At 42.9% G+C, this 144,179-nt stretch overlaps 1 protein-coding gene and 1 long non-coding RNA gene across 16 annotated transcripts; one reads left to right on the forward strand and one right to left on the reverse strand.

Annotated features, from left to right (window-relative positions):
- Positions 1-16,409: 16,409 nt before the first annotated feature.
- Positions 16,410-74,277, reverse strand: LOC309542481 (uncharacterized protein). 15 transcript variants are annotated; one of them, XR_014224247.1, is made up of 6 exons: positions 73,552-74,277; positions 71,179-71,295; positions 19,565-19,661; positions 18,494-18,641; positions 17,597-17,681; positions 16,410-16,716 (listed from the first exon to the last, which is right to left on the reverse strand). XR_014224247.1 is itself a non-coding variant. In XM_082241304.1 (4 exons), the coding sequence occupies exons 1-4, from the start codon at positions 73,717-73,719 to the stop codon at positions 18,568-18,570; spliced, it is 513 nt and encodes a 170-aa protein (XP_082097430.1). In that variant the 5' UTR covers positions 73,720-74,277; the 3' UTR covers positions 17,724-18,567. The 15 variants fall into 15 exon arrangements, 4 of the variants coding, with proteins under 4 accessions (XP_082097430.1, XP_082097433.1, XP_082097432.1 ...); XR_014224248.1 differs by having other exon boundaries at positions 18,494-18,698; XR_014224246.1 differs by lacking the exon at positions 18,494-18,641.
- LOC309542828 lies at positions 45,260-113,431 on the forward strand. The gene is made up of 4 exons (XR_014224460.1): positions 45,260-45,602; positions 50,940-51,013; positions 112,034-112,157; positions 113,308-113,431. It is a non-coding gene; the product is annotated as an uncharacterized lncRNA (long non-coding RNA).
- The last annotated feature ends 30,748 nt before the right edge of the window (positions 113,432-144,179 follow it).

The raw sequence follows: 144,179 nt of genomic DNA on the forward strand, positions 1-144,179 counted from the left end.
TGTGTGCGCTGAGAATACCGACGAGTACATAGAGATTTCAACAAATCACAGCCACACTATTAAGAATTTTCATTTGCTCCTCGAGTGTTAGAAACAGCAGGTTTAATTCAGTTAAGGCAAAATGCAATTAGAGGAAAGGATTGCCAGACCCTTCGGAGAAATGAATGGATGAACCCTTAAGTTGCTTTAGCTTCCAACTCTGGCAAACATTTCCCCTTTGGACATGTGTGGAATGAAAAGGGTCCAAGAAAACAAAACACACACACAAGTAAAAATGATAAATGGTGCCAGGACAAAAAAAAATATTTCTGCAAAGTGGTTTAGTGCAAGGCCCAGCTATTACTGTGCAGCCCTGGCAGTTTCAGCAAGGTCAGCTCACATCACCTCGGGGACATGTAGGTGATAGGCTTGCCTCCAGTCCCTGTTTTGAAACGGTCGTCTTTCAACTCAAGGGGCCGAGGTTGAATTAGTCAGAATGCATTAGGATCATAAGAAAATAGCCTTTCTAACAATCCAATTATTATGGAAGATCCTTTGAAGTCACTGTGATCTGGAATATTAGGGCCAAACTTGACATGAAGATAAATGAGTCACTTGCAACCACACCAGTGAAAAAATAATAAAAACAGCAGGTGAGGGAAGTTTTTTATTGAGAAAACAGTAAGAAGGGAAAGGGTTAAACTTCCCCTCCACACACACATTGTGAACTTCATCAGTTGCTCCCCATGACTGCTGCATGTGTGTGTGTTTAGGATTGTTTTTGCTAGTATAGTTAGGCCTTAAATTAACAAGTTACATGTCGGTGTTGCACCTTTGCCTCACCTGTAATGCTTATATAGAGGAAAGAGGAGCCATGTTGCTGAGGTGAAGGTGTTTTTTCCTGTACCAGCATGGCCTGTGGCAATATTGGCTTGGACCATATGGAAGTAACCTCCATGGTTTCCCATATCTGCCTAACTTTGAATGGTAAATGATTCCAACAACAACACACAGGTTGAAAGAACTTAGGCAAAGGAAAATCAGGAAAAAACGTATTTAGAGATCCACCTCAGCCCATCTCCTTCTCCCAGAGGCAGAGGAAGAAGGGGGATAATTGCAATAGGACTGAGACAAGGAAGTAGGTTAGACTGGAATAGAGGATGGTGGCTTATTCTTCCACTTAGGCCCTTACTGAATGCAAGTAAGGCCAAAGATACAAGGTAGGAGCCCACAAATTTTGGGAAGGGAAAGTGGAAACTCAGGGAAAGAAGGACTGGAGGGGAGAAGGGTGCAGCTCAGGAGTGCCAAGAGACCAAAAGGGAGAATTGCTGGTGTGTCCAAGCAGTTGTAGACTTGAGGGGCTTACAAAAGAAGGAGGAGAGTCTGTGGATGGGACTTCCTAGGCTAAACTAAAAGAAATACCTTTGTCTTGGAGAGATGCGTAGGTGAGTCTACAGAGGAGTTCTCTTCTATTTAGGGTGTTGGGTTCAGAATTGTATGCAGTGCAAAGGGGTTGTGTGTACACCTTTTTGAGTGTGGGTCTTTGACCTTAATACATTCATGGTCCTGTTCTAGCTTCACTATGATTCCTATATGGTTTCTTCAACCTCTGGGACAATACAACAGAGGTGCTGTGTGGCAATTAGATTGGAACTGAGTAAAGAGTGGGGGGGAATTCAACACATTCCGGAGTTCCCAGGCCTGCTGAATGAAAGGTGGAAAGGTCTAAAAGAGAGAAGCCCGTGTATACTTGCAATGCCTTCTGCCCCTGTTGATCAATGCTAGATTCAATCACATTCCCAAGTAGACTTCTTGCCGCAAGTTGCCGCAATAACACACAAAGTAGCAAGGAAATGGGCTACCTTGGCAACACCTGGCAGACTACACCGTAACTGATGCAGCAAAGAAATAGTTATGCTTAAAGAGAAACCCCGACCCAGACCTTGCGATTCTGTTTCAGCTCTCTCCTTCTCTCCCCCATTCCTGTTGGTCTCTTGATAGAAATTTAGGACATTCGTATATATTTAAAGAAGATAGATTAAATGAGCAGATTAAGTTAATTAGGATATGCAGAAGATATTGAAAATAAATGTAAGGAACCGCAGAAAGAAATGTTAAAATGATTGTGAAATCAGTGAAATGTATAAACCTGAAAAGTATGAATTTTTTTTAAAAAAAGAAAAGAAAAAGAAACTTAGGACATTCTTTGCCTGCTCAGGAGCACCTCTTCATCCTATAACTACTGCTTTCATATATATAGCAAGCAGGAAGGGGACATAGCTTGTGTGTAGGGTTGCAATACAATTTCCATTTGTGGACTCAGCTGGCTGCAGTATCCTTTTGATTCTTCTTCTGTTGCCTGGACTATTGCAGATCAGCACACACACACACACACACACACACACACACACACACACGAGGGAATCCCTGAACCATCCCTATCAGCAAAAATCCTGCACAAGCATTTTCACTGAAGCAATGGGGATTTCCTCCCTACTCCACCTGCATCTCCCTGGAATCGTCTCAGGGTGTGGGGTTCAGGAGAAACCCCAGAACAGCGCATGGGGAGAGGAGAGTGGGGACCATTCCATCTGGCAAGCTGCAATGCTTGAACATATCTGAAGAGCTCAGCATAGAATTCTACTCCCTGTGTCATGCATTGAATGTGTGGAATGGTCACGTTCAAGCCCTGGCAAAACCTCCATATACGGTACATATTTTCTGTTAAAGGCTGATCCACATATGCCTCTGCCAGCTCAACTGAAGTGAAACAGAACTGGAGGATCAAAGCTGTGGTTTTCTAATGGACTGAGTTTAGCAAGATGAGCAAGCACGTAAAGCAAGAAACTCATATAGGACTTATCCATCCTGTCCTATGTCTACATTAGATTTCGATAATCTGAGAGCCAGCTTTAGCCTGAGGAAAACTAGCTCCCCTTCTAGTTTTCATTTTTGCACTGTTTGGCACATTTATAGTTGTAAACAAGATAAACATATGGTTACATTTCTCATATGTGGTTTGTGGTTCATCAGATCAAGCCGGGAGAAAATCATTTTCAAAAAACAACTGAACAAAGCTTGTGCTTTCCATTATAACCCTCTATTTGCAGGGGTTTATTACTCATCTGCAGGAGATGGGGGAAGATGGGGGGAAGGCTTGAGGCTGAAACTCTGTAGACAAAGTCTCAGGCTAGGGGCAAACATTCTGTATGATATTTCAAACACATGGATAGCGTTGTCATAATCAAATGGTATCGTAAATCGTAATAGAACCCACTTAGATTGAAATTCCTTGTCACACTGACAGATTACTGCAAGAGTGTAATATAGTGGGAAAGTAATAGCTTGATCCTCTGTCATGAATGGGGAATTGGTAGGTTTAAACTTCCTCCCTATGTTTTAAAGCTGGGCACAGACATGTCTAGGAAGCAAGGATTAATCTGAGACTCGACTTATCAGAGCTTAGCCTTGGAACCTTTTCCTGGTGAAAGAGTTCAGTCTGCAGCTTCTGAAACCAACGGAGCTCTGGGACACAGCTTGTCCACACTTCTGCTTGTCCCATGCCTAGAAAGCTTGGGTCTGAGAGGTTTTCCACTCATTACATGCTTTCTAGGCATGGTCTGAGAGGTTTTGCCTTTGCCTCCCGCTGCTTTCCCCCAAGAATCCCATTCTTTAGGGCTAAATCGGAGCAAACGTCAATCTGGAGAAAACCCAATTGACGTTTGCTCTGATTCAGTGGTAAACAGTAGGTTTCCTTGAGGGAAAGCTGTGGGGAAATTGAAGTATGGATGGCCCTAGAGTGTGTGCAGATGGCTCTCAGCTATTCTGAAACATTAGACAATAGAAAAATTGATTGCGATACATCAAACGCACTAGTACTGCCACAGTCTACTCTGGAAATAGGTAAGGAAAATGGTTTATTTTACTTAAGTTCTGGATGTTTGGAACATGATCCAATCTCCAAATTGTTTCCAGAGCAATTCAGGCCCTGAAATCTGCAGCAGCTGTTTCAGGGAGACATTCCTGCCACTTTGCCCCCACCCCAAATTTTCTCAAAATAAGCAAAGTAGAGGAGAGAATGGCTTTGGGGAACTGCTGCTGTAGGGCTGAAGTCCCCCAAAAACTGCGTGCAGCTGATGGACTTACGTCATTTTTGTGTGTTTCTGTGTTCTGCATAGAAGTACATTGGGAATATGGGTAGAGAATTGATCCCTTTTGCACACATTCAAGTGTGTTTATGAGTGGAATGGGGGAGCTGCTGCAAATACATGCATTTAAGTGAGCATGGATGCATGAAAAAAGAGGCACAATGTGTCAGTGTGTCTTGCTGTTAACCAGAAAGTTGGTGGTTTCAGCCAACCCAGGGATGGCAGTGGACAGGATTCCTGTATTGCAGGGAGTTGGACTAAATGACCGTTGGGGTCCCTTCCAACTCTACAATTCTATGTGTTGCCTCAAAGTGGGTAGGTGTGTGTGTGTGTGTGTGTGTGTGTGTACAGAACCCCTGCCCTCAGTGTCCCTACACATGCTGGCTCCACAACTGGGGACCCTGGAAGCATAGGAGGGTCACTGATAAAGCCAGCATTCAGTGGGATGTTTGTGTGCTTGCCCCTACCTCACTTTAAGCTTACATCCATTTTCCAGAATGCCTCCATAAGGCTTTGGGCTTTTTACTAACTTGGGGGTGGGGGAGAAGAAATCACCAGAGTTTGGGATTGTTGAGTGAACCAGCAGAGCTGCTGTTGTCCCATGCTGATCATGCGCTTTGTTGGTGCATATGGAAAAGAGACTGAATTGCCTTCTCATGCTCATTTCATGTCTGTTAGCTATTGGTTTTTGGTATATTGTCCACAATCGATTTGAAGTCCATATCATGATATCAGTTGTATAATTTTTGACCTGGCAATATATCGTGAATCATGATGTGTGTGCAAAAAACGATGATGTGAAGATGTGAAAATGTGAAGCCAGCCAATGCCTTTGCCTAACTTCATCCTTATTTCAGACATTGTGATATATTGGTATATTGCGATGTTTAGCTGGTGTTGAGAACCAGATATTTCCCAGCCCTAGTTCGTTACCATTTCTTAACTTTCTTCTCCTTTTGAAATTTCTTGCTGGAGCAGGAATATCTCAGTAAAGATGGGCAAACCTGTCCACTTTTGTTTCTTTCTGTTTTTCCAATCCTTAATCCAGTTCTCCACATTCCCACATATATTTTCTTTAAAAAAGAAAAGTCCTCATGGAAATTTATCAACATCTTAGTACAAATGTGCTGAAATACATTTTTTTTGCAGATCTGTTTCCCCTAATAGAATGGATTTTATTTTCACGAATATATGCATTTTTATGCACATTTTATTCCAATAGATGCCTATTTGTACACATTGTGTGCCCGCAAAATTCAAAGAAAAGCAAAGATAAGAAACCTGGATGTGCTTTAGTTTGTGTACTATTTTGGAAAGTGCACATTAGGTAGGTTTGTCTTTAGGTGCAAACTGAACCCAATGTCTCCCTCATCCCTGTAGCTCGGTGAACCTTATTGCTGCTCCATAGCAGTGAACACAGGTGTCCCCTCAGAAAAGACTGTCATGATGGGGCTCATCCATACTTCTGCTTCTCCTACACTTTCTAGGCACGGGTCTGAGAGGTTTATAATTTGCCCTGCCATTTCCCCTGGGCAAACTCACTGTTTACCACTGAATTGCTAACTAACGCTAATTAGGTTTTCTGTGAATTGCAGTTCATTCCAATTCAGCAGTAAACAGTGGGTTTTCCCAGGAAAGCAGACGCATGCCTAGAAAGCATGGGGCAAGGAGAAGGAAACATGGGGCAAGCAGAAATGTGAATGAGCCCTTAGCTAGGTTCCGTTATGCACCCACACATCTCTTACTGAGCATGTCTACACACACAGACACAGACACTCTATTCTACTGGGGGGGGGGAGAAATCCCTCTCACCCCTTCATAACTAGCTTAAAAATAATCATTCACCACCATTTAATAATCTTTTCATATCTATCCCCCACCCCCTCCAAATTTTATGCTGCAGGCTGCTGTTTTGTTATAAATGCGTGTTTCCACAGCTTTCTATGATACTGTATCATTGTGAGGTAAAATGTCAATATGGGTAATGACACAGCACAGTGAAAACACAATTTAATATTCAAAGGATTTGTGTAATTGTAAATTAGGCAGTGCCACCCGATATCATAACGTATTTCATGAGAAAAAGATGCTAAATTTACTTGACCTACTTTCATCTACATGTTTAGGAAACAGGGTATGATAAGTAAACAAAGTAGTTGAGCCTCCTATACGAAATGATTATTGTTTGAATTTATGATTCATGCCTTGAGCAAAATTTTGTTTGTGGCCTCATTTGCAACCCTAATTTACAACTTTTCTAGGGATAGGCTGTGTACTTGGGAGGCTATATATTAGACATGCTTTGTACTGGAACTGTTTTCTAGCTTTGGGTGTAGTATATTCTGTGTTTCTGTTAGCTATAAAAATTCTTGGCATAACATTTATTGTAGTAAATATGGAAATTCTTTTTAAAAATTGCATTCCCCTTAGGAATGTCCTATTGTATTTACATCAGCGTGCTTATTATGGCTAAATCTAACTGGTATTTAAAGGGATTGTTAATCCTATAAAAATCTGTGCACAAATGCAAGAAAAATAACCATTTCAGTATCTCCAGAAGTACCTGACGCATGGATACTTAGTAAAAATCACTTTTTACATCATGAACTATCTGTATTTTAGGCTGTAGATGGCAATAGTAAACTATTATATATACATTAAATCAAAGGATATACTAGATACCTTTGGCTGATCCCTGCTTTAGAAAACTAGACAAAATAATAAATCTGGAAAGACAAACACTTGCAGAACATAGCACCTACACTTTTTAATACACTATATAGACTTATCCCTTGCATTTAAAACACTTCTCTTAAAACCACAAATTCATGTTGTCTCCCAATCACTCCTACTTCATTACGTGCTGATCGTGTGCAATCCCTGCCGTGCACTAAATTGTATTAGTGTCTTCTGTTACACAACTGGAAATGGTTCTATGCATGGTTCAATGATTGAGGACTAAAAGATAGATATAGCACATGTTTGGTGCATGCTGAAGGGGAGTCACCATGGGCTGGAACTTTCCCACGATCAATAGGCACTGAAAATCAGACTTAAGAACAGAAGTGATGTGCCAAATGTATTACAGGGTGTTGCACAGTAATAAAATAATATGAATTTCGGTCAAAAGTTTGTAGCATCTAATTAAAGCATCTAATTAAAGTTTGAGTCCCACGTTGGGTGAAAGGTTCCTGTATTGCAGGGTGGTTGGACTAGATGTCCCCTGTGGTTCCTGAAGACTCTACAAGTCTGCCTATCCATCTGAAATATTTCACAGCTGAGAATAGGGATCATATCCTGGACCCTTGCTATCACACGTAGAAAGCTGCCTCATACTGGGTGAGACTATTTATCCCTCTGGCTCAGTGTTGTCTCCACATTCTCAAGCAGAGGACTTTCTACCTGATATTGTTTTGAGTGGCTTACCAGGCAATGGCATTGCGTGGGGGGAGGGCACAAGGGTGGTTGCCCCGGCTGCAAAATTATTAGGGGTGCAAAATATCAACACCCGTGCTGCCTCAAGCTGTGTGCTTCTGTCACTGGGCTCCACTGAAAATGGCTTCTTCATGAGAACCAGGAAGTGACCTCCCCAGACATTGGAACAACTCTTCTTATTTCTGTGGCTGTGATCTCCTGGGTGACACCAATGCCGTTGGGCAGTTGAATGCGCATGTATACTCCACCCATTCTCCTCTCTCCCCATGTCCCCTCCACGCAGTCCTGGGCACTGGCAACCCACTGTTGCCTGGTATTGAATTGGGGACATTTTGCATGCAAAGCAAGCACTCTCCCTCTGAGCTGTGGCCCTAGGAGAGAGACCATAGATGAAGCAGTGGAGCAAATTATTTGCATGCAAAAGATCCCAGGTTAATTCAGTGGCATTTCCAGACAGGACTGGGGAAAGCTTTTGTCTGAAATACTGGACAGCCACTGCTGTCCAGTATTTCAGTAGGGGAGAGGGGCCAGAAAACAGGGACCAGTCCCTGGTAAGTAAGAATGTTGTGAAAGTTCCATCATCTAACTGCAGACCCATACTCAGGATCATCCCACAGTTGTTAAACTTATAACCATCTGTAACCCCCCCTTTATATTGGGATGCGGGTGGTGCTGTGGTCTAAACCACTGAGCCTAGGGCTTGCCAATCAGAAGGTCGGCAGTTCGAATCCCCGCAACGGGGTGAGCTCCCATTGCTCGGTCGCAGCTCCTGCCAACCTAGCAGTTCGAAAGCACGTCAAAGTGCAAGTAGATAAATAGGTACCGCTCTGGCAGGAAGGTGCGCTGTGCGCTGCTGTGATTTCGCCATATGACCCAGAAAAACTGTCTGCGGACAAACGTTGGCTCCTTCGACCAGTAAAGCGAGATGAGTGCTGCAACACCAGAGTCATTCACGACTGGACTTAACTGTCAGGGGTCCTTTACCTTCACCTTTTTAACCCCCCTTTAATTAATTTAATTAATTAGCATGGAATATAAGGTCATGGTTTGGTGCATAGTGTGCATACAGCCGACAGAAAGAACTGAAAGAACTTGAGATATTAAAAGGGCTAGCAAGTTGATAAACAATGCATGTTGTCTACGATCCAAATGAGATGCCCTTCTTTGTATTCCATTGGCCTCAAAATGGCCAAGAGATGACTGTTCACATACCCATTGCCACTAGCCACAACCAGCAAGTGCATCTGGTCTATGAAATAACCACTGCGGATATGCAAATATGATATGGTGATACTGTTATAAGGATGTTTGCTCTTTCCTCTCCAACTCTCCACTAGGTAACAGATATTTAGAATGGCCTCTATGGGAAGAAGTGGGTCATTTTACAGCAAGACCAAGGATGTTATATTTGGAACTCAACCTGTCCCAAGAGCCCAGAGTAAACTACAATGCAAGTCAGAGTAAATTACAATACAATGCTGCCTATCTTGGTATTCTTCTTTTTAAATAAATAAATAAAATGGCTATAAATTCAGTTAGCATTGTGTTTGCACTGAAAGCAGAATGCCAGAATTATTTACAAAGAAAAGCATTTGCATTTTTTAACAAATACATTTCTCGAAAGGGCGAATATGAGGAAACAGCAACATAACAATCAAAAGCATTAGATATAATCGCTGCCATTTCCTTTTAACAAAAGGAAATTGTGGCATTACCTTCAAAATGACAAGTATAACAGCTCAAGGTCAAAATATAAAATCCTGACTTTAGCAGAGAGCATAGTTGGCATCGCGGCATCCTGACTTTAGCAGAGAGCATAGTTTGGGACGCGGGTGGCGCTGTGGGTAAAACCGCAGTGCCTAGGGCTTGCCGATCGCATGGTTGGCAGTTCGAATCCCCGCGGCGGGGTGAGCTCCCGTCGTTCGGTCCCAGCTCCTGCCCACCTAGCAGTTCGAAAGCACCCTTAAGTGCAAGTAGATAAATAGGTACCGCTTTATAGCAGGAAGGTAAATGGCGTTTCCGTGTGCGGCTCTGGCTTGCCAGAGCAGCTTTGTCACGCTGGCCACATGACCCGGAAGTGTCCTCGGATGGCGCCGGCTCCCGGCCTCTAGAGTGAGATGAGTGCACAACCCTAGAGTCGGACACGACTGGCCTTCGGGCAGGGGTACCTTTACCTTTACCTATAGTTGGCATCATACATGAAAGGCAGTTGCTGGTTCTGTGCCTTGGTCATGCAAGGAACTGGAAACTAGCAAAGGGACTAGGCTCTGATAGTTAATTTGCATCTCCAGTATGGAAGTTGCTGCAAACAGCATCTGTAGGTGTCAGGGTGAGTCTTAATTTTGCGTCAGCCACATGGGAACTGGCTAAAATAGATTCAGTGTGATGGCGACCAGCCACGCTCAGTACATGTCAGCCTAGCCATGTGCACCTTCTGTAGTGAGGTGAATAAACTTTGCATGGTGTAGAGAAAATGATCAGACAGAAGTTTTTCTTATAAGACAGTGGTACCTCGGGTTACAGATGCTTCAGGTTACATACGCTTCAGATTACAGACTCCGCTAACCCAGAAATAGTACCTCGGGTTAAGAACTTTGCTTCAGGATGAGAACAGAAATCGTGCTCTGGAGGCACAGCGGCAGCAGGAGGCCCAATTAGCTAAAGTGGTGCTTCAGGTTAAGAACAGTTTCCGGTTAAGTACGGACCTCCAGAACGAATTAAGTACTTAACCCGAGGTACCACTGTACTAGAATCGGAGTCTTCCAATGAAGCTGAAGATTCAGGCCAGGCAAAAGGAAGCTATAATCTTGATGGCTACAGACCCTCCAAGTGCCCCTATTTTCCAAGGCCATCCCTGATTAAGGGAAGCAGTCCTGGTTTCTGATTTGATCTTGGAATGTCCCACTTTTCCTTAGGATGTCCCTATTTTAATTGGAGAAATGTTGGAGGGTATGGAGTTATCTGGCTCCTGAGCCATCTGAAGGCAATCCTGTATAGGGAAGTTTTGTTTTTTTTAAATGTTTAATGTTTTATTCTGTTTTTATATATGTTGGAAGCTGCCCAGGGTGGCTGGGGAAACCTAGTCAGATGTGTGGATTATAAATAGTAAAATTATCATTATGGAATGGGACGTCCCTATTTTCATTGGACAAATGTTGGAGGGTATGTGGCCATATTGCCTCCAGTATCACAAGGCATTGTGCCTCCAAGAATCAGTTGCTGGGCATTGTGCTGTTGCACTCAAGCTCCGGTTGTGGACTTTGCAGAGGCATCTGGTTGGCTGCTGAGATAGGATGCTGGATGAACATAAGAGGCTCGTTATCTGGCCTGCACCTATTACATATGTATTGATTTATAATACCTGGAGAGGGCTATTGCTGAGAGAGATGCTGAGCAGGAGGAAGAGCATCTCATTCCTAGTTCATTAGATGCTGCTAAATCTCAAAGACATGACATGCCCAATCCTGATGTATGAACAATTTTGAAACTTGGTTCGGTGAAGAGGAAAGAGCTCCTCAGTACGGCTCTGTCAGTGACTGGGCAGAGGAGGAATGGTGGAGACCGCCTCCCCAGCCTGACCCTTCCAGAGAAGAAGAAGACAGTTCAGAATTACAACAGGGGGTTGAGGGAGATCACAGCTCAGAGGAAGATGAGGGGGGAAGTTGGGAAAAGGAGCAGGAGGCAGAGCCGGAGCAGCTGGCTGACACATTATCACTAGAAAGCATTCCAGACCCACCATCTCCCAGAACCTGGCAAGCCTTAAAAATAGGAGAGCAAAGGGCTCAGAAGCAAAGGGCCCTCAGTGCCAACCGTAGAAGGGATGACACATACCATGAGCAACGCCATTCCTCCAAGTGGCTGCATTCTAAGCCTCTGTGACTAATGAATAAAAAGCACTGGTAAGAACTTTCCTTGTCTTATCCTTCCTGGCAACCTACTGTGGGGGGTTGGGTCCTCTGATGCCTGACAGGTTCAGTCCCAAGAAGATGAAGAGGAGGAGGAGTAGTTTGGATTTGATATCTCGCTTTATCACTACCCTAAGGAGTCTCAATCTCCTTTCCCTTCCACCCCCACAACAAACACTCTGTGAGGTGAGAGAGGCTGAGATACTTCAGAGAAGTGTGACTAGCTCAAGGTCACCCTGCAGCTGCATGTGGAGGAGCGGGGAAGCGAACCCAGTTCACCAGATTACAAGTCCACCGCTCTTAACCAGTACCCCACACTGGCTCTCTAGACTCTGGCCAGGTAGATGATATACCCTACCCACGTATTCTACCTTCCTTGGGGCTTTGTGCTGGTTTCAGAACATGTTTCGTGCACCCTTATGTGGAAATGCAAGCAAATGGACTCACTGATCGTTCTAATGGATAACGTTGCAAATGGTCGCCCAGATATTATCTTGTGTCATTTCATCCATGCAGGATGGACAACAGAGTGACTAATAACCTTGCCTGGTGCTCTGCTTTTCAGATACACGGAACACTCACACGTGAAGTTAATAGTCTAGTCTGGGGGAAGCCTAGAGATAGGAGTGCATTAAAATAATACAGTTATGGAAGAGGTTGCTTAAGTGAGAGAATTCCTGTGCTTGGATCCTCTTCTCTTGTGACTAGGCTGTTCCTTCTCCCCCCACCCAGCTACAATTGTGACATTTTTCTTCCGAGAGGTTTTCCCTGCTGGACAAATGGTTCTGTGCCTTGGGTATCCAATTTATGTTTTTTTAAAAAAACAACAACACATCAGCTGTTTTTATTATACCTCTCCTTGAGATGCATGTGTGGAAGGCGAGAAATAAACACATACAAACCTACGCAGCTTTGTCTACTCTTTCCTTAAGGCAGAAATGGCTTCAAAGCTGGGACTGGGCAGGGCTATTCTCCTTGTCGTCTCTTTTTTAAAATACCTACTACAAACCCATAGTGGGAGGCTGTGTGTGAAGCTGCCTTGGGGGAGTGGCACATTGAATGCCCCATGATCCATGGCTTCCATTGAGAATGCACTCAACGGTGAGCCCCAGTTGAAGACAGGGCAGGTGAATTGTGGAAATTCCAGATTTATTGCGCTTTAGTTGTAGGTAGAGGCTCAGGCTGCCAGTCTTGCACTCCCTTCCTTAGGCAGTACAGTCCCAATGTCCCATGAGCTATTAGAGCAACAGCAATGTTCCTTCTCAGAAAATTTACCTTGCCCATCAGTGCCTGGTTTCTCTCTGGTGACATTCAGTATAGGATCCAAGAGAGGAGGGGTTCCCTGCAGCCTCTGTTCCCCTCTTTTCTTCTCCAGAAGCCCAGTTTCCTTCCTTCCCCTACTTACTGCCTCTTGGCTATTTAAGCTCTTGATGCCTTAGTGGTAGAATCTGCTCCCTGCCTTGCCCTCCTCTTTGCTGGCCTGACAGGGTTGCAGCAGCACTGGCTCCTGCCCAGGCAGATTGGGGCTTTCCGAAAGGAGGATCTCCGCATGGGAAGAAAGCTTTGCTCCCTCTTCTACATGCAGTAACACCCACTTTCCCAGCCACAACCATCTGAAGCACAAAAGTTTGTGTATCTTAAATCATCTGCATGAGACTAGGCATCTTATGCTCCAATGCCAATTATGTTCTCTGGGGAGAGAAGAGGAAGGGAAAGAAAGGGGGAGATTGCATCAGTGATGGGGGCAATTTTCTATAGAAAGAATCTGCTTAATTGGACAAAGAGATCGATGTGTGATCTGGAATCATACAGCTCATAATTTCTATGGACTGCTATTTCATGATCCTAATTAAATTATAGATGAGAGTCAAAGACACAAGACCAAAACAGGCGCTTCTCTTAGTTCACCTGATGAATTAACTGTTTACCAGCAAGCACCTGCATCTGTGAAGTCAATGCCGTTCTGTGCTTTTGTGTGTCAGTGAAGGATGCATGACCGAAATATACATCGCTGTCCTTGCAGCATTTTCCCTACAGGTGGCAGCATTGTAAGGTTTTGCAGTTTGAAAACTAATGATTTTCCTCTGCGTTCCAAGCCTCTCCTTCCTGCTCCCCCCCAATTGCTACATCATCAGGTCTTAGTTAACATCATTACATGTCTGTCAGGTAACATAAAATGTATTAAAATATCATAACACTCGTGCTCACTTCAAATTAGTTTCTGTTCTCTTTAGCTTGCTTCTGATTATATTTTTGATAATCTGATATGTTTGCTATTCTGACCTGTGTGAGTCTGGCATTAAGGAGTTCTTTCTGGCCTCGGTGTTAATCCGGTGGAAACCAGGGCTCTTCACAAAGACGACAAGGCGTGGTATCAAATTTACACTTTGGGGGTCATGCAGTTCCTTTCAGAACAGTGCAGCCAGAAGCTTGCTTTCAGAAAGCAAGCATGAGTACACGCCGCAGAATTAATCTCATTTACTAAGCATGTACTGTATGCACAATCTGAATTAATTATAATTTTTGCTTAAAGCAGGCCAGGGCACATTGCTTCCACGTGCTGCTTAGTCCATATTTCGCTGTGGACAGTCATTTCTGCGTCTAGCTGTGGTTTGGCTCCTTGTGCCTTTTCCTATAGCAGAAATGGTGTCAACAGAGAGTGCGTTTGTTCGTGTCAGTATATCTAAGGTGATGTCCCAAGAATAGCCACTGGGACAAGACTGCTGGCAACATTAAATTTTAAGGTCATGGGTTTGATCCCCACATTGGGCAAAAGATTCCTGTATTGCAAGGAGTTAGGCTAGATGATCGTTGTTGTCCTTTCCAACTCTACAGTTCTACAATTCTATGAATTTAATTACCAGAACATCAGATGAGGCCTTATTCCGGATACCATCTTTGTCAATAGCAGGGGTGTGGAAGCAATGCATCTCCAGACATTGCTGGACTGTAGCTCCCATCATTCCTGAACATTTTGGTTGGGGCTGATGGGAGCTGCAGTCCAATAACATATTGATGACCAAGGATTCTGGAGCCAGGGCTGGCCCAACTGTTAGCTAGAGTGAGGCAGCTGCTTCAGGCGACTGGTGTTGAGTGTCACAAAAGGGCAGCAAACTGTTGGTTATTATTGTTGTTGTATTCTACTGTTTGGACGTGGGTGGCGCTGTGGTGTAAACCACTGAGCCTTGGGCTTGCCGACCAGAAAGTCGGCAGTTCGATTCCCCGTGACGGGGTGAGCTCCCATTGTTCAGTCCCAGCTCCTGCCAACCTAGCAGTTCAAAAACACGTCAAAGTGCAAGTAGATAAATAGGTACCGCTCCAGGGAAGGTAAATGGCGTTTCCGTGCACTGCTCTGGTTTCACCAGAAGCAGCATAGTCATACTGGCCACATGACCCAGAAAAACTGTCTGCGGACAAACGTCGGCTCCCTTGGCCAGTAAAGCAAGATGAGCGCCGCAACCCCAGAGTCATTCGTGACTGGACTTAACTGTCAGGGGTCCTTTACCTTTACCTTTATTTTACTGTTATGGTGGAGATTTTGTTCCTTAGGTTTCAGAAAAACTTGACTGGCAATTTTATGCTTGCCTTGCTCCACCCCTGATCTGAAGTTGTATTTCATACCCTCCAACATTTGTCTGATGAAAATAGGGACGTTCAAAGGAAAAGTGAGACATTCTGGAATCAAATCAGAAAGCAGGATTTCTTCTGTAAATCTGGGACTGTCCCTGGAAAATGGGGAACCTTGGAGGGCCTGATATTGGTGACCATAAGAAGGTGGAGGGGTATAGGACATTTTCAGGCATGGGTCCCCCAATGTAAAACTCCCTTCTTAGTATAGCTTGCCTGTTCTGTTCCTTTTTAATTTTCAGGAAAACAAGAATTTTGAGGACTTTGCTTTTTAAATGGAATTTTAACTGAGAAGCCATTCTTTCTTGCAGTTTCTTTTATTATTAGTTTTAAATTTGTGCTTTCATATTTCTGTTTTATGCTGTATTTCTGTTATGCTGACATACCAGAGTTATGCACCAAAGTTATGCACACGAACATGAAAGTCCCATTGAACCAATGGAGCTTAATTCCGAGTAGACATGAATAGGGCCTTTAGAGTGAATCGTGGGTTTTCTCCAGTCCTGTCCATCAACCACTTCAATCAGGTTTTATACCACATATAATAATCAGGCACTGCTGCTGCTATGCAATGGATCCAAACTACAAGAAAGAAGATTCCACCTAAACATTAGGAAGAACTTCCTGACAGTAAGAGGTGTTCGACAGTGGAATTTGCTGCCAAGGAGTGTGGTGGAGTCTCCTTCTTTGGAGGTCTTTAAGCAGAGGCTTGACAACCATATGTCAGGAGTGCTCTGATGGTGTTTCCTGCTTGGCAGGGGGTTGGACTCGATGGCCCTTGTGGTCTCTTCCAACTCTATGATTCTATGATCTGACAACAGGTGCTGTTGCAGGATTGGCGGGCTTAGGGCGCTACTAGATGGGTGTTTAATGTGTGACAGTTGCCCCTCATGTGTGCAAGGTCTGGGCTCTCTCTCTCTCTCTCTCTGCAGTGTCCGTGCAACATCATTGTCATCAAAATACATATTCCCCTATCCTCAATTTTATTTGGATTTATCCTCATCAGGAAAGATCTGATGAATGAATGAATGAATAAGTGTTGCCAACTATATCTGAATGACCCTTTGTAATATTCATAAGCACAAATTATGTGCACAATATCTGGAAACATACTCAAACCCTCCAAGTATCCCTATTTTCCAGGGATGTCCCTGATTTAGCGAAGCCATCCTGGATTCAGATTTGATCCTTGAAATGTGCCTCATTTCCTAAGAATGGCCCTATTTTCACTGGAGAAATGTTGGAGGGTATGGAGTTATCCAACCCCTGAGCTGTCTGAAGGCAATCCTGTATAGGGGAGGTTTCTTTTTAATGTTTAATGTTTTATTATGTTTTTATACATGTTGGCAGCTGCCCAGAGTGGCTGGGGCAACCTAGTCAGATGTGTGGGGTATAAATAGTAAAATTATCATCATGGAATGGGATGCCCCTATTTTCATTGGATAAATGTTGGAGGATATGCACACTTAATTTGCGCTTTTGCACAGGTTCAATGCTCTGGGTCGGTTTCTGATGCCCCAAGTTGTAACGCATGCTGGTGCAGCAATATTTGTGTTTAATCCAGGTGTTCCCAAGTTGTGGTCCATGGACTACCAGAGCTCCACGAACTTCATACAGCATTTCTGTCAAAATATAATTTAAAAATCATATAGCACCTAGCACAGTGCATTATAATTGCTATGACAGGCGGGGGGGGGGGGAGGAAATGAAGTGGTCTACCAGGACCCCCAGCATTTTCAAGTGGTCTGAGGAAGGGGAAGGAGTTAGGGAACTACTGGTTTAAACCTACATGCTGATTTGCTTGTGCAGCAACTTGTAAAATTTAGCCAATTTACTGAACTAGAGTAAAGTAAACTAGAGTTCAGTAAATTTATAGAGTTTGCATTCTCAAACCGAAATCTGATTGAAGAAATAGATTACAAATGTCTCCAATTCTTGAATGAGAAACCTTTTGTCTCTTTTACTTCTTGGTTTTAGGACAAGAAACCCTGTGTGCTTAATGCAAGTGGCAGTAACATTTGATAAACATAAATAAAGTGATTCTGTGAGTGAGGCTGTAACCTTATCCAGTCTTCCCTGCAAGTAAGCCCCATTGAACTCAGAGTTACACACACAGAATATAAGATTGCTCTGTAAGTAAATGTTGCTGCCTAAAGTGATGCATCGTTGCTGGTTCTGCTACGTTTATGATATCATAGACTTCATTGCCTCTTTTGTGATGTCATAAATAAAGACATCATGAGGTCACGTGCCTTCTGATACCCAGGGAGAAGCCAATCCTGAGGTAAGGAATTGACAAAATTGTTTAAGGATTATTGAAAATATAAACCAAAATTGTTTCCTCAATAAATATAATTAGCTGCATATATTGCATTTTCGAGTGGAAGCAGCGATGTTGGGACCAGCTCTTTAAATAAAATAGGACCTCAGTGGTCTCCAGAGAGAACATGCATAAAGCAAAGTAAATGATTTTCTGTCAACACTAAGTAGACAGGTGCTTACATTGAACAGCATTCTAATATGTCTCTGAATATTTATGTCTTCTTTTTCAAATGCATTGCCCATGAATGTCATAGCTGTCAAACGTCTGTATACAAGAAGATAAAAAATGAAATTAATAAAAGGCAGATCAACATTTTGTTTGTTTAGAACACTTTTTCTCCCTGCTGCCTCTTCCTTTTTCTTTTTTTTTTTTTTTAGGTTAGCAATATTTGGGTTTCTTAGTTTTTTACTCTGAAGGGGGAACATTTCCGACTATTCAATAACAGCAAGGAAAGTACAATTAGTACGGTAAGCAAAGGATGCCTGTAGTGCTAAATTGGTACGATCCAAATTCTCTGGTTTAACAGGTTTGTCACTTATTTAGCAGATGGCAAAAATCAGTGGCATCTCACATCAATCTAGGACAGGGAGGGAGCATTCCTCGTGTTATTTCTGTGATTTTACTTTGGGTTTGTTGTAATTCAGCCTTGTATTTAAGCACACCCACAGTAGCCACTGGTGGAAAGCAATTGCATGCGAGTGAGTGTCTCTCCCCTCACCTAAATGTAGAAACCAGGTGAGCTGCTAGAGGAAGGAAGTTCTTGCCTTTGCACCAGCTCTCTCCATCCCTTGCCTGCCAACCCCAGCAGGCTAGTAGATTTTTTTCTTCAGGTTATTAACTTATATGAGTTTGTTTTAAGGTCATTAGAATTGGATTACATATTTTATGTAAACTGATTTGAGTGTTTTGGAAAGGTAGCCCAGAAATGTTTAAAACCAGCAAACAATATAATGCATTCAACGCCCTAGATCTCTTGGACATCTATCTTCCTTGACAATAGTTAAGGATATATCACTACCTGCTCCTTGCTTCTGATAGGGAAGGTGATAATAACCCCTTTGCTGGGGTTTGCTCACCAAAGAGCACTTGCCCCAGACTTGGGTCTTGGCTGCGAGGATTCCAACACAAAATCTCAAATGTTGCAACTTCCTCATGCAAGAGATGCTCCATGCCCTTGATCATTTTCCTTGCCCTGTTCTGTACCTTTTCTAGCTCTGCAGTGTCCTTTGGGAGGTGAGGCAGCCAGAATTGTACACAGTATTCCAGGTGTGGTTGCAAGCACTGAAATGACATCGCAGCCAATGGCTGCCTTATTTGAGAGCCAATTTGCTTGGCTCGGATGTAACTGAGAAACAGAGTTGGGATGTCATCAATGTACTAATGACACTATTCTCCAAGTCCTGTAGGGCCTTCTCCCAACAACTTCACACAGCTTATCATGATTATTTATTAAATTTGCAGATCCCAGGACAGTTCACAACACAAAGATACAAGATATTAACCCCCCACCCAAAATACATAATAAAAAAGTACCCAAACCCTCCCTCTCCCCACAATATATTTAAAAGGGTACCAGATGTCATCAGCCAAAGACCTGGCTGAAGAGGGATGTTTTTTGGCTGATGTTAGCAGGTATAGAGTTTGGAATATTTAAGTGAGAGTGATTTTTTTTGGGGGGGGCAGGGCATGGTTAGTTACTTTCAGTTGACTGCAGTGAGTTTTGTTTGTGTGTGGGGGGGAGGGGTTGTTGGGTCAAGTTAGCCATATTGATTCGTATGCTGTCGGTGGGTTCTTGTCTTGTTGCGCTGTAATAAAAACAAATGAAATGAAATGAAAGTACACAGCATGCTCATGCATAGTGGTTTTGGTAAAGTAACTAAAGCCACAAACTGCCGCCACTCAAAATTGTGCCCCCAGCCCCACCGACATGACTGCAAAGTTTAGAAAAATGTTCCCATTGGTGCCAATGGGAACTTTTTTGAATAAGCTTCGTAGCCATTCAGGGGGCGATAATCAGGGGGAGGGGTATGTGGCTGGGCTAGGATGGAAAAAAACCTCTCCCTGTGCCCTGAAATCCTAATAATAATTGGACACACATGCACATACACACAGAGCGGCAATTTAACAAAAATGAGACATATTTGTACCTGGTGCATTAAGCAGAATGCGTAGTTTGTACTTGAATTCCCTGTCTGGACACAGTAGAGCACCTGGGGATTCTAGCACATGGGTCCGAAGCGCATCCTAGAAACAAAACAAAACTCGACTTCCAGTGTTGTTGTTTTTAACTTCGGTCTTTGGCTAAATTTGCTGTCACATTGGGACTGCTGAGTTTGCATTACCTACAGCCAAATACCAAACAAAGAGTAGTTTGTGTTCCGAAAGTGCTCCAAAGTAATACATGTTTATTTTTCATCCTTTTTCGTCACAACTACATGCCAAAACTGGCTTCTGCATTAATAGGCATAGTGTAGTTTTTGAGGAAATTAGTCATAAGAACCCAATGAACCTTCTGCTATTCAACACTGAGGAAACTAAGGAAATGGAAATTCCATCAAAGAGCAGAAAGAAGGGAGAAGAGTCAGCTCAATGTTATTTGTCCACTTTTAAAAACATGCTTCTTTTGTATGTCCATCTTGGGCAAACAACAACAACAAAAACCCTTTGAATCCTGTATCACAGACTCCATGCAAAATGTCCCCAAATCCCCAGGTTCCTCTTTATTTGTGGCTATTGTGGTCATTCATAAATGTAACACTTCCCTGGCAGCAACAGGGACCAGATCTCTCCATCACAAGGCAATTGCTTCCACACTTATAAGCCTCAACTGTTGGCTTTTGCAGTATAGTAACGCTGCAGAGAGCTTGCTGGGGAGATCATGCATTAAAAAGAAAGGACTCAAAAAGTACTTAAAGAAGGTTTTAATAAGAAAAACAAAAACTCCATTTACACTAAATACATCAACAAACCAGACCCAACCACCAACCCATCCCCCAGGATAATGGGAGAGCTAGGTGCTGCTCCTTATATACTCTACCCAAATGCTGACACGCCTTAATCAAATACAACTCAGCAGCACCTGCTACGTTTCACAGCTGTAAAGCTGGGTCTCGTTATCTTGCTCTGGCCCTTGCTCCGGCCCCTTAAAGACATACACATGGAGTGGAACAATGATGAACCTTTACATTTAAAGAAACCATTCAACATTTCCCCTGCGGTTCATCATTGTGGAACAAAAACACAAAGCATACTTTGTACATGTTTTTCATGTGTAACCTTTGTCAATACTTGATGTAAACTGCAACCTATAATGTTTGGTATGTTTAAGGTACATTACCACTCTCTTAAGAGCAGAGAAACATTGCATAGTGGGCTTTTCCACAAATTGATGCATCTTTTAACAAAAGCTTAACTGTTTCATATCTTACACTTGGTGAATAACACAAATCATAATCTTCTCCTGGAATTTGTTGGAAGCCCCTAGCAACTAGTCTTGCCTTGTACCTTACAACTTCATTTTTGTCATTCATTTTAACTCTATAAACCCATTTTGAATCAATAAGTCTCATATCTAGGGTTTGTGGTACAAGAGACCAAGTGTTATGCTCTTTTAAAGAAGCTATCTCAGAGTTCATAGCTTTATACCAATTTACAGCTTGGTGCTTAGGTAAATTCTGAACATCATTGTAGCTTTTTGGCTCAAAAACTACCTTATTGGCATACACAGTATTAAAATGTTCATCTGCGAAACGTTGTGGCTTCTGCCTCTTTCTATCTGAACGTCTCAGTCCGGAAGGAGAGTCAGACTCCTCAGACTTAATGGGACTAAGTGAACTACTAGTTTTAGGTTGTAAATCATCATTGTCAGACTGAAGAGGTGCCTGTAGGCTAAGCTCACGGTCAGAAAACTCAAGAGAATCTAACCTCCCCTCGGGTGCCTGTGACTTTAAATCAAACAAATTATCAGATTCAACAGGCTTTTTGTCTTTCCCCATTAATTCAGAATCACCATTTTCTCCTCCTGCTGCTGCTGCTTCCTCTTCTTCCTCAGTATCATCTATACCGTTAGCATCTTGGAAAACAGCAACCCCATTCCAATTTACAGTTTGTATCATGCTTCTGGTAATATGAAATTTACCAGTTGCTGGTATGTAAATTCTGTACGCTCCCTGCTGGTAGCCCATTAATTTTCCCTGGACACTACGCTCACCCAATTTCTGCTTAGCAGGATAATGCATAATTACATCTGAACCCCAAATGCGTAGGTATTTCAGATTAGGGCGTTTTTTAAACAGCTTCTCATAGGGGGTGACATCTAAACCAGAATGATAACTGCGATTTCTAACATAACAAAAGGCATTGAGTGCTTCAGCCCAAAATGCTTTGGGCAGATTAGCATCGTGCAGATAAGTTTTAACCCCTGCCTGCAAGTCACGCTGCACAACTTCAACAAGCCCATTTTGCCAGGGACTTCGGGGGCAAGATAACTCATGAGTAGTCCCCTGCGCTTCCAGGAATTTCTCAAAATCCTCAGAAACAAATTCCCCGCCCCGGTCAGAAAACAGGTTCTTAATAGGTTTGTTAAAGTGTGTTTTTACCCAGTTGCAAAAAACCTAGTACTTCTCAAATGCTTGGGACTTCTCAGCTATTGCATAAGTCCAACAATATCTACTATACTGGTCTATCAGGGTAAGCCAGTACTTCGAACCTCCTAATGATGGTGGGAGTGGCCCAACTAAATCACAATGTACACGCTCAAATGGCTCAGTTACTTTCCTATCTGAGCACCTACCCTTGCGTGCAACCTTAATCTTATTCTTGCAACAGGATAGACATTGCATAAAGAATTTGCATGGTTTTAAGTTGAGGCCATTGACAATACTCTTTGTCTTAATTACATCAGCAAAATTCAGGTGTCCCAGAATTCTGTGCGCCTCGTGGACACACCCAGAATGTGGCCTTACATTCCTCAACCCCTGGCTTGACTGTGCTGCTCTGCAATTTATAGGCGATTGTGAGTAGGTGTGAAAATACAGTCTATATAAACCATCAGATTCCCGGGCATACAATAGATGCTTGTTCCCCTCGAAAAACTCACACATAGACTTTAAGAAACTCACAGTTATGCCTTGACGAGCAAAACACCTTACTGATAATAAATTGTCCACTGACGGGCAGTAAATGCAGTTCGCTATTGTAATGTTTAAAGAGTCAAGTTTAACAGTACCTCTGCCAAGCGACTGCAGGACTTGTGAATTGGCTAAATGTATATTACCAATTTCCTCTTCGAAAGAAATAAACAAGCTTCGATCATTGCAGACGTGCTGCGATGCTCCTGAGTCAATAACAAAAGACTTCCACTTGGCACCTTTAACTCTTTTACGATCTGTAGTCCGAGCGTGATAAGCTCGCGGCTCGTTTCTGTCCCTACTATACGATGCCGGCTGCTGGGCTGACGGCCGTGACTGACGAACAGAAACAGGCTTGGGAGTACTTTGCTTTCTTTTGGATCTGCAGTCCTTTGCAAAATGTCCTTGCTTATTGCAGAACCAACAACGCTTTGCAGCTTTAAATGCAGTTGTATCACCACAAGTTTGCATATGGTGTTCCTCATTCCTTCTGGAAACAGGAGTGCTTATGGCACAAGCCTCCCTTCTATCCAACTCGCCCATTAATCTTGCCGTTACCCCTTCCACAGTTAATTGTGCTGGTGGAACGGCAGATATCTGGCTAGCTATACCATCAAAGTCCTCATTAAGGGAACACAGGATGATAAAAACATACTGAATATCAGGTACCTCCATGTCCCTTCGAATTAATTCGCCGCGTATTGCCTCCAGACGTCTCAAGTGTGCTGCCAAATCACCACCAGGCTGCAACTTCGTCTGGTACAACTGCTTGAAAGACGTCAATGCAGACGCTGACTCTTTTCTAACATGCACTGCTGCAAGACTGTCCCACATTTCTTTGGCAGTTTTCTTATTTCTTATATAGACTACTTGCTGGTCGCTGACTGCCAAATTAATTATTGCCCTGGCTTTTGCATCTCCTTTCGACCAAGCATTAGTCACAGGGTCAGGAGGGTCATCAGTTACATAGGTCCATACTTCTCTAGAGGTCAAAAGCGCCTCCACCCGAAAAGACCATAAACTATAGTTCTCATCTGTTAGCTGTGGGAAGACCAGAGCCTTCTCAGCTTCAGGAACCCGGTCAAGCATTCTGGATATCTTCCAGACCCACAAAAACTATGCTAACAGGAGAAGGAGTTTTCAAACCTTTCTCAGAGTCCAAAAATATGCAGTCATCCACTCAGCAGCTGGGCCCATAACCAAAGATGTTGGCTTTTGCAGTATAGTAACGCTGCAGAGAGCTTGCTGGGGAGATCATGCATTAAAAAGAAAGGACTCAAAAAGTACTTAAAGAAGGTTTTAATAAGAAAAACAAAAACTCCATTTACACTAAATACATCAACAAACCAGACCCAACCACCAACCCATCCCCCAGGGTAATGGGAGAGCTAGGTGCTGCTCCTTATATACTCTACCCAAATGCTGACACGCCTTAATCAAATACAACTCAGCAGCACCTGCTACGTTTCACAGCTGTAAAGCTGGGTCTCGTTATCTTGCTCTGGCCCTTGCTCCGGCCCCTTAAAGACATACACATGGAGTGGAACAATGATGAACCTTTACATTTAAAGAAACCATTCAACATCAACAGCAGTTTCCAACCATGTTTTTATTTAAATAGAAACAGGAAATAATAGCATAGAGTTTCAACTGATTTTGTAGAATGATCTGCATCTACAAACGTGAAAAGGCTAACATAGTTTTTTGTTTTGTTTTTAATGAACAGATCTTGTGGCACCTTAAAATGCTAACAAATCTGTTGTGGCATAAGCTTAAGGAGCCCCAAGAGTCTTTGTTGTTTTTGCTGCAACAGAGTCACAGCGCTACCCCTTTGGTACTTTCCGTACTGAACCTAAGCTTAGACTTCGTAAGGAGAAATTGCTCCTAGGCACACAGTTGATATGCAGCCTCTGATTATTTGGATTGCTGTTTGTACAGCCAAAGGGAAAAGGCATAGACTGGGGCCAAGGGACTCTGTTTTCACTACCAAAATACCTGGGGGGGGGGGTGAAGGAAGGCCTTGTGAGTCAATTTGAGATCTTTTATTTTGTTAGTGGCAGAGCCAAATACTGCTGTCTAAAGCGCGCACGCACACACACACACACACACACACACAGAGAGAGAGAGAGAGAGAGAGATTAGTCCTTCAACTGGTAGGTTCCCAGGGCATTAAACAAGGACTTAACTCTAAGAAAAAGTAGAAGTGTCCTGAGAACTTCTTGGATCTCCGCTCATGAATGACAGCTTGGGAGGGACAAAATTCTAAGTCAACTTGAGAAAATTTTTGTAGTAGGAGACAAGCAAATACAATACAATACAATACAATACAATACAATACAATATGTGATGGGATGATGAGCTGCTTGTGCGTAAAAGCCAAGTCCCTCAGAGTTTGTTCAAGTCCGCAAACCTCTGTCTGTAACGGAGCCCCTTAAACATGGCTCCGTCAGTCGCTGGCAGATTCCGACAGTGGTTGCTTTCGGAATCTCTTCGAACATAAAAGCTCCTTAACGGAAACACGTCTCCTGGACTCTCGGCGTGACAGTTTCCGGCGAGGAGTAGGTGTCCCTACAGGAGGTCCTGAAACCTCCCCACTGTTTTCGCTGGATGTGTCTCTGAGCCATCCCTCCTGCTCACTTTCCCTCAGAGCTCCTCCTCTCCCCCTGCTGGTTCCCTCTTCAGCTGCTGAGTCTCTCCTAACCTCTGTGAGCCCTTCCACCTCCTGTGCCTCCGATGGCAGTTCCCTGACACAATACAATACAATACAATACAATACAATACAATACAATACAATACAATACAATACAATACAATACAATACAATACAATACAAGTAGACTTAGTAACATGTATTGCAGGAACAGAGAGGATCATGCAGTTGCAACAGAGTGTTGCCACTGAGCAAGACTACCTGCAAGGGAGGAAGGGCGAAAGGGTGTAGGCTGGTGGCTGAGGAAGAGCACCCACTGGGTGGGGGGCCCTAAGTGGTGGTGAGTGCTGGGTCTGAGGCCAACACTGGGTGAGTTTGTACTTGTATTTCATTTGAATGATTCCTTAGAACACCCACATGTGAGAGAATGACAAGGCTGCTGCTAATTCGCACCACAACTATTTACCCGCCCCCCCTTCTGAGAGGTTAAGGAAGATAAGAGAATAAATTGCAGAAAGCTTTGCATATCCAGTTCCCGTTCTGCCATTTTCTCTCTTCCTGAAGCTGGGATGATGAGATTCTAGGATTTTCAGTATAAATTGGCCAAGATGAAAAAGCAGATGTTGGCGATGTTTGGCTATGATTAGGACTGGCTCGTGAATTCTAGGGTTCATAAGTTCATTTCAATTCAGACAAACATCCACATGTTTTGTTGCTTATTCAAATGTAACTATTCCTCTTTAAGTTGGATATATGGCTGGAAACATCATACTTCTTGATACGAGCCATGTCAGTAACACTCTTGCGAAGAGAAGTTCATCTGCTTCTGATTAACAAAACCAGAAAATACAGAAATGCATAAAAATGAGAGACTTCTCTGGATGGGCCTTATTATTTAATCCCTTTTTTCAATGCGGCGGCATATATGATTTTCCTTTTGATCCAAAAAATATGGCTATAGTTTGCAAAATGTGTTTGCCATATTAGGAGAACTGAAATGTAGAGGTAATGGGAAGGGTTTCTTTCCTTCTTTCTTTTTTAAAAAGATCCCTATAGACTCTTTGCCACAAACAATCCCTTGCTGTTAAGTGTAAATAGAAAGCTTTTGTGTGGTTTCTAACAGAACACAGCATAAAAATTAGGATTCCATTCTGTTCTTTGTTTCTACAGTATGTAAAAGTAATTCAGCAGAAATACTGATAGCTTGTTCCAACCCGAGGTAAAATCCCATTTGGCCTGAGCAAATTCCCCTGCAGGTGAGTTTAAAGCTAAACATAGGTTATGTGAAAATACTCTTAGATGGCTATTTAAGAAGATCTAGACATGGGTCTGCTGCCAAAAATGACAGCACAGCTCTGTGTCTCATTCCCTCTCGAAAATATCTAGATCTTAGTTTTACCCCTAAGATAGCAGTGGGGAGCCTGTGTTGTCCAGATGTTGTCACACTGCCCACTCCCATCATGCCTGACCGTTGGTCATGCTGGCTGGAGCTGAAGGAAGATGGAGTCCCACATCTGGAAGACCACAGGTTCTCCATCCTAAGATCTACTGCAACGTATTGTTTGACGTGACCCTGTCATAGTGTAGACATTGTCACACTGGAGGGAACCTCCCACAGTGATAGTTTCATGCAAAGAGGTGGACTGTAGAAGATGGACAATGGACAAACAAGACGAGGACAGCCTTGTGTAGTGGCAACCATACTTTGTTCTTCACACTTGAAAAGGGAGGTGAGAAATGCAGCCTTTCTTCTCTGTGCTGGCATATCGCTGGATAAGCTCGTTTCACTGACTTCTCATATATGTGTGTACAAGAATATGAGGAGTCTTGTATCTCGTCCAGAGGGCCTTGGCTCTCTGACATGTGTGAGTCTCTCGCCTGTGGCAACACTGCCGGGGGGGGGCAGAAAGATGATGCCAGGGCAATATAAAGGAAAAGCTAAAATGATTGAGTCTAAGTGGCAGAACCTATATGTGTCTTTTAAGACATCTGACAGCCAAACTGCACATCCCAAGTTATACTCAGGCACATAATTAGAGATGACAGAGAAGTTCTTTAGAGCCAGTCTAAGAGATCAACTCTGAGGGATGGTAAACTCCCAATCAAACAAGAGAGAAACTTTTAAAGCCTTCAAATTATTTGCCTTCGCAGATCAAAATCTGAGCCGAAGAATTCTGAGTGTCATACCTATTGGATGTTCTGTGTGTGAGAGAATCATTTGTTCCTGAAACAGGGAAGAACAGAGAAGAAGTTTCAAGAAGCAGCAAAAGGCTGAGATTGTTTTGTCTATGCAAGGACCTTTTCTGTGGGAACCGTTTTTTGGATATGCGCAGTGTGACAGGAAGTACTGATATAAATGGTTCTGTGTAACTTGTTGCAACTTGTTGTGAGTCTCTTGCTTGTGTCTTGCGGTGAGAGAAGCAGAGAGAGAGTCTTGGGCTCTTGTTGGACTCTAAGCATGCCTTGACCATGACAGTCTGTATATATTTGCTACCAATATGCTTTTGGTAGGTGCCTACAGGTACCTGGCCACAGTGATCCATGCGATGGTCACCTCCAGGCTTGACTACCGTAATTTGCTCTACGCAGGGCTGCCCTTGAAGCTGTCCCAGAAACTCCAACGGGTGCAGAATGCTGCAGCGAGGCTCCTCACGGGGTCTCTGCCATGGGAGCATATTCATCCAGTGCTTTTCCAGCTGCATTGGCTCCCGGTAGAGTACAGGGTCAGATTTAAGGTGCTGGTTTTGACTTTTAAAGCCCTTCACGGCCTAGGACCCTCGTACCTACGGGACCGCCTCTCCTGGTATGCCCCACGGAGGACCTTAAGGTCCATATATAGCAACACCCTAGAGGTCCCAGGCCCTAAGGAAGTCAGATTAGCCTCAACCAGAGCCAGGGCCTTCTCAACACTGGCTCCGGCCTGGTGGAATGCTCTGTCTCTTGAGACCAGGGCCCTGCGGGATCTGATCTGTTTCTGCAGGGCCTGTAAGACAGAGTTGTTCCACCTGGCCTTTGGCTCAGAATCAGTTTGATTCCCTCCCCCTCTTTCTTTTTCCTTTCTCCTCCTATGAAGAGATTGCTCCCTAATTGTTTTAATGTTGTATCTTAATCTTTTAAATTGTATTTTAATCAACTTGTTTTTATTATTGGTTGTCAGAGCTGCTTCCAGATCCAAGCTCACATAGGACCACGCTAGCCAGCGTTCACTTTATAAGAGTCTTTATTGAGTTACAGGTTTCATTTCCGAACTGCAGCGTGCAGCTCTACGTTTTCTACGCTAGACCGACGAAGACCCGTCTGAGTCTCCGCCTCCTGCACACCAACTTAATACCCATGCCTTGCTCCACCTCCTGCGCCTTTCCTTCTGTCTCTGGGTCCCTCTGCCCCCCGGGGTCTCCTCCCTCCTAGATTCTTCTGACGCTGACGACGACCCCCCGGACCCTTCTGCTTCCTTGCGGCGGGCTTTAGGACCTGGCTCCCTCTCCGGGCTGCTTACTGCGCCAGCTTCCGCTGTATTTGAACTTGGCGCGCGCGCCCAACTTTCTACCTTCCTCTTGACCGTTTCCTCGCTCCCTGATGAGGGCGTGACCACTCCTGACTCATGCCCTCCCTCCTGCTGAAAGCCTCCGGAACCCGATGCCTGGTCCCCTTTCTCCCCGCTGCTCCCAGCTGGGCATGTTGGTCCCGACTTCCAGCTGCTGCTCTCTGATTCCCCTCTGGTCCCTTCTTCCTGGGGTGTCCCCCTGTGTTCCCCCCTTGCTCTGACCGCTGGCGCTCCCTTCTGGGAATCCTCAGACTCACTGGACAGGCTCGGTGATCTCGGGTCGTCATCCCCACTCATCCTTCCTTCGTATTCCTCCCCCTCGCTCTCTGTTTCCTCCCTTTCCTGCGTCTCTGCTCCTGAACCCCTGACATTGGTTGTTAGCCGCCCTGAGCCTGGTCTTGGCTGGGGAGGGTGGGGTATAAATAAATTATTATTATTATTATTATTATTATTATTATTATTATTATTATTATTAATTTTGTGCCTGTCAAGTAAACCTCTACACTTGACTGAATCTTCATGGTATCCATGAGTGTTTATTGCCTACTGCGTGTACCTTCAACCCCAAAGACCCTTCCAAGGAAAGAGCTGCATTGAGATGTAACTCTGCTGAGTAGGGATACTGGCACACACACACAGCAAAAGTGATGCCAGACCCAATCCTTCTAAATCACCCATCAGAGGTTGATGGATTGATCCAGCAATACCACTCCCTGTTTGCTAGTCCTCACTATTCCCCCCAAACCCCCACCTTGCTCACCCATGACCTCCAAAACACACTCTCCCCCCATACTTACATGAAAAGCAGTAATTGTGGGAATAGCTGTTGGTAGTGAATGGTGAGAGGAAGTAGATTTCTTTCCTTCCCACCCTTTTTATTTGTTGCCCTTATGCTCCTGATAGTACAGTACACAGGACAACCTTCTGAGGACCATGGAATAGCTCCATAGTTGCTAGACTTTGGGTTCTAGGGTACTGTTACCAGCGCATGAGAGGTGCAGGGGGGGGGGGGAGAACAAACCTACCTTTTTTCTCTATGTGCCTTCACTGAGGCTCCTAGCAAAACAACAACAAACAAACCTATGGTCATGTAAAGCATACTCAATAAACAAACAAGACGTAACCAGCTGTGTTCTTAGATAAATAAGGTATACTATGCATAGTATCAAATCATAAATTTCAACAGAAGTAACTCATAAAATTCAACAAACGAACAAAGCAGAAGACCCAGCAGATAAGATCATTCTCTAGTCAGTTCATGCATAAGGTCCATCCGTGTAATAGTGTCTATTCCACCTGTCTGTTCATAAGATCCAAACAATCCACACGAAAGGTTGTTACAGTTCCACAGAATCCTTTCGCAGCCACTACTTTCAGGGAAGGGAGGATGCATTTTCCAAGCTCAAGAAAATTATCTCAATTTTCCTGATTCCCCCCCACCCCTGTAACCCCCCCCCCGAGTTAATCTAGTGAGAGATTTGGGGAGCTCACTTAGCTTTACACACATTGTACCTCTTTCCAATGGCTTCTATTGTTGGTAGGGATCATTATGGCTGTACTTCCATAGGGAAACCACATATTGCGAAACTATGCGTGATGGCTGAGAGACTTCTGATCTACAGTACTTTATTTTTATTTGTTTTTTAATTAAATCTCTATACTGCTTTTCATTCGCGGATCATAGAGCTCCATACCAAGGGTCATATTCAGATGTAAAACTAAGCCATTGTTTGGTGTTTTATTAATTTCTATTTATTTCACAAAATTTATATAGCGCTTGATAAAGCGGTTTGTAAACTGTGTTATCATTAAACTGCTAGTGCCTTCAAAACCAATATTTGTCTTAAAAAAATAATTTCAGTCTCTATATTGTAGGAGTCAGAGGAGTGAAAGTGTGTGTGTGTGTCCCCGACTAGTGTAAAATACAAATGTGCTGAAAGGAAGCCAAGTTTGCAAAATTTAGGAAATACTATAATTAATGCTGTCCCACCAGGGATCATGATGCAGTCTGTGTTTCGTCTTTTGTAAGACACCTTCTCTCTTCTGTGCACAGGAAGGACAAACAGGGAAGCAGGAGGTTACATGGGCAACTATAAATCTGACATTTCCTGACTCAATCTGCAACCTAAACAACATCCTTTTAAAATAGGTGTGGAGCGTTTTATTTAACAGTAATAATATGTACAGCTCCCTCCCCCCTCCCCCGTTTTAATGGAACTCTGCCAGTTAATACCAGCTGATATGCCGGTCTTTTGATTTTTATTCCCAGAGGCCCCAACTATACACCAAAATTACTTCACCTGCCCCTGAACTGTGGACATTTCTGGTGTTGAATGAACATGGCACCTCTTTAACAGAGCATTTTGATGAATGTGGTCTATATGCTGTTCAATAGGTCAGGGGAGGAAAAGGAAGAGACGAGGTAGCCAAAACTACAGGGAAAATGTTATTACGTAGAATAGATCAACTCAGATTGGAATTCATCCAGCATGCTGGGGACGGAGGCTGTTAAAACTATTAGCGGAATTGGTAAACTTCAGAAGTTGTAACATTATGTTGTTTATGTGCAGCCAGTTTTTAAACCATCATGTCCTTTCTTGTGCCCTTTTCTTCTATTGATGCTAAGTATTGTCCTTCGGTTTTGAAAGGTTTTCTTTAAGCTGTTTCTTTTTCCTGAATGGTCAGCTTCCTCTCCTTATGGAAGAATTTAGCTCTCCTCCTTCATTGGTATAGTTGCCTTTGCCTTTTACAATTTGTTTATCCAGTGCATATAATAAACGCGGACTTCATGGCTTTGCCACATGAGTCAATGCACTGCAGCAGCAGTTCATGGGATCTGGCATTCAAACTGTTAAGCTAAAACTGACTAAAAGTTTGAAACTTGGCATTCATCCATACTTTAATATGGTGTCCATAAGCAATGCCCCTTCAAGGGCCAGCAAGGCCAGTTAAGCCTAAAACTGTGCATTTGAACAATTTTGATATGGATCCCAATAAGCGATGCTGTCTGTATCCTGTTACAGTGGTACCTCGGGTTAAGTACTTAATTTGTTCCAGAGGTCTGTTCTTAACCTGAAACTGTTCTTAACCTGAAGCACCACTTTAGCTAATGGGGCCTCCTGCTGCCGCCGCGCTGCTAGAGCATGATTTCTGTTCTCATCCTGAAGCAAAGTTCTTAACCTGAAGCACTATTTCTGGGTTAGCAGAGTCTGTAACCTGAAGCGTATGTAACCTGAAGCATATGTAACCTGAGGTACCACTGTACTCTCAGCTGCAGCTCCTGTGCTCCACACATTGTAAAAGAGTCAAGATACAGGGCTGGGGTGAGTCCTCCTTTAGGAATGGTTTTGTGTTGCCTTCAGGGGCGTTTTCTACTGAAGAAGGTGCAGAAAGGGAAGGTGTTGGCCACACACCAAGAATTCTGCTTTGGGTGGTTTGTGGCGCACAAAACAAAGTACCCATTCTCTACAATACAAAATCAGGCCCATAAACAAGGAAACACCTTGTCCACCTGTTCATCTCTGGGAAAGACAAAAAGTGAGCTTGGGATGCATGGAACATCTGACATTTCTGACATGGACAGAAGCTCCAACATGCATGCTTGACAATACTATGATGCCTCTTGAAAGGTCTGTAGTCCTTCTGCATGATAGAACCAATGGATTGTGCAAAGTCAATGAGGCAGGGCACCATCTGTTTTCAAGAAGGTCACAATCCCCAGAGACTATTCCGCAGGTGGCTCTCAAATAGCACACACTGCATACAATCTGTTGAATAGATCTATGTTACCATAGATATGGGGTTGGGAAAGAAAAGATGGATCTCAGGGGCTGGCAACCAAAGTGGACAATTCTTGACCAAGCTCAGAAAAGGTGGTATGAACTAATATTTCTTTATATATTGCTTGATTGTAATAAAACCTCCAAGCAGTTTATGATAAATATTAACATTATCAATAAAAGCAGCTAATTAAAACTAGCAGCAAAAAAGATTAAAATACTTCAACATCTGCATGTCTGGATAGACTTGCTAATAATAATAATAATAATAATAATAATAATAATAATAATAATAATAATAATTTATACCTCGCCCATCTGGTTGGGTTTCCTCAGCCACTCTGGGCGGCTTCCAACAAAAATTAAAAATACAATGAAACATCAAACATTAAAAACTTCCCTAAACAGGACTGCCTTCAGGTGTCTTCTAAAAGTCAGATAGTTGTTTATTTCCTTGACAAGCCCTCTGCCTGGTTCCCTGTAACCTCACCTCTCACAGTGAGGGAACCTCCAGAAGGCCCTCAGAGCTGGACCACTGTGTCTGGGCTGAATGATGGGGGTGGAGACGCTTCTTCAGGTATACTTAAAATACTTTAAGCAGACACCAAAATGATGAAAGCGAAGGCAGCTTCCTGATGTAACCAGGCATGGAATTTCAAAGAATAGGTGCTACCACGCTAAAATATGTATTTTTTACAAACACAAAACCAGTTTATATGGCCCCTGAAATGGGGCCAGTTCTACAGATCGAAGTGCTCAGGTGTGCATAGATGCGGTAAGACTATCTCACAGGTAAACTTAACCAAGCTATTAAGGGCTTCATATACTACAGGTAGGGACACAGGTGGCACTGTGGGATAAACCACAGAGCCTAGGACTTGCCGATCAGAAGGTTGGCGGTTCGAATCCCCGTGACGGGGTAAGCTCCCATTGCTTGGTCCCTGCTCCTGCCAACCTAGCAGTTCAAAAGCACCTCAAAGTGCAAGTAGATAAATAGGGACCGCTCCGGCGGGAAGGTAAACAGCGTTTCCGTGCGCTGCTCTGGTTCGCCAGAAGCGGCTTAGTCATGCTGGCCACATGACCCGGAAGCTGTCTGAGGACAAATGCCGACTCCCTCGGCCTATAGAGAGGGATGAGCGCTGTCAGAGCTGCTTGAAGATCCTAGCTCACAGAGGATCACGCTAGCCAGCGATCATTTAGTAAAAGTCTTTATTGAATTACAGTTTCCATTCTCACGCTGCTGCGCGCAACTCTACGTCTAGTAGCTAGATCGACGAAGCTCCGTCTGAGTCTCCGCCCCGTGCGCACCAACTTAATATCCTAGCCCTGCTCCACCTTTTCCGCCTGACTGTCCTCCTCTGGGTCCCTCTACCCCCCGGGGCTTCTTCCTTCCGGGATTCTTCTGACGCTGACCCGGACCCTCCTGCCTCCTTGCGCCGGGCTTTAGGACCTGGCTCCCTTTCCGGGCTGCTTACTGCGCCGCCTTCCTCTGCATTTGAACTTGGCGCGCGCGCCCAACCTTCCACTTTCCTCTTAACTGTTTCTTCGCTCCCCGATGGAGGTGTGGCCACTCCTGACTCATGCCCTCCCTCCTGTGGTGAGCTGCCAGCGCTTGCCCCCTGGCTCCCTTCCTCTTCCCTGCTCTCTGGCGGTGACGCTGGTCCCGATTTCCAACTGCTCTCCTCTGAGTCCCCTCTGGCTCTATCTTCCTGGGGTGCCCCCCTAGACTCCCCCCTTGCCCTGGCCACTGGTGCTCCTTTCTGTGAATCCTCTGATTCACTGGAAAGACTCGGAGATCTCGGGTCGTCGTCATCACTCATCTTTTCTTCTGCCTCCTCCCCTTCGCTCTCTGTTTCCTCCCTTGCCCTTGCCTCTGCTCCTAAACCCCTGACATCCATCCCCCCCTCGAAGCCCCCCATTCCCCCCTCCCCTCCTTCCGGTGCTGGAGCTGGGGTGTGCTGTTGCAAAGGGACGAACGTCGGATATCGTTCGCTTCCCGTGGCGGGCCTCCATCTGAAGTCTCGCGGGTCTTCCTCCCTGCTCTCGTCGACGACGGTCACCTCCGCTTCCATCTCTGTGCCGCCGTGCTCGAAACCAGGGTCGTCCCCGAAAACGTCCATGTCCGTCTCTCCCTCACTTCCTCCTGGCGGCGTTGCTCGTCCTGGGCCTTCCAGCCACCTTCTGCGGAACTGCTCCTCTGGTCTATCGTCCCACCAATACGAGGGTTCTGATGCAGATCCCGAGGGTGACCCCTCCGGGGAACGGACGTCTTGTGTCGGGTCCTCGTCCGAGTCGAACCCCCGGAAAGTGCTGGCCGAAAGCGTGGGCGTGAAAAGCCAGTCGTCGAAAAAGTCTGCTGGCATAGGTCTATGTGGGAAGAGGGCATGAAACTCGTCTTTGAGTAGAGGTTCGTCCAAGGCGTAGCCCGGCACCCAGCTGTTCGCACTGGCCAGGGTGCCCTCCTTGGCGAGAAAGTATTCTACCCCCTCTTCCCCCCATCTGGAGTCCAAAATCTCCGTGACGTCATTGATGCGCTCCTTCTGTGCCACTCCCGCGTGCCCCGTTCTGTCTCTGACCGGACTCGGCGCCGTTCCGGGTTCCTGGAACCTGTGCGGTGCCTTGTAGGGAGTGAGCACCGATCTGTGGAACACCGGATGCATTCTGGAACCCTCCGGAAGTGCCAGTCTGAAAGCTACCGGGTTGACCTGCTCTTCGACTTGGTAGGGTCCCAGTTGTTTATGCCCTAGTTTCTTCTTGGCCAACGACCTGGCCGGCACTGCGTGGGCTGCTAACCAGACCCAGTCTCCCACGTGGAGCTCTTCGCCAACCCTTCTGTGCCTGTCCGCTTGTACCTTGTATGCGTGTTTGGCCAGCTCCAGGTGGCGCCTCAGCTGATCGTGGACTTCCTGCAGCTCCGACGCGAACGCATCTGCTGTCTGCGGCTCCCCCTCCCCCATTCTTTCCAGTCCCGGGAAGGTTCTGGGGTGCCTCCCGTTGTTGGCGAAGAACGGCGTGACCCCCGTGGACACGTGCTTCGTGTTGTTGTAGGCGAACTCGGCAAGCGGCAGGTAATCCACCCACGTCGCAGGCTGTTGATTCGCATAGCATCTCAGGTACTGCTGCATGATGGCATTGACCCGCTCCGCTTGCCCGTTGGTCTGCGGGTGTCTCGCCGACGCCAGGTTGATCTTGACGTTTAGGAAGCCCATCAGCTTCTGCCAGAAATTCGAGATGAACTGCCGCCCGCGGTCGGACAGAATAGACCGTGGCAGACCGTGAACCTTGAACACGTGGTCTATGAACAGTTTGGCGGTTTGCTCCGCCGTGGCCACCTTCGCACACGGAATGAAATGTGCCATCTTGGAAAACAGGTCCACCACCACCAGCACTGCCGTCTTGCCCCTCGAGCTGGGCAGATCTGTGACAAAGTCCAGAGCCACCCTTTCCCAAGGTTCGACCGGAGTTTGCAGCGGTTCCAACAGTCCTGCCGGCGGTCTGTGCACTGGTTTGGCCCTCTGGCAGGTGTCACACCTCGCCACGTAGTCTGCGACCTCCCCTCTCATTCCAGGCCACCAGAAATCCCTGGCTACTAATTCCACCGTCTTCTCCTTGCCAAAGTGCCCGGCCGTGGGCGCGTCGTGCAGCTGCTGCAGCACCTTGGCGCGAAGGTCGTCTCCCGGCACGTAGATGGCCCCTTTACGGATGAGCAATCCATCTCGTAGCTGGAAACCGTCGGCCGCAGCCTTGCCCCTTTGCACCTCTGCCATCTTTGCTTGCGCGAAGGAGTCATCCTGCAACGCTCGTCGCACCGCCTCCAGGTCCACGGTGGCCGCGGCGCACGCCCATACTGTTGGTGCGAAGATGTGCATGGCGGCCGCTGGCGTTGCGTCCTCCAGATACTGTGGCTTACGGGAGAGGGCGTCCGCCATGATGTTAGTGTCCCCCGGGACATACTCTATGCGGAAGTCGAAGTTCGCAAAAAACTCAGCCCAACGTATCTGCCTCTGGTTTAGGAACTGTGCCGTGCGCCAGTGCTCCAGATTCTTGTGGTCCGTGCAAACCTGCACCGTGTGCTTGGCGCCGATCAGGAAGTGCCTCCACGCTTTGAACGCTGCATGAATGGCCAGCAACTCCCTGTCCCAGATGGTGTAGTTCTGCTCGGACTTGCTGAGCTTCCTGGAGTAAAACGCTCCTGGCCGCCACACCCCCTGCTGGTCCTTTTGCAGCAGGACCGCCCCCACGGCTCTGTCCGAGGCGTCTGTCTCCACCCTCATCGGCCTGCTGGGGTTGACGTGAAGCAGCTGCTCTTCCGACGCGAAGAGACGCTTGAGTGCCTGAAAGGACTGCTCCGCCTCCTCTGTCCAAACGAACTTCTTTTTCTTGGAGCTAAGCGTGTCTGTGATGGCCGCTGTCTGCATAGCGAAGCCCTTGATAAACTTGCGATAGAAGTTCGCAAAGCCGACAAACCTTTGGACCTCTTTTCGGTTGCGTGGACTCTTCCAATCCAATACCGCTCGAACCTTGGCGCTGTCCATGGCGAGCCCCTTGTCAGACAACTTGTAGCCCAGAAAATCCACCTCCGTCACGTCAAATTGGCACTTCTCCAGCTTGGCGTAGAGCCTATGTTGCTTTAGTCTGGTCAGCACTTCCTTGACGTGTCTGTCATGCTCCTGCTGCGATTCCGAAAAGATCAGGATGTCATCTAAGAAACAGACGCACGTCTTGTAGAGAAGTCCCGCCAACACGTGATGCATGAAAGCTTGAAAAACGTGGGAGCCATTTTGCAATCCAAAAGGCATAACTCTGTATTCGTAGGTACCCAGTGGCGTGAACATGGCCGTCTTCCACTCATCTCCCTCCCGCATGCGAATGAGGTTGTACGCCCCTCGCAGGTCTAACTTGGTGAACACTTTTCCCTTCCGCACCTTCGCCAGGAGGTCGTCGATTCGTGGCATGGGGAAGTCCGACGGCTTGGTCCCATTGTTTAAAATGCGATAGTCCACGACCAGTCTTTTTTGGGGCGTGTCTCGCTTTTTAACAAAGAATACAGGACTGCCCCCCGCTGCCTTGGACTCTCGGATGAAACCGCGCTCCAAATTATGATCTAAGAACTCTTTGAGTTCCTGCAGCTCGTCCTCTGACATGGAATACAGCTTCCCTTTGGGCAGCGCCGCCCCCGGCAGCAGGTCAATTTTGCAGTCATATGGTCTGTGAGGGGGTAGCCTGTCCGCCTCCTTCTCGCAGAAAACTTCCAAAAATTCTGCGTACTTGTGGGGAATCGCTTGCAGCGTGCCTAGCTGCAGCTGTGACTCCTCTTGCTCCCCTTCCTGCTGGGGCATGATGCAGTGTTCAGCACAAAAGGAAGAGCCGAAGGTCAGCTGCCTCTGGTACCAAGCCAGCGCCGGGCTGTGCTTGTCCAGCCAACTCATGCCCAATACAATGGGCGTGTCCGATAGCTGAGTGACGTTGAAGCTGATGATTTCCCTGTGATTCCCAAGTCGCATCACCATTGGCGGCGTCTGCTTCACCACTTGCCCCCCTAGCAACTCCCTTCCATCCACCGTGACAACCTGCAGGGGCAGCGTGGCAGGCAGCAACTGTATAGCGTGCTTGTCGACAAACTCCTGCCCTATAAAGTCCGCGTTGCTGCCCGAGTCGATGGTAATTGGCACGTCCATGGTGATTCCATTGGGCAGCTGGAGAGATGCGGTGAGCCTCACCACTGGTTTGGGCGGGAGGGGGTTCACGGGCTGTAAAATCTCTGGGGACTGCTTCACTGACACGTCTGGCTGGGCCCCAGTGCCTCTTCCTCCAGCCAGACATCGTCGTTTCCCTGCTGTGGTTCTCCTTGCTGCGTTGCTGCAGTCACCATTGCTGAGGCTGCAGTGAGCTTGTGGAGCCTCTGGGGACACTCTTTCGCCATATGCCCTGGCTCCTCACAGACGTAACACTTCCTGTTCCCTCTAGGAGGCTTCGCTTTCACTGCTGCCGGTGCTAGGGCTCTGGTTGCTGACTGAGCCCTTGCACCTCCAACCTCCATAGGTTCGGCTCCTCCTCCTGGCGGAGGCGTGGATTGCGCCCGCGCTGCTTCTCTGGGAAGGAAGGAGGGGCCCCTGGCTGATTCGCGCCCTCCACGCCCTTCGTCCCTGCTCCACGGACGTTCTTCCAGCCTCACCCCCACTGCCAGTGCCCTCTGAACGACCTCCTGGGTGGTTCGGGGTCTCTCCCCCCTCGCGATCTCATCTTTAATCAAGCTGTGCAACCCCTCCCAAAAGAGGTCTCTTACAGGGGCCGAATCTCTGTCCCATTCCAGGGCACTGACCAAGGCGAAAAAGCGTGCATGATACTGTCTGACGCTGGCCCTCCCTTGTCTTAGCCCATGCACCTCCTTCCGGGCAAGATCCACGTCAATACTTGATAAAAAACACCCATCCATCGCTTTAATAAAGGCATCTGCATTCTGGAGCGCCGGATCCTTATCCCTCCATAAATTGCGTAGCCATGCTTTAGCATCCCCATGCAAATGGGCCATGATGAATCCCACTCTCTCTTGCTCATCTCTAAAGTCTTTATGCAGCAGTTGCAGTGCGCACAGTACGTCTGCTCTAAAGTTGGGATACTGTTGCAGGTTCCCATCGAAGTGAGAGACCAGACCGCCTGTTCGTCTCGCCAACCCAATTCCCTCCTGCCGGGGTGTCTGCTTCGTCAGCACGTCTAACCTGATCTGGAGATCCCTGCAGGCGGCAGCTGCCTCCTCCTCTCTCTTCCTGGATGCGAGAGCCTCGGCATTCAGTTGTGCCACTGCTTTTCTGAGTTCCTCTATCTGCTGCTCAGCCGTCATGTCGTCTGCTGTTCGTGAGCTCACTAGTAGGCACCTGTTTCTCTCCCCTCCTCGGGGCTGTAGATGCCCACAATTTGGAGACGGAGCTTACTGTCAGAGCTGCTTGAAGATCCTAGCTCACAGAGGATCACGCTAGCCAGCGATCATTTAGTAAAAGTCTTTATTGAATTACAGTTTCCATTCTCACGCTGCTGCGCGCAACTCTACGTCTAGTAGCTAGATCGACGAAGCTCCGTCTGAGTCTCCGCCCCGTGCGCACCAACTTAATATCCTAGCCCTGCTCCACCTTTTCCGCCTGACTGTCCTCCTCTGGGTCCCTCTACCCCCCGGGGCTTCTTCCTTCCGGGATTCTTCTGACGCTGACCCGGACCCTCCTGCCTCCTTGCGCCGGGCTTTAGGACCTGGCTCCCTTTCCGGGCTGCTTACTGCGCCGCCTTCCTCTGCATTTGAACTTGGCGCGCGCGCCCAACCTTCCACTTTCCTCTTAACCGTTTCTTCGCTCCCCGATGGAGGTGTGGCCACTCCTGACTCATGCCCTCCCTCCTGTGGTGAGCTGCCAGCGCTTGCCCCCTGGCTCCCTTCCTCTTCCCTGCTCTCTGGCGGTGACGCTGGTCCCGATTTCCAACTGCTCTCCTCTGAGTCCCCTCTGGCTCTATCTTCCTGGGGTGCCCCCCTAGACTCCCCCCTTGCCCTGGCCACTGGTGCTCCTTTCTGTGAATCCTCTGATTCACTGGAAAGACTCGGAGATCTCGGGTCGTCGTCATCACTCATCTTTTCTTCTGCCTCCTCCCCTTCGCTCTCTGTTTCCTCCCTTGCCCTTGCCTCTGCTCCTAAACCCCTGACAAGCGCGCAACCACAGAGTTGGTCACGACTGGACCTAATGGTCACGGGTCCCTTTACCTTTTATACTACAGGTAACATCTTGAACTTGGCCCAGAGCAGCTCTCAGATCAGAGGTGTTATATGCTGACAGGGTTTTCTGTTGGCAAATGTGCTGCAGGATTCTATACTAACTGCAGCATCCAGATCAAGCACAAAGGTAGCTTCGCACAGAGCTCATTACAGTAATCCAATCTGGATGCTATAATGGCAGGAATAAGTGCTACAAGGCCAGTCTTAATTGCACTGCTCTTTGTCACTGAACGAAACCGTTTTTCTGGAATGATTCAAGTTGAATCCACAGCAGCTACACATTCTTCTCAAGAGTGCGCATTTGGCATAAACAGAACACGTTTCTAGGTTTCCAGTCGATAAAATAGGTACATAACTATATTTATATCATATTACATAAGTATATCATATTACACGGTATTGATCTATACACAAAAACAAGAAGTTTGTAGATTTATTTTTGGATTACGAATCTTTGGGATTAATATTAGCTTGGTGTTTAATATAAACTGGTTTTTCAGAAACAGTATCCAACCCGCTCTGGGATCCCACAGCTAATTCTCCCCTGGTCTCCTCACTGTCCCAAATAGGACTAATTTAGACAGCTAGTCCTGGTGATCATCTAATGTTTATTGGATGGATTTCCCCCCTAATTTGATTTTTGATTTTTGAATTTATTGTTCTTCACGTTTTATACTGTATTTTATGCTGTTTTTTGTTGCATCAATTAAGTGTTTTAAATTTGTTGTTAGCTGCCCTGAGCCCAGTTTTCTGAACAGGGAAGAGTGGGGTATAAATGAAAAATTATTATTATTATTATTATTATTATTATTATTATTATTATCCCCAAGTATTGGCCATGCTGGCTGGGGCGGATGGAAGTTGGAGTCTAACAACATCTGCAGGTCACCGGTTCGGGAAATGCTGCTTTGAATGATATCATAAGTCATTATGGGACTTGGATGCCATTACTGAAAGAAAAGAAGCTTGTGTTGTTATAAATTTACCGTATTTTTCGCCCCATAAGACGCACTTTTTCCCCTCCAAAAATGAAGGGGAAATCGGGGTGCGTCTTATGGGGCGAATGCCTGCAAGCCTCGCGCGCCCGGCAGGAGGTCCCACCGGGTGCGCGAGGCTTGGGGCGGCAGCCTGTCGCCCGAAGCACGGGGAGCCCTCGGGAGGGCTCCCCCTGCTTCGGGCAAGTGTCTGCAAGCCTCGCGCACCCGGCAGGAGGTCCCACCGGGTGCGCGAGGCTTGGGGCGGCAGCGGACTGCTTGCGCGCACCTAGAAGCTTGGGGCCGGCTGAGCTCAGCCCGCCCCAAGCTTCTAGGTGCTAGAAGCTTGGGGCCAGGTGCGCGCAAGCAGTCCGCTGCCGCCCCAAGCCTCGCGCACCCGGCGGGACCTCCTGCCGGGTGCGCGAGGCTTGGGGCGGCAGCGGACTGCTTGCGCACACCGAGAAGCTTGGGGCCAGCTGAGCTCAGCCCGCCCCAAGCTTCTAGGTGCGCGCAAGCAGTCCGCTGCCGCCCCAAGACTCGCGCACCCGGTGGGACCTCCTGCCGGGTGCGCGAGGCTTGGGGCGGCAGCGGACTGCTTGCGCGCACCTAGAAGCTTGGGGCGCGCTGAGCTCAGCACGCCCCAAGCTTCTGGATTAGCGCAGGGGTCCACTAGCCCTGGGAGAGGCGCCCGGCTCTCCCACGCTAGCGGAGACCTTGCCTGCACGCAGAAGCTTGGGGCGCGCTGAGCTCCGCACGCCCCAAGCTCCTGGTGTAGCGCAGCGCACCTGGGGGGGAAATAATTTTTTTCCCCTTTATTTCCCCCCAAAAAATCTAGGTGCGTCTTATGGGCCGGTGCGTCTTATGGGGCGAAAAATACGGTAACAGGAAGTTTCCCTAAAGAAGAGTATACCAGAGACACAAGAGACTCCTGTTCCAAGTATAGTAAGAAAATGGTAGGAGGATATCTTGGAACACAGTTGCTAGTTCCATTAATTCATTTATGTTGCTAGGCCTAGTATACTTTTCAGTTTACTTTTCCTTAGGACTATTCTTTTAAAAAAGCAGTACTTGTATCCTGGAAAGGTAGCAAACTGATACTGGACTTCCCGTTGGTAGAGCTAAAACCACCCACCTTATACTCTTTCCTGCAACATATAAGTGGGGCAAAATCATTGTCACCTGAACTAGTGGTGTTTGCAGTTCCATGTTCTGAAATATGATGAAAGAACCATCTATTTAACATCCACTCCTAGGCTCATAAAAGAAATCCCATTTCATGGAGCTTGGCTCCTTCAGTCTTAAAAGAAATCCTAATCACAAGTATTAGCTCCATTTCTCAGAAAGTGGGCCAGGTGGCTGGGATTTCTAGGAATCCTGTGGGATTGTAAGTCATCTGTAGCAACTAGGGAAAAGCATTGAGTCAGTGATCCATTTGGGACAAGAGAGTTCTCCCAGCCTGATAAGATGTGTCCCTCTTGTTTGGTATAGAGCGGCAAGCAGTGGCTAACATGTAGTGCTTGTTACTCATATGCTCATTTTAGAAATTACTACTATTTCTGTAGTGCTGTACAGGGAAAATAGCAGCAGATTGCTTAGCAATTTCTAAAAGAAAATCATGCAGTTAAAAATGAAACCTGAAAAGCAAAACGTATTATCTATTTAGTAAGTATTCCTGATTGTGCCCGTAGATGAAAAACCATTCAACTACAGTAACCAGCTGGCAAAACTCTGTATTTAATACTCTATAAAAAGTATCAAATGTCTCACAGACTGGATCTTCCACTAAGTAAGTAAATGAATTTATATTTTCTCCCCATCTGCTTTATTTAACCCAAATGGCCATAACGTTTCAGTTGACCAGTCAGTCCAGCACTGCTCAGAAGAGCACTTTGAATTTCTTTCTTATTGAAATCAATGCAGTCTTTAATAGTGAACGCTATCTCTGAAAAATTTTGATATTGGATTGTATCCAAAGTTAGCCATTCTCAGAGTGGACCCATTCAAATTAATGGACATGGCTAATTTAGGTCTATTAATCTCAATGGGACTGCTTTAACTTAGTTGGATATAGCCATTGACACCCTCGTTTGACATTTTCACCCACAGTGTTAGTGAGTGGAGCATGTAATAAACACCATTAAAAAAAAAAATCCATTCAAAATATACATCTCTGTTTGAACAATGTAGGATAGCAGTAATGTAGAAAGGCAGTAATTCTTCCAAATACTGGAAACCACAGGAAGGGAGAGTGCCGTTGTGCTCAGATCATGCATTTAAACGGCCTCGGTCCAGTATACCTGAAGGAGCATCTTCACCCCCATCGTTCTGCCCGGACACTGAGGTCCAGTGCTGTGGCAGTTCCCTCGCTGTGAGAAGCCAAGTTACAGGGAACCAGGCAGAGGGCCTTCTCAGTGGTGGCACCCACCCTGTGGAACGCCCTCCCACCAGATTTCAAAGAGAAAAACAACTACCAGACTTTTAGAAGACATCTGAAGGCGGTCCTGTTTAGGGAAGCTTTTAATGTTTAATAGGTTATTATATTTTAGTGTTCGGTTGGAAGCCACCCAGAGTGGCTGGGGAAACCCAGCCAGATGGGCAGGGTATAAATAATAAATTATTATTATTATTATTATTATTATTATTATTATTATTATTCATCTAGTTGCCCACTCTGAGAACAGGATGCTGGACTAGATAGGCCATTGGCCTGATCCAGGCAGCCCATCTTAAGTTCTTATGTTAAGTAACTTTCAACTGCACGGTTCATTAAGAAAAGGTTGGGGTGTCAGGATTTTCATTCTCTCCCGTGTTGCAGAGTGTGTGTGTGACTACTAGATCACATGCTCTGTGTGTTGGCATTCCATTCTTTGGAAGCGTAGGAATGGAAGGAACTGTGCGCCACTTCTGTCTTCTTTGTCCTTCGTTCTGTTCTGTTGTTCTCTCTCTCGGAGGAGAAGAGACACGCCATAATGACTCTGTTCTTTATTTCGATCCTGTAAATAAATCACCACACCCAGATACTACATATCCTCAGTCTCAGCTTCTGCTAACCTCTGCTGCTTGCTTGAACATCCGGAGGAGTCAATGCTGTGTTATACGTTCTGGACCGCTGCCGGGAGAAGGCCGTCTCCCACCGAGAAGCACCAACATGGGTGGGGGGTGGGAATATTGGAATTTGCCTCAGTGGACAAGCTGATATGCTACCTCAGAATGCAAAGCAAAGACAAGATACTTTTTTTGTAAGATAGATAGTTTATTACAGTGGTACTTAATTGGTTCCGGAGGTCCTTTCTTAACCTGAAACTGTTCTTAACCTGAAGCACCACTTTAGCTAATGGGGCCTCCTGCTGCCGCCACGCTGCTAGAGCATGATTTCTGTTCTCATCCTGAAGCAAAGTTCTTAACCTGAAGCACTATTTCTGGGCTAGCGGAGTCTGTAACCTGAAGCGTATGTAACCTGAAGCGTATGTAACCCGAGGCACCACTGTAATTATAGTTGCAGAAAAAGGCTTGTGCCAAACACAGGATATGGATCTGCAATTCTTTTTTAAAAAACCTACTTAAGATGTAAATGTGGTTAAAAGATAAGATACTTCTAGGAATACCCTTATGTTTTCACAAATGAAGTATAAATTCTCATTAGAATATGTTGAATTGTTAGATCGAGACATTAATTGCTTTGTTTCATTGTATTATGATGAGATTTTACACTCAAAAGTACAACCAACATTTCAATCCAATGCTTGTAGGTCAAAACTGTGTGGCTGTTCCACCTGATTTATTATTATTTTTTAGTAATTGACCATACAGTTTTACCTATGCACATTGTATTGTACATGTCTAGGCCATATCAAGACATTGCTGTCCCCCGGTTTGTGGATGTGCTGGGGTGGTGGAGGTGGAGCAGGTGCAATCTAATGGTCAGGGAGGACACAAATACACTTTCCTCTACAAGATGGACTGGTACAGGAAAATTAGTTAAGTGCAGCCTAAGCTGAACAGGATCCAGTAGGTTCTCTCTGCGATCTTGGTGTTATCAGCGCCATGCTCTAACCAACTGAGCTATCCAGCTGTTCCCAGTGTTGTGTGACATGGTGATGCTTTTGAATCATGCTAACTAAGGATGTTTCTACGTACCGTATGCCTGGGAAGCTTCAGAAGCTGTCTCAGACCAGTAATCTAGACTCTAGAACATGGCAGAAAATTTAGAGCTCTTCTAGATGAAAAATATTAGAAAGCCCCCAAACTTTCTGCAGAGCAGCACTGGTGGTTTTGCCCAACAATAGTTAATGTCCTTGGCTGTGTATAACAAAGGCAACCTGAAGGCTATTGAACACATGCTATGGGAACCTACAGGTATGTGTTTTAAAATAAATTTGTGTACATCGCTTCTTTTTAAACAGCTGTGTATTTCCAGATAAAAGCCACACACACCCATCCAGTCAAGCCTGCATACTTTTCATTATCTGCCTAAAACACTAACAAAATAATGTATCTTCTCCTCAGGACTTATATTGATTCATCCTGCTGTGAATACAAATTATGGGGCTTGACAATAAGATAATAAAACCGAGAGAGAGAGAGAGAGAGAGAGAGAGAGAAGGAGGAGGAGGAGGAGGAGGAAAGTAGCATATATATATATATATATATATATATATATATATATATATATAATCTCCTTTGTTTGCAAATGTGGAGCATTAATTGCATTCCTGTGCGGCAATCTGGACTGAGCTTCTGCTAGGCAAATTAGATATAAACTGAAGGTGAGGGCAAAAGGGTCACCACAGCAAGGGAGCATCGAGTGACAGGCACAGGGACCTCCGATGCATGGCTTGCAGAGCAGATGTTCACAAGGATGCAGTGATTATTGAACTGGTAATAAAAAAGCATCAGCTTACAGGCAGCCACGATGGATGCTGGTAATTATAAAGCATCCCCTGGGAGGAAAATGACACAAGTCAGCCGCATCTCTGCAATCACAGGGGCATAATTAAAGCTCCAGTAACAGTTGTTAATAGGGTGCAAATAAAACAGGGGGAAAATTTGAACGCAGTCTTTTTTTAGACAGACGGCAAAGGGCAATGTAATTACAGGGACTGCACATTTTATAATTTTACTATAGGTAGTAAAACAAAGAGTTTTAATATATATAATGGATACGGCGATAGCAACACGTACAAACACACACATGCACAGTGTATAAACAATGCCAAAAGCATTTTGCTCTATGTCGTTTGGATGTAGAGAACAGATTTTTAAACAGAATGTTTATGTTTTTAATTCTTAGAATGAACTAAACAAAAACATAAAGAAAATAGAACATTCATAAATATTTGGCCATTGTATCTTCCAAGGAAGATCCATAAAGGTGCAATGTGCCAAGAGACATGAGCGCTGGCCATATAAATGAGCAGCCTTTGCTTAGGCCTTATTTAAATACGATGCAGAGAAGGCAGGAAGACTATACCCATTGCACAAACCCCATTTAATCAATTGCTTTGCCTGTGGGTGCACCGCTGCTCATAGCCAGGGTGGGCTGTGGCAACAGAAATTATTGATAGCATGGGATGGCGTGTATGATATCATTTTTAATGTAAATAAATACTTCATTTTCTAACTTACCTCAAGTAAGGAAATTAGCCCTGAGTGCTCACTGGAAGGACAGATCCTGAAACTGAGGCTCCAATACTTTGGCCACCTCATGAGAAGACAAGACTCCCTGGAAAAGACCCTGATGCTGGGAAAGATGGAGGGCACAAGGAGAAGGGGACGACAGAGGACGAGATGGTTGGACAGTGATCTCGAAGCTACCAGCATGGGTTTGACCAAACTGCGGGAGGCAGTGGAAAAGAGGAGTGCCTGACGTGCTCTGGTCCATGGGGTCACGAAGAGTCGGACACAACTAAATGACTGAACAACAACAACAACAAGAAGAAGAAGTTAGAAAAGGTGGTGGTTCTTCCTGCATTAGAAGTTTTTAGTGGCCACCATTCAGTGATGCTGTAGTAGTGGGTTTCCTGCATCAAAAGGGGCTGGATTAGATCATAGAATAATAGAATTGTAGAGTTGGAAGGTACCCTGAGGGTCATCTAGTCCAATCCCCTGCAATGCAGAAATCTTAACTAAAGCATCCATAACAGATGGCCATCCAAGCTCCGCTTAAAAACCTCCAAGGAAGTGGAGTCCACCACCTCTTGTGGGAGTCTGTTCCACTGACAAACAGCTCTTACCATCAGAAATTTCTTCCTGATGTTTTGTCGGAATCCCCCTGTTTGCAACTTGAATCCATTGGTTAGGGTCCTGCCCTGCAGATCAGGAGAAAACATGCTCGCTCCATCTTTCTTGTGACAGCCCTTTAGGTATTTGAAGATGGCTATCATATCTCCTCTCAGTCTCTTCTTTTCCAGGCAAACATACCCAACACCCTCAGTCATTCCTCATAAAGCTTTCTTTCCAGACCATTGATCATTTTGGTTGACCTCCTCTGCACACATTCAGTGTCAATATACTTCTTAAATCGTGGCACCCCAAACTGGACACAATACTCCAGGTGTGGTCTGACCAAAGCAGAACAGAGTGGGGCTATTAATTCCCTTCATGTACTACTAAGCAAGCCAGGTATCCCCCATCTTATATTTGTGCAGCTGGTTCTTCCTACCTAAGTACAGAAATTTACATTTGTCTCTATTGAAAATCATTTTGTTAGTTTTGGCCCAGTTCTCCAATCTGTGAAGGCCGTTTTGAATCCAGATTCTGTCCTCTGTGGCATTAGCTACCTGTCCCAGTTTGGTGTCATCTGCAGATTTGATCATCATCCCCTCAATTCCTTCGTCCAAGTCATTTATAAAGATGTTGGACTACAATGGGCCTAGGACAGAACCCTGCAGCACCCCACTTGCCACTTTTTCTTTTCCTATCTTGGGCTGCAGCTCCCTCCTTGCATTGTTTACTCTGTTATCATCAGGTTGGGCACTGCTTTCCTTTTTGGTGAAGAAAGGGGAAAAGTAGGTGTTGACCAGTTCTGTTTTCTCTCTGTCACCCTATAGCATTTCTCCATCATCTCCACGCAAAGGACCTAGTACTTGCTTGTTCTTACTCTTGCTTCAAACATAGTTGAAGAAAACTTTTCAATTATTTTAAACCTCTCTTGCAAACCTGAGTTCCGCCTGAGCTTTAGCTTTTCTGACCTTGCTGCAACTGTTAGATAATGACTGTGGTGTCTTTAGGATATATGGTTTTATTAACACATATCCACAACCTGAGTATATGATGGATGGTCTCACAAAATTAACACCCTGAAGATCTTGCTTCCTCATTCAGTTCCTATGGGATCCCTAGTCCAGCTCACAGCAGGACATGTCTGTCCCCAGCTTCTTCCAGCCTGCTCTCTCACACAACTCTCCATCCCAGCCTCCCTTTAGTCTTTTGTTCACCATCACTTAGTTGTAGCTATTACAACCTTGCTCATTATTTTAGGTGCTGATGAGGCACTGACTGGATATTGTTTCTGTATGGTCCTTGAAGGATCACTACAACCTTTAGCTCCTGATGCAGGGAGTCAGAGTTCTTAATATGCAGATTGAACCTAAAACTTACTTTCCTTTGATTGACATTTTCTCCCAGATACCATCTGTTTTTGTGAAGGAGATGGTGATTAAGACCTTGGGAAGGTCCCACAGTATGGAATTCACTTCTCCTTGGCACTCGGCTGATTAAAGCCATTGTCCCACATATGTTTTGAGTGTGTCCTGCTACTTTCAGAGCAGAGTGACTACTAAATTGGTCTGGACATTGCCAAAGCATGTCATTTTGCCCATTTCCCATTAGCAAGATCAACATATGAGTGAAGACAATGATAGTAGACAAATGATAGTAGACAAAGACAAAGCTCACCCGTGACAGTTTCATAATCACTATCCAGCATTTCTTTCCATTTGTTACATGCAAAGTCAAGCAGTCTTGAAAGCTGTGATATCTCCAGTAAGGAAAATGGAATTTATAGCAGTTAAGTTTCTCATCACTGAACAACTCACATGAAAATACCCATTGCAGGCAGAAGAAAACACCCATAACCTCTTCACCCCACACCCAGAGTCAAAGGTGTTGCTCATGTTAGGGTTCTCCTTCCTGAAGACGAATAAAGAGATAGCTGAATTTTCTCAGTGACATCTAATTTTATCATCCGGTTGATTTCAGCATCTCCTTGGTTCCCTAGTGCTAATGGGGCTTAAATGGCACATATATTTTTGGCAGCACATTTGGATCTATATTACATGATGTATTATATCCATAATGTATCCAAGCTCATTAAACACCTCATCAAATTCTTTAAGAATATCTTCTCCATTCTATTCAGGAGACATGTTATATATTCATTTGACCATTTCCAGCCTGCCCTTCAACCTAAGCAAACATGAAACTTCCTTTCCCAATATTTCACATACCACTGAGTGATATCGGTTCTTATATAAATATGCTATTAGAATTTTGCTAGTGGTCTCATTCGGAACCTCCTGCACGAAATAAGTTTAGTTTTATAAGTGAGGCACATGAGTAACTAATCTTCATTACAGTCTGCTTTCGTTCAGTTTTGAAATTCACATTTCCTCTGTATCTGGTTTCACATGCTAATTCCAAGTTCCAAGCTTCATTCTGCATATTTGTTGAAACCTAATAAAAATAATATCTCTGCCTCATCATCACCACAATCATCTTCAGTGGACTGTGCTTGATTTTTCTTTTTTGTGCTTTTGCAGAAGCAAATTGTGAAATGGTTGCTTTATAAAGGAAATCACTTTATAACTTGTACTGGGTATCCTATTTGCAACATGTACAATTCTTTTGCATTCATCCACTTGCCTTCTCCTTAGTGAAGTCAGGTAAATTTTCAGAAGGACCTCTCCTGATCAGATTATCAACTGCACAAGAATTCTGATATGTCACTTTCTAATTTCATGAGTACCAGTCTCAGCTGGCACTTTTTTTTTTTTTTTTTGGAGACAAATATAAAACTAAATGTATTCAGTTTTATCAACTGTTTTGGATGGTAAATCTAGTAAATTGAGTGGTAAATCCGTATTGCTTCTGGGTTTGTAAAAAGGGATGCAGATGGGATATTTAATCATCACCAGTATGAGGGGGCAGGATAGCAGTGACCCTTGATACTTGTATAGCCCTGATGTGGCTAAAATCTGGTTTGACTAAACACAATGGAAAAGCATGGGAGTAGAGCTATTTGCAATGAATTTATTTCATTGGTCTCAATGGGACATAGTCAGCACTTTGTATATCCAAAGCATCATCATCACCAGCCTTCAGCTGGCTTGCCTTCAGGACAGAAGCTTCTAAAGTATTATTTTATTCATCACATCTCCAAAACTCTGCTTTTGTGTGGCTTCACCAAAAAATGGGAATCCCTTGAACTGATAAGAGTCACTAAAGTATAATCACATGGCAAGATGTGGTTACTTACCAATCTTTCTGGGTGGGGAAAGATGTTCAGTTCCCTCAGGACTATAACATGGATTTTGACTTAACTTTCTGTGATAGCCATACTCAAATAATAGATGCAGCATTCTCATAAAGATTTTGGTAGATGCCGACTTTCAGAATGCAAGATTTGTAGCAGCATAAGAAGAGCTCTTAACTGCGTCTTTCTTCGTATTTATTACTTCTGCATTTTAATTTCAGGTTTAAATTAATAACTGATTTGCCTCATGGAAGTCCGGTGGACTGAGGGAATTACATCTCCGGTCTCTTCACAGGTAGCCTACCTAATTAAAATATGACTCAAGGTATTACAAGTTAGCTTCCTTTGAATTAAAATATTCTGTTTCTTTCCTTTGTTTGAAAAAGTATCCCCCCACTCCCCACTCCTACTGTAGGAGGATGCATGTGTTACTATAGACTCACATTTCATATGGGACTAATTGCCACTGGCTTAGGGCTGCTTGTCAAAATGCTCCCTCTGTATTCTCTCTTGTCTAAAGGCCAAATCATTGTGGGGGGACATGAGGTTAAGGCCTTCGCTGTATCATTGTTTAACCAAATGCTTGTTCTCAGTGGAAGTCCTTCATAATCCCTGCTTCTTACCAGCATTTTATGTGGCGCGTCTGATGTTAACAGCATCATATTACCTCCAATTTGCTTTGTTTGATATCCTCGTTGCGAACAGCAATCTCTTCTTAGAGCCTAATTTCGATATACTAACCCACAGCAGGGAAGGCTAATGGCACTAGGTGACTTTAGTAGCTGTACTTTATTCCCCCCCTTCCCCTCTACGCTACAACCAGTTCTCCTGCCAGGTTGGAACGGCTTTCCCCCAAATGCATAATGGTCACCACCCACTGAGATCTAAGTCAGCCCTTGCTTCCTTGGATCCTGGCCAGATTCACACTGCTGAGAGTGGCACTTTGCTTCTTCCTCTGATGTGGAAAAGGGACTTTTAACAGTCAGCAAATCTCCCTAAATTGACTCTCTTACAGTGGGATGCGAGTAGGAAACGTCCCTTAGAAGAAGAAATTGTTCGTATCTCTGTGTAAATGATATGTCAAAGCTGAGATCTAAAGGGAAATTTTCATAACCAGATTAATAATTCTTTGTAGTTTAATGGGCAGCTAAATTCCCAGTGTTCCACTGAGGCAGTTCTGTAAATAGTGGCTCCCCTGCCCCATCCTGTTCAAATAATATTTCAAAACTTATAATCTGGTGATGCACTGCACCTTGTCAGAAACTGTGCATAACGCCCCCTCCCCAAGAGAAACAAATAGGCTGAAAAGGCAATGCTGCAAGACCCTCAAGTCTCACTAAGGCAATACTTCCTTCAGCACAAGCGTTTCTGCTGTGCCAGATGGAGCAATCTCCTATTTTCTCCCCCTGCATGGTGTCCTGGGGGGTTCTCCCAACCCACCCAAGAGCTCATCAGGATGGCTCAGGGGCACATGGGGAGAGGGGGGCAGAGGGGAATCCCTATTGCCCTAGTTGGACTCAATGCACTGGCACCAGCATTTGTTTAGTTGAACTTGGCACACTATTATTTTTATACTGCTTTTAACATATACATTGTATACCACTTAGTACCACCTACAGCAGTGGGATGGAGTTGGAAGGGTGAGAACAAGGAATGAAAAGTGGGACTCGCAGCAAAACATTGCACTATGGATCATTGGGGGGGCAGGTGTGTGTGTTAGCCAGTCAGCCATGCCCTCTTCCAGGGCACACCATTTAATTCCATTCTCCCCCAGTTTCCCATATTACCCTCCCTAGTTCCATCAGTGAGCCAGTATTGCATGGCCACTGAACATGTTTACTCTTTGTCATTGGACACTTTTGGGGGAGAGTTAGGCATGAGTGGTGACATTTGGTTACACAAGGGTAAGCATGGAAAATAACTTTGCTTATACTATATAGGATTTACTGTAACCAAATGGGGCTCTTTTGCCCCCTGCCTACCAGTGAGCCCAACATTCAGATTACAGTGGTACCTCGGGTTACAGACGCTTCAGGTTACAGACTCCACTAACCCAGAAATATTACCTCGGGTTAAGAACTTTGCTTCAGGATGAGAACAGAAATCGCGTGGCAGCGGCGCAGCAGCAGCAGGAGGCCCCATTAGCTAAAGTGGTGCTTCAGGTTAAGAACAGTTTCAGGTTAAGAACGGACCTCCGGAACGAATTAAGTTCATAACCAGAGGTACCACTGTACCAGCCTATAGTGGTTCTATGCAAGCACTCTAGAAAGGTTTCTGTGGCATAGAAAGTGTGTGTGTATTAGAATAGGAATGTGGTGTCCTTCTCTGACTTCATCTCTGCTAATACATCACAAACAATAATAAAACCTGAAAGCCTCATTATCACCTCATTCACTGGCAAAAACAAGTGGTCCATCTATGACCTAGGTGCTCCAGCAGATGGAGGGGCGGAAGGCGACACCTGTACTGAGTTGGGAATGCTCCTTTTACCACCATTTTGACAATGCTGCTCTTTGAGGATGGTTGGCTTCCAGAAGTTATCAGGGAAAATGGAAGCACCTAAGTCAAGCTTCCTCAACCTGTGCCCTCCAGATGTTTTTGAGACTACAATTCCCAGCATCCCTGACCACTGGTCCTGCTAGCTAGGGATCATGGGAGTTGTAGGCCAAAAACATCTGGAGGGCCAAGGTTGAGGAAGCCTGACCTAAGTAAAGCCTAAGGAATTTGGGGGAGTGGGGAGACTGAAGGGAGCAATAATTGTCAGTGCTAATGTGGGGCACAAATTTGCATGGTGACCACATTTTGGGTCCCCCCATCTTCTGAGTCTCCATATGTCTGTTTATAAAATAGTCCTGTCAATTTAAAGAAATGCAATAAACGCTTCCTCAGATTTGTGAGAATTTTCAGAGGGTCCCTGATTATGGCACAAATGGCAAAGCAATTATGAGGTGAATAAGCATTGTCCGCCATTAATGACTTCAGAACACAAACCTTTTTATTTGCGTTCCCAGTTACGGAAGGGAGGCTTATGAAGCAAAATCACATTTTAACGAAGGAAAATAATGCATGGCCTCATTTTTTAAATTTATTTTTTATTTTTAGGGATTTAATCCCCTGGACATTGCTCCCTTGTGGCTCACAAAAATATGACAAGAAAGCTAAAAATTTCATTTGCAAAAGGAAGTACCTCAGGCAGACCTTGGAATTATACCTTTTAGAGCCTTCTGGAAACAAGTATCTTTTGTGGGGTCTTGAGTATTCTGTGGCAGTACTTTACCAGGCATTCTCTAAATGATTTTAATGTTGTTTTTACTCAGCTTTTACTGTCAGAAAGCAGCTTTCATCACTAGGCCGGGGCCCTCCGTTCAGCATTTTTAGAGCAGTCAGGGGTGAGGGTATGGAATTCCCTTGCTGTTCTTAATAAATTGCAAGTTGGCTGTTCAGGACTGTCCGTTGTTCCCTTTGCAGCAACAGATCATGGACTGATAGTAAATCAGAACCAGTATGTTTTCTTAATTTTACATTTGGGCTAAGTTAATCTATTTAATAGGAAAAACATCTGGCCTAGCTGTGCTTTTATTCTGTTCTTTACAGCAGGAACCTCACCACCATGGGACTAGTGGAGTCAGACAAGGTCAACATTTCGTAGTATACCTGCATGCAGTTAATAGTGAATATATGTGAGCAGTGCAGAGCTTACACACACACACACACACACACACAGAGAGAGAGAGAGAGAGAGAGAGAGAGAGATTTTATGGGCACCACATTAGTGATAAAAGGTTGCTCTCATAATCAGCTGCAGTAAATTCAGGCTTGGTAGAGAATCGGAAATCTGGGGGCATAAATTTGCCGATAGTTGATATAATATAAATAAGGTCATTGATAAAAGAATCGAGGTGTTCAAGTACTGTGAATCATCTGAAATTTAAAATATTCAAATATCTGTGTCCAAGCTTGTACTCATACATCATACATAGTAAAACATGCATTGTGTGGAATTTTTCTCTTCTATCAGATTTAATATCCCGAATATACCGCAGGAGATGTAAAAAATGTGTAAAGTGCTTTGTTCAATTTAGGATTCTTAAAACAGAGAAATATATCATTTATTGGACCAGTTATAGTGGTTTAAAGTGTTCTGAAAGCCTCTGAACTACACAAATCTCCAAAAGTACATATAAGCAAGTTTATACAGTATAAAGAAAATTCAGTAATGAAGATGATTTTTGTTATTTTTTCTGGAGTTCTTGTTTTTTAGCTGTTCAGCATTTCTCATCACTTGTGGGTCAAACAAACTAATTATAACCTCATACAGAAATATCACTGGAACAGAGCCATTGACAAAACTAGGTCTGTCCTACATTACTGTGTTTTGCCACCTTTTTTTTTTACACAGAAAGCTTCAGAGAAAACACATTTTTTTTGGCCATCTTTCTGATATTGTGGTGATGTCCATATTCACAAGTTAGGTTTGCCAGGCAAACGCATGCAGGAAGCTGCTTGGGTCAGTTTGCATGAAGTTGTTAGAAGTACACCTGACTTTGTACAAACCTGTGAATAAAAGATAATTTCTTTTGAGCATGTGCAGAGTAAAATCATTCATCCTGTGTTGAATGAATGCCCAGAACGTAAACCCTGTGTTAGTGGAGGGACGCCTGTATATCCCAGCCAGACAAGCAAAGCAGTCCAGTGCTCCCCATGCTGCAGTTGGAGAGGTGGGCATTGCAATGAGCAATATTGGGCATCCTATTGCTCAGCATTCCCAGCTAAGCCAGATTCTCACCAGCTGCCACTGACTTCCCGCTTTTGCCTGCTCAGTGTGGACCCTGATCCCGTCTCACTGACATGTGCACAGCAGTCAACCTGGATGAGGTCCAGCTATCCTGCCCACCTAGCCCACCTTCTGCAGTGTGGATGTGGCCGTGGTCCAATTGTTCTCTCTGCACCATCTTCTGCAGTTGCTGCGTAAGACAGGGCTGCAAATATGGCGGTGGCCGGAGGGTATGCTGGTGAGGAGAGGAAGCGGAAGTCAGGCTCGTACCCTTAAAACCCAGCAGTTACCTTTTCTGGAAATATATGCCAACAGGAAACATGGGATGCTACAAAAGTAAAAGTAAAGGTGGAGGACCCCTGGACGGTTAAGTCCAGTCAAATTTGACTATGGGGTGCAGCGCTCATCTCTGCTTTCAGGCCAAGGGAGCCGGCGTTAGTCTGCAGAGAGTTTTTCTGGGTCATGTGGCCAGCATGACTAAACAGCTTCTGGCATACAGGACACTGTGGTGGAAGCCAGAGCACACAGAAACACCATTTACCTTCCTGCCGTAGTGGTACCTATTTATCTACTTGCACTGGTATGCTTTTGAACTGCTAGGTTTGCCAGAGCTGGGACTGGCAACGGGGGCTCACCCCATCACACAGATTCAAACTGCCAACCTTCCGATCTGCAAGCCCAAGAGGCTCGGTGGTTTAGACCACAGTTCCACCCGCGTCCCACTACGAATAACAACAGCAGCAACCAAGATACTTTTAAAACAAACCTGAAAAGAAAGAAAAATGGAAAAGAAATATGAACTCCTGTCTCTGCCTTGATCAAACTTAGAGGAGTGTTATGGCATCAGACCTTCTCTGCTGTCAAAGCTATTCCTGCTTCCTCTGCTTAGCTTTTCAGATTCTGTGAACTTCATTCAGGGTTATCATGAGGCAATATGGGAAAGCAGAAATAAACTTTCACATAGCCTGGGGGCTTAAAAAGCCCTTCCCAAATATGCAGTATGTTAGGGGACTTCTGCTCCCCAAAGTAATGTTACTGTTTATGCATTCCTGACTCAAAGTTCCTTTTAACTGGGTCTCAGGGAGGTGTGCATAAACAGCAGCATTATTTTAGTCAGCAGGAATTAATTATTGAAATCAATTATTGCTTCTTTCAGACTGCTGAAGTCAGTCCACAGTAAGCTGACTAAAAAAAAAATACTTGCCTTGTTTGCTGCCTTCGTGTGCAAAGACAAAAATAAATGAAAAAACAACGGACGGAAGCTTCTGATGTTCACTCTCTTCCATCACATAGGTTCTTAAAAAGAAAAGGGGAAAAATGTTTTACCTGGCTCCTTGTTTGTATTGTCAGGAAATCAGGCCATAGACCTTTGATTAAGTTATTTTGCTCCAGGGTACATTTTTAGAAATAAAAAACACACACTTCTGCTTTGCTGAATAGGGGGTGATGAGACTGTGATCTCTGTAATGGGATATTATGTGCTTTTGACCCACACACTTGTCCCAGGTCAGTTGTCTTCCTAACAACTGAAACATGAGCCCTGTTTACGTGTTACTTGTGTGCAAGGAATACGTATGTAGAGAGGGGAGTGGGGCCAGACCTTTAGCCCCACCCCAAGAGGCAGGGAAGCATTAAACAAGGATCCTGAGGTAGTTTTGAGATAGACTTACAGAATTGCAGAGTTGGAAGTGACCCAAAGGGCTGTGTAGTCCAGCAATGCAAGAATCACAGAGCTAATGAAGGCAACAAAACTGAAATTCAGTCCATATAAGACGAGTGGCCTTGCCCTTGCCCTGGTAGTGATGTGTGACATTGGGAACATGGATGAGCAATGCCATGTCAATGGTACTGCCTGAGTAGTCCTGAGCCCTAAGATCCACTTGAGAGGCCACTCAGGTTGATAAATTTAGCAGTAGCAAGGACTGGACCTTTTTATGATGGCCCCAGACTTGCAGAATTCCCTACTTCAAGTTCTCTACTGAGCCCCAACTCCTGCCACCTTTGAACAGTCCCTAAATACTTTATAACCTTGCCACGCATTTACTGCTGGCCCTCTATATATGATTGATGTAGCTGGTAGGGAAGCATGGGCAGAGGGGTGTTGCCTACCTGGGTCCCCAATGCCACACATCACTGCTGGTTACTGGGAGGGGCAAGGCAGTGCAGGCACAATGGCAGAGCCAATCTGGATACTCCAGCTGCTGCGCTCACACCGAGCTTCCTGCTGCCTTGCCCTTTGCCCTCCTGCTAACCGGACGTGACGGGCAGCATTGGGAAGCCAGGTGAGCTCTGCTGCCCTGCCGGTTTCCACTGTGTAATTGCATCTGTTGTTTTATGTGTGTGTTCAACTGTTTGAACATTTTTTTTATTGTAAGTCATCTTGTGAGGGCTTATTCTAAAGTCGGGGTGGAAATAAAACAATATCAATACAAGTTAGTTCTTGAGCAGTGACACACAAAAAAGCTGTAACCAATTTTTTAAAAATAACAAAAATAACAAAATGCTTGTCATAATCATGGGCGATTTGAGTTTGTTTATGTGGAGGGTTTGTATATTATGGGAAACCGGGTATGTGTGTCCTCTATGCACAGATATATATTGTACATCTTGCCCCTGGGCTTTGTATCTGTGTTAGGGATGGAGGGCAGATTTTACCCTCCACACAACAGTAACATTAGGTACAGATTTTGCATTTCCCCATAGGAGTTCCCAGAGGCGGGGGAAAAAAATAAAGGAGTGCACTTGCAGATACAGTTGTTGATAGAGTAAGCACATTTCTGTCCTGATAACCCCAGCACTGAATAAAACCCTTTCTCCTAAAAATAGGTCCCTGTTTCAACAATGGCTGTTTCAAATCTGCTGCAGCCAGAATTTCCTTCAGCCACCAAAATATTCCTGTGAGTATTACTTGTTTAGGGTTTTTAGGTTACCTTAGGGCTTGAACTTGACATGAAGTGCAAGGAGTAACAACACAGATGCTACCATCTTGGGAAATTTAAGAGATCAGACCTCCCTTAACACCTGGTCTCATAACCCCTGCATTCTATGAGAGGATTTTGTTGCAATGAATTTATTAGGCCTTGTTGCTGCACAGTGTTTGCTGAACAGATACAATATATGCGCTGGTACGGCAGCTATGCTATTTGTATGCAATCAGGTGCTGTTTGCCCTGGGTATAAAGATGCCATAGTGGTCTGTTGTTTGTTAACTAGTTACTAACACACTAAATAGACATTCATTCATTGAAATATTCATTTAGTGATTCAGGTTTTTCTAATGTCTTGTCAATTTGTTTGTTCAGTGAGCAGCTTAATAGTATTTTAATATCATGAGCTAATGGATGCAGAATGCTGAAATTAAAGGATAAATAAGGATCAATTCCTCCTACTAATCCTATCAATTCCTTTATAAATGTTCCCTCCCTTAAGATTTACATACAGATAATGATTTCAGAAAAAATTAAATATCTCTAAGTAAGCCTGACAAAGTTACTCTGAGATTGTTCAGAGTTAATCTTACATTTATTATAAGAACCTTTTGTTTCTGTCTTTATTTTATGAATAGAAGTATGCTTCTCTGGAACAAGCAACATAGTGATAAGGAAGATAGAAAAATCTAAGAGTGAACAGAGTGAAATTTCTCTTGCCCCCACAGATCTCCCATTACACATGAAGGACATCACCTGATTTCTTATTATTTGACATTTCACATTAATGTGCACAAATGGGACATTCGGCAGTCTGATAATACTTAGCTGAGAGTAAGTCTAATTGAGTTCAATGTTTCTCGGTAAGCATATGTATGATCATAGCCATGCAGTGTAATCCTATATCTGTATCTATCTACACAGAACCTCTGTGGAACTCAATGGGACATACTCCGAAGTAAGTGGGTTTGGAATTACAGCCTTGGTGACTTGTATATAATGAAGTGACCGCATTACAGTATTACATGCTAGCAATCACTTTCTAGTGACCAAGTGCATTTGTGAACCAGCCTTGAATAGTCCCGGCTTGTTTCCGGATATATAGGATTATGCAGTTGCATTTCTAGGTCGGATAGTACGTCTTCCAGATATATTTATCCCCACACTTTCAGAAATCAGCAAATGGGTAAGGAAAGTAAGCTCACATTCCTTCCTCTTTGTCCCTGCTTCAGCTATCCTGATTGAGTGTCGGCTTCAGATTTTGGAGGGTCTTTGGGCAAGACATTCTCCATGGGCTCCGTTCCTCAATGAGACAAATGGTCTCATCAGCAGGTCTGGTGGGATAGGGCAGTGGTGAGGACAAGGGTATGTGACTGCACCAGCAGAGCCATCCAGCACTCCTACTGGGATTCCCATGCATCCCTGATCTTGCTACCATCCTATCCCACTCCAGGTAAACAGCAAAGATGCTGCTGTTGGGAGGGTGGCTCTGCAGGACTGCCCCACCCCACCAGCCAGGCCTGCTGCTCATTCCTGCAGCAAGTCTCTGGGGCTCTTTTCAACTAGGCTCTTGCTGGAACATGGATCCTTGGTAAATGCCCAACCATGCTGAGACTTGGTGACAGAATTAGCAATTGATAATGTAAATGTGTCTTGCCACTGAGTGAGAGAGAAGAGGGAGAAGTAGTTTATCTTGAAAGAGCATCCATTTTCTGTCTTGTGTCTATCTAAACTGCCATTCAACTATTGTTTAACCCTTGTCTATGTTGTGTGTGTGTGTGGGAGAGAAAGAGAGAGAGAGAGAGAGAGAGAGAGTGTAAGGACATGAAACATTGAGTCTATGCCTTTTTTCCTTTGCCTCTCAGTTTAATATTGTGTGTACACTGCCTTGCAGTTCACATTTGACAGTGCTGTAAGTAATTCATCTTCTGTTTTCTTGATAGATTACTTTACACCTGGTTTGTGCTTGCCCTGCCTTTGCTTCCTGTAGTTCTGCTAAAAGTACTGGATTAAACAAACATAATACATCATCTCCATACCATCTAACATTTGACAAGGGAAAATAGGTATGCTTGTTTTACATGAAGTGAACAAGGGATTCATAGTATAGCAGTTAGCAAATCAAAGGAGAAGGCCACTTCCATCGGGTTTAATGGCAAATGTTTGATGTGTTAACTTTAAATTATATATTTCCTTACACCTGAGAATCCACATCTGTACAATCAAATTTGCACATTTAAGGTCACAGTGCATAATGTTCAGAAGGGTTATGCTATTTAGTTTCTGAGAATATTAGATAGTTTTGTGCCAGGTAAAACAGGTTGCTGACATATGAGATACTGCATTACTTAAATGTTCAGTAGATGCAAGTAACATGTACATAGAATGAGAAAATAGAGAATCGACACAGCTGGAAGGTATCTATCTTCAATCTTTTCTGACCTATTGCAACTTCAAAACTCATTTCCAAAGGACACACAAACTATTCTTCATACACTTACAGTTTTGCTGTGCATAGAGAGTATCGATCATGCAAAATTCTTCATTTAATTTTACAAGATTTATAGACAAAAAGCTCTAAACAGTTTCCCATAAAACAAGATAAAATATTAACAATAAAAGCAAACTTTGAATCATGGCATTGTAGACATGGGTGTGGCCAGGATTTATTTTAGGGGGCAGAATCGAGATATCTGTGATGCAATTGGCCAGTTAGTAACAGTTGCCTCCCTTGCCCCCCTGGCTACGCCCATGATTGTAAAGTTAGAAGGGATCCAAAGTATCATCTTGTCCAACACCCTGCAATGCAGGAATCACAGCTTAAGCATCTCCGACAGATTGCTATCCAGTCTCTGTTTAAAAAATCCACAATCTTCCAAGGTAGTTCATTCCACTGTTGAACAGCTCTTACCTTCAGAAAGTTCTTCCCAGTGTATAGCTGGAATCTCCTTTATTGTAATTTGAATCCATTGGATCCTACCCTCCGGAGCAACAGAAAATCCTTATGATATCATATTGTATCTCCTCTCACTCTCCTCTTTTCCAGGCTAAACACATCCAGCTCCCTCAACCACTCCTCATAAGGATTCATTTCCAGACCCTTTATCACCTTGGTTGCCTTCCTCTGCACACATTCCAGCTTGTCAATATCAGTCTCCCCTTCTCAGTCACTCTGGAAGCCCTGTTTTGTTTTGTACATTTTAAAATTTCTGATTAGAAAGTTCAAAGAGGGAGGAGCTCCAAGTTACTGCAGAGCATGGAACGTAGAGAAGAAATTCTCCTAAAGACCACATTGATCTACTGGGTATATACTGTATTTTTCGCCCCATAGGGCACACCGCCCCATAGGACGCACCTAGGTTTTTTTTTGGGGGGGGGGAAATAAAGAAAAAAAAAATTTATTCCCCCCCAGGCGCGGGGCTGGCGCGGGGGAAGCCCGAGCTTCCCCCGACCCCAGCCCCCAGAACAGCCTGCTATCCGCAAGCCTAGGGAGCCCGGCGCGAAGTCGCGCCGATCTCCCCAGGCTTGCGGAGAGGTGCTCTTCAGCGCGTCCCAGGCTTCGGAATGCAGGCGGCTCCGCACAGCCATCGGGAGCCCAGCGCGACTTCGCGCCGGGTTCCGGAGGGCTGCGCGGAGCTGGGCGAAGCCTGGGGCTGCAGGCAGCTCTGCGCAGCCGTCGGGAGCCCAGCACGACTTCGCGCTGGGCTCCAGAGGGCTGCGTGGAGCTGGGCGAAGCCCGGGGCTGCAGGCACCTCTGTGCAGCCGTCGGGAGCCCAGCACGACTTCACGCCGGGCTCCGGAGGGCTGCGTGGAGCTGGGCAAAGCCCGGGGCTGCAGGCACCTCCGTGCAGCCATCGGGAGCCTAGCACGACTTCGTGTCGGGCTCCGGAGGGCTGCGCGGAGCTGGGTGAAGCCCGGGGCTGCAGGCAGCTGCGCGCAGCCATCGGGAGCCCGGCACGACTTCGCGCCGGGCTCCCGAGGGCTGCGCAGAGCTTCCTGAAGCCTGGAGAGCAAGAGGGGTCGGTGCGCACCGACCCCTCTCGCTCTCCAGGCTTCAACAAAAGCCTGCATTCATCCCATAGGACGCACACACATTTCCCCTTCATTTTTGGAGGGGAAAAAGTGCGTCCTATAGGGCGAAAAATACGGTAAAGGGGAAGGTAGGTTTTCAAGTAATCTGCCCCCGAGCACCCCCAAATTATGCATCTGTTCCTTCAAGGAGAGTGTAACCTCATCCAGGACAGCAGTGTACTAACTTCTTGGGCTCAGGAACCACTCACACACAGTGTCCGTTTTGCCAGAAATCGTATGTATTTTATTAGCCCACATTTAGCTCACCACTGCATCTATGCATCGGTACAAGGCCTTATCACCCTGTCCCAATTCAGATGTTACAGAGAAATAGTTATTATCAGTGTACTGATCTCACATGCCTCCAAAACTCCTAATGACTGCTCCCTGTCTTGCTGTAGATGTTAAATAGCATCAGCGACAGTATAATGCCCTCTGGCACCCAAGAAATGCCTTCAGCACATTTAGTGTACTGTATATGCAGAAAGGGCAAATGACTGTTGATTTTCAAAAGTCCCCTTGGTTGTTACAACATTTCAAAAGATAAAGGAGGGGGCCAAGGTGCCATTTCAAAAGTGCAGAAAAATAAGCATTTTATGACATGATATGTTTTTAAGATCCCCCCCCCCTTCTCAGAGGCACTGATGTACAACCCTGTTTTGAAATAACCGTGTAGGGTATAGTGCTTTACATCGAAGTGCCCCTGAGGAAGAATATCTTCAGGACGTGCTGGGCTGTTAAAATGTTTGCTTCTGTACACCTTTCAAATTCCATCTCTCTGTTTTCTCTGTCACATAATTGCATCTGTCTTAGAGGAGGAACCTGCTGTTTATACAGAAGCAGCCTACCTGGCCCTGAGATCCCTGAGGGCCAATTCACATGACCACTTCTGTGTTATCATTAAGTACACAAGAAGCAAAAGTTCAGCGCATGGTTTGAAAGCATTGGCATAAGGTTTTTGTGAAGTCTGTTCACAAGTTGAAAGGTTCGTATTCATTTCTTTAATTCTTTTTACTTCGTTATGACCATCAGAGCTTAATTTCTGAGGTGTATTTTGGTTCAGACCATTTGAAACAGAAGTGGATGTTGTTTTCTCCCCTTTGCCACTAAAGGACAGAGGCCAGACATTTCTGTCCTCTGAGGAAAAGCCAGAAGATGCCATTGGTGAAATGTCAGAAATAATTAAGAAGAATTCTACTGTTCAGTCTTACAGAAGAAATCTATCTTTTGGGAGAAAAAAACACAGATAAGGGAAATGAGGTGACAGCTTATTTGATGATATTTACAGTTGAATGTGACGTCAATTTGGAAGGGTAGTAGAGATCAATTTTAATGACAGGCAACTAAGCATGCTTATTGATTTGGAGGCCAGCTAGAGCACAAATGGCAATGACCATTAATATACCAGCATCCCAGCCACTCATGCCACAGAAAAATAATTTATACCATTATATTTTTAGAAAGCAAATGGTTTACGACAGGGGCAACCAATGTGGTACTCCCCAGACATTGTTGCACTGCAGCTCCCATCAGCCCCAGTCACAATGGTCATGGATGTTGAGAGTTGTAGTCCAGTAACAACCAAAAAGGCAACCCTGATTTATGGACAAAATTTAGAAGGGAAATTTATAGATCTGCTGATTTTTTAAAATGGATATTATTAAGTATACTTTAAGGTGTAGTTCCTAGCAATATCAATAATACCCCATGTGCAATTGTTTAATTATAAATTATGTGACCCATATATTGGGGCAGTGTAGGACAGTGGTTAAAGTGTTTGGACTGCAGGGAGCCGAGTTCATCCATGAAACGCACTGGGTGATTATGAGGCCATTCACTTCCACTTAGACTAACCTACCACATCGGGTTGTTATGGAGATTGCTGAGGAGAGGAGTCGTGTACACAGATTTCCTTTCTTGGAGAAAAGGTGAACTATGAACGTAATAATAAATATAGGGCTTTTTACAGATGAAGAATCTTTAGAATGAAACAAGAAGATATATGTAGCCAGCCCTTATGGAAATGTCTATATTTTTATACCCAGATCTTCGCTAAAACAGCTTGAATAGCAAGCCACCAATGAAAAACCCTTTCCCCCTTTGCTATAACCAGAGGCTGGGGACAGGTTGTGCTGTTGGCTTCCTTTGAGTTTTATGGGGCACCAGTAGAAAGAGAGCAGGCTAGCAGTCCTATCTAGGAAAGGTCCAACTAATCGGTTTAGCATAAATAATATAACATGTTGTTCAGTGTGTAAACAATGTTTACAGAGGCACAAGAAGCCACCTTAGCTAGCAGTATGGAAGCTCCAGGCTATGGGAATAATTGGGCCTGCAAGATCTTCCCATTTGGCCCATAATGCCATTTTGGCCGACATTTGCCCTACACCTGAAAGACCTGGCTAAGCTGAAAGACACTGGACTGTGCACAGCGCTGTATGCTGAGCTTTGCAAAGCCCAGTGATCAGTGGGTGGGTACAGTAGAGCTTGCAAAGTGCTCTGCACAGGATTTCACAAGACTCAACCTTCAGCTGAGCATTGGATCTTGTAAAGTCCCACACATAGTGGTCCGTAAGACCCTACCAGCTGACTGTTAGATCTTTGCAGGCTATGCCTTTGCCTCCAGAGTTTGGTGTCATTGTGCAAGCAGAAGTTCTTCCACTCATGCAATTATTTAGCTGAATGCCACCCTGTATTGCCTGCTGTGAAGACAGATGCAAATAATAAATTTAGCTTCTCTGCAATTTCTTTATCCTCCCTTAGCACACCTTAGACTCCCTTGTCATCCAAAGGTCCAGCCACTTCCCTAGCCAGTCTTTTGAGGTATTTAAATAATTTTTGTTGTTGGCACTTTGCCAAAGTTTGTTTCCCCTTTTTGTTCTCATTTGGACATGACTTCTGTTATCCAAAAGAAGCCTTCTTCCATCTAATAGTTTATCTGATTCTGCTCATTAACAGAACTGGCATCCTCTTGGTCCTGGGGGTACCATTCTTAATCTGCAACTCATCTGAATGGTCTGCCTGCCTTTGTGGTGTACATTGTAGAGGATGAGAGGGGGAGTCATAGGCTATTGCAGTGGATACGTCTGGGAAAGGGGATTTTACATTTTGGGGTACATCTTCTGCATGGATCGCCTTGCATAAATTGCCTCAGATTATGTTTTTAGGTCCAGCAGACCACTTATATGAGCTTTTAAAATAATGTGTAGATCAGCTCAGACTGTTCTCTTGGGCCTTACGTAGAAGGTTCTGGTTCACAGAAACACTGGGAGATGTTCTTGACCTACTACAGGCTCTAGATTCCCTGCCAGGGGTGTTGCTATTATATCTAATGCATCTACTCTGGAAACCAGGCACAAATATTTAGGACTGTGCTGGCTGATTCATTGTATTTTATCCATTTAGTTCTAAGAACTCTGGTTTAATTTGCTGGCCTCTTTTCTAGATAGCCTTGCCCAGGCAGGTGCATTATGTGGCCCATGAGAGCAGCAAAATAACCAGAATGCACAACGGTGATGAGATAAAATCTGGCCATATCTTTATTGACAGCAGCTGCAGGCAGGGCAAGGGTTGGCATGGCATTGGGTCCCAGGATTAGCTCATCATTCCACATGCCCCATGTTGATGGAATGTGTCCTCTGGGTTTGGGTCACTCTAAACCTATACAACGGGAGTCGAGTAGTGCTGAACCTTGTCGTGGTACAAGCCAAGCAAGCAAGGTCTCACCAGGGTGCAGATTCCAACCAGGCAGACACTGAACCCACACTTGCGTTTGCCATGGTTAATTCTCCTCTCAGGCCCCTTATGGGGGGGGGATATACAATGTTGACCCTGACCAATGCCATTTCCACCCTCATAAAAACAATGTTATTCCGCCTAACAAAGGAAAGACATAATTTCACTGAGGGAAAGTCAGGAATAAAACCCAAAACCAAATGCCAATCAGGGAGAGAGAGAGAACTCTTTCAAGCCCTGTCAACCAGCGACCCAAAATTGCTCAGTGAAGACTCTAACCTGAGGGTGGGGCGGGCAGGAAGCTCTCAAAGCAAAATGGCTGTGAGCTCCAGGGGAAGCAGCCTTATAGATTTTCCCCTCCCTTCTGCAGCAAGGGCTCATGAGACAGCTTTTCCCCATGAGCCCATCACACAGAGAAGATACTGAACAAAACCTTGCCCAGGATTCTGCTCCAATCTATGGACCACAATGCCTCTGGGCAAAGGAGTCCCGTGCTTACTGGGCACAGAACAGGGCTTCTAGATCAGTTTGTCATGCTTATCAATTACCAACTATATCTATCTTTCTCTCTAGCTATCTACACACACACATTCTCTTATTTCCTATTTTCCACATCTTCTGTGGAAGAGAAAATAGCTTCATCTTATTTAATTTAGTGCCTTTATTATAATTGCTTTGTTTTCCCCCCAATCAGAACAGGTATCCTGTTTTAATATGGTGTTCAATACTCTCTGGTCTTGATAAACAGGCTAGAGCTTCCTCTTCTGGTTTATGTTGATCCAATCCCCGTTTTATTTTTCTCTCACTCTGAATTAATTTGCCTTGACTGCTTTTACCCACTCTCAATTAATATATTAATTTACAATAAATTAATTAATCCCCCCCTGACAACTGTTTTAGGGGCACCACAACTCATATTAATGGTGGACTGCCCATTCTAATTAAAATCAATACATGGCCCTTAATGCATTTACTCCTATCTTTACCACGAAAACTAGCTCACCAGGAAGAAGTCATTTAATCACTGGACTGGGTTGATACGTGTGATCTTGGCGAAAGATTAGATGTTTGCATTTTGCAATGCAACTACCAGCATGGCATTCACCATGGAAATATTAAATGAGTAAAGGTATGTGTTTTATTTTTGCTGTAGCAACTTTATGCAGACATTCTAATTCTTACATCCAGGTACATTCCTACTCATACTTGGATTTATTATGTACAGCGAGGACCACATTCATTGAAACATATTGCCCTGCATAACACTTTCAAGAAGTGTTGTCTTCTCCTCTGGACCACTTCCAGAGATCCCTAATTTTCTCCTGATTATGCTCTGTAAGTGTTGGTTTTCTTGGCTTTAGGTAACATTTTGAAATACTCTTTTGACATATTGTATTATTTCATGGTCTTGTACTTTATTATATGTTTGACGTATGGCTTACAAAACACCTTGAGTTTAAAAAGTAGTATACAAGTATACATCTGAATGTATAGGGAAACTTTTTAGGGAAACTTTTTAAGGTTTAATGTTTTTTCTATATTTTTATATATGCTGAAAGCTGCCCAGAATGGCTGGGGCAACCCAGCCAGATGGACAGGGTGCAAATAATAAATTATTATTATTATATTATTGTTATAAGTTTATTAATTAAATAAATAAGCAAGACAGTTTCTTTTGACTACTGGATGACTTTTTCAAATAGATGTGTAGATCCGTAGGCCATTTTGCACACTTACCAGGCTGGCAAGAGTCTCGGAGCAAGCGTGCTCCCTTGCACCGTGCAAATAAAATCTTCCCTTGGGATGAAGGCCAGTTTTAAAATGTAATAGTAGGTAGTTGTAATCATCATCACATGTGAGACGAGAGCTCTGTGGTGACACCCGATTGTACACATGTCCAAGGAATGTTTGTCGGGAGCTCCCATGTTTTAGTCACAGATACAGTATACCGTATTCTTTGCTCTATAAGACGCACCAGACCACAAGACGCACCTAGTTTTTGGAGGAGGAAAACAAGAAAAAAAAAATTCTGAATCCCAGAAGCCAGAACAGCAAGAGGGATTGCTGCGCAGTGAAAGCAGCGATCCCTCTTGCTGTTCTGGCTTCTGGAATAGCTGCGCAGCCTGCATTCGCTCCATAAGACGCACACACATTTCCCCTTACTTTTTTAGGAGGGAAAAAGTGAGTCTTATAGAGCAAAAAATATGGTATATGGTGGAGAAGTAGAAGGTTTCATTTGGCCTGTTAAATGTTTGAACCTTGCTGCAGAATATATGAGAAGTTCATTATGGCTTACTCTCCTCTAGTTCCTAAGGATACTCAGAGTCTTCTGGTTTATGAGGACATTCTACTGCTTATTTTGTCTGATGCCCACCCCAAAAGGTTATTATCCACCATCATTTATGCCATTTCCAGGGTTTTAGGTGCTGATAATTTTGAAAGGCTCCTAATAACTTTGAACGGCAATCATCTACAGAAAGAATTTCAACTCCAAACATCCCATTTCTCCATGTGGCAGTTGAGGGGTTGCTCTCTGGAGAGTTACATCAGGGGACACACACTCCCTAGGTGCTAATTGCTTCTCATTCATACTGATACCGTCCTTCATTTAAAAGCACGCAAGGAGTAATGGCCCAGTAAATCTGAAGGCCAGGCCAGTTGGTGCTTTGAGTGAGATATACTGAGGTAAGAAATCAACTTCTTAGGTTTAGGCGCCTCCTGAGCTTTTTCTTTTTAATCAGACTATTGATTTCCCTCCCAACATTCATTGTCTAAAACTTGATCACTGATATACTTTTCACCTTCCTACAATGAAACACTTGGGAAAGCTCCATAAAATACCTGGAAAATGCCCATTGAAAACACAAATCTACCATTTTTTAGCTGGGAAAAAATAGCTCTCGTCTCATAGGTAAACTATGAGAATTGAGAAGTACATTGCTTTGACATTTATGGGTCCTTTTATGTTGCTGTTTACTACTACAAGCTGTGCAAAGCATAGGGGTCTAGCCATTTAAAATGTGTGGCTCGCCTGGTTTCTTATATAAGAATGTTAAAAGTTACACTAGTAAAGACCTGTGCTGAACAAAAAGTATTACGGAATTCTGTATACATAAATGACTTTTGCTCTCTCTAACAGTGGCTTTTAACTTTTAACAGAATTGTTCCTGCTTCTTGGTGGCTCCACTGGGGTACAAATGAACAACATAAATCATATGTGTGACATCAGCAAAGTTCTGGGCACTGAAAAGAAGTGAAACAATAATTTATTTATTCATCACCATTGTATGCCATGCCCAAGCAGCTTGGAGGAGCCACATACAGGGCTACTCATTCCCTGTGAGGATGTAGGCTTGACAGGCAGAGAGTGTGAGTTACCCAAAGCCATGAAGTCAGCCTTGTGGCAAAGTTATAATTTGAGAACAGTTTCCTCTAGTTCAGGTATACTGCTGTATCTACTACACCACAGTGGCTGTTCAATTGTGGACAAATGTGTGTCTAGAAATATAAAGTGGTACCTCGGGTTACAGACGCTTCAGGTTACAGACTCCCCTAACCCAGAAATAGTACCTCAGGTTAAGAACTTTGTTCTCATCCTAACAGAAATTGTGTGACGGCAGCGCAGTGGCAGTGGGAGGCCCCATTAGCTAAAGTGGTGCTTCAGGTTAAGAACAGTTTCAGGTTAAGTACGGACCTCCGGAATGAATTAAGTTCTTAGCCAGAGGTACCACCGTACAGGCATTTTGCGCGCGTTCAAAGAATGTGCAATCAAGCATGTGAGCATCACTGTGAACCTGAAAGTTGCAGGAAAAGATTGTGGAACCGGGGTAGGGATGTAATAGAGAGTGCTTATGTGCACTCTGACAATGCGCATGAAAACCTGGATCATAACCTGTGCATGTGGTCATAGTGTAGATGAAGCAGCTGTGTGGTAACCCGGATAAACTAGCATTTATGTCTTTTGTGTTTTTATGTTGTAAACCACCCTATGATCATCATATAAAGGGTGGTATTTAAATATAATTTAGTAGTACAGTGGTGCCTCGCAAGACGAAAATAATCTGTTCCGTGAGTCTCTTCGTCTAGCGGTTTTTTCGTCTTGCGAAGCAACCCTATTAGCGGATTAGCGCTATTAGCGGTTTAGCGGATTAGCGGCTATTAAAGGCTTAGTGGCTTAGCGGCTAAAAGGCTATTAGCGGCTTAGTGGCTTAGAAAAAGGGGGGGAGCGAAAAAAAATTGGAACACTCACAAGACGTTTTCGTCTTGCGAAGCAAGCCCATAGGGAAATTCGTCTTGCAAAGCAGCTAAAAAACGGAAAACCCTTTCGTCTAGCGGGTTTTCCGTCTTACGAGGCATTCGTCTTGCGGGGCACCACTGTAGTAGTAGTATTTGTAGGAGTAGGAACACTTAAAGTGTGTTTACCCTTCCTTACACTTGAAAAAGTCTGCTAAACACAAAAGAAAAGTGATGTTTAGAGAGGAAGGGGGGGAAAGCATTAGTTCTTCTTAATATATATTTGTTTAGCCCCCAGCAAACCAAACACCTCAGAAGAGACTGTCTATGTTGACCTTACAGAGTGGATCTTCTCAGGCCTAGCAGAAATCTGCAGTCACCTCAGCAACCTTTTCATGGGAAGCAAGGCTGGGTTTGGGTGGGGACATGCCAGCATCTCTCACACACACACACGCACGCACACACCGAGCTACTGCGGGGTGTGCATAGTTCAAAAACACGGCTGCAATGGGTTCTGTGAGCCAGTTAACCAAGTGCAGTCTCCTGCCTGTGGCTGGCATGTGCTGAGATCACTGCTGGATTGTACCATATATGGGGCTGTCTCTGGTTTACCACAATTCTGTTCTCTTTGCTCAAAATAAAGCCAAATAACATACAGTTATGGGACATGTGTAGAGTAACAGTTGAACCATACTACATGGCAACACTTGGCTACTCAGTTTACCTTGAAGTGGCCTTCTGGAGCTTGTTGGTGACTTGTCCAGGTGTATTTCAGGGTAGCATCACACAGCCACTCCCAGAAAAGATGACCCTGGTTCTCTTTTGCACAGGTTCTGATGGCCTTGGGAAGGAAAGAAAGGGGTGTTAACCGCGGATAGTTGTAATGGTGGTTTGTCTTGCTTCCTGATGATTCTCTTTCTCACAGGACTGTTGGTAACAGTGAGCTTTGGGAGGATGGAGTTCTTAAGCCTTTTTTAAAAAAGTATGAATATCACACTTTTCAAAACAAACACACACATACACACATGTGATTTGGACTAGCAATGGGGAAGAAGTGAAATTTGTTTTGTATTTTAATGCAAACTTCTGATATCTTCATTTTTCCAAATTTTGTGATGCTGTTTTCCAACCAAGTAGGCATGTACAAAAATATGTTTATTAGGGGAAACTGTGCATTAAAAAATCCATATATTAGGGGGAAAATATTAAGTCATTGTATAAGGAGGAATTGCTTCCCAAACTGTGTAAATTATGAAAAAGCGCACTGAAATGCTGATGAATTTTTAAGAAGGTATTCCCCTGCCCACCTGCCCCCAAAAATTGCAAACTGATACAGAAATGTGGAGACTTGAACTTCAGATTGGAAAGATATGAGAAACTGAGACAAGCTGAAATTGACAAATCTGTTCAACCACAGTTGGACCTTGGTTTTCTTTTCTAAAATGCTGAGAGAAACCTTCGCGTGGCTTCACTAAAAGAAGTCCTCTTTTTGGGAGACCCTTCCACCCCTACCCCAGACAAATAATAATATCCATATGAGGAAATATAACCCCTCCAAAAGTATGTAATGTAGTTCCCGAGAATGTAGACTCATGTATGAGTATTCTGTTGAGTATTCAGTACTGAAAGCAGAGTGCTGCATATGCAGAAACTTTTACAAGAGGGATAGACTGTTCTCTTATTGGGTGTTTAGAATGATTTCAGAACACTAATGGCATGTGTCATCAGTTCACAAAAGGCATGGGGAATAAAGCTTTGGTAAAGAAAAATACATATTTACATTTCTTTTGGGCACATAAGTTGGGCACCTTTATTATGAAGAAATGGAGAATCACTAGATGGTAATGAGATTCCTAGAAGACAGAAAATGCCAATTTACCGAAGGAAAAGAGGCAGATGAAAGGAAGATGTAGTCTATTGGAAAAAAATACACATACATTAAAAATAAGGAATACAGAGGGACTGTCAGCCTGCACTGATCAGGTTAGACAGATAGAAATTAATTATATTTTGTCTAAGAGGCTGCCTCTGTAGCCTTGGTCCATTTTAAAAAGCACATTAGAAGATTTTTCAAACTTGCTTTCCAATTACCTTGGATGGCAGGCAAAGTGCTTTGAAACAAAACTCATTTTAAATTGGTAAATGCAACCAATCCCAACTGACAGCATTTTCAAAATTCATAACATTCTGCTACTGGTCAAACTAATTCTAAAGGGGATATACATTATAACAGTCCTTTATTAAGGAGAGCGCAAAGGGGCCAATAGTACAGAGACACGGCAGAAATTTTTAAGACAGATAAGTGTGAAAAGGAGAAATCGGTGGAACGTCTGCTGAGGAGGAAACTATTTTTGAGTCAGAAATAGGCACTGGGAAATTAAACATCTATGCACAGTCTAGGCTTATTTTGTTGGCAGTTATTTGGACTGCTTCTACTCCTTTTGTCCCCTCTGAACAAATATATGAAGAAATTGCAATATATGTATCTTTGAAAAAGATATACATGGCATTTCTGTCATGGAAGCCTTAGAAGACACACCAGTCAGCAGACAATAACAAATACAACTAATTCTAGTACCGAGTAGTGATTAAACTATACAGTGAAAATGATCCACACTTTCTAGTAAGACTATGTGGTAACTCCAAATGGGCCTTGAATCAATTTAGGCCAATTTGGTTTGACCTAGGGTTTAGCTAGAATGAGTTCAGGAAGCCCCAGATTACCCTGGGTCAGATCAGGTCCACCCTGAGTGATCTGGGCATGTCAAGGGGGGCTGCTGGGTGGTGAGCAGTGGTGGAAGAGATGCACATGGGCAGCCTACATATGTCTTCTTCTCCCATGTTTATTTGGGGTTTTAAACCCTAATTCAACACTGTGTGAGATGTGGGTGGTGCTGTGGTCTAAATCACTGAGCCTCTAGGGCATGCCAATTGGAAGGTTGGCATTTCGAATCCACATGACACGGTGAGCTCCTGTTTCTTTGTCCCAGCTTCCAACCTAATGGACCTACCCCACAACATAGACCACTGCTCCCTATATGTTTATTCAGAAGTTTCCAGTTATGTTCAAGAGCTTTCCTCTTTAGTACAGCCTTACCTTGGTTGTCAAACGCCTTGCAACTCGAATGTCTTGGCTCCTGAACACTGCAAACCCAGAAGTGAGTGTTCCGGCTTGCGAAAGTTCTTTGGAACCCAAATGTCTGACACTACTTCCATGGCTTCCAATCGAGTGCAGGAGGTTCCTGCAGCCAATCAGAAGCCGCATCTTGGTTTTCAAATGTTTTCAGAATCGAACGGACTTCTGGAATGGATTCCATTCAAGAACCAAGGTACGACTGTAAGTTTGTTTAGGACTGCAACTTTAGAGTGGGAAGATGTACAAGAATCAGTACATCAATTGTTACTTCCACTTGGGTGCTGTCATGTTTAAACTAAGATTATTTTAATACTCTTTGGATTTCCCTGCTTTTCTTTGTAACTTACCTCCTGGCTCAAAACACAAACTTTGCAATCCAGGGTTCCCTTTTATAGAATTGCCAGTAGGAAAAAATCAGAGAATTTGAAAGAATCATTAGCACAATGTACTTTAATAAGGTTGTAATTAAAGCTTACAGGCATTGGAATAATAGGCTGTGTACTGGTTTTACATGGCTGCCTTGAGAAATACATGCATTTATTAACTACTAATGGTGTGATTTACCATTGAGTTGTGTTGCTATTACTACTGCCTCTTTCTGAGCTCCCAGGGCATGCTGTAGGAGGAAGACATCAATCACATTTATGTCATACGGACTTAGATTGTATTGTCGTCTAGCTGCTTGGATTAAAGCTCATTGTCGAAAAGGTTCTGTTGCATTGTGATACTGCTTTATTTACATACTCAAGTGCCCCCTCCCTTCTGTTCCTCCTATTTTAGACACTGATCACAGTATTAAATTTATATTTTCTGTGATACATGTGTTGGTATTTAATATCCTATGTCATTTCACACTCTCTGGGGAATAAGGCTGGCCACAAAATAAATTTTCTGGGAAAGCAGCTATCAGGACAAAAAGATAGTGATTTGTTTTTATTAAACAGTTTTATTATATGCAACAGAGACTGGTTAACATTTAATTGCAAATCTTTTTTAAAATAAAAATAAAAATCCCTGTGCTTCTTTAGCATGATAGGGAGCTTATCTTGAAGCTTTGAAGACCCCATTTGTATGGTTGCAAAAGACAACATGGCTCCTTCCCTTTTAACAGTTGTGTAGAAAAGAGGAATTCAGCAGGTGTAGCTTGCATAACAAGTTTTCAAAGTTGCAGGAGAGCTGTTCTGTTTTGCGCTTGATCACCCAAACTACTTCTGCAAAGGTGCCACTGTGACATTGTCAATTTGGCTATCAGGATGCAGGTGGGGAGGAAACTGGTACCCAGATGCAGATGCACAGCAGGGCCCACAGATTGGGGCCAAGGAGAGAAAGAGGTTAGTTTTTTTCTTTTCTTTTTAGCTTTCCCTATTCAGCATGTCCTGCATGCCCCCACACCTTGGAAATTGACCAGGGTTTCTGGGGGGTGGTAGCAGAACAGGAGAGGGAGAGAGGAGGAGTACTATTCCATCTGGCAAGCAGAAGTCTTTATGAAACTGGGCCTCATTTGTTTACAGGGCTTTAAACACTAATGTGAGCACCTTGAATTGAGGCTGGAAACAAACTCGGCAACCAATGCAGCTGTTTTAAAATAGAGGTTATGTGAGTTCTAAGTGGAACCCCAGCCAGTAATCTGGATGCTGCATTTTGGACCAGTTGAAGTTTCCGAGTTTTCTTCGAGGGCAGACCCATGTAGAGCATGTCACAATAAGCCAGTCTGGAAGTTACTAAAGCATGGAGTACGATGGCTGAATCATCTCTCGAAAGGGTCATATTCCTAGCCAGACATTCCTAGCCACCGAGGTCTCATGAGCCTCCAGAGGCAATGTTGGACCCATTAGTATTCCCAATCTATGGGCCTATTCCTTCTGTAACCTGGTCCAGAGCAAGCCATCTCCTCACCTCTTGAACCCAAGAAATTCAGCCCCAGAAGGATTCAGACAACTTTTTGCCCTCCTCATCTAGCCTCCTCATGCTCCAATGAAGCATTAATCACTCCCTTGACCTACCCAGGCAATCCTTTGACTAGCTCTAAGAAGTCAAGTTGAGCAAGAGTGAAGAATACAGGAGCTTGACTGCATCGCTGCAAGCACCTTGTCCGCATCCTCAAAAATGATCCAGCTCAGATAAACAGACAGTCACTCTGAATGCTTCTAAAGGACTTGCTCTGTAGCATCAAATTCTATCAGAATATGAGTGAGGTTTTATTACTGAAGTGCTCAAAATTTGTCCCAGAAGACTTCTAAGGATGTCAGAGCAATGGCCTCCCAGCCAGAAGACGAAAGCAAATTCACCACTAAAAAATGGGAACTGCATATGGGTTTTCTGACCTAAAAACTGTAATGCAGCTTCCAAAACAGGACATGTATAACATTGGTCAGATTGGGTTGTATCCAGTACCGTTCCTCCAATCATGTTCCAGTGGAAACCAGCAAAAATCTCCTTCCACGCTTACATTCACAGAAGTTTTTGCAGGGTTGAAGAGATTTCTGTGACGGAAGGGACTCAGTTAGATACAGTACACTGCCTTTAATGATTTTTGTTGGGGAGAGAGAAATCTGAATCCTCTGCTTCCCGTTCGCTTCCTTTAAATATGTGGTCTGCTCTCTCTCTGGCTCATGGGTCGAACCTTTCAGCCTTGTATTGAAAAGCACACCCCACACCCATTTACCCTTGTTGGATTGAGACCATTGTGTTTGGAACAGGGGTAAAGTATTAAATTTTCACTTCTATAGCACAATAGGTTTTTTTTTAATTACCTATGTTTCAGTAGTTAATAGGACTCACTGAAAACAACCAGTTTTTCTTAATGTTAATTAGAGGAGAATTAAGGTCAACTCTATTTTATTTAACTGTCACTACCAAGAACCAACTCTTCTTCATTAATCCAAAACATCCAGGACAGCTTTCCCCCTATTAATATAGGTATATATATGAAGTGCTTATCATTTGTAACCAATCACTGCCTCATCTAATGGATATTTGAAACCCTTATTGATTTGGTAGATTTGTTTCAACTAAGGTCAATAATGATAAATGACTCGCGTTCTGCATGAAGTGACTTGGGACTTTTGAATTAAATGATTGTAATTATCTGTAGTTACTCTGTAACTGCAACTGTTACTGGTAGTGACACGATGCCCATCTATTTGTAATGAGGACATTTTCTGACCTTTTACTGTTTCCAAGTTCCTTTAAGACTTTTGAAAGTTAGACAAGAGCCGACCAAACATTGGGTGCCTGGAAGGGCATGCCTACCTGGTGGTTATTAGTTGAGTTATTTTATGCAGACAAATCTCACTTTACTGTTGGTCTTGGCTATAAAATAGGTGACTGGAGGACATGCCCTTCAGTCTTGGGTGATAAACTGGTTGATAGGCAATTAGGTAAGCAAGACCACTTATTATTTCTCTCCCCAATTGTGATTCCCAGAAATTGTGATATTCAGAGGCACATTCCTTCCAACAGCGCAGGTAGAACATACCGTATTTTTCCATGTATAAGACTAGGTTTTTTCCCCTTTAAAAGAATGTCAAAAATTATGGGGCGTCTTATGCATGATTAGTGACTCCCTCCATTTTCTTAAATCCGAGTCCTCAAAAATAGGGGACGTCTTATACATGGGGGCGTCTTATAGACGGAAAAATATGGTAACTATCATGGCTGGTAGCCATTGATAATCTTATTCTTTATGACTAAGGAAGGCAGTTGGAAGTAGAGAAGCATTAACTGAGCAATAAGAAGGAATAATAATAATAATAATAATAATAATAATAATAATAATAATAGATTTATGCCCTGCCCATCTGGTTCGGTTTCCCCAGCTACTCTGGGCGGCTCCCAATCGAATACAGTGGTACCTCGGATTAAGTACTTAATTCGTTCTGGAGGTCCATTCTTAATCTGAAACTTCTTAACCTGAAGCACCACTTTAGTTAATGGGGCCTCCTGCTGCCGCCGCACCGCCGGAGCACGATTTCTGTTCTTATCCTGAAGCAAAGTTCTTAATCTGAAGCACTGTTTCTGGGTTAGCGGAGTCTGCAACCTGAAGCGTATGTAACCTGAAGCATATGTAACCTGAGGTACCACTGTATTAAAAAAACAAAACAGCATTAAACATTAAAAACTTCCCTAAACAGGGCTGCCTTCAGATGCCTTTTAAAAGTAGAATAGTTGCTTATTTCCTTTGACATCTGATGGGAGGGCGTTCCACAGGGCAGGTGCCACTACTGAGAAGGCCCTCTGCCTGGTTCCCTGTAACCTCACTTCTCACAGTGAGGGAACCGCCAGAAGGCCCTCGGTGCTGGACCTCAGTGTCCGGGTAGAACGATGGAGGTGGAGACGCTCCTTCAGGTATACTGGACAGAGGCCATTTAGGGAAGAAGGTGAGAAAGAAGAGCCCAGGCTATCAGTCTTCATATGTGCGTGAATTTGGTTGCTTCCATAACAGTTGAAAAAATATCTTTTTACCCAGGAATTTCCCCAACCATTAATACCAATTCCTGCCATTCCTGGTTACCGTGACTGATATTTTAACATTATTTTATTTTGACTGATATTTAATTTTGTGTTATTGAGTTGGTTTTATTCTCAAAAATAAAAAGTGGTATACACATTCCTTTGATAAATAAATGGGGGGAAAATGATTGCCCTTCTATGGTTTGGAAGCGTATACTATTAAATCAGAAGATTTGCTACAGGACTTCAGGCATATGTGTGCATAGTTGCTCACTTTGAAAGAATGCGTTCATTGATTGGCTGGTACAAGGACAGGCACCTCTCAAAACTATATTTGGAAGCCACTGTTTGTCTCAATCCATCACTTTCAGTGAGGCAGGGACAAAGAAAATCCATAGCATTTAGATTATACATTTATGCTGCAATTATTCTGGTTCAACAAAACTAATATCCAGTGGGATTGCATGAGCCAAGAAAGTGCATGCATTTAAATATAGTACATTTTGAACACAATGACATATGTCTATCAGTATCAACTCACACCAATAAACTGCAAGTCACACTCCCTCCAATAGGCTGCAAACCTCTATTACAAGGCACACTTAATTTAATTAATTCGCTTGGCTGTCTCTACTCAGCAGGAACCTTGTAATGAAATAACAAGCAATAACATATCCCTCAGTCCCAAGGGATAGAGTCCCTTTGGGTCAAGGTTGGAATCAGTGGAAAAGGAAGGTCAGGGAGCTTATGTTGAAACTCTTGCTATGCCATCAGATTGAACTTGGGTGTTTCTTAAATTCACATGGTAGCCTATTTTCTTTTACCTCTTCAAATACTCATGCATTCTGTAGTCTTGCAGAGCAATTGTGAGCATGAGACAAAGAGTGCTGTGAGATAAAGAGACAAAGAAGTATATGTTTTTAATTTTTCGTGTACTTTGATTTTACAGTAATTCATGTGAATATGTGTTATGGCATCTTGTTGCTTAGGAAACATATTTTCTATCAATCGAGAGAATCACAAAGGATTGAATTGTTTGCCTCCAGCTAAGGTCTTAAGATTGTGCTTGAAAACTTCATTGCAGTCAGTAGAATTAGGGTAATGCATTCTTCCTTCTTCCCCCTTCTTCTTTTTTTGAAAAAAGGTTTTTATTTAAAAGATTTTTACACACAGAACAATAACCAACACACTTGTCTCCAAAGATCTAAAAACAGAAGAGTAATACATTCTGGAACATCGATGCTGGTGTGAGAGGCTGGTGTGTAAGACTTTACTTTCTTCCCTATATTGTTTCCCTTTCAATGATATCCCATCTTTCTTCCATTATGGAACCTAAAATGGTTCACAGATTGCTCCCAAGAGGTCCTCCATCCAGACACTGACCAAAATCTGACCTGCTGACCTTCAGCATGGTGGTAGTCTCATGAGTCTTTAGACAATGGGACTGAGTAGAATGGTGGAAAAGTCATGGAGAGGTGACAGCTCTGTCCCTCTTATAAATCTAGTTTGGCCCTATGTTGTTGGGGGAAATGGTGTTCCATCTCCTTGCAGGTTCCTTGAAGCATTGTGTTTTCTCAGACTTGCATGAGACTGTATTGATAATTAACCAGCGTTCTTTAAAATGAAGTTCTGCTATCCTTAGTAATCTGCTGCTTGAATGTTTTCCTTTCTTGTTTGGTTTATTGTGTTATACATGGTATTGAATATTTTATTGTATAAATATTGCTGAGAAAAAAATCCTATATTTGTTTGTTCAGAAGTAAGTCCCACTGAATTCTATGGATGTTCTTCCAAGTAAGTGTGTACAAGAAGGCAGCCTTTTGGCTTCACCACAATGATGGCTCTCTCTTTCCTTGGAAATCTGCCAGTGCTCGAACCACTTTCTAAAACAGGTCTTTCACGGCCGGTGTTGAAGTTGTTAGCATTTGCTATATTTTTAATCTCCTTAATTAGATTTTATTTGAAGCTTAATGGAATCTTTTACATTTGCTTTTTAATTTTATTACTCCCTGTACCTAGCCCTCAAGGTAGGGAGAGCTAACTGTTCAAATAAATAAATAAATGGAATGAGATTGGACAATTTCAAATTCAAGTTATAAAAGTTAAATTTTGTGTTTAGCTTTGTTCAAACTATCAGCAAGCATTATGCGCTTGAGTACCCACACTTTCTGTTCTTTCACTCATTGTAGCTTCTCTCCCCCTCTTTCAAAAACTCTCCTCTAACTGGAGACTGGCTCCAATTTAGGGTAATTTTATACAACCCCAGTTTCATTTCAATTTATAGAAATAATTAGAGCAAATTAGATCATGGGGAAAGTTTAATTAACTGGGCATAGTTTTGAATTAAAGTCCATTTCGGTGGAAATTGGAAAAGCCTCAGTAATTCAGTACTTCATTATAGCATGATTTAGCATCCTAGATTATGGGGGGGGGGGACTATATGTCAGCATACATGAAGCAGCAGATTGAGTGGCTATACTTCTCTGTGACCCATAGCTTTAGGCGTTACACATACCTACTGTGATACCTTAGGGATAGATTCCACATGCACTCATTTCAAGTATTCTTGAACCAATTTCTTGACTTCCAAACACTCTTCCCAGCTTCATTAGCATACTTGGATAGTCCTATAAAGTGTGTATAGCATACTTATTACTTTTTCCATATAATTAAATATGTACTGAATTTACTGTCAATGCTGGGGTCGGGGTGGGAAATCTATTGCCCAAGAGATTTAATTCAGCAACGCTTTACAAAAGTTACTAATTATAGTTAATTCTATTGGTATTTGAAATTTCATTAATCATGATGACTTAATTTGGATTAATGTGGATGTAATCTTCTAATTTGCTGAGAATTTAGAACTAATTTAAGATCAAATATTGGATAGAGTTATATATTAAAGGAAGTTCATTTTTGCTTTATAAGTCAGTCTTTTGCTTATAGATTTCCATGTAAATTGGTCAATATTGATCAGGAGTGTTTCCAGTGGATCTGCAGCAGTGGAATCCTCCTTGACAGAGAGAATGAATTGTATTTTAAGACATGCATAAAGTACTTTGTTCAATACCCAGATCTGCCGCTTTTCACCAATGCAGGGCAGCTGGAGACATTTTCCTGCCTGAGGTCAAGCAACAAATGCCTCTTCCTTTGCCTCTCAAGAAGTGCTCAAAGTTAGCCAAGTTATTTTCTCCCCTGAGGCAGAAAAATCCCACATATACTTCCCAACTCCCATACAGTAAAAATACAACAACAAACAACAACAAAATCAACCATTTGCTCTTCTTTCACGGCACCCAAGTTAGCTGTCTAATGGTAGAGCTGCGCCTAATGGGCCAAGTGTTTTGACGTGATCCAAAACCCCTGTTTCCTGCCATGCACTCACAGCACTCTTATGGGAGTTTCCCATTCAATTAAATAAAGCTGATACTTTAGATATTGTCCCCATTAAGTGAAACAGCTGTGGGCATTAAGACACTCTGAAATGGAATGCCCACAAGAACAGGCTAGATCATAAGAATACACTTGATTCTGAATGCCAGCTTCAACTGGAGACATTATTGTAGGGCTTCCATTAATGGAAGTTTGCCTCTTAAGGCATTGCACATGCCATTTTTAAACACACACACACACATACTCCCTGGTCATTGAGTTGGATTTGCTTGCTTTTGTATTTTTTACACCATTTTGTCATTCAAAAATTGACACAGTTGGTACTTTCCCTGAAAGAACTGAAAATGGGTTAAAGTGATATAATAGTCTCATGGAGGGAAGAACCAGCAAGTTGAGCCAAAGGAAACAGACCTGCACCCCTTCTCCCCCCTTCTTTTTTTTAATTGAAAAGTAAAAACATAACAAAAAGAAAGAAAGAATCAAAAATTTAAACCATAAAGCGCCACAACCCAGCAATGCAAAAATATAAAGAAACAGTGTAGATCCAAAGGGATAACAAAGTATTAACTAATACAAATATTCCCTTTACAGATAATAAATATTTATAAAAATATTCTCCTTTCTTTTCTTACTTTTACTGATTTATAGGGCTGGCAAGAAGGAGGCTGCTACTCCAATTCATTTTGCTGATTTTTCACAGCACATTAACTTGGGAGTAAGTCTCATTTGAACTCATGGGTAGATATGCATAGACACACACTGTTTTTTATTTTTGTTTTTATTGAATTTTACAAGCAAGAATTGTTGCTGTTGTTTAGTTGTTTAGTTGTGTCCGACTCTTCATGACCCCATGGACCAGAGCACACCAGGCATTCCTGTCTTCTACTGCCTCCTGCAGTTTGGTCAAACTCATACTAGTAGCTTCGAGAATACTGTTCAACCATCTTGTCCTCTGTCGTCCCCTTCTCCTTGTGCCCTCCATCTTTCCCAACATCAGGGTCTTTTCCAGGGAGTCTTCTCTTCTCATGAGGTGGCCAAAGTATTGGAGCCTCAGCTTCAGGATTTGTCCTTCCAGTGAGCATTCAGGCCTGATTTCCTTAAGAATGGAGAGGTTTGTTCTTGCAGTCTGTGGGACTCTCAAGAGTCTCCTCCAGCACCATAATTCAAAAGCATCAATTCTTCGGCGATCAGCCTTCTTTATGGTCCAGCTCTCACTTCCATACATCACTACTGGGAAAACCATAGCTTTTACTATACGGACCTTTGTTGGCAAACAAACAAGAATAATGTTATACAAATAAGCATACCATTGGTTCCCCTTTATCACATACACAGCCTAATAAGACAACAACAAGAATCCCTCGACAGCATACAAATCCCTCTGGCTAACCTGATTCAAAAATGCACACTCATAGGCCTGCACTGTTAATGTCTGATCCCTTATCCCTCCCACCCCAACAGCATAAGTTTTTCAAACCTCTGAGTAAAGCATATTTGATTTTTTGTTTTTGTTTTTGCAAGGCATCATTATATTTTAAGGGATGCGGGTGGCACTGTGGTCTAAACCACAGAGCCTAGGGCTTGCTGATCGGAAGGTCAGCAGTTCAAATCCCCGTGACGGGGTGAGCTCCTGTTGTTCGATCCCAGCTTCTGCCTACCTAGCAGTTTGAAAGCACGTCAAGTGCAAGCAGATAAATAGGTACCACTCCGGCGGGAAGGTAAACAGTGTTTCCATGCACTGCTCTGGTTCGCCAGAAGCGGCTTAGTCATGCTGGCCACATGACACGGAAGCTGTCTGCAGACAAACGCCGGCTCCCTCTGCCTATGGAGTGAGATGAGTGCACAACCCCAGAGTCGTCCGCGACTGGACCTTGTGGTCAGGGGTACCTTTATTATATTTTAAATATTTTGAAAATAAGGTCTATTTTCCCCCACTAGCTCATAATTAAAAATAGACGTGCATGCAACATCACACTGTAACGTTTTTCAGTCACTACCTTTCATTTTGAAGGGTTTTTAACATTGCACCTCTCAAATAAAATGAGGTGGTGGGTGAATGATTTGTCCGTTCAGTAAAAATGTGTGTTTCTCTGTAGCTATTCAATTGCTGTCCATTATAATTGCAGTCGTCATGGTGTGGCAAGAGATTTTTTTTTTAAAATGGTAACAGCCATTTTGTATTCTCCAAGATTAAGAAACACACCTCTGAACAGGGCTCCCTGAGGAAAAGAAAATGGCATCTTCTCGAGTTCCCCCCGCCCCCAGCCAAAAAAAGTTTGCCTCACTCCAAGGTATTAGCAAAACAAAGGAACTGATTTCAAGGTGGGTGAAACAGCTGAGAAATAGCTATCAGTTCAGCACTGTTGACTTGTATAAAATAGTATCAGTGTTTCCAGAAGTTGACGGTTTCCTTTGCTAGTTTAGCTCCTCATCATGCTGAATGCATATCTCAAAGAAAATCCAACCATTTCTTTTAGTCTGGCCACACAGGTGACAAATATGACAAGTTTGGGCTTTAAAGCTGAAGAGTGTTTGGAATTGGGTGTGCAAAGTATCTAAACTCATTTGGGATACAGCCACACAGCACCACCGCAACAGGAACACTGAAATCCATTTTCCTTAAGTCCTTTGTGGAGCTTACTCTACATCTAAAGTATGTAGTCACTTAAAAAACACACACACATACACAAAAAAACCCTACTGATTAACTGGAAATATCAGGTACCCATCTTGAAGTCCAAGAGATACCTAATTGTATCATAATACAGTGTGGCTGTGCCATAGCGGATGGCTAGCATAGCTGCCAACTGGAGCTATTCTGAATAAGTGACAAATCATTAACTGCAAGTCTCTGGATCTCTGTGCACTAGGTGGTTACTTGCTGGAGGGGGGGAAAGACCAGACAAGGAACTGTACAGATCTGAGTAGGCAGACGCCGCTAGATTAATGACTGGCATTGTCAGTGCTCAGCTATGGGGATGACTAAAACAGCTTCAGAGTCTCATCCCTACTAGTGGGTGTTGCTATGGGTACCATCTCAGAAATGTCATATAAAACAGGGATGGGGAGAGAATGATGAACAACAAAAGGAAATAAAGGATATGCATGGCATAACAATATGAAGACACAGCCTTCCTACACAACAAAAATGTCTTACATTCTGTTACAGAAAATATGAAAAAAGGAGCAAGATAGAATTGTTGCATTCTCAACAAATTATATAAGGGAGATGGCACCACAGGATGTTTTAAGATGCATGGGTTTCAACATTGTTGCTCACAGATGAAAAGTATGTGGAGGCTGAGAGCTGTCTGTCACCTTCAGAACAACAAGAAGAAGAAGTTAAGACTTTCCAAGTATCAGTACAACGTACGGGAGAAAGCAATTTTATAAATATGATTTAAATGGAAGGTGCAAAAGATCGATTAAATACCTGAACAGTTAAGCCTGTATATATTTTCCCTCACTTTGGTGTATGTCATTTAAGCACAATTTTGTATTTTATTATAGCTGAAGCAGCAAAATATGCATAAAGCAATAATTTAAATGCAATTTATAGCTGTCCATGAAAATGAATGGCGCTTTGGGGCCCATGTTCAAGGATAACTTTAGAGAGGTCACTCTGCGGGATTAGTTCTCTTGTAAATACTCCCTCACATATTCCATTCAACAGCTAAGGTCCCGATCTATATGTCTATTAGGAAACACATGTCTTCTCAGTGGTGGTGCCAAGTTTGTGGAATGCCTTCACTAGGAAACCTGCCAAACCCCATCACTATATACTTTCAGTTTCTATGCCAAAACCTGGTTTATGAAGAAGGCCTTTGGGCTTAACTGAGTTTGCTTGTGTAAGTGCTGGTTCCAGATTGCTGGGTGTCATTCTGTTATTCTAATTGTTGAACACTTTCTAGTAAAATTTCTGAATATTAATGAAAATGCTAGCTGAATATGGAAAAATTAATACCACTGCCTGTGGTATATAATACAACCATTTATAACTGAGCCTTCATGAGCAGTTACCTTGTCTAGTAGTTTCAGTTGTCTAGTAGTTGTCCAGCCTAGTTTCAGCTTATATTTTTATGAATATAAATATAATTTATTTATGGTCCACCAAACAGAAATAAAAAAACATTCCAAAATGTCCAGAATATAAAATACATAAATTCGTTAAAAGAAAGGAAATTTAGAAAGCCAACACACATTGTCCAAGGATAATTGTAATGCTTAGTAATGTTCAATTGCTTAGTAATTAAAAAGTTAAAGTCCTCTAAAGCGTGTTCTCCTTCATGGAGAGCACGTGTTGTGGTGGGGTCTGCCGAGCCACCCCTCTGTTACCAGGCAGGGTCTCTAAAGATGGCCTGGGGCAGCGATTGGTTCACTGGGTTGCTGGGGTAAAAGTTATGTTGCAATTTTGGTGGGAGGGGTAAAATGTTTAAATACTCTGCACGTAGCCTGGAGCTTTCTCTTTGCTGCGTGCAACGGATCACCCGCCCACCTGCCCTTGAGTAAGGGGTTGTTGCATTGACCTTGCTATGCCTGTCATGGGGTCGTCTGCTGTTGGGGCAGGGGCCTGGTAGGAATTTTGTCCATCTGGGCCATTTGGTTTTTGCCTACTGCATAGCAAATCGTCACAACTTGTAAGGTTGCGGTTAGGCATTGGTTATAAATTGGTTGGAGGAGGGGTTAGGATAGGCTGGGCCTGCCCCTCCATGGTTGCTGCGGAAAGGGAATTCCGTTAAAGGAATCCTGGGGCTTGCCATCTTTTCGTCCAATCCCTGGAATGGGACTAGGGCCGGCAAGCCTTCGGGGAGCATGCGGGTGAGAACTGAGGGTCTGTGACTCAGCTCCATTTCTCCCCGACTTGTTTTCCCGCACTGGCTTTCGGTGGTGCCCAGAAGTCAGTTCTGTCCCCAGGCGGGGGGACAGATAGTCTTAACCAATGCCTAAACAACCACTCACGGTTTTATATTTAAATAAAGTTGTGGCCAAAATTATGCCAAAAACCTTAAACAAAAATTAAGTGTGCGTTGTGAGTTATTTGGGGTGTGGCTTGGGGACCTCGACACGCAATGAAACAATCAAGAAAGCCTCTTTAAGATCATCCTGGGAAGTCCTGTGTAATGAGGTAAAGGTAAAGGGGCCCCTAACCATTAGGTCCAGTCGTGACCGACTCTGGGGTTGTGCCGCTCATCTCGCTTTATTGGCCAAGGGAGCCGGCGTACAGCTTCCGGGTCATGTGGCCAGCATGACTAAGCCACTTCTGGCGAACCAGAGCAGTGCACAGAAACGTTGTTTACCTTCCCGCTGGAGCAGTACCTATTTATCTACTTGCACTTTGACGTGCTTTCGAACTGCTAGGTTGGCAGGAGCAGGGACTGAGCAACGGGAGCTCACCCCGTCGCGGGGATTCAAACCGCCGACCTTCTGATCAGCAAGTCCTAGGCTCTGTGGTTTAACCCACAGTGCCACCCGCATCCCTTGTGTAATGAGGTACTTCAGAGCTTATTTAGACCTCTGATAAAAAGTACATTTTAAAATAACGTGGTACTGACTCCACCTCTTTGCTATTAAAGGACATCCTTTGCTACTAAAGGATGCTTTAGCTGAGATTCCTGCACTGAAGGAGGTTGGACTAGATGACCCTTGGGTTCCTTCCAACTCTAAGGGTCTATGATTCTATGACAGTATGTGTTAGGCGCATGCATCACCTCTGCGTGTGGGTCAAATCTCAAGGCAAATCAAGGTAATTAGGGAATCCTTTATTTTGTTTGTTTTTTAATTAGTTTTTACGGGGTGTGTGTGTGTGTTACAAAGCAAACAGATAAGCACCTTCCTTTGTTGAAGCCACAACATTAATTCCTATCTCAAGCTAGATCAGAGCGCAGAAAAAGCTTCATGTTGCTCTGTTGTTTCTAATTCTAATTCTTTGTTTCTAATTCTTTCTGTCTATATCTCTCTGTTTTCCTAAATATCTCTATGTTTCCTGAGGTCCATGAGTTTTGCAAGAAGTGAAACTACCCAAAATGTTGCCTAATACCTAGCACTAGAAAAGTCTGTGTGAAGCTGCAAAGTTTACATGTACACCCGACTTGGTTGCCTCTTGATTTCAGTAGAGAGGATGGCTGGTCCCTCTGAACTTTTAAGTGGAAGTGCGAACTGAACTTTTCCCGGCTGGTTTAGAGCATGGCTCCCCCAATAAAATAGGCAGCCTGTTATGGAATTCACCAGTCAGGGAGTCTTTGTCCAATGCCTAGCATCTCATTAGACCTTCTACTTTCCTTTTACTCTCCCCACAAACAGTCCCTGTAATTTGGCTAGTTTAATTTGTTCTATAGGAGCTTCAGTCCCTGAAAATTTCATCCATTTTGGTCCAAAGAGAAACAAAGAGCTTTGTTTCGTTTAAATTTCCCCTTTATAGTGTGGGGAAGACTGTGCCTCATTTTACAGTGTTTCACAACCCATACACAGATCAAAGCAGACATGGCACAGAGCAACTGGGTTTGTTTGTTTATTTATTTATTAATGCAGAGATAAGCAAATCTTGGATCCCATACACAGCCCTAGAGGGATTTTATTACATCTCCCATCTAAAAGTTTTGAAGGTTAGGCATTAAAATGTGCCAAAGAAAAGGCTTTTCTAGAAATGGATAGCCAAGTCAAATAAGTCGTGTCATACTTAGGACTGGAACCTGGCAAACCAAGAGATGGGTGAACAAGGTCCCCGAGACACACTATAATGCTCTTATAGATCAACATCCATTAATCTCTGTCTGACAATATGTTTGGCTTGCTCAAGTTTATGCATGAGAAGGGAAAAGTCCAACTGAAACAACTTTTTGCAGCAATTCCTCCATTCAGGGAGATGTATAAGAGTCTATAATCACCTGGAATCATAGAAACCTGCTCCTAGGGGCAAAGCAGTCTTTGCCCCTTCCCCAATAAATATCTGAGGGGGCTGGGCCCCTCCAAAGTTGATGGGCATTGTCATTCAAATGGTGTGCATGCACTACACCATATGATCAATTATGTGGTGTGGGGCTTAGCTTCCCTGTCCCCCAATCTTTTATTCAAGTTGGCACCCCTGGTCAGAATCCAAATGAATTGGAAGTGAGCAGAAGATAGCAATGAAGCCCAAAGGGAATGGGCTAATATCCAAGCCAGGCAGCTCAAATAATTTAGACCACTTTCCATATTAAAAGCAGCACCAGCAACCCATGCCATATAAATCTAAAATGTAGGCCTGAGCTGCTTCTACAGTAAGGTTACCAGATGTCCCCGTTTCCCAGGGACAGTCCTCGGATTTACAAATCAGTCCCCTGACAAAATCCTATCATTCCTACTGAAGTTGGAAAGTGTCCCCGGATTCATTGAAAAGAATCTGGTAACCTTATTCTACAGGGATTTTAAAACATGGAAACCAAAGCACTCAAAAAATATCTGGAATGTTGGCTTTAATAACAGAAATGGCTGCTGGAAGGTTGTTTTGAGAAGTTAAAGGTAAGTGGAAAAAATCTAGTTACTTTCCCTGAATTCCTGCCTTTTGCTTATCAAGATGATCATGACTGCTATAGATTGACCAAGATTTAGCTGTCCCAGTATTGCTAAAGATCTAATCTAAAAGTCAGTTGACTACATCAGCTGGTATACTTGCACAATAACAGCTTGTGTGGATGATCAATTTAAGCAGGGAGGCTGCGGGAGGCAGTGGAGGACAGAAGTGCCTGGCGTGCTCTGGTCCATGGGGTCACGAAGAGTCGGACACGACTAAACGACTAAACAACAACAATGCAAAATAAGGATGCACATGGAACTCCTAGCAGTAGCTTATGTGAGTGAAGCATGCTGGGAATGAGGATGGGGTAGGCTGGACCTGATGAGAGATGTAGTTCAAAACAACTGGATGGCACCAGGTTGGGCACAGGCTGCAATGGCTTAATCTACATGGCCAAATCCTAAATGGTGAATGATGAAGAAGAGAGCTCCAGTAGCAGTACTCTGTTATACAATATGACCTTGGCCGGCCTACATCCATTCCAGGACAGCCAAACAGCAGTGTTGTTGGTATTCAGCTTGATAAACCTCCACTGGAGATCACCAGACTGAACTTTGTAAAATTGGATATGTCTTTTGTATTTTTTCTTCAACTTCATATTTATATTCACCAGTTTAGATTGCAGGTCACTGACATCTCGTATTACTATTGCAATATCTAATGTAGCTGCTACTCTGATTTTTATTTGCATTTCAAGATAACCATCAAAGTTTTGGTTAGGAGGAATCAACAGGAGTATGCCCTCAGAACTATATTCCTTTTTTGGCCTGGAATTTCTACCCATAGTGTTGCTGTGAATAAATTTATTTTTTCTCCATTTGAGATTTCTAATTTATTAGACTCTATTCCTTCTTTGACAAATAGGGCAACACCACCCCTGTATGACCTACCCTGTCTTCTGTAGATTTTATATCCAGAAAGGATTTTATCCAGGAAAAGGTTTTATATCCAGGAAGAGATTTATATTCAGGAAAAGCTGAACTTTATGTGAAAATTCAGCCTCCCTTCAACAGTTTCTTTGTTTCAGCAGAAATGTTGAATTTTTTTTCCCATTTCAAGCATGCCAAAGGCACTGAAAATTCCATTCCTATACAAAAATGCTTGCTATAAAACAGTTCAGATTGCAATTTATATTAGAAAATAAAATAAAGGTTTATTTAGTGTATGTCAAAGGACATTTAAAACCAACTCAAATGCAATGGGCACAATCCAACACAAACTTAAGCACACTGTGTTGAATTGTGGCCAATATGTTTCAGGTGAACAACATCAGCAAAGGTTTTTTAGGAGTGGACAACAGAATAATTCGCTGTAGCACCTAGAGGAAAAGAGGACCTCAAGGTCAGACATGCTTTTCAGATGTTAGGACCCTTAGAAGGTGTCCCAACAGTCATGGCATTCATTGGATTGCCATCTCCAAGGGTGGAGAGAGAGGTAGGCCTTTGAACAGGGCGGTTTGACCTCCTTTGTCGCCTTTGTGAGGCTGTGGAACTTGACGCCTCTCTAGAGTTGGAGCTCTGACACTGGAGAGGGCAAAATATTTTCAGCTTTTATTTTAGCAGGATTGGGTTATGTTGGATCTGCTCTTTTATACATATGGTATATTGGCAAGCATTTTATGTCCTGTTTACTCTTGGTTTTCTACTTTAATCTTTGTTTTTGTAAGTTGCTTTGAGTTCACCAGGGGCGGGGGACAACCTCTAAATGCTGACGATGATGGCGATGATGCTCTGCTCTGAGGGCATGTTGGGATTTTGTTGGGAGAGCCCCCCACCCCTGTTCCCCTGCCCTGCCCCCAGAAAGGGTTGTGGTTTCATTATATATTTAAAAGACCCAGAAAAGGAAACAGAACAATGGAAAACCACAAACCTCCATCTTCCACCATGCTGATGTGAGCCCAGCAGGGTGTAGGAAAAGGTGACTTTTCAGCCTTCTGTTCTGCTACTCCCCTTCTGTTTTTGGGTTGTTCTGTAAATCCCATTCATGTTTTGGCACACCCTTCTCTAGCACACAAACCCCTTTAACATAATGTTTACATAAAGGTAAAGGGACCCCTGACCATTAGGTCCAGTTGTGGTCAACTCTGGGGTTGCGGCGCTCATCTCACTTTATTGGCTGAGGGAGCAGGCGTACAGCTTTTGGGTCATGTGGCCAGCATGACTAAGCCACTTCTGGTGAACCAGAGCAGTGCACGGAAACGCCGTTTACCTTCTCGCTGGAGCAGTACCTATTTATCTACTTGCACTGGCATGATTTCGAACTGCTAGGTTGGCAGGAGCAGGGACCGAACAACGGGAGCTCACCCCATCGCAGGGATTCAAACTGCCGACCATCTGATCAGCAAGTCTTAGGCTCTGTGGTTTAACCCACAGTGCCACCCGCGTCCCTGTTTACATGGATAGGGCAGCTTATTCTTCATATATGAATGACCAGAGCTAGCTTGTGGAAAGGTTCCATACCAGCAGCTCCCAGAAAGGAGTGGTTCAGGAATGGAGGTTTTTCACTTGATAGGGCCCATTGGGTCAAGCTTACAACCTGAGCCCTCACATGGAACCACTGCTGACTGGAAACTCTTTTAAGCAGTAGTAATGCTGCTCATAACCATAACTGTGATAAGCACTTGCAGCCCCAAAACAGAACACTTTGGTACAGAACAGCATTTAGGGCGACATTTTCAGGACTTCGTTGCAAACGTTTTCCCAAGCGGAATAAGGGCAATCTCTCTGAGGGCATTGGCTCACCAGGAGGTTGATAGAAGCATAATGTTGGGTAACATGACCCTAACCCAGGGGTTATCAACTTTGTACTTGAGGCATACAGAGGTCTCCACTGGTGCCCACAAAGCCTCGCTCATCCCGCAGAGTTTGGCTTGTAAGAAGTATTCTCTTATAGCCAGAGTAGGCTGTGGAATATGCTTGGCTGCAGAGTGTGTGTGGTGCTCGCGGTAGCCTATCCAGTTTGCAAGGGTGCCTACAGAACCAAAAAAGGTTAGCAAGCCTTTGCCCTAAACCAAGTAAAACTTAGTGAATGGGTCTGATTCACCGTCCATATCTAATTGGTTGCTATGTTTGCATTTGACAAGAAATTATATCCAATTAGATGCATGCAACCCGCCCGCCCCCACCCAGTAGCACTTGACCCAGCTTTCCTGCTTAAGTAACCATCCTGATTTATGCCACATTTAGTATGGATTGCATCCACTGATCTATTGGGGAGGGGTGTTGATGTGGAGGGTTGTTGCCCTATGTGTGGCCACTTTGCCTCTTCCAGCATTTGTGATTCCCTAAACCTGTTTGCATAATCATTTTCCAAAGGAACCTGGCTCTGCATATTGAATATTCCCTCTCATTTCAAAGATGTTTTCATTTCCCCTTACATACAAATCTACCATCATGCTATATACCACACCAGTAAAATAACATAATAGATGGGGCTTTCCCACAAGCTATATAAAGGATGGACTGCACAAAATAGATTGCGGGGAACATATCACTGATAGCTTTTTGCAGCTGAACATTGGGTTATAAAACACCCAAGTAGAGGTTGAAGGGTTTTTTTTAACCGCCTCAATCCATTTCTAAGCTTTTTTTAAAAAAACTCTGGAATGATGATCTGGCAAATAGGGTCATCTACATAACCACTGAGCTCTTAAAAAACACCAAACAAACTATTTTCTTTATTGTGTCAAAGAAGGGGTGGAATCCGTGAATCTGTGTACATTGCTCAGACTATGCAGTTCAAATTAAACCTGTGCACACACAAACACGAAAAAGAGCAAGCTGTACCTTGTATATCATGTGGTACTTTCAGCCATCACAGCAAGATGAGGGTGATAACAGACAAATCCCTCCGGCTACTGCATCTTCTCCTCCGCCTCCCTCCTCCAAACGAGAGACCATACAAGGGAACACAGCAGAACTGCAAATTACTGTATTGCGCAGTTCCTACTTAATAATGACATTCCATAAGTTAGCAAAAAATCTGCCAACATCTGCAAGCTCCTCCACACCGCTGTGAGCCAAAGTTAAAAATCATGTGTGACAGTGCTGTGGAAAATGCAATTGATTCCATTCTGATTGTGTCAGTTCCAAACACAGACAATATTGATGATGCTGTACAGTAATCTTATTGGGCTTGGACCCAACTGAACATTGGTCTTTGTCAACTCATTATTCCTCTATCAGAGGGATCTTGGTAGATTGATCTTGCCAGAAGCTCTTGATGTGTCTCACAAATCACTGTTCTGCTGTTGGCAGGCAGATTCGAGTGCTGCACGGTAATTGCTGTTTTTTTCCTTCCCCCAGAAGACTGTGACTACATATTGCGAGTCATTGTCATATGAGAGAATATAACTGTCCTAACAGATAATGTAGTTATCTGTGTAGCCTTCAATCAGGCCAAGAGATGTGGCCATGCTGTGGATGCTCCTGAACAAGGTGAACATTGTCTCCTCACTTACTTAATTAACACAGCTTGATTTGAGTGGGAAATACATTTGTATTAAAGATGAAGCCCAAACCAATGGCCACATGCAAATACGCTTTTTACACACATGTTACTTTTAGGACAACTGTGAGCATTAGTGAACACTGGCACCAGCTTTCTAACATATGCAAACACCAAGCATAATATTGGCCTACGGATCAGTAAGTGGCAGTCAACATTACGCAAATGTCCTGATGCGGACCACTGCTGTGCTAGCAGAGCTATCATTGCATAGTATTAGGTTCCACCAGACACAATAAGCTTTGCCAACTTGTTAGGCAACTCCAATGCTATCCAGAATGTGGCTATAGAAACAGCAAGTTGTAGTTTGCACAGGCAAAGATTGCCACATGCAGTTCACCACAGCATAAGAAGAATTACACTATGGTGGTCCTGAGTACAGTGGTGCCCCGCAAGACGAATGCCTCACAAGACAAAAAACTCGCTAGACGAAAGGGTTTTGCGGTTTTTGAGCTGCTTCGCAAGACGAATTTCCCTATGGGCTTGCTTCGCAAGACGAAAACGTCTTGCAAGTTTGTTTCCTTTTTCTTAAAACCGTTAATATCCAGGGTGCGTTGCTTGAAGAGGTGCAGTTGCGACTTGACTTCGAGGAGCAACTCATAGCACGCGGTGTGGTAGCCTTTTTTGAGGTTTTTGAAGACTTTGTTGATTTTTGAAGCTTTTCCAAAACTTCTTTTGCAGCCATTTGGTAAGTTAAACTTTTGAAACTTTTTGGGGGTTTTTGGAGTTTGGGTTGGGGTGTTTGGAATTCAAGGACTTGGTGTTGGGGAGGGGTTTGCAAGAATCTGGAGGCTTGTGTGGTTTTCTTCTGCATTTTTATGATTTTTTTGTGACCATTGGGCCACTCTGCTGTTTTTTTTAAAAAAAATCTGGGTTTGAATTTCTGTGTGGTGGCTGGCTGGGGGAACAGTTGAGGAGGGGTTTGAAAGAATCTGGGAGCTTGTGTGGTTTTTTCCTGCATTTTTATGATTTTCTGTGACCATTGGGCCACTCTGCTGTTTTTTTTAAAAAAAAATCTGGGTTTGAATTTCTGTGTGGTGGGTGGCTGGGGGAACAGTTGAGGAGGGGTTTGCAAGAATCTGGGAGTTTGTGTGGTTTTTTCTGAATTTTTCTGATTTTCTGTGACCATTGGGCCATGTTGGTTTGTTTTTTTTTAAAAAAAATCTGGATTTGAATTTCTGTGTGGTGGCTGGCTGGGGGAACAGTTGGGGAGGTGCTGAAAAGGTGGATGAAGCAGCAGACCATGGACAGGTTCTTCAGCAAGAAGCAAAGAGTGGAAGAGGAACCTTCTTTGAGTTGTCCCCCAGAGTCTTAGAAAATGTACTGTACACTTTGTTGATTTTTAAATGTTTTTCTGTCATGTTTAGAAACTTAATTTATTGTTCCTTCAATTTTTGAAATGCTCTTTACAGTATGTGTGACTTTAAAGAGCCCTTAATAAACTCTTGTTGTACCAAATTTGGCTTTGTTTGGACTTTTTTTGACCATAGGAACGCATTAGTTGAATTTCAATGCATTCCTATGGGATTTCGTGCTTCGCAAGACGAAAAATTCGCTAGTCAAAAAAACCCGTGGAATGAATTAATTTCGTCTTGCGAGGCACCACTGTATCTAGGAAGATGTAGCCTCCCAACAAACACTTTGTATGATATCCTATTACCCACTTGGAGTCATTAGATTTATTACAACGCTCTACATCTTGTACCTGACATGAATTGGGGAGGATTGGCTGGTAGCATCAGATGGTTCAAAAGCACTATCATTATTTAAACCTCAGTGGTGCATTTGTGCAACACCTTTCTGGTGTTTCCTGATCCTGTCAAGGTGTCAGGAACGACCAGCTTCTGTACTGCTTGTTGGCTCCACTGCAGACCTCTTTACATGTGTTGTTTCACAAAGGAACTCATGAGCCAAGAAAAGGGCAATGGTTTTCAGAAGCTGCTCTAAACCATTCCCTGTACTGCAAAGATCAAATGTCAGAACTCAGGAAAATGATAGGAATGTGTGGGGTGAGAAAGATATTATGAAAATGCATCATAAAATGTTTTTAATATTTGCTGCAGAAATTCCAGGCAGCAGACGTCTGCTCTGGTTTTCTTTAGAACAGATTTACAGCAACTTTGAGATACATCCTCCCCAAACTTCAACTTATCAAAAGAAACACAATCATATCTTGTAGGCAACACAAGACCTTGAGTTTGTCTTCAGCTGGTAGATGTTAGACCACTATACCCACACCATGACTACATGCATGTGAAATTGCTTTGAAAATCTTTACTTTTAATTTAACCCAGAGAAAATGTTTTCTTTCTACCAAGTGTTCTATCCCTCTTTCATGGCAAAAGAAGTGAGTTCTGCTTTGATCTACATAATGGATCTGTTGAAGTGTTTTCTGTTCCCCAGATGTGTGTCAGAGCCCTTTCGATAATGTCAAGGTCATTTGACTAGCAGGCTGGCCTTGAGGCATTCATGAGAAACCAAAGAAAAATATGTATCTTTAGAGAAAAGTTACATCGCTAAAAAAAACCCTACCCCACTGATTTGCTGCTGCAAATATGCAAGACGAACTCACTCATTCTGAAAATGCTACACTGCTCCTTGATATATGGCTATTTGGGGCATAACTGGGGATGACCTATAACTTTCAGTTCTCCTGGGAAGCAGACAGTGTCATTGGAGTCTCTGAAAGCCACAGTAGCTTCCTAAGATACTCAGTTCTGGTCCTTGGTTTAATCCATTTAATCTTTTTAATAACTTTACATAAGCTTTCCACACACATGATCACTGTTGCAAATCTATTGTATACCTGCCCTAATGTGCCTGTTTTGAAATGGATGACCCAACCTTTATGATAGGCATGGAGAATCCCTGGCCCTCAACATGTCTTTGTTCTCCAGCTCCTATCAGCTCCTGCTAGCAGAGCCAGTGGTCAAGGATGATGGGAGTTGTAGGCCAACAGTATCTGGGAGACCAAAGGTTCTCCACTCCTGCTGTACAGAATGCTCAATGCATGGTTAAACAATTGAGATATCCACTACGGTGATATTGGACAAAAGACTGTTATTAGATGATCAATCTATGGAAACACGTAATGAAGTTTTTTATTTTTGTGAGGAACAGGGTTGGTGCAATGAGGTGGAAGTGTTGAAATATGGTGTTTGGGAATATTTAAAAGAAGCTTATTGTGAAATTATCAGGGTATAAGAAGGTCCTAGTGTGTAGAAGTTCTCATGTGGATCCCTATAATTTTTAAAGACTAAGGGTATGACCACCTATGTGATATGTGGACAATCTAAAACTAACTGCAGGGCTTATGTGGAAGCAGGGAGTAACAGAAAGTGATGGGGAGAACTTGAAGAGACATATATCCAAATATGGATTTGTAGAAGGAGGAGGTCCTAGTTTTTCTGGTATGGGAGAGGGGGGGTGGAAATCTTAAACTTGTCTCAGACACTTTCAGACATGGGGAGAACTCTTTCTTGTGTTTCAAATGAAAGCAGGCACTGATTGCCGGTAGTTATGCTTGATGTTTGATGGATGAGCATTTCCTGGTTTCTCTACAACCAGTAACATTTGGCTATCTTATTTTTGCATTCAAAGAACCCTAAGAATGTTCACCATATCATTTTTGTTTTTACATTGATAGGTCAGATGTTTGTATTCCTTGCATTTCATTCCCCTCTGATCTTACTGCTACCATCTCCCCCCCCCCGCCCCCGTGTTTATATATCTGCCAACTTAGGATGGCAATGTATACATCTGGTGAAGTAGATTATGACCCATGAAAGCTTCTGCCATAATTAATTTGTTAGTCTTTAAGATGTCACAAGACTCTCCACTGTTTACACTAGCTACAACTAGTCTTCCAGGGATAATTAAAGACACTGGATTTTGGATGTGACACATATTCAAGCAGCCCAGACTCGATGCACCTCAGCAATAGTATCCTTTTCTATATTTCATCATGTTACATAAGATCATTGGTGGGATCCCAATAGTTGTGGCTGTAAGCTAGAGAGAGAAGTATATTTGGAAACTTGCCAACGGCTTGAAACTCTATCCTCTTGGGAACATAACTGAGTAGAGCCTGAGAGTCTGGGAAACTGGTAGAAGGTGAGGACATTCTGTTTCAATAGCCTATGAGATACCCCAAGGCACTTGGGCTCTCAAAATTACTACAGAAGCAACATCATAATTCTTAGTGTAACTGACTAGAACAAGCTTCTAATACATGTTCTGTAGGCTTTTGCACATACAAAAGCTAACAGCTCAGACTTCTGAATCTTTGCTCCGCAGCAGAGATGGAGAGGATCCAACTCCCATCAGCTCCAACCAGCATGGCTAATTGCCAGGGGTGATGGGAGTTGCAATCCAATGACATTGAGAGCCAAAGGCTTCAAAAGCCTGCTCTGCAGATTCCCATCTCCTCTAAATCCCCAAACCCAGTTTGCTACTTGGTTCTTTGTGCAAAGCTCTCCTGACTGCTGACAACTGGTGTCACACACTAGGAATACTTACCGGTACTTCCTTTTGACCCTTGACTTACACCCTGAATCCTGCCTCCAACTAGCTCAGGTTGTTAACTTTCATCCTACTTCTGATCCCTCAGAGCCTACCTTGTCCTTTAAGCAAGATTTGTGTGGAAGACAGATAATTCAATGCTTAGCTTTCTAATAGGGTTCGAGGCTGAATATTTGTTACATTCTGAAGCTGTTTAATTGTTGAATTTACATGGAAAAGAGTATTTGCCTGTTTGAGTTTTCGGAGCTGTGAACAGCTGGAAATTCTAATACAGTATATAAATAAAACAATGCCTTTATTTAAATTACAGTAAGGCTAAGATACGTGAACTAAAGGAAATAAGAAGTCCAACAGTACGACAAGGGTGTGAAGCTTCTTTAATGCAAAATATCCTGAACTTGAAGTACAATTGCTCTCTGAAAGGTCTTACAATATTACTTTATCCAGCTGGGTCCCTGTTTGCAAGCACATAGCATTAAAGGTGAGGCTGGGAACTGGCGGTGTCAGGTTTCATAGAGAAAACTGGTTTATCTTTTACTAACAGTCTTTAGCAATGTGCTGTGACCTGCCCTTGGAGTGGTGGTTTAACAACCTTTGCCCGAACACACTGTGCCTCTTCTTATATCTTTAATAGTTCACTTGATGGACTATGAAGAACTGCTAGATGACAGTTCTATTTCATTTTTGTCACCACATGGCTCTCCGTTTTTCTCTGAGTCTTTTTCTCAAGGGCACAGTTCTATAAGTCAATGTGGCAATATTCAAGATGGGTATTGCTCTTTCTGCTACTGTATTTTTGAGGCAGTATGTGGAAGTCGGGGACTTGCCAAGATTACAGGCCTTCTGGAGAAAAAATGAAACAGTTTCTGAACTCCAACACATTTCCACTGAAGAAAAATATTTTTAAAAGAGTCTACATTTTTTGTTGGGAAAATTCTTAAAAGCATTTTTAAGAATTCACTGATGGTGGTGGATAGCACAATCTAACTGTTATTATATGGCACTAAGGTGCAACTGACATATATCATAAAACTGTTTATACATTATTAATCTTTAATGGTAATATTTATTTGCAATAAAAAAATAGTCTTACGACAAACCATAGCTTTGATCCTGTTGCAGACCCCGCTTCTGACACTTCTATTTTGGTAAGACAGAGCAGCTCAATGGTAGAATACAAACTTTGCATGCCAAAGGTCTCAGAATCAGTCCCTGACATCTCAAAGTACAGCTGGGAAAGGATAAAAAAAACAGGCTTCCAGGTGGAAAAATCGAAACTAGAGACAGAACTGTTAGAACCAAAGACTAAGTTATTATCAAGAATGTATAACTTGCTGCTTAAATGGAACACTCAGGATGAGACAGTTAAATCAGCCATGATAAAATGGGCACAAGACATTGGGTACAACATCATGTTTGAAGACTGGGAAAGGTTATGGACCACTGGTATGAAGTTTACGGCATGTAATGCCTTGAAAGAAAACATTATGAAAATGATATACAGGTGGTACATGACCCCAGTCAAGCTGGCAAAAATATATCACTTGACTGACAATAGATGTTGGAAATGTAAGGAGGCTGAAGGGACATTCTTTCACCTATGGTGGACCTGCCCTAAAGTGAAGGCCTTCTGGGAAATGATATATAATGAGTTAAAAAAGGTGTTTAAGTACACCTTCCCTAAGAAACCAGAGGCCTTCCTCTTGGGCATTGTCGGCCAAAAGGTGTTAAAGAAGGATAGAACGTTTTTTATGTACGCAACTACAGCAGCAAGGATTCTCATCGCAAAACACTGGAAGACTCAAGATTTGCCCACACTGGAAGAGTGGCAAACGCAGCTGATGGACTATATGGAATTGGCCGAGATGACTGCCAGGGTCCGAGATTTGGGAGAAGAAGCAATGGAGGAGGACTGGAAAAAATTTAAGGACTATTTGCAAAAGCTTTACAAATTATATGAATTATAAGAACTCGCACGATTTGGAAAGATTAGCTCCAGCAATGAGAGTGGAGGACATATGAAATTAAATAATAATTAATGAAATGACCAATTTTTAAATGTTTAAAATGATATTATATTTGTTTTTTAGAGTAAATTGACAATAAGTAATTTAAACTAAAACGTAAGTTTTTGAAAGTATAAAAGAAACGCATGAAACAAGGTTATAATTTGCTGATATTTTTATTGTTAAGAATGCACTGTGAGGGAGATGTGGGGAAGTCCGATAGAAAACTGAAATAAGCTTTGAAATTATCTATATTTTCTTTCTTTCTTTTCTTTGTTGTTGATGTCTTTTTGTATAATTGAATGTATATCTTCATCTGGAAAAAAGCAATAAAAATATTAAAAAAAAACAAAGTACAGCTGGGAAAGACTTCCATCTGAAAGAGCTGCTGCCAGTCAGTGTGTAGACATTACCGAGCTAGATGGATGAGTTGCCTGATCTGCACATGATACAAATAAGAGCATTTGCCAGAGAGAGTAGCCAAATTCTTCTCACTGGTCTTAAAAATAATACTTTGAGAACTAAGCACTTGATTTATTTCTGGCAGAAACAAAATTTGATTCTCCTATCATATGAGCTTCAAAGCTTTAAAGGCAAATAGCAAATGCTCAGATGTTTCATGAAGAGAGAGAGGGAAAAAAACAAAGGAAGGAAATAATTTGCAACAGCACTTGGGCTATATTACAAAAAAGACACCTAAAAATATCTATGTGAATATGGAAGATGCTTTGCAGTTTAAGAACTAGTTAAATTTCAAAAAATTCGTACATCCAACAATTACTCAGATTGGTCAGGTTTCATATGACAGTGCCCTTGAAATTTTAAGGATAACAAAACCCACCAGATTGAGGGCCCTTCTCACATTACTGGGGTGAAGTGGATTCCCCATTGCTTTATTCTTCACTTCTCCAAAAAAGGCTGTTTATGTTATGGGGAGAGGAGCTCTTTCAGATAACTGGGTCCTAAGCTGTTTAGTTCTCTATATGCCAAAACCTGGCAGCCCAGTGACAAATAGGCAGCCAGCACAGGCCTTTGAGAACAGGTGTTATATGGTGTCCTGCAGAAATTGCCCACCAGCATTCAGGCTGTTGCATTCTGTACCATCCTCTAGGCTGTCTTCAAGGGCAGCCCCATGGAAAGCAAGTAGCAGTAATCCAGCACAGCACTTTCTAATCTAAATTATTAAACACCACAACAATTGTTGGCACTTGGGTCTCTAAGACTGCCACCCTTTGCACACTTATCCACCCTGAGGTGCACAGTGGGACTAAACAGTAAACATGTGCAGGATTGTCCTTGCACATTCCTTTGCAGATGTGATTATTGTCAGATCCCCTGTTTTAAAGGCATTTCTTCTTTAGCCTGCCTTAGACACTAAGCTTTTTAATGTTCATTCCCTGATGAGAACTATCAGTTTGAATCTAGCTTTTTATCTGCTCTGCATCTGAAATACAAGGAGGCAGGAATCTGCTCTTATTTGTATGCTCCCATTATAATACAGCTCCTGCTTTTGTAAAATGGGAATTATCGGCAGGTTGAGACTACTCTGTCTCGGTTATGCCTAATGTCAAGATAAAATGCAGAAATTGTTAGGAGTTTATATGTCAGGAGTGTTTTCTTGTTTTTTTGTTTTTGTTTTAGCAGTGAAAAATAAAAATGGCTCAAAACCATATGAATCCTCAAATACCAGCTCAGTTTTGGCTTCTAATCCTGAGGCTTCAGAAGTGATCTGGGATTTCAGGTTGTATGTTTGTGAGGGGGGAAATGAATAAGAAGCACTTGAACGTGTAGTTCAAAAGGAGCACTGCAGGCAATGAAAGGAAGCACAGAGACGCTTCTGGCTTATTCCCAATTACCCCAATTGATGCATGGAGCAGAGAGCCATGGCTTGACGAGAAGCTCTGGCACGACGCTTGTAGAGAAATTTGGAGGGAGGGAGAGCACAAAAGAGCATCACATTTGTGGAGGACAATTTGTCAATATTAACTTATCTCCATATACATTTGATTATTTCCCCCTGAACGGTTTTTCTCTGTTTATTTATTTGCAAGCAGTTAAAGGCCAGTGGGGCAGGGTGGAGTCAATGGGATGGTAGATAGGGCACCAGAGCTTCCCTTTGTGGCACTTTATTCCCTTTATTCCACTTCCACAGAATACCAGCTGCTGGTGAGGAGAACACTGTTGAGCTCAGGCCCTGCTTCTGGGCTTCACTTGGGGTTTCCAGTTGGCCGCTGTGAGAAAAGGACCCTGGAGTAGATGGGACTTTGGTCTGATATAACTGTGCTGTTTTTTTACATTCTTATGCACATAGCATGCCATCCCTCACCATTCTTCTGCCAACCCATTCAGTATCACCCTTTGCCAAATTCTGCCCCCCGAAATTTGGGAAACAGCATAGCCCTCATGGGCATGCCAGTGGTGGGCAAAAATGGACAGAACAATGAATGTGACACACATATATTCTGCACACAGGTGTCATAGGCTAGAAGTCAGCTTCACCTCCTGAATAGCCACCCTGAAGGGGGAGAAGGCAGAGTGACTTCACCTGCAGCTGAAGGCTTTCAAGGACACAGAGGAGAAGGTGCTAGTGAGAACTAGCTGGCTGTAGCCTTCTTCAGCAGAGCTTTCAGCAGCAGTCAGATGCTGGCTACAGCGCTTGGATTTCCTGGCTCTACCTTGCTGCTTGTCTTGACCCCTGACCCTATGATCATTAGATTCCCTGACCCCTGGACTGTTTAACCACATGGATTGCTATTTGCCTGGCCCTAGGACTTTGGATGCTGACTCTGCCTCTTAGAAAGTACACCTCAGAGACTCTTCTGGTTGCCTGGCTTCCCACTCTATTGAGCTCTGCACATCGTTGCTCAGCAACGAGACTACTACAATAGATGCACACAAACACACCTCAGCATCCTTCATCCAGGCAAGCAAGAGACACCAGGGCACATTCCAGCCCTGGACCAAAGATCCAAGGACACATTCCAGCCATGCAAAATCCAGCAACGAGGAGTAGACACAGAGCAGGTCTGGGAGGCAATATGGCCTGAAGACAGTCCTGAAGGGTGGCTAGAGAGGCCTGAAGGACCACATTTGGCCCCAGGTCCTGTGATTACCCACCCTTCACCTAGGGCAGTGGTGAGACTCCTTTGGTTTTCGAGTTGTTACTGCACTAGAACTCCAATCATCCTTGCCCATTGACAATGCCTGCTGGTTAGAGTTGTATTTCAGCAACATCTGGAGTGCCATAGGTTCCCCCCCTCCCCCAATCAAGACCATAAAGGAATTCCAGTCTTGTGAGCAACTGCACTGAAGCATCAGCTCATAGGATACGGTATAATGGACCCAACTCCTAAGCTCTGCTCTTGCCACATTGGCAGAACCATGTGATTATCTGGTATGTAGCTGTGCCACACATGCTGTCAGTGGCTTTGGAAGAGGTAAAAGTTTAGGGGAACTACCCTACTCATTGCTTTTTATGTACTTAAAAAAAAACCAACTAATTTGCAATTCAACTCTATCCAAAAGTCCATCTAAAGACACCTTTTGCAGCAAAATGGATCAGAACAATACTCACAGAATCATATATTTGGAAGGGACCCTGGAAGTCATACAGTACAACCCTTTTAGACTTTATGTGTTAGACTTTACTGATTGTGACCTTGACCTAGAATTTTATTTGCAGTCATCATTTGATTCTTTAGGTTCACCATCACAACTGTGTTTTTAATTTAGAAACCATTTCTTAAGGATTCTCACTGATTGCCATGTAAGTTTGCCAAACTGTCTAGTAATCTACTTTGTACTGTGGCTGTATAGATGAAAAAGATTCCTCATGTCGCTATGATAAACTAATTGTGGATTGAGAGCTGTATTATGGTTTGGATGTAGTTGAACATTCTCAGACTTCTGAAAACTTTTGCTTACAGATTATTTGCTTTTCCAGCTTTAAATATCAGGTTGTATGAGATAACTTTATATCACAGGTCATTCTGTACCACCAGGTGAGCTATGCAACTCCGTATTTTATTCCTCAGAACTTAACATAACAATATTAAAATGGAGCCCTGGGGTGTATGATTGAAGATAAATAGCTTAAAATGTTGTATGGAAGGTAGTGAGCCAGACTGAATTATGTGGGATGGGAGGGGCCTCCTTCATAGAAGGTGAAGCAAAGAGAGAGATAAGTGCCCGTGATAGTAGTTTTAAAGTGTGGAGCAATATATACAAATGAAACTGTTTATTCTCTGGTTTCTTCTATGGTTTTCTATTATTTAGTACCCAAAATATGTTAGCATCTGAATCCAAATAAGAACATTTAAGAGAGCCAGTTGAATCAGGCCAAAGACCTATCTTGGTCAGCATCCTGTTCTCACAGTGGCCACTCAGATGCCTATAGGAAGCTTGAACAGCACTTGTCATTTCCTGGAGCTGATATTCAGAGGCTTCATACTTCCGACAGTTGAGGTAGACGTTTCAAGAGCTACTGAGATATATATTGGCATCTTCATATTTTCTGAAGCCCGGCAGATCTGAGCCAAAATAGGCACTTTCCAAATTGGTCCAAGTCAAATTGAGTCATTTTCTGAGATACTGAATCAGGCCCTGGTTGAAAGACACCACTACAGGGCCACAGGTTCCCCATGACTGCCACAAGGGATGCAAAAATAGAATCTGAGGACTATGTTTCTGAAACCATTAGGAGCAACAACAACAATGAAACCTTTCTTTAAATATGTCAGAAGCAGGAAACTGGCAAGGGAGATTGTTGGACTGTTGGATGAATAGGGAGCAAAAGATGTGCTAAATAAAGGTAAGGAGACTGCAAGAAAGCTGAATGAATTATTTGGCCCTGTCTTCGCTGCAGAAGATGTGGGGCAAATAGTTATAACTTTCTCAGGAAGTGAGAATGAAAGGTTTAGTGCTATAATAAGTATACAGTAGTACCTTGGTTCTTGAACTTAATCCGTTCAACCCCTGAAACCATTTGAAAGCCAAGGCACTGTTTCTGATTGGCTGCAGGAGAGTCCTGCACTCAATCAGAAGCCGTGTCAGACATTCGGCTTCCAAAAAACGTTCACAAACTGGAACACTTATTTCCGGGTTTGCGGCATTTGGGAGCCGCCTTGTTCAGCAGCTAAGCCCTTTGAGAACCAAGTTACCACTGTATTCTAGTGTACTACTTTACATGCATGCATGGGAAGAGTCTGTAATTTAGTCTCTTTGCTGGCAAAAGTCCTGGGTTCAACCCTCAGCATCTCAGAGCCAGTGGATCAGAGCCAAATCTGATAAGTTGTAAGCTGTCTTGAGGCCCTGTTGAAATCAAAGGCAGGCTATACATAGAAACGATAATAATGATGAGAAGACTTTTCAAAATATATATTAAAAAGTAAAATAAAATTGATATAAAAATTCACATTAACCAATATAAGCAAGAATTCATTTATACTAATCTCAAGAGCAAGTTTTCAGCTATTTTCAGCAGAGGTACATTGCCATGAAAAGCTATAGAAGTTTATTAGTTAGTGGTTGCAAAACGCCCAATCCCCTGACCTTAAAACATTGCAACACAATTCATTTGATGCTTTATTTTAACGAGTTCATAACTAATGGGTTGATAGAACAGAATATTCAAATTTGCATATTGGCTTGTTTTATGTATAACAAAACTGTACCTGAGAAAGCATGGCATGTCATATGTGCAGTGCATCTCTGCAGAGGGAGTTTCTTGAGGGAGGGCAAGAGAGTATTAGCATAATATGTATTTCCAGTGTACTTAGCTGACGGGGTAAATTTACAGCTAAAGTGTGTGGACTATAGCTCACAATCACTTGGTTCCACAGTGTTTTACATAACCCCTCAGGTGTCTGAGAACTACACTCCCTCAGTCAATCACTCTTCATAATATATCGGGCACTACCCGACCTGATGGGGAGGAAGCAAAATTGAGCATGTAAAGTACAAAAATACATATTCATAATAGAAAATCCAACATGTTATTTCAGTTTGTTGATGTCTGTAAGGACGTGGTGGGTGAAAGATGGATAGGCCAAGTTAACTGATGTTCTTGTAGATTCACCATGATGTGTATGATAAAAGAGACCCATTAAATAGTATATCTTATTTATGGAGCAGCAGAAGCAGCCCCTATGGATTGTCAAATACCCTATGAAATATCACCAGGCATGATAATGCGTTCTTGCTAATAGTCCCATTGTTTATCAGACCTCAGCAGCAAGACAGTTACTGAGAAGGTATTTTGAGGGTTTCCCCCCCTTCTTCATTATTTCTATATATAACCCACCAAAACAGTTGCAGAGAGTATTGGAAGGGGCTGGCTGGAAGAAGAGGGAACAGAAACCCACAGACTGAGTTAAAGTCCCCATAGCATACCAAGGTGATCCATATATGTATCCGGTAAGGGAATGTGAGACATGTTCCCAAAGGAACTTCCCTTCCATCTTTTTTCAGAGCTCTCTAAGCAGGCTGGATGGTCTTACAGTGCTTTAAGTGAGTTAGTGTGCAAAATATGGTCTGAAGCTCAACATAAAAAAAATGAAGATCATGGCCACTGGTCCCATCACCTCCTGGCAAATAGAAGGGGAAGAAATGGAGGCAGTGAGAGATTTTACTTTCTTGGGCTCCATGGTCTCTGCAGATGGTGACAGCAGCCACGAAATTAAAAGACGCCTGCTTCTTGGGAGAAAATCGATGACAAACCTAGACAGCATCTTAAAAAGTACGCCACAAATAAGCGTGCCAACCAAATCTTATATTGAAGCCTTCTAAATCTAGAAGGAGGAGACTGCTAGAGGAGACTCTTGAGAGTCCCATGGACTGCAAGAAGATCAAACCTCTCCATTCTGAAGGAAATCAGCCCTGAGTGCTCACTGGAAGGACAGATCCTGAAGCTGAGGCTCCAATACTTTGGCCACCTCATGAAAAGACCCTGATGTTGGGAAAGATGGAGGGCACAAGGAGAAGGGGACGACAGAGGACAAGATGGTTGGACAGTATTCTCGAAGCTACAAACATGAGTCTGACCAAACTGCGGGAGGCAGTGCCTGGCATGCTCTGGTCCATGGGGTCACGAAGAGTCGGACACGACTAAATGACTAAACAACAACAACAGTGTTTAGAGCATTGGATGGAGACCAGAAGACTCAGGTTTAAGATCCCTACTGAGCCATGGCACATCACAAGGTGACACTGGGACAGTCTATCAGCCTAACCTGCCACACAGGACTGCTGTGAGCATACAATTGGTATGCTGCTTTGAGCTCCACATTTCAACTAGAACATGTCCCAGGTCTGCCTTCAGCATCACTTGGAATCCTTTGGGCTGCGTTACTCTCTGAAGACAGACCATCCTAAAGGTCCACTGAGACTCCCCTCAGTCTGGCTGCTGCAATGTGGTCCATGCTGTGTTAATGACATAACTAAGGTGCCATCTCATGCAACTCTGTGACTCTGCATAATGAGATGTGACGGATTTTCGAATCAGAAGATAATTTCAGTGATCTCCGTTCCGGCATAGGGACTATATATCCATCTGTGATAATGGAGTGTTTTCAGTATCGATATGGAGCCCTGCAGTATACACACTGGCAGAGAAGCAATCACACATTATGTTTCTCTGGAAGTTTAGGCACAGATATCACTCTCAATAGTGGTGTGTTGACTGACAAAAAGCAACATATGAATTGCCCCCCACAGAGCACTTAAAGTAAAAACTGAGATTTTATGGGCATGGGGCATTGCCTTTACCCCTTGGTTCTGATTAATAAACTAGGCCCAAATCTCTGTGCAAAGTCAGGCTAGAAGTTACACTCTCTCACCTTTTCCTTTTGTTGAAAACATCTTGCACTGGAATAAATTCTTTTTGCATATTGCGTTCTGTGAGCATAATGCTTCACTTTCCAAATCTGGCTGCTCTTTGGCAAATTCCTTTGTTCACTGGGACTACTGTTTAATTTAATGTCCCCAAATGTGACATTTATCCACCTAGATTTTGTTTTCCAGGATTTTGTTAGAGATGGGCTGAAACCGTGTGACATAGTTCATTAACCTATTGGACCCTCTCCCCAGGTTTTCATCGACACCAATTTTACGTGCCATGTGTGTCAGAGACAGATTGGGAGCTACACTCTCCCCAGTTGAGATGCCTGCCCATATCTGGAATCATGGCATGCAAGTACAGCAGACGTGTGACCAGATTTAAAATAGTAGTGTTATTCCACCTTATTAGAAGTGGGCAAGCATTAGAAGACTCCTGCTTTCCCATGTAGTCCATCATCCTCTTTTACAGATGCCTCTAGGAAGCCTACAAATAGGCTATGAAAACAATAGCCCCATGACCCCTAGGCCTCTGTGGTGATGGCATGTAGCTAACATCCATTGATAGCCCCACACTCTGTGGATTTGTTTAATCCACTTGTAGAGCTGTCCGGCCATCATCACATCTTACGAGAATGGATTTTGGGGATTCATTTTGTTTTGTGTGGAAGAAGGCCTTGCCTTTCTTTGCCCAGAATCTACAGTGGTGCCTCGGGTTACAGACGCTTCAGGTTACAGATGCTTCAGGTTACAGAATCTGCTAACCCAGAAATAGTACCTTGGGTTAAGAACTTTGCTTCAGGATGAGAATAGAAATTGTGCAGCAGCGGCGTGGCGGCAGTGGGAGGCCCCATTAGCTAAAGTGGTACCTCAGGTTAAGAACAGTTTCAGATTAAGAACGGACCTCCAGAACGAATTAAGTTCTTAACCTGAGGTACCACTATACTGCCAATCAATTGCACTGTTGGCCAAACCATATGCTACATTAAATATGTAGCATGCAGCTATATCAGCTTGTTTGTTTAAAAGAAAGATACCAAAAATGTGGGATTATATTCAAGAATGCAACGTGAAGGGAGTGGAAGCTGCACCTTTCCCTACCGTTCTGTGACCCTGACAAAAACTGTTCCCATGTGGTTTAGCCTTTTCTTGTCAACAAGTTGCTTCAGCCCCTTAATCATCTTTGCCTTGCCAAGTCCTTTACAATTCTTTAATGTGCCTTCAGAGCTTGAGATTCCAGTGGCATAGATACAAACTGAATCCGAGAGACAGTGATTTGTTCACCTTCACTAACTAGAATTTGGACCCATTTTATTATTTATTTTTATCAATTATATTTTTTTGCTTGCCCCTCAGCCAAAGTTCTCAGGGTGATATACAGTACAAAGAAAACAATAAAATCATAAAATTTCAGTTGCGAAGTAGCATCAATGCAGGCATCGGAGTTATTCAGCTGTACTGCACTGACTCAAAAGTAGGGGTATGGAGTCAACCTTGCGACCTTTTATTTATGTATGCCAAAATGCAAAACTTCAAATCTATGAGTTGCCATCTTTTAGAATTAGACAGAGAATTCCCTGTGTAACTTTATGGCATCCCAATAGCAGTCATCTCATATTTTTCTCCATTCAGAATCTTCTAACGTATCTGCGCTTCCACTATTTCAGATTATATTGAATGCTGCTCTGAATGAAGCTTTTGAGAACTTGAAGGGGAGCAGGCTGTCTTTTGTGTCTGAAATGGAGCTGAAAAAATCCACGAGAAAACATCCTATTGTACACACAAAGTCTCTCAGGAGAAACACAACACTAAAAAAAGAGACATTCATGCTGCAAATTTTTCTGTTGAAATTTACGTGCCTGTCAGTCTCTCCATTGAAAGGGTTTCCGTTTTTGGCCTAATGCCGGGAGTTTGATATCCAAGGCTTTGGTGGCAAAGTGATTTGTTTCCTTTTGCTCGGGCCTTTTTGGTGGATGAATTATATTTCAGTTAGCCGCTGTATCCATAGTTACAGTATTTCCCCCCTTTGACGCAGCAACCCTGCCAGGTGAAGTTTCTTCACTTCTCAGCCAACAGGGTTGCCTTAACTCTTTGGTTAAAGCTAATTGCTTTTGATACAGCAGCTCTTTTCCTCTCCCCATAGCATCCCTGGCCTTCCCAAAATCTGCATGATGCCAAGAAAGCCGTTCTGTAACCCCAGGGGAGAAATAAATATATGCATCTATAAAGTGGGACCAATCAACAAAGCAAACTTTAATTTGAATGGAAGAACCAGACCCAGGAAAGGTGTTGCAGAAGTTTAGCATCATGCTGCTTATTAAGAAAAACCATAGAGGGGCTGTGCTGGTAACTGTATTGAGCGATGCAGTTCGCAACCTCCAGCATCCTGGGAAGACACTGTATTTAAACAAGGGATCTCTTTCTGCTCGGATTTGCTTATTAAGGGCATGGCCTTTAATTCTTCCTCTCCTTCCCCCACCCCCAGTGCTAATTGATTCTCATAGCATTTGAAAGAATCCATGATTAGCAGTCCTCAGGCTAACCAGTAGCATATTGAGTAGCATGCTAGCAAGCCTAGGTTGGGAATTGAGTCAGAATGGTCGGAGCAATGCCAGCTCCAAAGGCTAAATTGGTTACAGAGCTTGGGGAACGAGGAAATGGGAGGGAGAGGGATTTGCCAACTCACTGCCTGGGCTCTTAGCACCATCTGTTGTTGGCAACAAATCTGAGAGAACTCCTCATTTATCCCCCTCCATCAGCCTATGGGCCACAAGAGTGAGTGAATGGAGGTGCATTAGAAAAGTGGGAGTTAATTGGCATACATTGCCATCATATGTACATTGAAGCCTATCAAATTTTGTTAAGTACTAATGGATCCTCAATTAGGAATCTTTCTTATTAACCCAAGAGGAAATGGTGGTGCCTGCTTTTCTGTTCTTCCTGCTCCCCTGCCCGTTTGAAAGTTAAGGGGATATCTTAGGTATCCAAGGCCCTTTGATTTTACTAATATTATCATGATTCAGTACAGATGTGAAAAAGCATTTGTCATCCCATTTCAAAGCATACACTGGGTTTTGTCCAGAATCATGGGAGGTTGGGGATGTGGGAAGACTCAGTAATAGTTCTTCAACAGTTTGTTTGTTTATTTTATTTTTTCATTTTTATATCCTGCTTTTTCATGAAAGTTACTGAATGCACTTAGGTCTAAAATCCCCAAAGAGAAATACTAAAAATATCATCTTAAGACACTTTGCTTCATTTTAAGAGCAGGCTTCATGGATAGATCATGGAGTTCCAGTAAAAAAATAAGGGTAGTTCTGACAAATCTGAAGCCTGAATAGGGATGGATGAAGGCAGTGCTTTCCTTTCTGCCCTGTATTCATTGAATGTAGCACTGTTTCTGTCCCACTGCAGTTCGCCTTCCACCAAAAATCACGTTATTTTGCTGTACCCTGTGGCAAAATTACATGAGTAATTAATTCCACAAATCCTGTAAACGGTGTTTTTCCACCCCCATTCATTTCACTGCAAGGGAAATGCAATGCCGATGGAGGCGGGTGGGGGCAACGTAACAGACTATGTATCATTCGCAGAATGAAAGCAACAGCAGCTGCAAGTATCAATTGTGTTTGCTGGATTGCTTTCCATTCAGGGCATGGTACAAATGAGCGAACACTAGCAATTTCTGATCCTGTTTCAGTTTTTGTTGCAATTCTCCAGCATCCCTAGGCATGTCCACCCATTTATTACAGCATATATTATATATCTAAGGTGCATTCTGTAGCTGTGCTATAGGTATTGTGATATAAGCTGGCATCTTGCTGTGTGTTCTCAATTGATGAACAATTTCCTCCTCAGCGTTTTGTTCAGTATGTTTCTTCTGTGTATGCGGCTGAGGCAGGTCACTGATCCAATTGGCATCTTCAGCCTCCTTGGAGAATTAACAATGTTCCCCCCCCCCCTCATACAATGGGTCTTGTAATATATATATATATATATATATATATATATATATATATATATATATATGAGACACTCAGAAATGGGTTGTATGGATCAGAGGAGAAGTGTGGGGGGAAGGAGGGGGAGCGGTAGGAATGCAACCTCTTTAATATTAAATGATGCGAATTAATATTTAATGGAGTAAAAGACACATCTTGGTTTGTGTTACTGCTTACAGGAAAATGGGCTGTGTTAATCTGTGCCGAATTGTCCAGAGGATAGTCGAAGTGGTGGAAAGAACAAAGCTGAGAAATGTTGCAGCTCAAGCCTGGCATACACTGTAGAGCCCCTTGCCACATCCGGTAGGACAAAATATAGAGTTTCTTCGGAGCTAGAAACACTCTGAGGTTCCGGGCGGGCAGGTGGTGGAATCGGAATCAGGACTTCTGGATTTTGCAGAAGGGCAGGATAATATACGCTCGCCTTTATGGAAAAAAAAAGGCAGCTGGGCTACTTGACAGAAAATGCCTACAATGAAATGTTTACGTAAGCTCAGGATGTTTTGTGGTGCGTGATTCATTTCAGCAAAAGGCCCTGTGTAGCCGTACCGAATCCAACAGTACGGGGTTAAGGGGAGACCAGAGTTAAGAAGCAGGAAATATTACGGTAGCATGAAGGTGTTAATGTAATCCAATCAGACATGAAGACATTCTGAACAGAGACAATCTCAAATACCCCCTACACTTAGCTCTCCTCTGCCTCCCTGTTACAAGACATATGGTCCTCTGACAGAGTCTCAGAGCAGCAGGTTAGTTTACATACCATATGTATGCAATTGGTCGGCTCGGCAGGGTTGCGTTAAGGTTACTGCATCTGCCCTAACTCAGAATTTCCTTGTACTTGTAGGTTTTGCATCAGGCAGTTATGTTATTTTAGCAGCGATTCTGTTGGATTTCAGTTTTGAAAATCAACACTGGGGTTTCCTTTATTTTCTTTTGATTAATTTTGACTTTGTAATGGTGCCTCCAGAGAGGTAAGAGTCCAGACACATGGTACAGAAACTATTGTCAGAAACTCTAGATTCATAGTAATATTTATCTGAGGGGCACAGGGGGAACCAGCCCTGACTGAACTCAATGTACAAGATTGCCTTTAATGCATCAGTGTTGCAGAGAGCTGATTAGTGTTTTCTCAAATGCAGATTGCTAATACAAGTTACTAAAAGCAACACATACACCCCCCAGCATTTATCATTTAGGATTTATAATTACATTTTCAGAAGTAGTAAATGTTCTTCCAGCTCTTATGACTAAAGCAGTCTTCCCCAACCAGGTGCCTTTGAGATGTTTTGGACTACAACTCCCAGGGATGACTATTGGGGAAGGCTGCACTAGACCATGTAGCTATTTTTGTGGCATACTCTTGTTTTTATACACTGTTGCACATCTAAACTTAAATGGTAACTATTGTTGAATTAACATTCATTGTTGAATTAACAACTCATTTGCTTAGGACCCTTAGAAAAAGAAGCACAAAAGTGACTGGAAATCCTCAAAATAACGTTTGGCCCAAATTCAGAAAAGTACTTCTGTTCTCCAGTTCCCTTTTAAGTACTATACCTCTTGTTAGATGACTGGCATCCGGGCTCACATGGTGAGTAGTTTATTAATCGCCTATCAAATGCTACTTGACTGGTCATTTGAATCTACCCCTTATGTGATTTAAATGGATGCAGATGTGACGGCTGCAAATATATTTGCATTTCCAGATGACTATAGGTACATTCTATATGCATGCTAATCTTTGCCCAGATGCTGGCTATTATTATATGACATCATGAACAACATTGAGGATACATCCAAATATCACTTTTTAGGCATTTACAGGAGAGTTCATCAAGTCAATCTGATTTTTTTTAAAAAAATTCACACAGCATCAACATTTGCTGTTCATGCTCTCTCCCCCCCCCCCTTGTTTTTTTAAGGCTCAGGAAAGGTCTGCTGCAATAATGCACATTGCAGCAGTGAAGTGTATAGCTCCACAAAATATTGATCTATCTAGTGGGAGAATCAGTTTAAATTTAAAAAGGGTAAGGCTAGCCTTTAAGAAACTAGCTCAGTTTCCCTAGGCTAAAAGGGTTAGGCATTTTTTGTAGGTGAAAAAATAGACTCGGCTGAAACTTTCTGCTTTCAGTTCAGCTTGAAACCAGCTGAGAACTAGCCTAGTTCATCAAAGCTAGAGAGAAAGCAATGCCACAAAACTGGGCTCGGAGAACCGCTGTCTGAAACCCTGGGCAGCTACTACTAATCAGTGTGGACAAGTTTGAGCTAGTAGACCCAAAGGTCTGATTTGGTGCAAGGCAGATTCCTGTGAATTCATGGGGCCCACCAACCACTTCTGTTTTTGTTTTCATTGTTGTTACCCAAGAAGAAGCAATCCTAGTGAGATTTAACTTCTCAGCCAAACTGTCAGGTAAACTCACCACCATTCATCTGATTTCCTACAGCATAGTAGTAAATGTAGGTTCACTTCCAAATTAGGGATGACTTTGTATGCTGCTGCCTCCCCCCATCCAACCCACAATTTCTCATATCCATTTAGTTATGTGAATAAGCTCTGCAACACACATTGTATATGGATGAAGGATTCGTGCCTGTCAGTTATAGGCCAGGAACCTTCCAACTTTGGGGGTCAAAAGTAAGTTTCTGTAATGCTGTGTGTTTTGTTCCCTGTACAACTCATACAGTCAGGATGCTGGTTGTATGGAAAATAGGGATACTTGGAGATCCTGGAGCATGAAGGAATAGGTCTGCAGGAAGGAGTAAGGAAGTGGGATAGTGGAAGGCTGCTTGAGACAGATTTGCATTCAGGCAAATGAAATCTGTTTCCCCTTAGATAGATCACTTGTTTAAATGTCTGCACGTCATAAGCAGATGACCACCTTGCACCTTGTGTGTGTGTGTGTGTGTGTGTGAGAGAGAGAGAGAGAGAGAGAGAGAGAGAGAGAGAGATGGATAGGGACAGAGTCTGACTACAGATGATCCCTACAGAGGGGCAACAACAGGAAAAACAATATTACTATTGTTAAAAAGCTTTTTCTCTTCTAAGGATCATATATCAGCTTAGGGCCACTTCACACAACTGCTCTGCCCAGGGCTAGCCATTCATTCTTCCAGTTTTGATTTTAGCATGATTCGGGTTGTCCGTACCCTATATTAGGAGAGCATGCTACTTTTTTGCACAGTGCTCCTCACTCCACATTAGAAAGGCTTGCTATAGTATGCACAATTACAAGGTATGCTTGCAATTAATGAGCTGGATGACCCTTTCTTACAAATATGAACACTGCCAAAGATTTCTCCATGCATATCTGGCAACAGCAGTTGTATTTACACAAACACTAGAGACTGTGGGAAAAATCCATCTGGGCTAGCAAAGAACCATAGCTTCCATGAACTCATAACTCCAAGCTTATGAGAATGAGTCAACAGGGACATTAAGCAGGAACAGGTTCAACAGAAATACAAATTTATAGAGAATGGTCCCGGAAAAGCTTAAAGGGCTGAGGGAAGACATGATGGGGAAAACCAGTCAGATGGGTGGAGTATGTATGTATGTATGTAATAAATAATAATAATAATAATAATAATAATAATAATAATAATAAAAAATATAATACTTGAAGGAGTATCACCCAGGAGTAGCCAAAAACTTGTTCATTGCTGCCTCAGAGTGCAAACCTATATATATATGGGCTTACTGGAGAGTAGATTTCAATTGCTCTAAGGATATGAAGAGCCCTGTTGGATCAGACCAGAGGCACATCTGGTCCAGTATCCAGCTTCCTGCAGTGGCCAACCAAACGCATATGGGGAAACCCACAAGAAGAACATGAGGAAAATCTCCCTCTCCTGCTATGGTTCCCAGGCAATTGGTATTCCAAGACATACTGCTTCTGAACTTAAAGATAGTATATAGCCATCACAACTAGTAGCTGTTAGTATCCTCCATGCATTTGTCTAATCGTCTTTTAAAGGCACCTGAGTTGGTGGCAGTCAACACTATCCCATGGAAGCAAATGTGACAGCTTAAGTATGTTGTGTGTAAAGAAGTGCTTGCATTTGTTTTTTTCAAATCTTCCACCATTCAGATTCATTGAAGGTGTGGAAGACTCCCTGGTCCTGAATGGAGTAACTGAAGGACCAGGTGCGCAGCCTGGGAGTCATTTTGGACTGCTCGTGGAGGCTGTCCATGGAGGCGCAGGTCAATTCTGTGTCCAGGGCAGCTGATATGCAGGCTGAGACCCTACCTGCTTGGAGACTATCTCTCCAGAGTGGTGCATGCTTTGGTTATCTCCCGCTTGGACTACTGCAATGTGCTCTACGTGGGGCTACCTTTGAAAGTGACCCAGAAACTACAACTAATCCAGAATGCGGCAGCTAGACTGGTGACTGGGAGTGACCGCCGAGACCATATCACACGGGTCCTGAAAGACCTACATTGGCTCCCAGTATGTTTCTGAGCACAATTCAAAGTGTTGGTGCTGACCTTTAAAGCCCTAAACGGCCTCAGCCCAGTATACCTGAAGGAGTGTCTCCACCCCCATCGCTCAGCCCAGACACTGAGGTCCAGCTCCGAGGGCCTTGTGGCAGTTCACTCACTGTGAGAAGTGAGGTTACAGAGAACCAGGCAGAGGGCCTTCTCAGTAGTGGCGCCCGCCCTGTGGAGCGCTCTCCCATCAGATGTCAAGGAAATAAACAACTATCTGACTTTTAGAAGACATCTGAAGGCAGCCCTGTTTAGAGAAGTTTTTAATGTTTGATTCTATTTTTAATATTCGACTGGGAGCCGCCCAGAGTAGCTGGGGGAACCCAGCCAGATGGGGAGGGTATAAATAAATTACTACTATTACTACATTGGGTTCTAGCATTGTGAAAGAAGAAGAAACTCCTTTCCATCTACTTTTTCCACCCCAAACACATTTTATACATTTCTGTTACACCACTTTGACTTACCCCCCCTTTCTTTCCATAAACTTAATAAATTCAAATGTTTAAACTTTTCTTAATTGGGCGTTTTTTTCCAGCCCCTGGTCATTTTGGTTCTCCTTTACTGAATCAAGGCCATGTTGCATTCTGGTTTCTGAGATAGTGAATTAAGTGTGCACTGTGTCTTTGGGTACAGCTTGGTAACCTCTAGACTTTCCCCTGCCTTTTATCTCTTCTAGGAGAAACAGCAAGCAGGCCTGTGTAAAGAGCTCTTCCAGGGAGCTGTATATAACCTTGTAAATAAGTCAGTTCAATTACTATCACCTGTGTGGAGCCTGAATTCAATAGGGGAAGTTCAACAGACAACTCAAGGATGACTGTATAAGAAAACTCCCTGACACAACATCTCTGCAAACACCGAAGACAGCTAGGTGTGCAAACACAATCAAATCAAATCTAAAGTCAGACATAACTGTGAAGAGAAGCAAAAAAATTAATATTTCAGTACTTCCTGCTCTAAGACTGTAGTTTCCTTAAGTATTATCTGAATGTTTGCTGGTGGAATAGATATACTGACAGACACTCATTCATGCACACTTCAAAGAACGGGCAATCTACTGGAGGGAATAAGCCCCTTACACTGTGAAAGTTCATTGTCAGCCTGTCAGGCTGGCGCTTCATTACAATGCATTGCTAAATCTAAAAGTGTCTGCTATGGTCAGTTTCAAGCCTTGCAATAATATTGCCCCTCTGCTCCATTTGGAAATTCAAAAATGCTCTACCAGGAAGGAGCCAGTGGAGCTTGTAATGTTTAAGGTAATGCTCAGATGAGGGTCAATGCTTTACCGAGCTGTTCTGAGAGATTCTGAATCGAGGCGTAAGGATTTCTTTTTACTTTCTTTCTTTCCTTCTTCCTTCTTCCCTTCCTTTCTTTATTTTAAAGATTGTAAACAAGAGGTATTCATATATCTTTGTTTTATTTTAGAGGAGGTATTCTTTTCATCTTCTTTCTGAACTTCACATGAAGACCAAAAGAGGCGCTTCAAAATTATATTTTATATTACCGCATTTTCTTTTTAAGTCATAGAAGTAACAACAGAAGTAACATACCACTTGCACAACCATTCTTGAGAAGGCAAAGTCTTAGTGTTGTTGTTGTTTTTATCATATTAAAAAATAAAATAAAATATTGAGCATATATAACGAAAACAAAGGCATGTCACGTATAATTCCATTTTTACAAATACTGAGTGAAGACTGTTTTCTTCATAGACGTTTTACCCCCTGCACCTAATATGTGGAATCTCTTGGCGGAATCTCACAGATGAGCAAACCATCCCAAGGTGAGACTCCACAGGCTTTCAGTAAGCAGTAGTGCCCCATGTGATGGCATAAAGGTAAAGGTAAAGGACCCTGGACAGTTAAGTCCAGTCAAAGATGACTATGGGGTTGCGGTGCTCATCTCGCTTTCAGGCCGAGGGAGCCAGCATTTGTCCACAGGCAGCTTTCCGGGTCATGTGGCCATCATGACTAAACCGCTTCTGGCACAACAGAACACTGTGACGGAAACCAGAGCGAATGGAAACACCGTTTACCTTCCCACCGCAGCGGTACCTATTTATCTACTTGCACTATTTATCTACTTGCACGTATTTATCTACGTGCTTTCGAATTGCTAGGTTGGCAGGAGCTGGGACGGAGCAACGGGACCCGTCGCGGGGATTTGAACTGCCAACCTTCCAATCGGCAAGCCCAAGAGGCTCAGTGGTTCAGACCACAGCGCCACCCATGTCCTTCATGTGATGGCATAGGTGGGATACCACTACTTTCTTGGCTTCCTAAGGTAGGGTATCACTGGTGTTAACCAGAAAAGGAGGTGCTAGGATCCCTGGGCTCTGCAGGCATGTAACAACAAGTGTGTCACACATACCGGACAGCCACAAGCTCCCTGTACCTCACCCCTGCCCACCTTGTAAGCACCCTGCTGTATTCAGAAGCTGTGAGAGCATCAGTGGCTTGCTTACACTGCCCCATGGGTCACTACTGATGGTAAGTAACCATCTGAGTAACAACAGAGAGGTTAATGAATTTCATAGGGTACCTACTTTCCTGGATCTGGCGCTGCCTATTCTCAGCAAAATATGCAATGTCAGTAGTCAGTGACATGATTAATAGTATCCAATATCTAAAGAGCTGTCACATGGAAGAAAGAACAAGCTTGTTTTCTCCTGCTCCAGAGGGTAGGGCCTAAGCAGGTTGTATGGCCATTTGGAGGAATGCGGGTGGCGCTGTGGGTTAAACCACAGAGCCTAGGACTTGCTGATCAGAAGGTTGGTGGTTCGAATCCCCGCGACGGGGTGAGCTCCCATTGCTCGGTCCCTGCTTCTGCCAACCTAGCAGTTCGAAAGCACATCAAAGTGCAAATAGATAAATAGGTACCGCTCCAGCGGGAAGGTAAATGGCATTTCCGTGTGCTGCTCTGGTTCACCAGAAGTGGCTTAGTCATGCTGGCCACATGACCTGGAAGCTGTATGCCAGCTCCCTTGGCCAATAAAGCGAGATGAGCGCCGCAACCCCAGAGTCGGCCACGACTGGACCTAATGGTCAGGGGTCCCTTTACCTTTATGGCCATCTGGCATGTATGAATCAGTTGAGTTTCCTTCATTGCAAGAGGCTGGGGCGGTTGACCCTCGAGGTCCCTTTCAACTCTGCAGTTCTATGATTCTAATAGTTCCTGAATTTTAGACAGCTATCTTTCCTTTATTAATTATAATCTTGAATCAACCTTTCTTGCCTAAGGGAAAACCTTTCCCTTCTTCATGCCATAATATAGCATGCCTGTGCATCTTTCACTAGAAAACTAATACAGTATCAGTGATCAGCTAATAGCCTCTCCTGTAATGTGAAAATAGCATCTGAAGACATAGTATGTCCAGTCTAGGTTTAGAGTAAAACATTAGCGCTTGCTAATTGTATCTGGTTCCAAACTCCATGTTTCTGAATGACTACAATATCCCAGCAGGAAGCCAGGACCTTGCTCACCTACATGGCAAATGAATAGAAAATCTGAGGGAATACATACAGTTTCCATTTCAATTTCTGAGACTGATAACGTGGGGGAAAAATACTATTAAATATATATCAGTATGTTTATGAGACAGCAATAGCTAATATTTCAGGATGGAGGCAAAGGACTATTATATTTCACCATGCCTTGAATCTCTTTCAGCCCTCGCCTATGGCAATGTGTTTTTAAATTGACCAAGTTAATTTTTAATCTACTATATAATTTGGAAAGTTGTTTGTATGTATTTGGCAATTCTTCAGATATTGTAACCAAATTTTGTATGATGGTTCCTGAGATTAAGGAGCAGGTTACCGTCTATGTTTCAATACAGTTGGCTGCGCTTTTGAATCAAGATGGCGGACTGAACTTTTCAAAACTGCGCTGTTTCTAACTACTGTTTTCAAAGCGGATATATTGGTTTCTTAGAATTCCCAAGCTTTGGGGTATTTGGTTTTTATATTGTTGTTTTTACTGTATTTTTGTGGTTTTATTCTGGAAACTGCATCAGCGTTCTTTTGTGGAGCAAAAATGTAGGGTTGAATCTAAAATTCATAAATACATATCAGGGTACTCAAGTTACAGTTCAGGATTTTTAATATACACTGCTTCATACATCTCCAGAATTATTTCATTAGAATTAAAGCAATGGAACAAGTCAACATGTTTCTGTGAGGTGTTTCACTATGTCCTTGTGTTGCAGAAATAAGTATCCTAGATAAACATCAGAACTTTGATATTTTATCCTCCTTCCATTATGCATTGATCCGTTAACGTGACCCTTCTATAGTTGCCTGAATTGTCACTTGTCACTCGAGATTTTGAATGAAGCCACTAATGTCTCAGAGATTGCCCTGGATTATAATACCTAAGGGTCCTCTGACTTATAAATCATTAAATTGCACAAAATATTTGTTGATCCACCATCTTTCCACATATTTGCCTCTGCATAGGTTTTTTTGGTTTGTTTCTGTGAGCGTTCAAACAAAATATGGAAATACAGCCTTCCTTGTATCCTTATTAATTTCTTTTTCTTCCTCTATCCCCTATTTCGCAAGCATTCTGCCAGGATTGCCATCATAGGATGACTGTGATGTCAGGCTGATATATATTTATTGGTTCGCACTGAAGACATTTCCTGGGGGCGGGAGGGGGGGAACATAATTGTAGAAAACATATTGCAAGTCTGCTTTTAAATTCCTTGTTTTTATTTCTCACATATCTATTTAAATTAAGCTGGAATTCTTCCATAGTTTTGTTTTCTCTACTACATAGTTTTCAGAAGAGAGTTCAGAGATGCCTGGTATATGTACCAAAGAGATAAATGTGTTAGTTTGGCATATATAGAAACATTGTGTATCCTGTAAGATAACATCACCACTGATTTTCTGAATCAAAGCTAGAATTTGTAAACTGACTATGATTAAACTGATCTTGCTGTAAAGGGAAGTTATTTCAGAACACTTCCTTTCTCTCCCTCCCCCTGCCCCACCCCACCCAAAAGAAGGGGGCTTAAGGGATCTTTTACAGAGATCATGTTCTTATTCTGTTTTTGTTTAGCCATCGTCTGCTGTCAAAGGTGTTCATGCAGGACTGAGCTATGAGTTGTGGCACTCTAGTAAACCATCTCCTTTGGAACATTTTTAGCAGCACTGCTTTGAAGATTTGGCCTTTAGCCTAGGAAGGTCAAAACACATTTGGGAGCTTATATTATTTGTCACCAGGGACAGTCAAGGGTAAACCTAGAAGCACATTTCTCTTCCGAATCCACATGCTTAAAATTAAAGTAGCCTGGCTCAGTATTTCTGCAGGGGGGAAATATTGTCTGGGTTTTCTTATGCCTCTTCATGCCAATCTAGTAGGCAGCAGTGTGATTATACTGAAAATATGCAACTCAGGAATAATATATTATGCATGCACATTCAATAGATATATAAGAGTTTTGGGCCAATATAAAAGCACTCTAGTGAACTGCAGAACACAGCTATCCATAGGTATGAAACACAGCTGTCTATAGGTTAAATTCACCTTGCAGTTGAGCAGACAAATTGTATAGTTACTTTCTTAGAAACTGGGGTGGGTGGATCAGAAGATGACATATTCCTATGTTCCCTAAATGATGATCATAAGAAGATAAGAAGAGTCCCATCTACTCTGGCATTTTGTTCTCATGGTGGCCAACCAGAAAGTCTGCAAGCAGGACCTGAGAAGACCAGCATTCTTCCCACTTGGGATTCTCAGCAACTGGTATTCAGACATGTACTGTCTCTGACAGTGGACATGAAAACTCGATACCCTACTGGATCACTCCAGTGGCCCATCTAGTCCAGCTTCCTTGTCTCACAGTGGTCAACCTCTGGGAAGCCCACAAGCAGTATATGAGTGCAACACCTTCCCACCTACCATTCCCAGCAACTGGTATTCAGAGGCGTACTGCCTCTGACATTGGAGGTAGAACATAGTCATTGTGGCAGGCATAGGTTGATATCTCCCATTTATTTGTTCAATCCTCATTTAAAGCCATCCGAGGTGGTGACCATTACCACCTCTTGCAGTTGATGGTTCACAACCATGATATAAAACCGTGAAGATATAAAACCATCTGGTGGGATCGATTTGAAAATAAAATCCAGCACAAATGGAGGATTCAGATGTAAAGCCATGGCTGCAGCCAAACATTCCAAAGACTTTATTACATTACATATTTTGCCAAGACTGTAATACCTTGAAGGGATGCCTTTGTAAGAAATGCTGCAAAAATGGAAAGTTGCCAAATTGTGGTCTGAGGGTTGGCAGGAATGGAGAAGCACCACAGCTCCTTAATCTGCTGGAGGTTTGATCAGATTGACCATGATAACAAAAGCACAAATCGTTTTGACCAGAAGTACTTTGGGAAGAAACGCTAAGGACAGAATGTGCTTAATGATAAGGGAAATAACTGAGGAAGTACAGTGGTGCCCCGCAAGACGAATGCCTCGCAAGATGGAAAACTCGCTAGACGAAAGGGTTTTCCGTTTTTTGAGCTGCTTCACAAGACGAATTTCCCTATGGGCTTGCTTCGCAAGACAAAAAACGAAAACGTCTTGCAAGTTTGTTTCCTTTTTCTTAACACCGTTAATACAGTTGCGACTTGACTTCGAGGATCAACTCATAGAACGCGGTGTACATAGTAGCCTTTTTTGAGGTTTTTAAAGACTTTGGTGATTTTTGAAGCTTTCCCAAAACTTCTTTTGCAGCCATTTGGTAAGTTAAACTTTTAAAACTTTTTTTGGGGGGGTTGGATTTTGGGTTGGGGTGTTTGGAATTCAAGGACTTGGTGTTGGGGAGGGGTTTGCAAGAATCTGGAAGCTTGTGTTTTTTTTTTCTGCATTTTTATGATTTTCTGTGACCATTGGGCCACTCTGCTGTTTTTTTTTAAAAAAAATCTGGATTTATTTGAATTTCTGTGTGGTGGGTGGCTGGGGGAACAGTTGAGGAGGGGGTTCTTCAGCAAGAAGCAAAGAGTGGAAGAGGAACCTTCTTCGAGTTGTCCCCCAGAGTCTTAGAAAATGTACTGTACACTTTGTTGATTTTTAAAAGTTTTTCTGTCATGTTTAGAAACTTAATTTATTGTTCCTTCAATCTTTGAAATGCTCTTTACAGTATGTGTGACTTTAAAGAGCACTTAATAAACTCTTGTTGTACCAAATTTGGCTTTGTTTGGACTTTTTTTGACCATAGGAACGCATTAATTGAATTTCAATGCATTCCTATGGGATTTCGTGCTTCGCAAGACAAAAAATTCGCTAGACGAAAAAACTCCCGGAACGAATTAATTTCATCTTGCGAGGCACCACTGTAGAAAAGATGGGTCACTGAAATAGCATGAGAAAAGAGTATAATGATTCATTGAACTGTTATGACTTATTCCTGAAGATTGCTGAATGACCTCACAAAATTCCAGTTCACGGGGTTCATAAATGGAACTGAAGAAAGTAAAACCATTCTATTAACCATTATATAGTTGTAGGGTAGATGGACCAGTTAGAGCTTTAGTGACTGATGGGCCATGGAGAAGGGAAGCCAAGACACAACAGAGGGCTCATTTGCACTTCTGCTTGTGCCGTGCCTAGAAGGTATGGGTCCGAGCTGTTTACCCCTTGCCCCACTCCTTTCCAAGGGAAAACCTACTCTTTAGGTCTAAATCAGAACAAACAGCAATCTGCAGAAAACCGGAATTGCCATTTACTCCAATAGAGTGACATGAGAACGATGTCCAACAGGTGACAAGACTGTACCCTCCTGTTCAGACTCATGTTCAGTTGCTTATGCCTCCTGTTCAGCCTCCCACATTGACTGATCAAAGGCCTAATCAACCTCCACTGAGGCTCCTCTCTCCATAGGAGAGTCAGCAGGGAGAGTCAGCATCCCTCCTTTCTCTTTCAAAGTGGCAAAGTGGGGAGAAAGTGGAGATCAACCTTCCTCCAATCTAGGTTCTGCAGTTCAGGCCATCCCTTTCTTCCCCCACCATCTGGTCCTGCTATTCCAATCCCAACAGCGTTCGTCCATGTCAAGGAGCACTGAGAGGGAACACTCCCCCTTTTCCCTAACACAGGTATCAGACAGAGCAACCAAGGCAATCTCAGTGCTGAAACTCGGCCTAAAGCCCAATCAAAATGGATCTAGAGTAGCAGTTTTTGGATTCACTGGATATCACAAACTGCTTTTGAGAGCTTCAAATGCAAGTTTCCATCTGATAGAAAGGATAGGGGGCTGCTTTTGATAATCACAAAAGCCCCTTGTGCATTCAGAAATAGTTGCATTTTTAAAATCCTGGCCAGTAAAGAGAATCCAAAATTAAAGAGAATCCAATTAAACAAAGGTTGTTGATGGGGGTAGGGACTAAAGCCCAAACTAGGTTTGTTTTTGAAAAATCTGCAAAAGAGCAAAAGACCAATGATTAATACCCAACTGGACACAGACAACTGATGCTTGAAGTTTGCAAAATCAATGGCATTTTCAACAAAGAAGGTTATGCAGCATTGATAACTTTGGTGTGAAATGAAAATTCAAGGCTTGCTAACAGATTGCTCATTGGATTCATGGTTTCTCTTCAATGAAGTAACGAACCCAAAATATCATTTCCCTCATCCTCTTCACCCTGCTTCTCCCCTTACTAACTTATTTTTTTAAAAGTGCAAATCTCAATTACACCTCTGGGAGAAAGGTCTAGTGTTCACACTTCATCAAAGGGGAATCAAATACTTTAAACTGTTCTTTTCTAAAGTTAATAGTTTCCAGATCATCATTAGCCATATTTTATTTCTGTAGTGAGGGAAGTCAAGGTTCTGAAAATAAAAGCCACATTCAAAAATTGTTGCTAAAATTGCACGCTCTACTTTGATCTAGTTATCTGATAAACTTAAAATGAGACTGGTAATGAGTCTGAATACTGGCACATTGACATGCTTTTATATACAGCTGCAGAGTTTCGTGGGAGTTCAGCATAGTTTTTCCTATTACAGCCTATGGAATGATGTAAGACTCTGTGCGATGTTATTCCGTGACCAGCAGCTTCAGTCAAACCATGCGGACTTGGACAGCCTACTCATTTGAACTGAATGGCAATCCTAAACTGAGCATATTGAGGAGGAAATGGAGTAGTCATAGAACGTCTTTACAAATATTATAGTTTCAGGATTTTGCTGCTAGGTCTGCTTCACAAAAGATTAACATCTGTTTTATGAATAATGCGTAACCTGCACATTGATAAATACGTTCAACAGTTGCACACAATTACTGTGCAATACATACACCTGGCTTTCCATCAAGATATGAGATATGACCATTTACATTTGGGAAACCTGCAATTTCCTACAAAGAAGTGCTGTCTGTGTAGAAAGTTTGTTCTATGTAAAGACATCCTTAGCATATCATTTTGCACAATGTAATGCCTGGATTTCACAGAGAAATAAACAGATTAAGTGTATAGATAATTTTTAAGCTTTTTTTATTCCAGAAGAAAAGCTTCCCCTGTCCCTGCAAAATCCAAACTTCCATGGGGTTGAAATGCAGCCTGAGTTTTTATCTATGTATTTACGTGTTTCTAATCCACCCTTTCATAAAAATATAGCAAATACACAATAAGTAAAAATAAAATTGGAGAAGAGCATCCATAAAAACATCCATAAAATTTAAATAAACACTGATCAGTTAAAAAGAGAAAATTCATATTGCAAAAGCTTGGCTAAAGAATATAGTTTTCAAAACACGTCTGAAAGGAGGGAGAGATGGTCCCTGCTGAGTGTCTTTTAATAGGGAGTTCCACAAGAAAGGGTCCACCACACTAAAGCTGTAGTCCCTAGTGAGTATCAACTGAACCTCAGGAACATGGAGAACCACAAAAGGATCTTAGAACATAAGGAATCAGAGGGTCCTAAATGCACTTAGGGCCCAAGTTGTTTACGGCTTTGTGCATTAATACAGGTACTCTGAACCTGGCCTGGTAGTAAATTGGCAACCAATGCAGTTCTCTCAGCAGCAGAGTAGCATGTTGTCAGTAATTTGTTCCAGTGAGCAGTCTGGCCCTTGCATTGTGCACTAGTTGAAATTTCCAGATACATATATAAGGGCAACCCCATATAAAAAGCATGTCACAGTAATCAAGCTTTGGGAATCTCAATATATGTCCCACTGTGGTTGAACTGTTGTGGTCCAGGAACAGTAACAGATTACATGCTGGCTGCAGCTGATAAGAACCACTCCTGGCACAGAGGTCACTTGGCCAGAGTGACAGAGATGGATTAAGGAGAACATGAGGAACAGCCCACAAGGCCTCTGTCCTGCCTGGATTCAAGCTCAGTTTATTGACCATCGTGCATTCTACCACTTAGACCAGCATCGTGCCATGGCTTGCATGGCTTCTCCTGAATGAGATGTAATGGAGAAATAGAATTGGGTATCATTATATATTTTAGATATCATGTCAATTAGAAATCTGCTGGCTAGCTTTGGTTGGCATCACTCTTTCCCCACCACCTGTAAAAAGGGAGTAATAGAGTCTTATTCCAGAGGTTGTTAGAAGAACTAAAATAAAATGAAGATTTTAAGTAATCATTAGGAACACCAGACAAATGACGGTACAGTGGTACGTCGGGTTACATACGCTTCAGGTTACAGACTCCACTAACCCAGAAATAGTACCTCGGGTTAAGAACTTTGCTTCAGGATGAGAACAGAAATTGTGCTCCGGCGGTGTGGCAGCAGTGGGAGGTCCCATTAGCTAAAGTGGTGCCTCAGGTTAAGAACAGTTTCAGGTTAAGAATGGACCTCCAGAACGAATTAAGTACTTAACCCGAGGTACCACTGTAGTAGTTATTTAGCTGTACAGTGGTACCTTGGGTTACATACGCTTCAGGTTACATACACTGCAGGTTACAGACTTCGCTAACCCAGAAATAGTACCTCGGGTTAAGAACTTTGCTTCAGGATGAGAACAGAAATCGTGCGGTGGCGGCACGGCGGCAGCAGGAGGCCCTATTAGCTAAAGTGGTGCTTCAGGTTAAGAACAGTTTCAGGTTAAGAACAGACCTCTGGAACGAATTAAGTACGTAACTAGAGGTGCCACTATATAGGTGGACTATAGGACTGTGTTGTCTTAGCTATCTAGCTCAGTTGATAGAGCATGAAACTCTTAATCTCAGAGTCGTGGGTCTGAGTGCAATGTTGGCCAAAAGATTCCCACATTGCAAGGACTTGACCGAGATGACCCCTTTCAACTCTACAATTCTGTATAGTTCTGCATATACAAAATACACAGTAGCTGGTAATGGAGTATTGGGCTCTGAAATCCATTGGCCCACATGTTCTTCTGGCGCTAGTATATTCTGTTTTCAACTAGCATATAGGGAATAGGGTCCAATTCCAATTCAGTGGCAGCAAGTGCAGCTTCACTGAAGACAATAGAGGTACACCTACTGGGCCTGAATTTAGTTCACAGTAGGACTCGCTGTAAAGAGTATTGCGCTACTGATAGCTAGGGCAACACACTGTTTTCCTGCATGACCTAAATGCAATCTCCACTCACACAAATGAATGTCTGACTACTCAAACAATGTTCTTATTTCTTCTTGGGGAAACTGTTCTGAAAGCTACCTAATGAAGCTATGCATTCCCCTCCCCCCCCCCACTTTTTTGGTTGACTGGAAGAATTCTGTAGTGCTCTGTATTGTAATGCTATTTGCTTCCTCAACTGTCACCTTTTCTGCCCTAAATTTGCAAAAGGTCATCCCTATAGCTTTCAAACTAACGTTGCCATTGGAGACAATCTATGGTTCTTCTTTTTTAAGAGGTGTTTATTGATATGAAAACACAGTATGTTAAAACCTATTTTTTAAAATAATAATAGAATAATAGAGCACATGTTTTGCCTCCAAAATGACCCAGGTTGAGCTCCTGGTAGTTCCAGGTAAGGCTAGGAGAGACCTCTGTCTCAAACCCTGGAAAGACACCACCATTCATTAAAGACAATACCAAGGCTATGTGCCTGGGAAGTCAATTGTGAGTTGTTTTGTTGATTTCAGTTAGCATTTGGAGTTTCATTTGAACAGATTCAATAATCTTAATCCCTTCTTTCCGGTACCTCTAGAACTAAGCACATCATGAAGAGTATCTGGAAGAAATGCAGAAAGACAAATACTGGACACAGATCATGTGGTTGAGATAATGTAAAACCTCAGAAATTAAGTTTCCTAAAGCTATCACAGCTCAGTCAATAAACCATTGAAGTTGATGGACTTTTATTGGCTAGTCTGATCCTATGAGCCATGGGGCTAACACAATGGGTATTTCAGGGGCCAGATTATCTGTTCTGCAAATGAAATGAGACTTTCTCAGAGAATGGTGGGAGTACTTTGCTGATGAATCACATGGACAGGAAAAGAACTCCGCAACCGGGAGAGAGCGATTCTTTCATTTTGCATTAATATGTGTGGTGGACTTCCAAGAAGAAAAGCTTCCAGCAACAGATGGCCCATAATATGAACCCTACATCAGGAGTTGAGAAGCTTTGACTCTCCAGATGTTGCCAAACTGCAACTCCCATCATCCCTGGCCATTGGCCACAATTGCTGGAGCTGATGGGAGTTGTAAATCAGCAACATCTGGAGGGCCAAAGTCCCCCTGTCTCTGCCTAACATCTTTGATGCCAAAGTCAAGTCCCAATGTCCCCGAAGGCCTTGGATCTCCAGGGGTCTACTTTATACACACTAACTTATTTACAGATGGCTGGAAGATACACCAATATCCTGGGCAGGTGGCTTGTCAAAGTTGCTGACAGGTGTTGGGGGGTCTACCAGACACTTATTCAACCTTATTTTTTGTAATAGGCATGATCTAGATGAGATAATGTGGGTGGTTTTAATCTGGAATGTGAGTGGATTTCAATAGCTAAATTCCAGAATGTGGCTTGACTTTATTGTTGAGCAAACTTAACATTCTTAAGCTTAGCTGGCTTCTCTACTAGAAGCATTCTTGCACACTGCAAACCATTGTTGTTTTATAAACAGAATATTTCTTTAACAGAAAGCATCAAAAAGTCTTCGGATACAGTTGCCATGTAATGAAAGAAATAATGATCGTGCATGAAGAAAATAACTTCAGTGTGTGGGGGGAAATCAATGAAGGCTACATCAAAAAGACAATGAAGTCAGTTTCTTTCTTATCAGTTAGCCCAAACACTTACCCATAACTAATTATTATTCCATACTAATAATGGGAAGCCTTTTGACAACAGAGTCCAGTCAGGCTCAGAAACGCTGCCATTGAACTAGGAACAATAATATTGATTGCTACATACATCAGCTCCAGCGAAACCTTGCACAGTTGGTTCAGTTAGCCAGCGCAATATTGGCAGCGCTAAGAGAAACCGCAGATACTTCACACCGTGTGTTATCTGTTTAGGTTCATTGTGTTTTCTTTATGTGATTTCCCCCCCTCTTCCCTCCTCCTCCCACCCCCAGTCAGAAGAAACTATTAGGAGAGAGACAGATTTCTCTAATGAGCCTCGAGGTAATGCAAAATTCATGCGGTTTCACCTGCAGCTTCACAGGGCAGAGTGGACAAACAACAACTACGGAAAGGTGGGGGGAAGGCTTCTTATACTTTTTTATTGTTGCTGCAGAAGCAGGTACCCCAGTTGCCACTGGGCATCGTGACCCACTTGTTCATTTTTAGGAAGAAGTGGATACTTTCCATGGGAGAAGCTCAAGCATTGGATTTGCTCCTTGGAGCATTAATAAAAGGGCTCAGCTAGCTTCATCTCATTATTTTACTATGAGTATTGACTTTGGCCTAGAGTCATGTATAGATAAAATGGTGCAAGGGCTTGTCCTAAGTGATTACTCAGAATTACAAATCATTTCAAGTGTAACTGAATACTGCAGTCTTGCTGGCACCCTGCCCCTTCTTTCTGCCCCCCTTCCTCCCCCCCACATCACTTCTGCTCCTGTAATAAGACCAATAATCCAGCTTTGGTTGAAGAAGCAATTAGTCTTATTCACTGGGAAATGAATTTTAATTTCACCAGCACAAAGAACGTACACTTGGATCTCATACAACATTATATCAACAAAGATTTCAAAGAGGGGGGGAGGAATAGCCGAAAGGTGGGTCAATGAAACAGCAAAAATGTACATAACTATACAGGTGTGTTTTCCCTCAGAACCATAAACTCTACTAGACGTTGTGGGGTTTTTTCAGGTTTGTAATTGGCCAATCACATCTGATCATGTATAAAGGTTACTAGCTAAATGTATGGGTTTTAAAAAGAAATGAACAAGAAAGTGAGAATGATAAATTTTTAGTAGCGATGGGATTCTAAAAGCCCATTATTTTTTTAGAGTAGAGAAAGAATCAATAAAATAAAGGGACACATAAAAGCACTAGATACACTCAGCACATCCAAATAAAATAAAAATAAAATAGAAAGTATAAAGTTCATTTTATAAAGTGGTGGATGAGAGATGATGAGCATATAGTCTTCTAAAGAAAATACCAGGCCTCCAGAGTGCATCTCCTGTTCTATATTTTAGTCATTTTCCCCTGAGCAAAACTCTAACACTTCTTCCTAGATTTGTTTTACATCTGGGTTTTGCAGGGATGCAAGAAAAAATACTGAAACAGTTTCAGTGCAAGGACCTATGAACAAGCTTATAATTTAGTATATGACCGTGTTAGATAGCCATCAAAATCCTATAAGGTCAAATTCCTATAAGCTATCAATTTCCTCCACTTTTGGATGCTAATAAACTGTAAAAGGGCCTTCCAACAGAGACCGATGCAGAAAACATGTAGGTGTGCATTGCAAACATAAAAGTACATCCCTTATGTACTTCAACAGATTTCCAATAAGGAAAGATTTGCAGGGAATATGTGCTTTTGGATTACACCAATGCATCACTCAAATGACTAGACTTAAAATATGGGTTTCTTAGGCTAAATCGGGGGGTCTCCAACTTTTCCCTTAACTCCTTTGGAATTTCCAAAAAGTATTGTGGACACCCCCACAATGTTATTGCCATTGGGGATTTGTCCAGTCACAAATGTTGGAAGTGCTTATATTTTTGCATGCATTCTGAGTGAGTGGTTAAAATGGTGTGTGTGTGTGTGTGTGTGTGAGAGAGAGAGAGAGAGAGAGAGAGAGAGAGAGAGACTCAGATTTAGTCTCTGCTGTTCTTTTGTTTTGCCTTTTGGTGCGGTGTACTTCTTTTATGGTTTTTATATTTACGTTAAGGCACCTTGAATCAATGGGGGGGGGAGTTATTCCACAAATAAGTAAAATATAGTTGCATGGATTTTTTTTTAAGTTTCCCTTTAATTTTAATTTATACAGCATTCTTTAAAAAGGAAACCAAAGTAATTTAAACTAATTTTATCTGATATGTGCTGCTCATTTTTTTTAAAAAAATGTTTCAATCATAGGGAACATAGTTTGAAACATTATCCCTTTTGTTAAAAGTCTTAAAGATTTCTCCAGTTTGCTGACCTGTTTTTAACCTTTGATATGATTAGCTTCATTGTTTATGCTGCACATATGTACCAGGTTTTTGAGTCCTGGAAAAGAGGTTAATTTCAAAGTTTCTAGACAAACCTTTTATGTGAAACGCATCTGGGTACTATAATTACTATAATTAGATGGAGTGCACAACAAGTCTGCAGTCCTGCACACAGTTAGGGTATTTAAATTCCATTTTATCAATTCAATAGGATTTAAGTGGCATAACTGTGTGCAGAACTGCACTCTAAGTCATTTGTGACATGTGGCTACTTTGTATGTCAAGATGGATTTCTATTTATCATGACTATAGCTGTAATCCTATACACACTTACCTGGGAGTAAGTGCCATTTAATTTATGGTGGAGTTGACATGCATAAAATTGAATTGTAGTCCAACTGTTACAAGGTTTGTGTGTGTGTTGAAGTACTTCTACAGCAATGTTTTCCAGGATATCAAAGTGGATAGCAATCAGTGATTTAAGAAACATTTTTCCCCCTTCAGTAATATCAGCTTTCAAATTACCCAAATTAGGTGCCATGAAGTTAAATAACTTGGCTTAAAATAGTTGACTGTATCATTTAGATATTTGGGGTGTATGGGGTGTTAGTAGTACCCCTGGGGGGAGACATGCCATGTTTCTTCTGAGGTAGTTTGTCCACCTTTGCTCCTCACCCTGCACTCATCTTTTACCTATGGCTCCTAGAAGCTGTCAGTGTGTGACAGCAGCCACTTTCTGGGAATGGCTTCGACTAGCTGGCTACGTGATGGTAACCGATGAATCTCAACCAATGAGTTAGGGACTTCCCCTGCAGGCTCCAGCCAATTGAGCGGATGAGACTAATAGTGAGTTCAATGGTCAAGAAGGTGGTTTCTGCACTTGCTTGTAGAGCGAAGTGAGGGGCAGATGGGGCCCGTCAACCTTGGAAAGTAGCCCTTGTAGAAGAAGGAAAAATATGATCCTAAACCTCTGCTGCCTTGCGGGATATCTTTGGGGGAAGAAAAGGCTAAGGAGAAAATGCTACACAAATCCAGAGTGGAGTCCCTAAGACAGTTGGATGGTTCTTTGTATGGTTCCTTCCAGCAAATTCTGCAGCCAAGCTGGTACCAAATGTATTGCTCTGCTTTCCTTTTGTTCACATCAGTGAGGCTGGGAGAGGTCTCTTGTCATCTTGGCAACCCAGGACCTCCATACACCCTGCCCAGCCATGTGCCCCTGGGAGGTCACTTTAGTGCTGCTAGTGCAGTGGTTTGACTTCACCCCCGGAGGCACACTCCATTGTCTCTCGAGATAGATCGATGCCAGCCACAATATATAAGTTTATATGCACATACACTGCTTATTTGCCGGAAGGGTTTCTAAGTGTAAAACCAATTATAACAATGTTGTTGTTTAGTTGTTTAGTTGTGTCCGACTCTTCGTGACCCCATGGACCAGAGCACGCCAGGCATTTCTGTCTTCCACTGCCCCCCTCAGTTTGGTCAAACTCATGCTGGTAGCTTCGAGAACACTGTCCAACCATCTCGTCCTCTGTCGTCCCCTTCTCCTTGTGCCCTCCATCTTTCCCAGCATCAGGGTCTTTCCCAGGGAGTCTTCTCTTCTCATGAGGTGGCCAAAGTATTGGAGCCTCAGCTTCACGATCTGTCCTTCCAGTGAGCACTCAGGGCTGATTTCCTTAAGAATGGATAGGTTTGATCTTCTTGCAGTCCATGGGACTCTCAAGAGTCTTCTCCAGCACCATAATTCAAAAGCATCAATTCTTCTGCGATCAGCCTTCTTTATGGTCCAGCTCTCACTTCCATACATCACTACTGGGAAAACCATAGCTTTTACTATACGGACCTTTGTTGGCAAGGTGATGTCTCTACTTTTTAAGATGCTGTCTAGGTTTATAACAATAAACCACGCATAATTAAATAATGTCATCAAAACATCAAAACATTCATAATTAAAGCATATAACAAAATAAGCAGCATAAGAATGAAAACAGTTAAAACAGCCTGTGGCGATCACACAGGGTCCCTGGATGTTTAATGGTCTATTGATCCCTGTGCCACCACTGTGCTCGCTTCCCCGCTGCCACCAAGCAGTTACTCTCTGGTAAAACACTGAATCCAGTCAGTTGTTAAAAGTGAACAAAAAACCCCCCAGAAAGTTTATTTTAGAAACATTAACAAGTTTATGGTTTCTCAGATAATATTCCTGTCAGTATCTTAACTTTAGTTTCTTTACCGGCCTGTTGTTTAGTCGTTTAGTCGTGTCCGACTCTTCGTGACCCCATGGACCAGAGTACGCCAGGCACTTCTGTCCTCCACTGCCTCCCGCAGTTTGATCAAACTCATGCTAGTAGCTTCAAGAACACCATCCAACCATCTCATTCTCTGTCGTCCCCTTCTCCTTGTGCCCTCAATCTTTCCCAACATCAGGGTCTTTTCATGAGGTGGCCAAAGTATTGGAGCCTCAGCTTCAGGATCTGTCCTTCCAGTGAGCACTCAGGGCTGATTTCCTTCAGAATGGAGAGGTTTGATCTCCTTGCAGTCCATGGGACTCTCAAGAGTCTCCTCCAGCACCATAATTCAAAAGCATCAATTCTTCGGCGATCAGCCTTCTTTATGGTCCAGCTCTCACTTCCATACATCACTACTGGGAAAACCATGGCTTTTACTATACGGACCTTTGTTGGCAAGGTGATGTCTCTGCTTTTTAAGATGTTGTCTAGGTTTGCCATCGCCTTTCTCCCAAGGAGCAGGCGTCTTTTAATTTCGTGACTGCTATCACCATCTGCACTGATCATGGAGCCCAAGAAAGTAAAATCTCTCACTGCCTCCATCTCTTCCCCATCTATTTGCCAGGAGGTGATGGGCCCAGTGGCCATAATCTTCGTTTTTTTGATGTTGAGCTTCAGACCATATTTTGCGCTCTCCTCTTTCACCCTCATTAAAAGGTTCTTTAATTCCTCTTCACTTTCTGCCATCAAGGTTGTGTCATCTGCATATCTGAGGTTGTTGATATTTCTTCCGGCAATCTTAATTCCGGCTTGGGATTCATCCAGCCCAGCCTTTCGCATGATGAATTCTGCATATAAGTTAAATAAGCAGAGAGACAATATACAGCCTTGCCGTACTCCTTTCCCAATTTGGAACCAATCAGTTGTTCCATATCCAGTTCTAACTGTAGCTTCTTGTCCCACATAGAGATTTCGCAGGAGACAGATGAGGTGATCAGGCACTCCCATTTCTTTAAGAACTTGCCATAGTTTGCTGTGGTCAACACAGTCAAAGGCTTTTGCATAGTCAATGAAGCAGAAGTAGATGTCTTTCTGGAACTCTCTAGCTTTCTCCATAATCCAGCGCATGTTTGCAATTTGGTCTCTGGTTCCTCTGCCTCTTCTAATTCCAGCTTGCACTTCTGGGAGTTCTCGGTCCACATACTGCTTGAGCCTTCCTTGTAGAATTTTAAGCATAACCTTGCTAGCATGTGAAATGAGTGAAATTGTGCGGTAGTTGGAGCATTCTTTGGCACTGCCTTTCTTTGGGATTGGAATGTAAAAAGAAGGCCTATACCTTCCTAATACCTTCTGACTGATTATCTCAACTGTTTGACTGACTCCTCTTAACAAATTCTCTCACTCTCTCACACCAGACTTGCCCAACCCACAGACTTATCTTCTCTGTCTCTTCTAACTCCAGATTGTCTTCTCAACAACTCTAACTCCCTATAAAACCTCTGTGCTTAAACCTTATACACAGTTAACTCTGCCCCCTGGATTCCCATTGGTTAGTCATTTTACAATTAGTTAACCCTTTCCCTATGAACCCAGTATGATGTTACACACATGGGAGGGCAAACGCCACACATCCATTAAAACAATTAGATCAGTGGTTTCAGGTCAGGAGATCAAGGGAAAACTTGTCTAAAGAAGGGAGAGGTTAATTGTAATGCAACTTGGAACTTTAAGAGGTGACTAGAGACAATTCTGGAGGATGAAGATATCAGTGGCTACTCATAAGGGCTATATGCTATGCCCAGCATCTGAGGAGGTATGCTTCTGAGTACCAGTTTTGGGGAACTTTGGTGGGAGAGTACTGTTACACTCAAATCATGCTTCTGGGCTTCCCATTGGAATCTGGTTGGCCACTGGGAAGAGGATGCTAGGCTTGATAGGCCTTTGGTTCATTGGGGCTCTTACATTCTTATAATGAGTAGCTCGTCTAGACATGGTCTGGAAACAAATGCTGAACATGTGAGCATAATGGTGGGTGGGGGACTCGAATCATACACTGTCCCCACCCCTGACCTCAGTATATTCCTTTTTTCTCTGTGAACAGTCTACAAATAAATATAAACACAAACAGGAAGGTAACAGGGTGTTCGCACTCCATGCGGAAAGGGCTACTATCAATTTGTCTTAAAGCTAAATTCACACTGCTGTATCAAAGATATTGAGTTAAAGTTTGTTTCAGGAGTATAAGATAGTGGTAAAAATCTGTGACTTTTGAGGTCAAGCATTATAAAGACTATACCATAACTCATAACATTATTGCCCAAATAATGGCTTGGATCCAGAGTTCCCATTATCAGAATCTGCTCATGGGCTACTACCACTGGAGAAAAAGGAGGAAAGTATAGCTTCTCCTGTGATGTTTGGTACAGTGGCACCTCGGGTTAAGAACTTAATTTGTTCTGGAAGTCCGTTCTTAACCTGAATCTCTTCTTAACCTGAGGTACCACTTTAGCTAATGGGGCCTCCAGCCGCCGCCACGCAGCCAGAGCACGATTTCTGTTCTCATCCTAAAGCAAAGTTCTTAACCCGAGGTACTATTTCTGGGTTAGCAGACTCTGTAACCTGAAGTGTCTGTAACCCGAGGTACCACTGTATGTGTGTCTACAGTAGCCAGTCATGCTGCATGGTCAGAAAAGACTACGGACAATGCTGAAGTTCAAATATAAATGACTGCAAATACAGGTTTACCAGCTTTGGAGTGAGCAACTGGATTCTGAGGTGAACTCCATTAATCATGAGAGTGGTCTTGCACTCTTGCACAATATTATGAGCTTATATTGTGTTACTGATATGCACTTCTCAGACTAAGTGCTCAGAAAAATGGTGCTATGTCGTTGCATGATTTTGTGGATTATCACAATTGACTTGAACTATTTACAGTGGCTATATAATTTGCAGAACAATACATTGGCTTATGCCTCCAACCATCAATTTTGCTGGTAATTTCCAGGAAACAAGCAGCCTCCAAGGGCAGTGGATTCCATACATCATATAGATGTGACCTTTACAAAGGCAAGTCATTAGTTAACATGGGGGGGGCACAACAGCCTTGCCTTGTGATACAATCCATTAAAATATTTGCTACACAAACCAATTGCACATGTGCAAGAATTAACAAGTCATTTCAGAACACTTTCATAGAATTATAGAATTGTAGAGTTTCTTAACTTGGAGCCATTGGTTTGAATCCCACCTTCCAGAGAATAGGAAAACAAGCTAGCTCCATCTTCTATGTGACAGCTCTTTAGATAGTTGAAGATACTTCTTGCAGTTGTTCACCCATCTCTAAACTGGAGACTCTAGGCAAACTCATATGCTCTGTGGTACAATTCTTGAAGACTTCAGAAGTAAAAACCAAAAATAATGTTTTTTTAACCAGGGCTGGTAAATACCTGAAGTTATCACAAAGGCATTACTACCTTACTTGTTGGGTAAAAAAAATCCACAGAGGCTTCCACAATAATCATAATGATACCAAGCACAAAACAAGCACTTCTATGTTGTTAGATTCAGGTGGTAGCCGTGTTGGTCTGACACAGTCGAAATATATATAAAAATAAAAAAAATTGTCCAGTAGCAACTTAGAGACCAACTAAGTTCGTTCTTGCTATAAGCTTTCGTGTGCATGCACACTTCTTCAGATACACTGAAACAGAAGTCACCAGACCCTTATATATAGAGGGAGGGTGGGGTGGGGTTTTTCTCAGGAGGGTAGTAGGAGATGGGTGATTGACTCAATGGGTATGGTAAACCTGTTGACAACTGTAAACGACTGCAATGAGTCCTACAGGAAAAAGCAAGGGATAGTATGCAGATGATTAACATATGTAATGAGACAGGAATCCAATATCTCTATTAAGACCAGGTCTCTCCATAGTTTTCAGTTTAGTGATAAGTTGTAATTCAGCAACTTCTCTTTCAAGTCTGTTTCTGAAATTCTTTTCTAATAAGCTGCTTTGACATCCTGTATTGAATGTCCTGGGAGATTGACGTGTTCTCCTACAAGCTTCTCTGTCTTGTCTTGTCTTGTCTTGTCTTGTCTTGTCTTGTCTATGTTGTTGTTGTTGTTAAATTTATTTTTGGTTAGATGTAGAACATGACAAAAAAAAATACCACAGACAAATGAGTTCTAAAGTTTTTCTGCCACTGGAATAATGGCAACTGAGGCAGGTCGAGAACTCTCTGCTGTAAATGTTGACATACAGTTCCTGAGTCACATATACAAATAACAATTTATTTTAAAGTTCAAAGACAGATTTATGAAGATAAAGTCACATTTCCTTTTGTAGGATTGTGGGAGAGAAACAAGAGTTTTAGGGTGTAAGCCTAACCCTACTTACCTGACAGTAAACCCCTCTGAATTCATTGGGACTTACTTTGAGTAGAGATGGCAAGGATTGCACTGTTAGGCTGCAGTCTTATACACACTTACCTGGGAGCAAGCCTCATTAAACTCTGTTGCTTTACTTCTGAATAAGCATGAACAGAATTGCACTGTGAATGTGTGTGTTTAATACATACACTTCAGTGGTTGTGAATCAAAGATTTCAGTTTGAAACCAAGGATCAACTTAATGCATGCATGGGCTAGATTTATTCCTAAATTAGTTCTTCAAAGGCTGCATCTATCTGATCCCACCTTTCTGTACCTAATTCAGCAATTCTTTGTCATGCAGTCTATATTTCCTTACTTGGAAGAGCTATAGCACCATGAAATAGCTAGGAGAGGTTGCTTCAGGTGCAAAGTAACTATACCCATATATTAAGAAAACCTCTCTGTCTCTCCGTTGGTTCAGGCTGATTGGAAAAACAGAGAGGAAGATGCAGTGACAAGGTAATTTCTAATTAAATTTGAAATATCTATGTAGTGGCATAAAACACAGCTACCACCTTGTGCTCAAAAGCATCCTTTGAGTGGCCATTTCCTGCTAGGCGTTCATCCTTAGTTAAATCTTCAGGTAGAGGATTTGCTGTTGAGTTTCCCTGCCCCTTTGCTAAAGGCACAGTAGGTATCTTTGTACTCTCCTTTGAAACTTAATAAGACTTTACAACTTCTATCATAACCCCATAATTGAATGTGTGTAATGATTCTTAGAGATGGGTGGTCTATAGCTGGCACAGATGGCCAGTATGCTGGTGTCGTAAATGACCATTTTATAGATGGATAATGTACTAGAGTCATAATTCTTTATTGCGGATGGTTATTGCTCTCGATCATGACCCTTGGATATTGAGAGTCAGTTTTTAATATCACAACCATTTAGAGAGGTTAATGGACTAGGTTTTGCAGCTTTTGACCTTTGGATGCCGAGGAGAGGGAGGCTGCATTTGTGCTGGAAACTATCTTTTTATTTATCTTAGATGTCATGGATTTAGCAGCTTATTTTTAGTCAAGACAAGCATTTCTGACAAAAGGGCAAATTATTGGACTTCAGCAAGTATATATAGAGAGAGAGAGAAAGAGAGAGAGAAAGAGAGAGAGAGAGGCGCATTTGTCATTGGTTCCGATTCCGAAGAGAAAAGATTTATCACAGGGAAGAAAGTAGCCTTTTCGTTTAAGTGCATGAGAGCCCTTGCTTCAGAAGCCATTTCTTTTGTGTTGTAAAACATGGCTACAAGTTGACGGCAGCCATTTTAGTGCTTCTTGCTAGCAAGAATGCTGGCATCAGGCCTGCCGTTTTAAACAGTAGATGAAACTGCAAAGCAAATTAAAAAGAAGCTTCTTAATTGTGAGCATGAACTATTTGGGGGCAATTAAAAGCAGGGGAGATTTAAAAGCATGTAGTAAAAGACTTGTTTAAGCTAGCAATGTCAGATGATTCTCACACGGAGAAAACACCTGTGCTTTTAATTGCTCTGAGGCTCTGACTCAGTCACTGCTCCTCTTACCCTGCTTCTTTGCCAGTCCTTTCACCAGCCTCACAGAGAGGCCAGGTTTTCCATTCATCTCCCATTTGGGTTTTTCTCCTGAGGGAAATCTCTCCCAATTTTCCTCAGTCTTCACCTTCTGCCATAGGAATGCTCCCACCAAACGTTTGAGGACTGCTTCATACATGCCTAAGTTCCTACACAAGTCTCTAGAGGAGGAAATGCAGAAATTTGCTTCGCGGCAGATAGATCCTGTTTGGGTGTTCCCTCTCATATGTATATCTGAAGTGTGTATCTGAAGAAGTGTGCATGCACACGAAAGCTTATACCAAGAACTAACTTAGTTGGTCTTTAAGGTGCTACAGGAAGGAATTTTTTTATTTTGACTATGGCAGACCAACACGGCTACCTATCTGTAACCCTCTCATATGGTTACTGTTATGTATTGAAGTTCTTATCCTGGGCCAACAGGGGGATACTGTAGATAGTTCAGGTCCACATATGCAAATAAGGGATCGAAAGTGACGTTCAGTGATTGGATAGTTACAGAAAGTTGTTACAGTTACGTTATACTGGAGCTCTATTTAAGCAGGCTGGCTGAACCCTTCAGTTCTGTTCTGTTCTGACCTGTGAATAAACAAGAGCTGTTTGGAGAATCGCTGTGTTGTCTGATATGTTCACCCACAACTTAACAGTTACCATAATGTGAGAAAGGAGAGTGAGGGAGTGTGTGTACTCCCTGGTCCCTCCCTTGTATCACCAGTTTTCCTGTGCTCCACATGTAGGCCTAACTCATACAGGCAACCATCTTGATGTAGAAACCTGATTTTCCAGGGTTTTAAATTGTGTGAGGAGCCTCACACGCACAACAGGCTCGCTGCTGCAGGCTTTCAGCCCCTAACATTGCATTTATTCATTATTTCCATTTATATGCCACTTACTATCTAAAAGATCTTGAAGCAGTTTACAGCAGGTAAATACATAAGTACATAATAACACCAATATCTACATTAAACAGTATCCGCATGCCTAGACGTTACAAAAGACAATCATATAAAATTTCAAACAACACAACATCCACACAACCACAGCCCATCTCACTCACCATCCACATCACACAGCCATTCAAACCATTCACTACCTCAAGCGTTACCTCTTTCAACCATTCATACATAAGTCAATTGGAAACATGTGGTAATTGCATGTGGGGAAGAATGTCTGATGAGGGCTGTGATTGCCTTCGTGGAAAATTATATCCAAGCTGGAACATCCACATATGTAAAATAAGGGGGGGAGCAGTCCTCATTCTATCCCTCTTTGTTTGCATTTGGCTCAGTTTTATATATGCTTCTCTCAGGAGGAACCAATCAGCCAAAAAGAACCACCCGTGGTTAGGGAGCTGACATATTCTTAGCCAGATGCTACAGGCACTTAACACAGCACACTTAGGCACAAGGGAGTCCACTATGGTGACCCCAGAGTACTTTATGGGAGTGATTGTTTTCTAAGACAGAAAGTCTCATCTTCTGTCATTATTACAACATGCATGTTCCCTGTCCAGATGATGACCTTACATGCAGCTGTACTGCAGCACATTTTCTTTGATCATAGTACTGAGTAACCTGCATTCTATCATGCAACAAACTGTGACTAGATTGTCTTTTGTTACAATCTGCAGCTTTGTCTAATTTTTGTCAAGAACTAGCCCGTAACACACCTAAAAAATGTTTTTCATTCAGTTAGTTAAAATCCTAAATGGAGGAGTCAATTTCTAACCATTAAGGAGATTGCAACACACACATGTGTGTACACACACCAAAAAGAAACACATATTTTATATAACCTTCCAAACTATCCGATGCATGGATCTCATGCACAAAGTATCAGAACAGTTAAGATACTTACAATTTAGTACATATGTAGTACTATAATTTAACTATAATTTAACGGGACGCGGGTGGCGCTGTGGGCTAAAGCCTCAGCACCTAGGGCTTGCCGATCGAAAGGTCGGCGGTTCGAATCCCCGCGGCGGGGTGCGCTCCCGCTGCTCGGTCCCAGCGCCTGCCAACCTAGCAGTTCGAAAGCACCCCCGGGGGCAAGTAGATAAATAGGTACCGCTTACCAGCGGGAAGGTAAACGGCGTTCCGTGTGCGGCTCTGGCTCGCCAGAGCAGCTTTGTCACGCTGGCCACGTGACCCGGAAGTGTCTCCGGACAGCGCTGGCCCCCGGCCAATAGATGTGAGATGGGCGCACAAACCCCAGAGTCTGTCAAGACTGGCCCATTCGGGCAGGGGTACCTTTACCTTTACCTTTAGTACTATAATTATGGGTATATGGTGTTTATTGACCCGACTAAGGCCTTCGACACTGTAAATCGTCATGCCCTGTGGACTGTCCTTCTGAAAATCAGCTGCCCAGATAAATTTGTGAACAACCTTCGGCTCTTCCATGATAATATTCAACAACAATTGCAGATAACAATGAATTTCAAAGTGGGATCAGGTGTTAAACAGGGCTGTGTTATCACCCCAACTCTATTTATTATTTTCCTTGCCATGATCCTACACTTTGTTGAAGGGAGTAGAAAACATATACCGGAAAACATATTCCACCGGAGTAGAAAACATATACCAAACAGATGGAAAGCTCTGAGTAGGCGGAAAGCAAAGAGTAAGGTTACCATAACTTCCATGACATCGTAATGTATGCACACTCAGAGGATGACCTCCAAACCATCCTAAATATCTTTACAGAAGCTTACAAAAAGCTTGGCCTATCGCTCAACATCCAAAAAACCAAAGTGCCGCACCAACAAGCACAAAACAACACCTCTGCAGCACCACAAATCAAATTCAATGGTGTAACATTGGAAAGTGTCAATCACTTCTCCTACCTGGGCAGTTTCTTTCCACACCGGCCAACATTGATGCTGAAATCCAGGATCGCCTGAGCTCTGCAAGTACAGCTTTCTCTCAATTGAAGTGCAGAGTGTTTGAGGACCAGGACATTCGCAGAGAAACCAAAATGCTTGCTTACAAAGCTATTGTACTACCAACCTTACTGTATGCATGTGAAACATGGACCACTTATAAGTGCCATCTCCAACTCCTCAAAAGATTCCATCAACGGTGTCTCTGAAAATGTATACATATTACGTGTGAAGACAGGCAAACTAATGCCAGTGTACTGGAAGAAGTAAAGATCACCAGTGTTGAAGCAATGGTTCTTCAACATCAACTTTATTGGACTGGTCATGTTGTTCGGATGCCTGATTATCGTCTTCCAAAGCAACTACTCTATTCCGAACTTAAACTGGAAAGAGTAATGCTGGTGGTCAACAAAAGAGGTTTAAAGACTCTCTCAAGGCAAATCTAAAAAAAATGCCAGACCTGCAAATATATTATGAGGCAGCCTGTTTGTGTTGATTAAAAGAATGAATTACATTGGATAATCCAGACATCCTGGACTTGTTGTTGTTGTTTAGTCGTTTAGTTGCATCTGACTCTTCGTGACCCCATGGACCACAGCACGCCAGGCACTCCTGTCTTCCACTGCTTCCTGCAGTTTGGTTAAAATTCAACTGGCATGCATGTCTTTGGTATGGGAAGGTGAAAATTTATAAAAGTTTTATAAACCATATTCTTAGGAAGAATCTGTATAGAATTTGGGAGAAATATAAAGATCTGCTGGAAAAGAAAACACCTTTATGGCTATCTCCTATCGAGGCTATTACAGTTAAGAGAGTTAATATGGATAGACAGTGGGCGACTTACAAGGAATTGCTGCACTTTACAGGGGGAGAATCTAAACTGAAATCAATGGAAAATGTAAGGGCCATGTGTCAGATTGGTTACAATACCATCAGTTCCATGAAATGTTTAAATTAGATAAGAAAAAAATGGTTTTTTGGACCAAAGCTCACAACTCAAAAAAGAACTTCTACAAAACAAAGAGAAACTTTGGTCTAAAATGTATAATCTGATATTAGACTAGGAAACCAAAGACGAGCTTGTTAAAGGCTCAATGTCACACTGGGCAATGGATATAGAACTCAATATAGATTTTAACCTCTGGGAAAAACTCTGGGAAAGTGACTTGAAGTTTATAGCATGTTATTCTTTGAAGAAGAACGACCTGAAAAAGATTCA

This window comes from Podarcis vaucheri (genome assembly GCF_965113315.1).
Source record: "Podarcis vaucheri genome assembly, chromosome: 1".
NCBI lineage: Eukaryota > Metazoa > Chordata > Lepidosauria > Squamata > Lacertidae > Podarcis > Podarcis vaucheri.

Bases quoted from the DNA above. Each gene is read 5' to 3' on its own strand.
- LOC309542481 (XM_082241304.1), bottom strand. From the start codon at position 73,719: ATGCGGCTTCTGATTGGCTGCAGGAACCTCCTGCACTCGATTGGAAGC. The intron at 71,296-73,551 runs GTAAGGCTGTAC...TTCCTTCCCAAG, and splicing joins CAAGGCGTTTGACAACCAAG to GCCATCAGAACCTGTGCAAA. The intron at 18,699-19,564 runs GTACAAATATGT...ATGTCATTTCAG, and splicing joins CATTCTGCTTAATGCACCAG to TGCTTGCAACCACACCTGGA.